Below are 144,179 nucleotides of genomic sequence, written 5' to 3'. Positions count from 1 at the left end.
TAAAGAAATAGAATAGTGGAAAATATGCAACTGGTGGAACTTTACACTTTTGAGAACATTCTGGAAGATCTGAATTTTTAAGAGGGACTACCTGTTGTCAAGGCCATTAGAGTTAAATGCATTTAACATCCGAAGCTTCACTTGTGATGGATTTACATTCTCATTGTACCTGCATGAGTGTTGGTTCAGGGCCAGAGGAGCACTGCTTTATTGCAGAAGCCATCTCATGTTACATGATCCCTGCCTAGAGCTGCCTTGTAATTAACATGATAAAAGGATGTTCTTAATTGATCACACCATGGAAACTAGAAACTCTGTAGTCTGGTTTTCCTGTATTGTGTGGTCACCTAAACCAGTCTGGTGGTGTATCCTTTTTTAATTTGCTTGTTTACTTGACTCTTATTCCCTGGTTAACTTAAACTTACAAAGCATTCTGTGAAAGTGGGGTTTGTGTTATGTAATATTACATCACCTCTAGTATTCTCTGAATGCATTCTTACCCATCCTTTAGGACTGGTCTTTTATGATCTGTGGTATCTAGCCTGAAGGAGTTTCAGTTTCATAACATGAATGCCACTATGCAATCACACGCCCAAGTGCGAGATCTCACACTTACTGTGAGCAATATTTTCTTTTGTTTAATTAGAATTCCCATCCATGACTGTTAGTGGCCTGACTACAGCTGTTGTAAAGTTCTACTGTGCCTGGTGATGCAACTTTCTCCTGTCGCATCATTTGAGGTGTCGTGTCACAGGCAGTTAAGGTATATCGGTCCTGACCATTTGCTAAAGTTTGGGTTTAAGAGGTCTCTGATTTGCTAGTACTCATTTGAAGAGCATTTCACACACGTGAATGTACTGAGAAAACAGAAGTAAGCACTAAGCTGAGAGCTGTACAGGCATCATCTACATTTTGACACTTGATGTAATTTTGATGTGCTTTAAGGAGAAAAAAGCTGCCTTGGAGAAAGAAAGAGAAGAAAGGATAGCTGAAGCCGAGATCGAAAACTTAACTGGTGCTAGACATCTTGAAAGTCAGAAACTTGCCTCCCTGTTGGCAGCAAGGCACTTGGAGATTAAGCAGATCCCTTCAGATGGCCACTGCATGTACAGAGCTATTGAGGATCAGCTCAAGGATCGCCACAACTCCTGCACTGTTGCGGCTCTGAGGAACCAAACAGCAAAGTACATGCAAAGTCACTTGGATGACTTCCTGCCCTTCCTTACGAACCCCAGCACTGGAGACATGTACAGCAGAGGTAGGACTTGGGGCAGAAAAGGTTTTTAAAGCTGTTACAACTCTTTCTGATAATTCTCAATCTTGGGGACTGCTGAATTTGTTACTTTGTTAGCTCAGCTGTGGTCTGTGAAACACAGACTTGGCCACTATGAAACACCCAGATTGTTGTAATCTAGCAAAGATAACTTCCCATTAAAAATAAACAAGTTGGTTTTGGTTACTAGATGTTCATCATGTTCTGGTGTGTGATAGAAGCTGTCTTACAAACAGCTTGTCTGACAGCTTTGGGATAATTTTTGAGGTCAACTTTTATGTTGGTGTCCTCAATTGACATAGGAAAGCTGCTAAAAAATGAGCATGAAAGTATTTATTTATAGCAGTTTGCATAGATGCTTATTCAACCTTTATTTTCACTGTTTATGCTAGATCTTTCAGAGCCTTTTCTTTTCAACAGACTACACTAAAAGATATCATAGAATCACAAAATGACTTAGTTTGGAAGGGATCTAAGAGATCATCTTTGCCATGGCCAGGGACACCTCTCAACTAGACTTGGCTGCTCAAGACCTCATCCAGCTTGGCCTGGATCACCTGGGCAGCCTATTCCAGGGTCTTGCCACCCTCATACTGAAGAACTTCTTCCTAAGATACCAGTTTGAATCTACTCTCCTTCATCTTAAAACATTTTCCCCTTGTCCTATTGCTAGGCACCCTTATGAGAAGTCACTCTCCAGCCTTCCTGTAGAACCCCTTCAGGTGTTGGAAGGCAGCTCTAAGGTCCCCCCAGAGTCTTCTCTTCTCCAGGCTGAACAACCCCAGCTCCCTCAGCCTGTTCTCGTAGAAGAGGTCTCCAGCCCTTGGATTATCCTTGTGGCCCTTCTCTGAACTCACTCAGACAGCTCTGTCTGGACACAGCATTCTAGGTGGGGTCTCACAAGAGCAGAGTAAAGGGGAAGAATCACTTCTCTTGACCTGCTGGCCAGCCTTTTGTTTGTTTTTAATGTGGATCAATGATGTAGGCTGAGTAAATGCACTTAAATGGAGTTTATGCACTACTTATTTGAGCAGTGGCTTACTAGTTTCTTACTGCATGTTTGGAGTGCCATGTAAATCACTTCATACATTTTTAACTTACTGCTCCATTCATTTAGTCATTGTTGCTGTAGATTTAATTTAGTGACTGGCTGCTGGTGTGAAGTAGGAAGTGTCTCTCCCAGGATAATTGTCACAAGATAAATGTGTCCCAAGAGAATATTGAATGACATTCTGAAGAGCAGAAGGGTGTTGTGGTATTCTTATAAATCCACTTTAATAAGGGATATAGTAAATTCATCTGTCTGAATGAGCCAGCACTGTGCTCAGGTGGCCAAGAAGGCCAACAGCATCATGGCCTGTATCAGAACTTGCATAACCAGCAGGACCAGGGAAGGGATTGTCCAACTGTACTCAGCACTGGTGATGCCACACTTTGAGGACTGTGTTCAGTTTTGGGGCTCTCACTACATTGATGTGCTGGAATAGGTTCAGAGAAGGGCAGCAAAGCTGGTGAAGGGCCTGGAGAACAGGGCTGGGGAGGAGCAGCTGTAGGACTTGGGGGGATGTTCAGCCTGGAGAAGAGGCGGCTTAGGGGAGGAGACCTAATTTCTCTCCACAACTCCCTTAAAGGATGCTGTGGCAGGGTGGGTGTTGGTGTCTTCTCCTGCCTAGTAAGTGATAGGACAAAGGGAAATAGCCTCAAATTGCACCAAGAAGGGTTTAAATTGGATATTAGAAGAAACTTTTTCAGTGAAAGGGTTCTCAAAGATTGGAACAGCCTGCCTAGGGAGGTGGTTGAATCCCCATCCTTGGAGGGGTTTCAAAGAGTCTAGACCTGGTAGAGGGAGATAATGGTGGGACTCAATGACCTTAAAGGTCTTCTCCAATTCAAACAAATCTGTGATTTGGGGGATGTGTGAAAAGCACTGCTGAGAAGTCTTCAGAAAATTAGTTCTTTCTTTATGGGAACTTATTCATACATTTCAGAAGCCTGAAGGGTTGTAATTCATTAATTTGAAAGCGTGGTTTCTCTGAGCTACTATCAGGTATTTTGGCTATTAACAGAGAACTACTGGGGATAAATACTTCAGAGGTTAAAAAAGGCAGCTAATTTGGAAATAAGAACCCAGCAAACCAACAACTTACCTATAGGCAGTTACAGGATTACAGCTGGTGTGAGAAGTAAGCATACTAAGAGTTCCCATGTTCTTTTCACGAGTCTCAAAACAGCTCTCTGAAACTTAACAGAAGAAAACTTCTTGCTTGTCAGCAGCTCCCTGAATAAAGGTTAAAATGCAGACCTGTACTTCTCTTCATTCCCACACATGTTTTTATTTCTGTCTTCAGTCTTAATTTTTCTTTCTAAGAGAGTTACAGGGTTGTTTATTTCCTGGCCTTTGGTGTTTTTCTCTTCCTTTCTTTCTCTTTAACAAATGTATTTTCCTGTAATGTGTTGGAACTTTCCAGGTTCCAGTTCTTCATTGTGCAGTTGCTTGCTTTTCCTTAGCTGCTTGCTCTCAAATAAGAGAAATACTGAAAGTTTTGGTTTCTTTCCCTACAGAGGAATTTGAAAAGTACTGTGATGATATAGCAAACACAGCTGCATGGGGTGGTCAGCTGGAAGTGAGTATTGGCTTGATAGTTCTGTATTTGTGAAACTCTGAAGCAGGTGAATGTACTGTCCAAATAAGGCTTCATGAGAAAGAACAGCTGAGGGAACATGTTCATAAGTAGTTTATCCAGAGTTTTCTCCTATGGTTGTAATTGTTTTCCCAATGAGTAGCTCTTCTGGTGGTGTGCTGCTGTTTTGCTGTACTTGATGACTTGCAAGTAATGAATTCAGTTCTAAAGATCATTAGGGAGACTGACAGTATGAGTGGGGGAAGCCTTTGAAGGAGAAAGTGCTTTGCTGCAGAACACCTCCAGGGACAGTGACTCCACCACCTCCCTGGGCAGCACATTCCAATGGCCAATCTCTCTTCCTGTGAAGAACTTCCTAACATCCAGCCTAAACCTCCCCTGGCACAGCTTGAGACTGTGTCCTCTTGTTCTGTGCTGCTTGCCTGGGAGAAGAGACCAACCCCATCCTGGCTACAACCTCTCTTCAGGGAGTTGTAGACACCAATAAGGTCTCCCCTGAGCCTCCTCTTCTCCAGGCTAAGCAACCCCAGCTCCCTCAGCCTCTCCTCACAGGGCTGTGCTCCAGACCCCTCCCCAGCTTTGTTGCCCTTCTCTGGACACCTTCCAGCATCTCAACATCTTTCCTAAACTGAGGGGCCCAGAACTGGACACAGGACTCAAGGTGTGGCCTAAACAGTGCTGAGCACAGGGCAGAATGACCTCCCTGCTCCTGCTGGCCACACTGTTCCTGATGCAGGCCAGGATGCCATTGGCCTTCTTGGCCACCTGGGCACACTGCTGGCTCATGTTCAGCTGCTGTGAACCCAGTACCCTTAGGTCCCTTTCTGCCTGGCTGCTCTCAGCCTCTCTGACCCCAATGGGTCTGGCCAATGTGTAGAAGTTGGCACTCAGATGTGTTCAATCTCATGCCATTGGAGTGTTTCATTTAATGCAGCCTGCTTTCAGCTGAAGTTTTTTGAAAGTTAAAATAACTTTGCTGACTTTAATCAAGTTGATCATATTTGAAATGTCCTGCTCAAGCTTGTGTCTGCCAAAACTAAATGTGGTGTCTTCCTCTCTCCTCCCTACACTGGATTTAATCCTATCATCGAATTGGTTGGATGCCTCAAAGCTAAGGGCTTTGTCACACATCTTGCAAACACCTATTGAAGTGGTGCAAATGGATTCCCCTCCCATCATTGTTGGTGAAGAATATTCAGGCAAACCAATAGTCCTTGTGTAAGTGTGTAATTTTTATCCCTTCTTACAAACATTGTGCACTTATTTCTGTAGCAGGGTGCTCAGCATTGATTTATTTCACCTGCTCTTTTGTTTTCTGGTACATGTCTGACACTGAAACTGCTTGAGTGGTGATCTTGCAGGTCAGAAATTGATTGGCACACTTAGTTTAAAGAGAGAATTAGAGTTCTTAAAATGCTGAAAACCAGTCTGAAGAGTGATTTAGTCATTGCTTTATAGAATACTACAAGGTCAAGCTACAAGACAATGGTGACATTTGAATAAGATACAGCAAGAAACCTTTTGGTTGGTTTGTGTTTGAAGCCTCTCTCAGTCTGTGCCTGGAAGTCACCAGAACTAAAAATTATCTTAAGTGCTCTCTTATTTAATGACCTATTTTCTGTGATAAAACTTGTCTTTGTTAAGCTATCTTCCACTGCTGTTAGTGTTTGGCATGGCATATATTTTTAGTAGGCTGAACACTAATTCTGTAACTTGCTGCTTTTTTTTTTTTAGGTACATGAGACATGCCTATGGATTAGGGGAACATTACAACTCTGTCAAACTTCTAACAGACACTGCTACAGAAAATGGCAGCTAGCATAGAAGAGTCATGAATCCACATGGATAAAAGTTGCATCTTTGAATGTTGGGCTCCAGGCAATTCCCAGACAGACTGGAAAGTGAAACTAAATGGAGTGGATGAAAAATGGGGGGGGGAGGGAAGAAGGACATAAAAGGTTTGACTATAAATGAAAAATAGCTTTAGATTTGAAGGAGAGCCAAACCAAACCCACACAACAGTATTTTGAACTTGTTGGTATGAATCTTGTTTACACAATCTCTAGAATGATGACTCTGTAGATCAGAAATCCCATTTTAAGAGTTTCATCCCTTGCTGCAGTGAAAATAACCAGTAATAAATGTCTTGGTTTGCATTTATGCTGGAGAATCCAGGCTACCCAAAGGTTCCTATTACATTGTTTCTGGCAGGTTTTGATGATCATGGAACAGTTAAGGCATTTTAAATGAGTAATTTTATTTTGAGTGATGGAATATCCTCTGCAGTGCTTTTTTTAGTTCTATCCATGTCTAGCCCTGATTGCAGGTTTTATCAAGATGCTGTAGGAGGACTACCTATTTTGGTTTGGGCAGAGAAGAGCTGCAGACAAATCTAGTAGGAGAATGTCTTGCTTAGCTGAAGGAATTGCACAGTCCTTTTATTTTAAAGGCTTTCCTCTCAGATTTATACTGAGGGTTGAGGACTGTGCTTTTGGGGTGTTCTCTGCAGTTGACAGTAGGAAGTGAACGCTTGGTGCTGTTCCTAGTACTGTGTCTGCAGGAAGAGCTGTGTTGTTTATAACTACACACCATAACACTGATGCCAGTGAACCATGCTGTTCAGCCTTCAGAGTCTTTCCTCTGTGCATTTCTATGGTACAGAAACCATCCAGACAAAAAGCTCTTCAATGTCCTCACTTCAGGTAGTGAAACTCCTCTGAACTTACCTTTTATGGATCTGCTGATCTCCGAGCACTTTGTGAAACAAAATGTGATGTTTTGAAATGCTTAAACCAGCTGGTTGCATACACGTGTAAGCATACCCACCTTGGGTTTGGTCACTGTCTTTTGAAGGTGACCTGCAGAAGAGTGAAACTTGTTTTCCTTGCCCCAGGACCAGGTGGAATTTTTTTATCTGGCTTGACATTAGAAACTTAGATTTAGTTTTCTTTGAGTCACTGTAAATGTGACTCCCCAATTAGCAGCCTGCTGAAACCAAAGCTGTAATGCAACTGGTTTTGAACAATACAAGTAATTTATTTATGGGCTTTTTTTAAAGCCTTAGTCAGTAACCTAACTGTCTGTATTTTAGTGCTGATGAGCTGGAGAAAAGCAACTAATATCTGAAGTTGAAGCAGCTTTGCCCTGATTTGAGGATTATGAGCTACCATATGCATCTTGTAGTCCTTCAGTAAAGCACACAGCAGATTGACATTTCTGAGGCTTGTAAGTTAGAGAAATCTGCTCTTATTTGAGAAGGAGAAGATAAGTGTTCACTCTGTGGATCAGATTGTCTGATTTGAAGCACTTTGAGAAAGAGAGGGGGAGTGGAAACAAATAGTGTGAAAATTACAGGAGGGGATTTTGAACAAGAGGACTTGAATTGTGACTGGTGCCTGCCAGGCAAGCAAAGTGTTCATGGGGTCAGGAGTTTCACATCCTTGTTTATCTGATACAGTATAGAAATACAGCTCTGCTTGTAGCAGCTGCTTTACTGTAGAACTTGGTTTACTGCCTCAATTGTATAAAACTGTGTTTTTAATAGCAATTAAAATGCTGGATGCAACAAGATGGGGGGAAAAGTGTCTCTGTTCTTAATGCCACTGTGAATGTCACTAAAAATAATGATCAGGCATACTCTGCTCTGTGCTGTTTAGAACTGATGTGATACAAAATGCACATGCTGCATTTTATAGCTGCTCCATGAATAAAAGGTCTTTGGTTTATTGGATATTTTTCATTCTGACTTGATTAAAAGATAAAGAAATGTACCCCCAGCCCCTGCCCAGAATTGTGAAACACCTGTAACAACAGTTTGTCCTGTAGAAGATGTTTACAATTTGTATGAAGCAAAATAATGGTTTAATAGAGTGAGTGAAAAACCCTTGCTCATGCTGTATGGGACCTGCCAAAAAAGAATAAACTGGTTTATTTGTGGCAAATCTTCTTGTGGTCACTTCTTTCTTAGACTGTTTCTTCTTCATTCCTAGTAGTTACGAATTCACCCATTTTAACTTTATGGGCTTCAGGGTCCTACTGTAATATGAATTCTCCCAACAACTGACTATCCTTATTTAAGCAGGTAAAGCTGTAGAAATAATTCCATAAAGAATAAGCAAACCCAGTATTTTAGCTGGCCTCCTCTGGACCTGCTCCAGCAGTTCCATGTCCCTCTTATGCTGGGGCACCAGAACCGAATGCAGTACTCCAGGTGGGGCCTCACCAGAGCAGAGGGGCAGAATCCCCTCCCTCATCCTGCTGGTCACACTGCTTTTGATAGAGGCCAGGACATGGTTGCCTTCTGGGCTGCAAGCAACCATTGCCAGCTCATGTTGAGGTTTCTCATCAACTAACACCCCCCCCCCCCCCCCCCCCCCCCAGTCCTCAACAGCTCAGTTCAGCTTTTGAATGCACAACAGCAGCTCTCATCACTTTGGCTTCCAGAAAGACCTCTCCCAGCATCTGTGCTCCTGTGAAGTCAGAACTCTGCAGCCACAGGCACAGCACAGACTCTGGCACACACATGCAAGGTAAAGCTAAGTATGCCTGCAGACACTATTGAAAAGATTGGCAGGACAACATATGGGCCTTCATTTTTGGCTTCTGGTTTTAGTCCCAGTGCCAGTCCTGTCAGCTCCTGCCACAAATGCTGAGCATGCTGCTCTTGGTGTTGTCAGTGTGCAGAAGCCTGCCAGAGGAGGGCAGGCACAGAGTACAAGGTAACTCAACAGCAGGAACTAGGGCACTTAAAGTCTACAATGCATGGAAATTCAGGGCTGGTTCCAGTTTAGCCTCCTGGGTTCAACACTTCCACCTATGACTGTCCTCCACAAACTTCTCCTAGGAGCAGGAGTCCCTTCAGTGGGCTGCAGTCCTCACAGCTGCTGACCATTCCAGCAGTGCTGTCATCTTAGAGATGCTGATTGGCTTGGCCTTGGCCAGAGACAGGTCCAGCTTGGAGTGGAGGAAGCTTCTGGAAGATATGCCATAGCTCCAGCCCTACTACCAAACCTAAGCACATCAGTTAAAGCTTAAAAGTGGGTTGAATTTTCTTGGAGGTCCTGTAAAAGTTCCCCAATGTTCTCTATGAAGCTGCAACCCCCTGAGGTGTTGTCCCCATCCCCCACTGCCCAGCCAGTAGGGGACTCCCTGCACAAGCTGCACCTGCTGGCACCTGGCAACAGGCAAAACACAGCCCCTCTGCCCTGCTCCCTGTGCAGCCCTTCACTCCTAGCCCAGCCCCTCTTCTCTTCTCCCACTGCCTCAAACCCACACCCAGCCCTTCTCACCTCTCCCAGCACCTGTATCTGTTAACATCCCATTGAATGATGGAGTGTTGGAGAAAGAGGAAACTTGTACTGCTGGAGGTCGGCACCCCTCAACTGCCTGGGCAGGTGGGAGCAGGCACCCTGGGGATGGGGACCCTCCTCTGGTGTAATTGGTGGGGCAGGAACCTGGAGTGTCCTAGGTGCGTGCCACAGGGATGCTTGCTGGAAGCTGCTGTCTCCTGCCCACAGCCTGAGCTGCTGCCTCTTTCACCCTCTTTCCAGGCTGGAGCCTCAGGGTCTCAGGCCTCCCCACAGTGCAAGACAGAGCTAGGAAGCCACCAGTGCAGGGTAAGGAGCTTCTAGGTGCCAAGGCAGGCATGAGGCTGGGGTCTGTGCCCAAGACCCCACAGGGGGCAGTGATCAGGACCACTCACCCCTGCCTGCTCTGCTCTGGCAGAGCCAGAAGAGCTCACAGTTGTCCAAGCAGATGAGGAAGAAAGAGAATAAGAGGACAAGGTAGCTGAAGAAGTAGGCCTGTAACTGCCAGTGGGTGCTGGTGGTGAAAGAACCACCCAGCCTCCAGCCAGCGCCTGCTGGGGACATGCCCAGGGGCCCCACTGCCTCATAGCTCTTGCCAGGCACCAAAAGGGGGCAGGGGTGCTGAGTCCTTGCTTGGCTGGCCAGGGTAGGACCAATGTACTTTCCTGCTTGACTTTTGGCTTAGGATGTGCCTAGGAAGATGCAGGGAAGAGGAAAGGGCTGTGTGTCACAGAGGATTTTTTACAGACTCCAGTGTGGTGATTTAAGACATTGAAGACAAATTTATTAACACATCTCAGGGCCTTATATATGCCCAAAATAGCTGATGTAACATATGGGCAAAGATACAAAAAGCAGAGCTGTGCTAATTTAACAAACACACATTCTTTCACTTATCTACAAGGTCAGGGCAGTCAGACAGATGCCTCCTTTAGACAGATACCAGAAAGCTTTCATCCCACGGTTTCAGGCTCCAAAGCACAATACTACTTTGTTTATCTGCCTCATCTCTTAACGGGGACTTAGATCCTGCTAGTCCCAACTCACACAGATGTGGATGTGAAAGAAGATGGTGGTCAGCAGATGGAAGTAGATAGGGTCAAGGAAGAGGAGATGGAGGTGGGTGGATATTCAAAGGAGGAAATGGAAGTGGCTTATTATGGAGAGGAGCTGATGCAGGTGGACCAGGGCCCCCCCACCAAAACCAGGCACGTATTCCCCATCCTGTGCCCAGCGCTGGGTTGGGTCACCCCCTGTCAGGCTGGGGGTGTGGCTGGGGTGGGTGATCCCCACTACAGGGACACAGCACCTCGTGCTCATGGCACCACTGCCACCACTGTGCTACCCTGAACACCTGTCCTGTCCCCTTGTCCCAGTGGCACCACTGCCACCGTCATGCTGCCCTGAGAACCCACCTACTTTGGGCAGGGAGTGATTTCTTAGGGCTCAGCAACCCAAGCGTAACCTGAAGGTCAGCCTGGGCTTAGTGCTGGCAGCGGAGTCGCACTCTGCCCAACATGTCCCAGGGCTGTGGCACATCCAGTGCCTGCCAGGACAAAGCCCAACCTGCAGCTGAGCCAATCAGAAACCTCCAGCTCTGCTGGGCGAGGGGCTGCTCGTTGGGCCAGCAGCTGTGCTGGTGGCTTTGCTTCCAGATTCACTGGAGTTATGGAGTCTGCTGCAGAAGGAAGTAGTAGAAAGAATATTTGTTGTTTGGTTGGGTTTTTTCCCAGTCATTTATTTAGGTCTTTCTGTGAATATATTTGTTTTTATCTTTCTGTAAATATGTTGATGTCTTTCTGTAGCTTCATAGGTTGGTTTGGGTTGGAAGGGACCTTAAAGATCATCCAGTTCCAACCCCCCTGCCACGGGCAGGGTCACCGTCCACCAGACCAGGTTGCTCAAGGACTCATCCAGCCTGGCCTTGAACACCTCCAGGGAGGGAGCTTCCAGCATCTCACCACCCTTACTGGAAAGAATTTCTTCCTTCTTGGCAGTCTTTATCTGCCCTCCTCAAGTTTCACTCTATTGCCTGTTAGCCTACCACTACAAGCCCTTGTAAGAAGTTCCTTTCCAGCTTTCCTGTAGGCCCCTTCAGGTACTGGAAGGCTGCTCCAAATCTCCTTTCCTCCAGGCTGAACAGCAGTGTTTATGCACTTCTGTAAATACACTTGTTTCTCTTTTCCCATAAATACAGTTATTTCTGGTTTTCCAACCCAGGCTCTGTCTCATCCTTGCATTTACTTTGGCCACTGGCGGGGTTTGCTCAGTTGTGGTTTCCACTTGCTCTGCTTTCCCGGGCTGGAGACGGGTGGAGGTGCCGGGGGGTGGGAACTGGGGCAGATAAGCAGAGCAGGGAGACTGCCCCAGGTGGGGACAGGGTCCCCGATTGCACCTTGTCGGCGCCGCACTACTGCGCGGTGCAGGGGCCGGGGGTGCCCCCGGGTACTCGTTAGCCGCAGCCCAGCCTCTTCCCTCCCCAGCCGTTGCTGGAGCCGCCCAGCGGCGGCCGCGGCCGGACCCTCCCCGCGGGGGTTATGGGCAGGGGCAGCGGCGGGGCTCAGCCGAGCTGCTCCTAGCCCTGGATGAGGCTGTCCAGGATGCGGTTGGGTTTGGGGTGCCCGGGCTGGGCCAGACCCACTTTTTCTGCAACTCCCAGTGTGTGCTGTCGGGGAAGCAGTTGGAGTCGCCTCTGTCACTCCTCCCGGGGCCGTTCGTTTCTGCCCGGCCGCTGTTAGGTGCCGGTCCCGCCCCCTCCCCGGCTCCCTGCCCTGGCCCAGAGGCTCCCGTGGGCTCTCTGCAAACGCTGGCAGGTGAGGGATGGAGCGAAGGCCATGTGTGTCCTGCGTGGAGGAGTCTGGGGGAGTCTATCTACATCACAGAGCACCAGTCCCAACAACTGTGGAGTGTTTCTAGTAGACTTTGTTATGTGGCATCAGAAACTTAGCTGAACATAAACTACACAGATTATTACATAGAAATCACCAATTCCACGTGCTTGTCACCTCTTGTCCATTTCAGGAGGTACCGATTTCTCTGCACGTGCAGTTACTGCCTGTGCTGTGAGTGCCAGGAAGGGTCACAACCATGTGATGATTTGTTGTTTTCATTCTCAAAAATCTGGACTTCAGCCATGAGTGTCTCAACGCTGGCCAGGGAGTAAACATCAAACAGTTTGTAGTAACAATTCTCGATCATTACCCAGAACTACATGATGAAAAGAGCGACTCAGTAATGCTAGGTCCTACATTCTATCGCCACCTCCCTCAAGCCATGCAGTCTCCTCAACACATGCTTCCATATACATTTACTTCCTGTAGCACTGATAATTCTAGTTTTCCCCTAGATCTTTTTAAATTAAGGAGATCTTGTGAGCAACCTTAACTCAACCTCAGCCCCTAGCATGGTTTTCATGGCGCTGGCTTCAAGGAGCTGAGGAAGTTCCGAGTGGCTGATAGCTGTTTGCTTCATCATCCCCACAGCTGAAATCTGGTGTGTCCTGTTTATTGGTCTAAAGTTTGAGGGCTTTGAAAAGGGATTTGCTCATCTCCCGAAGGGTAACATTTGGGAGGGTTTCTTTCTTGCTTTTCTTGCTTGCAGGGGATATTTGACAGAGTAACAGCAGTTTGTTTGACCTGTCACTTGAACCACGATGTTAGCACACCTGGCTCAGTCCTGGCTCAGCAAGTACTGTAGCTGGTGTAGCAGATTTTAATAAACTGGTGTCTATCCTAGAGCCTCAGAGGAAAGTTTTCAAGGGGTAGATACTGGTTTGTTCCCCCTCCCTTTTAAATGCTGATAAGGATTCATTCTAGATCTTGTGTTGCCATCCAGATCTAGTTGGGGATGTCCCTGTTTACTGCAGGGTGTTGGACAGGATGACCCTTACTGGTCCCTTCCAACCCAATGCAATCTGTGATCTGTAAAATTTACAGAGTTTGGGAGTAAAGGATTTGTGTGTGGAATAATGAACTTTCAACCCCGTATTATATGATGTAATGCAGTTAAAAACTGCTCTTGAAAGAGGCTGAGGTGGATGTGCCTCATTTCAAATGTGACTTGAAGGGTCCCATTATGGAAAAATAAATGCAGCTTCATAGCCATAATTACTTTAGCTGACATGTTTTAGCTAAGCAGCAATAAAACATACATCATTTTAATGTGTATGGGTAATCTTGCCAATGATTGATACTGTGCAAGCTGAAATTACCTCACCAGGTTTGATAGAATGAAGTCAGTGAAAACCAGCTAAGCTTGGCAATTAAACTGGACAAAGTGGCAAGTAGGTTTTTTTACTGTTTAATTTATGTTATTGACATTTATTGAAGTAGTACTAGATGACATGGAGTTCCTTTCTTTTAGCTGTGATTGATTCTGCTGTGGATGTGTTTAAACAAAACAGCTATCTCAGGTATTTTGAACAGTAAGTCCACAGTTTTTATTTAATTTGGAGAGGTGCATTGGAATGTACTAAGATTTTGGTTGAAGGAATGGAATGGGATAGGATAGGATAGGATAGGATAGGATAGGATAGGATAGGATAGGATAGGATAGGATAGAATGGAATGGGATAGGATAGGATAGGATAGGATAAGATAGGATAGGATAGGATAGAATGGAATGCGATAGGATAGGATAGGATAGGATAGGATAGGATAGGATAGGATAGAATGGAATGGAATGGAATGGAATGGAATGGAATGGAATAGAATTAACCAGGTTGGAAAAGACCTTTGAGATCATTGAGTCCAACCTAGCATCCAGCACCATCTAATCAACTAAACCATGGCACCAAGTGCCTCATCCTCCAGCCTTGAAACTCTGCTGGTAACTCAGGGAAGCAAAGCAGCAAACTTCAGTGTTTTTTGATTTGTTTTTTAAGCATGTTTTTGTCTGTACTGCTTGGAGGAGAGCATTTTTGTTTAAGTGCTGTTCTTGCTATCTTCTCTTCTCTGAGGGAAGTCAGTCTGGTGGTGACAGGAACTGGGAACCTTTGTAAAACCAGAAAAAATAAAATTGTCTGTTCATCTGCCTTTTCCATTTGAGGGTAATCATTACTTAGATTAAAAATACAGCATTTGTACTTAACAGGATGTTTTGAAGCCCTTTAGCATAAAGTGAGGTAATTACATTTCATCAGCCAGCAATATCCTTCTTCTCAGTTTGGCCTTTGGGACAGTTTTTGTAGAATCATTGTGCAAGGCGGGCTTGTCAGTTGGTTAATTTATTTTCTTTCTAAAGCATTTTCTAATGGAAATCAGATGAGTAATTTAATTAAAAAAAAAAAAACAAAAAAAAAGGGAGAGAAGCAGAAATCCAAGCCTAAAATTTGGAGCAAAAGAAAATCCATATGTTTAATTATGGGGGTTTTTATCATTGTTATTTGGCATTCTGTAACTACTTGGAGCAGTATCGTAGTCCAAGATTTCAAACAGCTGTGTGGTTACTTCAGCACATCAGCATTTCACATGTTGTATGCCAGTGAATGTAGGAAAAGACGAATCTCCTCAAGACAAAGGCCTGGTTTGATAACCCACTTGCAGTTACTCCTAGTTTTTGGTTTGTGACGGAGTTGTAAAGCCTGTTTTTGACAAGGGTGCTGTGAATTAATGGTTGCTCTTTCTGTGCTGTCACTTGAACACAGGTGCATCTTTGTGCTCATGCTACAGGCCACCAATTTGCTATGGTAGGTAAGGTCATAGAGGGGAAATGATTTGTCTGCAATATGATGAATTGCAGAACAAGAAAGAGAATGTGGGGTGAGAAATTGAGACAGCATTGGAAATCTCTAGGAGGCATTTGGGTGTGCAGTACTGGGAAAGAGGAAATCCTGAGTGTGCACTGTTCAACATGAGCATGCATTTCTGCGGAGGTAAATGAACTTCACAGTGGCCAAAGCATTTTGATCTTAAAGCTCCCATTTCTCTCATTCTTGATGATCCTAGATAAGAAGATTTACAGTGCTCTTCACTGAAGGACTCCACATTTGATTTGTTTCTTTTACAGCTGCTTGCCCCTCAGTTTAGGAAGGAGGTTGACTTGCTGGAAGGTGTCCAGAGAAGAGCAACGAAGTTGTTGAGGGGTTTGGAACACAGCCCTGTGAGGAGAGGCTGAGGGAGCTGGGGTTGCTTAGCCTGGAGAAGAGGAGACTCAGGGGTGACCTTATTGCTCTCTACAACTACCTGAAGGGAGGTTGTAGACAGGCGGAAGTTGGTCTCTTCTCCCAGGCAGCCAGCACCACAAGAGGACACAGTCTCAGGCTGCGCCAGGGGAGGTTTAGGTTGGATGTTAGGAAAAAGTTCTACACAGAGAGAGTGATTGCCCATGGGAATGGGCTGCCTGGGGAGGTGGTGGAGTCGCTGTCATTGGAGGTTTTCAGGAGAAGACTTGATGGGGTGCTTGGTGCCATGGGTTAGTAGTCAGAAATGGAGGCTGAAGATGCTCAGCACCTTGAAAAACCAAATCCCTTGAGACATTTTGAAGTGGAACTTCTCTTGGCCACCAGTAACACCTGTATTTCACAACAGTTTAAATGACTTCCCAGCTGGATTTTGTTCTGCTCCTATTTCTGCAGACACAGTTAACATTACCAAAAAAACGAGTGAGAAACTTGAGGATCTGTTTATGGCATCTGTGTAGTGCTTCTTAGTGGCAAGTAATCGATTTCATAAACGGGGGAATCACAGAATCATGATTGAAAGGGATCTGCTGAGGTCATCCAGTGTACCACCCTGCTCAGGCGACTGAAATCTCTTGGTATGTTAGCTGTGGAGAGAAAGGAGGCTACATTTTTTAAAGCTGTTAAGATGAATGTTGACCAGAAGGTAATATTAACAGTATCTTGAATTTTGAGGTGAGGAGTTACTAATGTGCTGCATGCATCACACAGCTGGACCTTGATGGGGAAAGCTGGGCAGAAGGCTGCCTCAGCCCACAGCCAGGAGTCAGGGTAGTCTTCCTGTTGCCACTCTATCTTGTCTCTTTAGCCACAGGCTGTTTGGGATCAAACCCACCTCTAGTTATACATGTAATCAGCTCCAGACAAGTGGCACAGGCTGTCTGGTGTCTGTTTTGCTCCTCACAGCAGCCTGTCCAGTGCTGCGTGGCACAGCTGTTGGCTTTGGCTTGCTGCTGGGCCCTGCAGAGTGTGCCTGTGGCTCTAAGAAGCAGCCATTGTTCTTCCTGCCCTCCTCTCAGGATAGTTTCCCACATGAACTGAGGGCAATTTATTTGGCTCCCCAGGGCAATGTTTTTATAGGATGGAAGTGAAGGTATGCATGTGTGTTTGAGTTCAGCGGGGAGATTGTTCTGGGTTCATAGGGATGGAAACGCTTCAGGGCTGTAGCATTGAAGGAGTGGATGTGCAGAAGGAGACAGAGCTGATGTAACCTTGCTTCCTTTGGACCTGTTTTTGAATGAACCCTTCTCCAAACTTTGCTCAGTTACCTGGAGGAGCTGAAAACATCCAGGGAGTGAGTGAAAAATGAAGCAATGTGGACACTGAAGGGTGCAATGCATAAATTAATTTTCTGGCCCTCGTTTATTTATTGGTGTGGATATTTCCAATGAATTCCTCTCTCTGTTAGTACTGTACTGCAACACATATATCAATTAGCTCTTTCTTCTTAATTTAAAAACAATCCAAGTCACTTTTGTGCTCTCAGACAGCTTCTGTTTTCTATGGCCACATTGCTGTCTACTCCTTGCTCAGTGCTGCATATGACACTGCAGATAAGTGGCCTCTGTCCTGAGGATCTTTGCAGTTAAATGTTAGTCTTGATGACAAAGTTGGTGTTTCAGTTGTTCCCTTGGGAAGCCTTTCAGCCTTCTAGATGGTTTGAAAAACAGAGCCTAGGACTTTACAGGATATTTGACAGAACAAAAGTTCAGCAGGATTTGTGGAAAGTGATTTTGAAATATTGGTGTTACAGGCTTCTCTTCAGGAAAAAAGCCTCTTATTTTTCAGGAAAAAACAAACAAAGAAACCAACCAACAACCAAAAGACAACCCAAAAACCCCAAACAAAACAAGGTGAAATGCACACCTGCTGCCCACAGGGATGGTGCTGTACTTCAGCCCACCATGGCCACGGACTGACTGCTGTGCCACAGGGCAAGCAAGCAATGTGCTCTGGAGGTCAACCAGGTTGCTCTCTTTGGTGTTGTTTACCATAATTATTAATTAGTTTCCTAGGATAGTGCTTCATTTGTGGTCAAAATTAAATGTACACCAGATGGAGAGAAACAGAACTCCAAAGTAGTAATCTGTCTGCACTTGTAATTATTATTTGTAACTCTGTAATGGTGGTGGGTTTGGCTGTTTAAACTCCAGCCACAGACAGATCAAGCAGATGATGTTGCTAAACATTATTCAGGGGTTTACTGAGTACAACACAAGCAATTACTATGTGAATGCTTTTCTGACTGGCTTTTCCATCTCTTGCAATTTGATATTGTGATTAATGTTTCTGTTTAGAGACTCTGACTTAATCCAAGTTTATATCACTTGTTCTGGTAACTAGGTTGTCTGTACAAATTGTCCCAAGATGTGTATTAAAGCAAGATTTTTTGAGATACATATATATATATATATATATAAAATTCCTCCCACTCCAATGAAATCCTGTTACAATTTCAGCTTTGCCAAAAATTAAAGTAATTAGAGTTTGAAACCACAGCTCTGTTCTATGTGCGCCTTTTTAATGCACTGTTCTGCCTACTGTCTATCTTAGCAACACTGCAAATTTCTGAATGAAAGATTCATTTGAGGAAAGGAATTCCAAACTGGGAAAGTGCAAAACTGCACTGTGATAGAAAAACAAGAAAAATCAGCATCAGCCCATACGAGCATCTGGGACAGGTTTTAATGGGGTGAAAGGGGAATGTCTGTATGGAGTATGAGAGTCGGAATGGAGAGATCCTGCATAACAGGAGGAAAAGGAATTGTGAACCAGTGGAAGAGAAAGCAAAATCAACACCAGCTAAAAAGTCTAAACTTGAAAAGTTGTGAGAGAAAAGGAGCTGTGAGGGGGAAAGGCACAAGAAAATGGTTTGTGTTGTTTGTGAGAATCAGGCGCTAACCAAAAAGCAACTGCTGAGCACCTGAGTCAGCAAACTACCCAGCCATATGCTCAAGTGCGTTTTTCTCTAACAAAGCAGTCCACAGTCAATTAAGCAATCACTGGGGTCAGGAGAAATCTTTCCATAACTGCTATGAGAATTTCATCGCTTCGGCTTTTTTGGTTGGTTTGAATTCAGCAAGACGTAAGGCTGGGCGCTCCCATCGCTTAGGGGGCTGCAGGAAATGAGGCTGAGGAAAGGCTCAAAAAAGATGCATGTGTAACACTTGAAATTCATACACAATGACAAGCTCAGCTTTCCTGATTACTTCCTAGAATGTAGTTAAAAAAGGACAAATGTAATTGATTGATGGTTTTCTGTTTTGGCAATACGTCTTAAAAATACAGGGTTTAAAGTGTTTAGGAGAGAGCACTGGCACGGAACAGGCTCAGCTGCTTATGCTCCCTCACCATCTCAAGGGAGGGTGACAGTTTCCTTAAGGTTTGGAGCTGTCTGGGGCAGATATTTTGGGAAATAAGTGGAGTTCTGTAGCAGCTGTCCAGTTGCAGTGGTCTATTTCTCTTGCCCTGATGAGCACGTTTCAACCAGACTTTGCAAACATCTCAAAAGGCATGATTTAATTAAAGCGTGCATGGTTCAGTGATGATAATGAGTTCTCCATTTCTTATTAGTGAACCATGGTCTCTTTCCTTTCTGCTTCCTCAAGCAAGAGGTACACTGCAAGCATCTTGTACCATCTGTATCAGCTGTTCTTCACCCTCCGTTCTCATACTCCTAGGAAAAACGAGACCTTGCTGTGCTGTACAATGTAGATCGTGTCCCTAGAACCCCAGGGAATGGATCGTGTTTCAAAGCTGCAAGGCCTTTCCTGAGGCTACCTAATTTGCTGCTATCTGATGTTAAATTGTCTGATCTGGGTAACAGCCAACACTTAAGAAAGCAGCAAAACAACAGCCCTCATCAGTGAGGTCATTAGCAATCACATAAAGGAAAACAGGAGTATATCTTAATTAGCGTGTGAAGCAGAGGTAGGAAGACAGAAAACATTGCTCAAGATCACCTAGAAGAGATTTTCCTGTGCTAATTATAGACCAGTAACAATTAGGGCAAAAATGTCCGAATGCCAGAGTCCAGGCTGTGTGAATCTGGTCGATGGAATGACTTCCTTACATCTCCAGTTGTATAAGTGTGCAAGGAGCAGCATTTGGCTGGGCTGGCGCCTCAGGTATTCTGTACTTTTGACACAAAATTAAACGGTCTGCGGCTTGGAGATCAGGGGATATGGATTTATGGAGTGGGAAATGTGAATGAAGCATATGGAGTCAAATGACTTTGATTGAGCAACCTCCTCTTTGGTTTTTTCCCCATAATGATTTCAGTGGCTTCTCAAGGACCTGGCATGCGAGTCCCTGTGCTCGGAGTTACTGAACCCAGATTTGGGTTGGTTTTCCCCCTGCTGCTTTGGATGAAAGTGCTGGAGAAGCAGCAACGAGGTGCCCCATTTCAGAGAACGTGGCAAGTATAGAGGGGGATTTCATTTGGCTTATTTCTAAACTGGTGGAATTTGGAATTGAAAGAGTATTCCCCCCACCCCAAGCTGTGGACACATGTACCAGGTACTTCCAAATACTTTCTCTCAGACTTATTTTTGTGTGTGTTTAGGGTTGGGGTTTTTTTTGGATGTGTGTATTTAGTTTACTAAGTCCCAAGCAAGGATGAGACTTTTTATTGCAACAAACAGTGTGTCTGCCTGCTGTGTGAGCTTTCTGAAGTCACTCTGCTTTATTAGCAGCAAAGCTGTTTAAAAAAATTATGTTCTTATTCCTCTCTCTATCTTTCAGCTCGATTCTGGAGCCAGTCAAAGCTGATGTTACAATTCAGATTACTATTAGCAGAGAATTTTTTGGTCTTTTCGTTAACTTCTTAACCATGAGGGTAGCAGCGTGCACAAGACACTGGATTTTCATGTGTGCTTGCTGATGATTGTTAAATAGGTTTGGCTAAATCACAGTTTTTGGGGTGGGAAAAACACTGAACTCCTTCTGGGCTCATGTTTGATAAGTGACCACTTGTTAAATTTGTTATGGATGTTTTAATGGGAAACTCTTCATGTGATATGTGCAGAAAGCAGTAGCAGTCTCACAAAGTACCTTTTCAGATGCTTCAAATTAAAGTTACAAACCCAAAAATGAAGTGAAATTCTTACTGCTTTTCGATCAGGTTTTTCAAGAACTATTTTAGCTGTCTCAAAGGCATCACAGAATTTGCTTGCCTGTGGCCCTGGAATTCCAGCAGTTTCCCATCTCTGAGGGCAGCATGATCCCAGCTATTGAAACACTAAGCTTTAATTAATGTAATTCATAGTTTGCTGTTGTTTTGTTGGGTTGTTTTTGAATGTCCTATGTTGTAAAATTGATTTCTACTGTGATTTACATTATGACAGGCTACAGAGCTAGATTAAGATGCTGCCTTGCAATTCCACTGTTTGCTTAAGTTCCTCAGTGAGGTGATGAAATGTCCAGCTGGCAGAAATGAAGCCAATGAGTGAAGTGTGGACACTCTAAAAGTGCAGGTTTTTCTCATTGACTCTTGCACTGAATGAGCTGTCTCTGTAAAATACCTAGCAGCAGCACAGTGCCAGTGGGCAGAAACAAAGCATTTGGAGACATTTGCACAGAGTGTCATAAGATTATAATGGGATGCAAAATAAGAGGTTTTATCTACTACAGGGATGATTAAGTGACTTGAATATCTCTTCTATGAAGAAAGACTGAGAGAACTGGGACTGGTTAGCCTGGAGAAGAGAAGGCTGAGAGGGGATCTTATTAATGTCTATAAATATCTGAGGAGTGGGTGTCAAGAGGAAGGGGACAGGCTCTTTTCAGTGGCACCTGTTAACAGGACAAGGAATAATGGATATCAGCTAGAACACAGGAGGTTCCACCTCAACATGAGGAGAAACTTCTTTACTGTGAGGCTTATGGAGCCCTGGAACAGGCTGTCCAGGGAGGTTGTGGAGTTTCCTTCTCTGAACACTTTCAAAGCCAACCTGGACTTGTTCCTGTGTGGCCTACCCTAGGTGATCCTGCTTTGGCAGTGGGGTTGGACCCAATGTTTTCTGAAGGTCCCCTCCAACCCCTAACATCCTGTGATTCTGTGTTGGAGGGTCTGGAGGCAAGGCATCAGTGATTATTAAGACAGTGGTGTCTTCTCTCTGTAAGAGCCTCAGGACAGAAACTATCAAAGGAAGGCTGTGTAAATTGGGATAATCTTTGAGCTTATATTCATTTCTCTGCCATAAGAGGATGTAACACTCAAAGAGAGAATGTGGAAAACTTTCTGTGTCCCCAAACTATTTAATGTAGTGTGTGGCATGTTTTTTGGAAAGAAATGGTAACCCAGAAGATGTGATTCTGGGAACCTATGGAAGTGACTTCAATTCTGCCCAGTAAATGCATTTGAAATGGAGGGAGTAAGCCTTTCTCTGATGCTACAGATTTTTATCATACTGGTGTTATTAAACTGGGTAGCTAACATTATCCAGTTCAAAACTCATCATGGGCTCAATGATCTTAGAGGTCTTTTCCAACAGAATGAATGCTATGATTCAATGTCATCACAGAATCACAGGGGCTGAAAGGCACCTTGAGAGATTATCCAATCCAGCCCCGCTGCCAGAGCAGGAACACCTAGGGCAGGTCACATAGGTGGGTTTTGAATATCTCCAGAGAGGGAGGCTCCACAGCCCACCCTGGGCAGCCTGTTCCAGGTCTCTGTCACCTTTGCAGTGAAATAATTCTTCCTCCTGTTTCCATGGAACTTCCTATGCCTCGACTTCCACCACTGCCCCTTGTGCTGGCATTGGGCATCACTCAGCAGAGCCTGGCTCCAGCCTCTGGGCACTCACCCTGAACATCTTTATAAACATGAATGAGGTCACCCCTTAGTCTCCTTCTCCAAGCTGAAGAGGCCCAGCTCCCTCAGTCGACAGACTCTTAAGGAAGATGTTCCATTCCACCATTTTCGTGGCTCAGCGCTGGCAGCGTCAGACCTTAACAGGGGTCTTGCACCCTGCCAGAATCTAAGGAAAATGCCAAGCGCAGCCACTCGATGTCAGTGTTGCCTCACGCAGCGCCGTGCAGCGGAGCTTCGTTAAGGATGCTGCAAAGCCCAGTGTTGGAGAGGAGGGCACAGCCGACTGCTGTGCTGTCAGGATGCTCACTTTTCTTTTGTGATAATTCCGATTGTGGCGAAGGAGCTGTTAGTGTCACCATCGTGGCTCCTGAGGGTCCTGTGTGGTGAAGGGTTGGAGAGTTTAGCTTAATCTGATTTGTGAAGGGCGGGAATCTGATTTTCTTCAGCTTAGATCCCCATCTGAGGATCCAGTTACTGGAATCAGGAGTTACTGATAACAAGTGCATTGCATCCAGCTGTGAAAAATACATTGTCAAGCTTCAGAGTTTGTGAATTGTATCTGTTTGTGATGCAGGAGAATTTCAGAAAGGGAAGGTCCTTAAATGTCCTTCAATTTATGGTAGTCATTTTTTTATCATTGTACACTACTAGAATCATACTTTTGTGTATTCCCCAGGGGAAAAAACCCACCACAACAAGCTCTCTAAGCCCTTGAAAATAGGCTTTACATACATAAGATCATCAAGGGAGCTAGTTGCAAAAAAAATTTGAGCTTACAAGAGTGTGTGTGTGAACACACTGATTAAAATGTACTGAAAGGTTCCTCACACTTTCCTCTGGTGGTCCAGAAAACTAAGCTCAGGTATAGTTTGAATTAACACAAGTCTTCATAGTCTGAGAGCTGCTGCTGCTAGGTTTAAAGGCTGATGAAAGCCACCTGATGGGGAAATGTTTAAACATGCTCTGTGTGTCGTACAGGGGGTTGATCTGCTTTTGGAAAGTTGTTTTTGATAGAATAGAATAGAATAGAATAGAATAGAATAGAATAGAATAGAATAGAATAGAATAGAATAGAATAGAATAGAATAAACCAGGTTGGAAGAGACCTTCAAGATCATCGTGTCCAACCTATCATCCAACACCTCTTAATCAACTAAACCATGCAACCAAGCACCCCATCAAGTCTCCTCCTGAACACCTTCAATGATGGTGACTCCACCACCTCCTCAGGCAGCCCATTCCCATGGGCAATCACTCTCTCTGTGTAAAACTTCCTCCTAACCTCCAGCCTAAACCTCCCCTGGTGCAGCCTGAGACTGTGTCCTCTTGTTCTGGTGATGTTTCTTTAAGACTTGGATGTTGGCTTTCTGTGCTGTAAGGTCCAGGCTTGCTGTCATGCCTACCTGTACATCTGTTTTCCCTTACAACTTTTGCTTTGTGTCATTGCTAACTAAGAGTAAATTATTCATAGAATCAATAAGGTTGGAAAAGACCTCAGAGATCATTGAGTCCAACCTATCACCCAACACCTCACGACTAAGCCATGGCTTCATTTCGATGTCCACGTTTTTCAAGATCACTGATGGGGTTGTCAGCTGCAGATTTAAATATAAAGCAATTTTTTAACTCATCAAAGTAATTGCTGGAGCAAAGAAGAACCTCTCCACAAATTCCACGTTGGCATGGACATCCCAAAGACTTTGCATGTGCAGTTCTGTCTGCGTCTAACAGGGCTTGTTTTCAAGTGCTGGTTGTAAAATGTTTGCACGCACCCATGGAGAGCAACCATCCCTTGTTATTGGTGTGGGACAAAAGGCTGTTGATGTAGCTAATCCTAAGAGCTCAGATACTGATCTGCATTCGATGTAAACTGCCCAGATTTACTGAGTCTGCAAATATGAGGTGGGAAAAAAATAATCTCAATTGCAGGCTTTGTTTTCAGACAGCTTTGGCATTTTGATGTGAAAAGTTTGAGGGATGGAAGAGTGTGCTCTTGTGTGTTTAGTGATGGTTCTTAGATTTTGTAGTGCTGGGGATTTAGTATTTTATTTTTTTTTTACTGTTTCAGAGTATTCAAAGCTTCTAGTGCACTGTAATTTATCTATTTATTTATTTGTTTGCTTAGGTTTACCAAACAGGAGACCAGCCTCTTTCACACAAGCATCCATATGTGGTATATTGCTGTGCATACATATGTATGTGAGAATGTACTTTACTATTATTTTTTTCCCTAGCAAATGCTGTTACAGTTAAAAACACTGAACATTTCATCAGAACTTGCAGCTGAATAAATCTTTTTGTAGCTGGAAGGATTCCTGTCCACTTCTGATCACTGAAAGTAGGGAAAGGTCTGTCTCGTGAAGGACTTGGCAGCCACAAAAGCCTTGATTGTGGAGTCCTTGAACTGTACTTTCAAGCTAAAAGCAGGGACATGCACACACACACACAAAAGCCAAAACACAAACCCCACATTAAAAAGAAGGGGGGGAAAAAAAGGCAGAAAGGAATTGATGCTTAGAGGTGTATTCCAGTGAATACAGTAAAAGAAACCTGTCCTGCGTTTCTTCTGTTCTTTACAAAGTGTACATGGTTAAAGGACGGGCAGAGCAAAGAATAATTGTGCCTGGAACGGTTAAAAGTGAGGGTCTGTCTTAAGCAATCTTTTCCTGGTTGTGTTTGGGTTTGGTTGGTTTGTTTGGTTGGTTTTGGTGTTTGGTGTGGGGATTTTTAAGTTTAATTTTATTTCTTTTGCACTTCCCAAGGACACAAAATCGACCACCACCTGACTGTCACTCAGTAGGACGAGCTCCGGTGCGTTTGCCCTTGTGTTTTTCTTCCTGTTGCACTTGGATACAAGTTCTGATTTTTCCAAAGCCGTTTTGGATGGGTGGTGCTTCAATTTTGTTCATCTAAGCCTCAAAATGTAAGTTAATTTATATTACAAAAGTGAAAATACTTTTAAAAATGTATTTATTTTCACTGCCTGCTGCAGAATAGAGATTGAGAGGGCACTTCACCCACATGATGGGGCTTAGATTTTAACTTAAATTCCTTTCCCATGCTGGGATACAAAACATTTAGAGGAAAGCCACTGTGTCATTGCTCCATATCAGACAAGGTATTTCAATGTCCTCTCCTGTGCAGCTCTTTTCACGCTGTTATCACCGTGTCTGAGTGCTTTGTATCACGCTCAAGGAGCATGATGTTATTACACGATCAAAAGCTACTTGCTGAACTGTTTTCTTTGAGAGAGCCTTTGCTGGGTGGACTACCAGGAGCAGAAAGCAGTAGATTTGAAGAAGGATCATCACCAGTGTTCTTGGCATGTGGAGCTGACAGCTTGCAGTTCTTCAGTGAGTTTCACTACATTACACTAGAATCTGAGGCTTCAGCCTACAGGGAGGATCTGTGAATGTTTTCAGCAGGACTTATTGCTACCTGATGTTCTTCATTTCCTACATAAATAAGCTTTTCTGCAGTCGTTTAGGAGACAAAACTTTGATTGAGTAAAACAAATTTGCTAGCAAGGGGGCTGCTGAGGACTTCATGCCTCTGACTGTGGCCACAAAAGCTCCCCCCAGGAGAGGCAAGGCTGCTCTTCTGGGCTTGGCAAGGAGATGCCTGCTCTGCTGGGCACTTCCCACTTGTATTAGCATAGCCCAGCCTATATCTCACACCCCCCCAGTAATACCTCATTTTGCCACTGGACTGAGGCCAAAAGCACAAGCATGACAGGGAATATAAAGCGGGAGGTTACTGGAAAGAATCACAAATGAACGTGAGACTAGACCAAATTCTTGCAAAGAGCAGAAAATGTGATCTTTGCTGTAAAGGCTTCTTGCGTTTCATGGAGCTGTTTATACGATGGGAGTCTTTAATAAGTGGTTTTATTGAGTAGAGTTGGAGAGCAGCTGCAGAAGCCTTCAGTACTTCTGTTAATTATTCTTTTTCTCTGTAGTTTTTGAACTGCAAAATCTCAGAAGACAACTTCAGACTCGCACAGATCAGGGTGATTCCTCAGCTGTGCGCTCCTCTGAAAGAGAGGTGGGAAAGATGACAGGAGCAGAAAGGAAAAGAAATGCAGTCTGGAGGAAGATCCAGGCTGTTCGCTTTGAAGATATCAAAGCCTGGTGTCTGGGAAGGCTGCCCATCGTGAAGTGGCTGCCCATCTACAACTGGAAGGAAAATCTGGTTCCTGACACAGTTTCTGGGATGATGCTAGCCATCCAACAGGTGACTCAAGGTATGGGAAACTCAGTTCAGGTTGATCTTTTGGAGTCTGGTCCCCCCCTTTCTTGATTAATATTATCCTAAAGCCTTGCTTAAAATGAAGACATGCTTATGTATCTAACTAAAGTATTCATATGTAGTCTAAATAAAAATATAAGGGAAAAAATTGGAAGTCTGAACTCTTATGTGAGGGTGACAGAGCTCTGGAGCAGGCTGCCCAGGGGGGTTGTGGAGTCTCTCTCTCTGGAGAAACTCAAAGCCCACCTGGATGTGCTCCTGTGTGATCTGCTCTAGGTAATGCTGGATGGACTGGATGATCTCTTGAGGTCCCTTCCAGCCCCTAACATTCTGTGATTCTGTGGTTCTGTGAGATGCTATTGTAGTTAATTTCTGTGAGCTGATTTTCACTATTTATCTCATTCCTCTGGCAAATTTTCAAAGATTTAATATAGGAGGGAAGAGAGCAGTAACTCTGCCCAATGTTTTACCAGTTAAGTGACCACCTCTCCCTCTGTTTCATATGGAAAACACAATGCATCCACATGGTCAGGGCATTGTCAGAGATGCTGGTTTGGCAGAAGCATTGGCAGTGTGCCAGTACCTGTGGAAGCCCAGAGCACAGCAGGAAAAATGAAAAGCTTTCTGTGCAGAAGGGGTTCTCCTCTACAGCCATGGAGAGGATCTTCCTGCATCTGTGGCTTGTGTGCTTCTAGGCTGATTTAGTGCTGTGTGACACTGTCTACCACATCTGTCGTCAAGCAGCGATACAAAGCAGGGGTGGAGCTATGCTCAATTTGGCAGCATTAAAGAAACAAAAGAAAACAAACCAAACAATCAAACAAAAAAGGTAAAAACTCCCCAAACTCCCCCAGACAAAAGCCTGCAGAAACTTAGAGTCCCAGTGATGTGGGTTTGTAAAGCCAATGGGAAATAAATGCTTTTGTCAATTTTTTAATGCATCTTTCACGGTATGACCTTCTTTTGGCAATGTTTTAAACCTGTCTCAGGCTAATCACAACTTCTTATCTGCCTCAGACGGACTTTAGCTCCTTCCCTTGTGTAAAATATATGTGATATTTCATAACCATTTCCTATATTGCCTATGCTTAACTATCCTTCAGGATGTCCAATTATAAGCACCCCCCCTAACTGCATTCTGCTGGAGGTGGAAGCCACCAATTTGTGTAAATATTTGTGCTTTTAAAGTAATTAGGAGCGCGCACACTGGCATAATTTCACTTGAAGTACCTTAATGCCACAACACTGCAAAGTCTCTGATTTCAGCAGTATGTGTGTATAGAGCAATTGCAATTAAAATGCTGCTAATAACAGTATGTGGAAAGTCATCAAAGACGTGAAGTTACAGAGCAGTTCTGCACTGCTGGCACTTTGAGCCAGGCTTTTCCTGCTTGAGTCTCGTAACAAGAAGCAGTTGAATGTGCCAGGCCTGTGTAAGAAGATCCAGTGAAGACAGAAAATACTTGTTTTGGTTTTCTAAATTGTTATTAAGCACACTAGAAAGAATTTTATCCTTTTTGTATGCTATTTAAAGCCAAATTAATTAAAACTGCTCCCTCCTGCTCACCTGTTTTTCCTCTCTCTCTCCTCACTGCTTCTCAAGATGTCAGAATGATTTTAGGGGATGGAAAAGGAGAAGAGTTAGACACAGCAAAATATTTGATCATGTTTGTGATGCTTTAACTTGAATGCAACATATTTATTTTGACCCTGCTTGCACCTAGTAGGAAAAAAATTCCCTAGTAGAAAAAAAAAAAAGAATTAATCAAGTTGAAAGAGACCTTTGAGATCATCAAGTCCAACCTATCACCCAACACCATCTGATCAACTAAACCATGGCACCAAGTGCCTCATCCAGTCTCTTCTTAAACACCTCCAGTGATGGTGACTCCACCACCTCCCTGGGCAGCACATTCCAATGGCCAATCTCTCTTGCTGGGAAAAATTTCTTCCTAACATCCAGCCTAAACCTCCTCTGTCACAGCTTGAGACTGTGTCCTCTTGTTCTGGTGCTGGTTGCCTGGGAGAAGAGACCAACCCCCACCTGGCTACAACCTCCCTTCAGGTAGCTGTAGACAGCAATAAGGTCTCCCCTGAGCCTCCTCTTCTCCAGGCTAAGCAACCTGTGGTGGTGAGAGAAAGGTCAGTCCTCCCTCCCCCACAAAGAAACCACGGCTAACTCAGTCAGAGAAGCAAAGATGAATGAAAGCTGTATTTACCAGCAGGATGGGATGCAGATGGATATATACACAATACACAGTATCTACAATATCTACAGGAATATACAGCAAAGAAGATAATACAGAACAAAACTCCCTCCTCCAGCCAGAGGAGGGTCCCCCCCCTCTACCCCCTCTCTCCCCCTACCTCCCTTTTTTCCCCAAAAGGGTTAGAGAGAGCGAAAAGGGAATTATTAAGGAGGAAATTCTGTTAGCTCAAAGGGCATGCAAGAATTAGGTTTTTTCTTATCTGTTATCAAGGTTAGCTCCCACAGCTGTTGCTCAGAAGCAGACAGGCTGAAAAGACAGAACAGACTGGACTAGCTGAGATTCAGACTGAACTAAAACTTAAAGTTGCATTTTACCAATCTACCAGTGAAATTCCTTTAGACTTTATCTTTGTTTTCGTTATTCCAAAACATTCAGCCAGAGTGTTCCAGCAACTGTTCCTTTCTTAAAGGCACAGCCTAAAACAGTCACACAACCCCAGCTCCCTCAGCCTCTCCTCACAGGGCTGTGCTCTGTGCCCTTCTCTGTGTCCAGCTCTGTTGCCCTTCTCTGGACACATTCTGGAAACTCAACATCTTTCCTAACCTGAGGAGCCCAGAACTGGACACAGGACTCAAGGTGTGGCCTAACCAGTGCTGAGCACAGGGCACAATGACTTCCCTGCTCCTGCTGGCCACACTGTTCCTGATGCAGGCCAGGATGCCGCTGGCCTTCTTGGCCACCTGGGCACACTGCTGGCTCATGTTCAGCTGCTGTCAACCAGTGCCCCCGGGTCCCTTCCTGCCTGGCTGCTCTCCAGCCCCTCTGACCCCAGCCTGTAGCACTGTGTGGGGTTGTTGTGGCCAGTGTGTAGAACCAGGGTGTTGCAAGCCTCCCTGTTATAGGACTGACTGCCTTTTACAGTTTTGGCAGAGAGATTTATGTAGCATCATAGAACCATAGAATGGTTTGGGTTGGAAGGGACCTTCCAAGACCACCCAGTCCAACCCCCTCTGCAGTCAGCAGAGACATCCTCAACTAGATCAGGCTGCCCAGAGCCTCACTGAGCCTCATCTTGAATATCTCCAGGGATGGAGCCTCACCCACCTCCCTGGGTAACCTGTTCCAGTGTTCCACAACCTTTGTGGTAAAGAACTTGTTCCTAAAAATAAAAGCTTCCATATTTTATGTAGCATGAATGGAAAGCTCCCCACATTTTGAGAGGTTTTACTGTGTCTGTTTCCTTCCACCTGCAATATAAACCAAGAAATGTTGTAGCACAACAGAAGGCAGAAATTCTCGCACCGGTAGGAGCACTTAGTAAGGCAGTGGTAACTGAGGTGCAGAGCTCAGCAGCACTTAGTGCTGCAGCAACATCTTGAAGTAAATTCAGTTACATGGAAATGAACCTGAGCTTTGGAAGTATATGGAAAAATCTGCATTGGTGTGCTAGATTCTTCTGTGTGATGAAAGCTGCATGCTCCAGGGCAGAGAGCAGTCCAGTAGCTTGAGAATAATGAAGCAAGATCATCTAGCTGAGCTGTGGTTTTCTCTGTTTCCCAAAATCACAGAGTGGTAGAGAGAACTCCTAGTCCAACCCCCCTGCCAGAGCAGGTTCATCTAGAGCAGGTTGCTCTAGGTGGGCTTTGAACGAGGCGGAGACTCCACCACCATTCTGGGCAGCCTGTTGCAGTGCTCTGCCACCCTCAGAGTAAAAAAGTTCCTCCTCATGCTTAGCTGGAACTTCCTGTGCTCAAGTTTGTGCCCATTACTGTGGGATTTCTTACTCATCTGGCACTGGCCATGCTCAGGTTCTTCAGGTTGGCAACTGCTCTGTTCTGGTGCAGAGTGTCCATGGTCCAGCTTCTAATCGAACTTTTGGATGATATATCTGGCTTCACTTTGTAAAGTAAGGGAGGAAAAAAAGAGGAAAATCACTGTGCTTAGTATGCCATAGTGAATGAAACAAAGAGAATGGCTCATCACTGCCCCTCACAGAACTTTTGGTTTCTGGAGAATTCCTGTGCCTCAGCAGGTTTTGGTGTATGCTTATAAGTGGGGGGAGTGGGGGGGAAAGGGGGGAAGGGTCAAGTTAATAGACATGTCAATAATCAGTCTATGCAGATAATGTTTGCTTGTAAAAAGTCCTTTATAAAGGTATGGAATGGTTCAGAAGAGCTGTTCTAATGCCATCTTTTATGTCAGACAAAGATTTAAAGAGCTACTGCCATTCATCTTCTGATTTTCAGGGTCAAAACTGCTAGTTTCTGTGTGTGATGTAAACCTTCAAGCTCCTCTAGGATACCTTCAGGTCAGTTACTTGAGACACATGAGCTCATACACCAGTTTAGATTTAAATGTCTTCCATCATGACATACATGAACCAGAATCTGTGTCCTGTGGTGACAGAGTGTAGGAAAGGTGTAGAAGGCAGCTGTGCTACCTGAGCATTTGGCTGTCTTACTTCCATGTACAGTGTGGAAGAACTGGATCTTTAGAAAGTCAGGTGTCACCTTGCCTAACCCTGAGCTGAGGCAAACCCCTGTGCTTCTGCATCTGAGGAGTCATCGTCACACTCTCACCACTCCACCCAGTGAAGCAGCTGCCTTCTGAACAGATGTTTCCTTCCTGGGAAGCTTTGAACTGAGGTGTATCTATTGATAAGTTAAGGCAGGTGAGTGGGCTTTTCCCAACTGCCACTGCATGTCTGGATTTGATCTCTGTCAGGTTCCTGGTGTTTGCCTGCATTCATAAACATGATGCTGCTTGGTTTGAAATAAACACCTGTCCATGTACTCACAAGTTGTCCACGTGGAAGTGTGAGGGTATAAGATCCCAAACTTCCAACATTTATCAGCTTTGGGACTATAGCAGTGTCTGGAATGTTCTGAAAAATACCCCTTTTTGAGGTCAGCTAACACATGGTTATACTCCATATAGAATGTCTGTATTGCTGCCTTTCCTGTCACCTACCATCCACAAGAAATCCTTTGGCTCAAGCAGGTTTGGATGGGCTGCTTTTTTTCCTGGGGCTGAAGGGCCCTTGAGACATATTTCCTTCTAACAGTGAAATATGTAGATGGCATCTGATGAAATTCTTGCCAACTTCTTTCTTCTTCCTGCAGGCCTGATAATAACTCACAGAGGGTTGGTGTGTTTTGTATGTTTTAATTGAAGCGAATTTCATGTCGAGCTGGCTGTATTGCTGCACAACTGATTCCTTAACACTAGCTGGAGACCTTGCCATTCAAAAATGAGCTATACTGCTTCATGCATTCCAGAGCTGCTGCCCAGTGTTTTGCAAGGCATGATGCCAAAACTCTCTATTCTTTATTTTTTACTTTTTAGGGGTTTTTTGGTTTGTTTTAGCTTTCCATGGTGCAGCTCCAGCTGTGTCTTCTTAAGGGTGATGGTTGCTATTTTGCTTTTTATTTTCTCCTTTGCTTTTAGCTTTTTTAAATTATTTTTTCTCTTTCCTCTTTTCTTTTTTTATTTTCTTTTATTTTCTTTTTCCTCCTCTCCTCTCCTCTCCTCTCCTCTCCTCTCCTCTCCTCTCCTCTCCTCTCCTCTCCTCTCCTCTCCTCTCCTCTCCTCTCCTCTCCTCTCCTCTCCTCTCCTCTCCTCTCCTCTCCTCTCCTCTCCTCTCCTCTCCTCTCCTCTCCTCTCCTCTCCTCTCCTCTCCTCTCCTCTCCTCTCCTCTCCTCTCCTCTCCTCTCCTCTCCTCTCCTCTCCTCTCCTCTCCTCTCCTCTCCTCTCCTCTCCTCTCCTCTCCTCTCCTCTCCTCTCCTCTCCTCTCCTCTCCTCTCCTCTCCTCTCCTCTCCTCTCCTCTCCTCTCCTCTCCTCTCCTCTCCTCTCCTCTCCTCTCCTCTCCTCTCCCCTCCCCTCCCCTCCTCTCCTCTCCTCTCCTCTCCCCTCCTCTCCCCTCCCCTCCCCTCCCCTCCCCTCCCCTCCCCTCCCCTCCCCTCCCCTCCCCTCCCCTCCCCTCCTCTCCCCTCCCCTCCCCTCCCCTCCCCTCCCCTCCCCTGCCCTCCCCTGCCCTCCCCTCTTCCTTCCCTCTTCCTTCCCTCTTCCTTCCCTCCCCTCCCCTCTTCCTTCCCTCTTCCTTCCCTCTTCCTTTCCTTTGCTTGCTCTGACCATAGATGTAGACATAAATGTACTTTGAGCAGACTAACTGGGGCTAATAATTTTATTCAGGAGTAGGTCTGTCTTGTAAACACACATCTGGCACACGAATAGCATGTGTGGATGAAATTGAATAAGCACATTTGGAAAGAGAGCCAGAAAAATCTCTTGGAGAATGTATTGGAGATTCCATGTAGTTCACAAGTGATTTATGGAAGAGGGTGTCCAGCTGAACTCTGTTACAGTTCTCCCACACAAAGAATAATGATGTAAGCTGATCATGAAATGCAGCATGTTAGCAAGTCTGTGTGAGGCAATGGTTCGTAATTATAAGCTTTCCAGCAGAGGAGAAAAACACTGGTGCTGCTGTGCATGCAATATTTCATTTCTAATGCCTATAAAAATTCCTCCAAGGGAATTCAGCTTCTAAATAACCTCTGGGTCCTCTGGAGCCTTAGTGTCAAGCTACACTTGTCTGAGCATGAACAGAGAAGCTGCACAGATGTCTGATCCCTGCACCTGGGGGGTGCCTGAGCACCATGGACAGAGACTGACCAACCCAGGAGATGTGAGTTCCCTGAAGCAGAAGAAGAAATGTCATCACCTATAATCTTCCAGGTCAGAGAGATCAGGAAAACTCTTGGCCACCAGTTTAACCAAACAGGTTCTCTTCTGATGGATTTTCATCTTGGCTAAGGCCTTCTTTAGTCATTTGTTGTTCTTTGTTTTCCACAAGGTTGATGCTTCTCAGAAGAGTACCTCATAGTTACCTTCTCTCCAGAACCTTCTTGTTGGTCTCAGTCCCCATTTACTCCTACTGAGAGGCAGAGGAGTTTCCCTAGGATTCACTTTCAGCATGTGTCTTTAATTTGATCTTGGAGATGGCCAGATTCTGCCATGGCTGATCCATGTATGACAGTTCATAGAATTCTGTGCCTAATAAATTCTCTGTGGTGTTCAGATACCATGCCAAATCCATCCTGAAGAGATCTAAACATTTAATCTCTGCTTGTCTGTCAAGAGTCATATCTCTTGAGGAGAGTCATATCCCTGTGAGGAGAGGCTGAGGGAGCTGGGGTTGCTTAGCCTGGAGAAGAGGAGGCTCAGGGGAGACCTTATTGCTCTCTACAACTCCCTGAAGGGAGGTTGTAGCCAGGTGGGGGTTGGTCTCTTCTCCCAGGCAAGCAGCACCAGAACAAGAAAACACGGTCTCAAACTGCTCCAGGGGAGGTTTAGGCTGGAGGTGAGGAGAAAGTTCTTCCCAGCAAGAGAGATTGGCCATTGGAATGTGCTGCCCAGGGAGGTGGAGGAGTCCCCATCCCTGGAGGTGTTTAAAAAGAGCCTGGATGAGGCACTTGGTGCCATGGTTTAGTTGATTAGATGGTGTTGGGTGATAGGTTGGACTTGATCTCAAAGGTCTTTTCCAACCTGGTTAATTCTGTATTCTATAATTGTAGACTTTCTGCTTTGCCTGCTGCTTCACTTAAATTTCTGGTTTGTATATCAGATGTCCAAAAGGCATGGTTTAGCTTTCCTCAGAACATATGTATGCATCATGAGCATATTTCCAGATGCAGAAAACTGTTAACTAGTTGACCATGCTCTGATGATTTGTAGCTCTTTCTGTGGAAAATATTTTTTATTGCTATAGGTTTGGCATTATCCTGATTAGCAGAAACCATCCACTTAGACTGAGGCCTTTCTCCTGTGTTTCTATTTACATCAGCCTCCTCGTTTTTGTAGTTACCTGCATTTGACATTTACCAACCGTGGAGCAGTATCTCACGTTCTTTAACTGTGGCATGCTAGAGTGTTGTTTTGCACCTGGTGCTAGTCAGAAAACATGATTTCAATGAAACTGTGCCCCAGGTGTTACCTGATGACAAAGAGGCAGTTAAAACAAAGAACCACACTATTAATGTCCTGCTACCTGAACCCACTCTTCATTCATTGTTTGCATTTCTTTCCATGGGATTGATATTCTTATTTGAAAACCTTAATGGCACTGCCATTGAGGCTTCTCTGCATTACCAGGGAAGCTTATCTGGGATCCTTGTTTTATGATCCATTTCCTTTGAGTGTTATTACTGTTTGGAATGAAACAAATTAATTGGTGTTTCCTGTCTTTTGACTAGATCTTGAGCACATGTAATGCATTGAGGCAAAGTTCAATATGCAAATGAATGAAATGAGCTGAAATGTGCTGCCCAGCCTATCTTTACAATTATTTGAACCATTAGAACTTTCTATGGCTGCTGAGGAAGCCTTCATTCTTTACTAAGTTTGTTTTTTATGATGGCTCTCTGGTTGTGCACACAATAGATACCCTTTAGTACTGGGAGCAGAAAGGTGACAGGCAGAGCCAAGACTGGAGTCAAAGGCTGGTAATTTCAGCTCTCTCCTGACCATCATGACCTCACCATGAAGAAAAACAAACAAACAAAAGAGATGCTCCTAGAAACTCGATGCAAAAAGACTGTGAAAGCTCTCTGTATGAAAGGGAAAATACAAGGGCTGGATATATGCTTAGATTATTTTCCTCTGAACAAGAGAGATTTCTAAGCAGAAAGTTTGTGGATAAAGCAAACTCCTTGTAGGATGCTGGGGGTTTGCAGGGCAGGGTAGCCCCTTTCCCACAGTTTTACAGGGCTCACACCAGATTTCTGTTGCCCAGTTCTGACCATAAGGTTTCATTGAGCCCTGGGGGTCACCTCAGAGAGCTGAACTGAAAAGTTGACACAGTTTGTCTGTGCATGATCTAGGGCTGGGCTGATCTTCTTGTGCTCTACCCACAGCATATACAGTTTATGGCTGTAGCTGTCAGATGTTTCAGATTCAGAGGGTCTTAGGAAACATGAAGCAAAGCATGAAGAGAAGCAAGAATTGGCTTTTACAGCCAGATGGTGACAGAACATTTTGTGGTAGCAGAATCCTTGTTTTCCTTGTGAATGTTGAGAGGAAAGAACAACGTATGCTGTCCTGAATCCTGGAGTGATGGGAAACACTGAGCAGTAAAAGAGCTAATAGTCCTCTGGAAATATTTCAGCATAGCCTTTGGTTTTGTTCTGTACAACTTGTAAGCTAACCTCCTCTTGAACTGAGTGCTAGGCTAACCTTGGGTGAAAACCTGTTACGAGCGAAGCGTGTAGATTTTGCAAGGAAAACTTCAAGGCTCAAAACGTGAAGCACAGACTGAAAGATGGTCTGAACAGTATCTGGTTTCTACAGAATGAATTTGATATTTCATGTGTCTTTCAAAAGTGTTAAGCTTCCCAAGCAAGGAGGGAGCTTTGTGTTTCCATCATTATGACTGATGGATCCCAGAGTAGGCTGGGGACTGACCTGTTGGAGAGTAGCGCAGAGGAGAGGGACCTGGGGGTCCTGTTTGATAGAAGGAAGATCATGAGCCAGCAATGTGTCCTTTTGGCCAAGGTCAAAAGTATCCTGGGGTGTATTAGAAGGAGTGTGGTTAGTAGGTTGAGATAGATTCTCCTCCCCCTCTACTCAGCCCTGGTGAGGCCACACCTGGAATATCGTGTCCAGTTCTGGGCTTCTCAGTTCAAGAAGGACTCAGGGAACTGCTTGAGAGAGTTCAGCACAGAGCCATAAAGATGGTTAGGGGAGTGGAAAATCTCCTTTCTGAGGAAAGGCTGAGGGAGCTGGGGCTCTGTAGCTTGGAGGAGAGGAGCCTGAGGGGTGACCTCATTCATGTTTATAAAGATGTGAGCGGCAAGCATCAGGAGGGCAGAGCCAGGCTCTGCTCAGATATGCCCAACAACAGGACAAGGGGCAGTGGGTGCAAGCTGGAGCTCTCACTGTGGGGGGTGACAAAACACTGGAGCAGGCTGCCCAGAGAGATAGTGGAAGTGTCCTCTGGAGATTTAAAATCTGCCTGGACACATTCCTGTGTGATCCTGCCCTGGCAGGGAGATTGGGCTTGATGATCCTTCAAGGTCTCTTCCAACCCTTAATGTCTGTGATTCCAAACATTAGGAAAAAATGCCAGGAGGAGAGCAGGTAAAGGATCTCACCAAGGGGACTTCTCCATTCATTGTGCAGCTGTTCTGCAGTGTGTGAGCGGGAAGTTTTGGAAATGGGAATGTTTCTGGATGGAAATGGTCTGTATTTGTTATACTCTGGTTCAGTGTGAGAGAGTTTCTTTCATTTGACGAGGGAGTATCTTAGAGAGAATTTTGCAGATCATCTTAAGCAGGATTTGCTTTCTTCCCAAGAGTGCTTGTAAAATACACATCTGGCTTAGCACTCAGTACTGAATCTTGGGTATTTCCCTCGTCCACACAGAGAGGTCACTTCATTTCAATTATCTTGTTCTAATTACAGTGTGGCTGAAGTTGTTCAGAATTTGCTGCTTGCTTTACTTTTCAGAGTATTTACTTTGCAGAATGCCTTTTTTCCCCTCTTGTTTTCTTAAGCAAAACTGGAATATCTGTGAGATAGGTATTCTAGTAGCAAATGTGAAAGTTTTGTGTTTGTTTTGTTTATGAAACAGTTATAATGGCAAAGCTTTCAGTGCTGAACAAGCCTTAAAATATTTTTCTTTTTCCTTTTCCTTTTTCTTTTTCTTTTTCTTTTTCTTTTTCTTTTTCTTTTTCTTTTTCTTTTTCTTTTTCTTTTTCTTTTTCTTTTTCTTTTTCTTTTTCTTTTTCTTTTTCTTTTTCTTTTTCTTTTTCTTTTTCTTTTTCTTTTTTCTTTTTCTTTTTTTTTCCTTTTTTTTTTCTTTTCTCTTTATTTTTCTTTTTCTTTTTATCTTGCTTTTTCTTTTTCTTTCTTTTTCTTTTTATGTTTTTCTTTTTACCTTGCTTTTTCTTTTTCTTTTTTCTTTTTCCTTTTCCTTTTCCTTTTCCTTTTCCTTTTCCTTTTCCTTTTCCTTTTCCTTTTCCTTTTCCTTTTCCTTTTCCTTTTCCTTTTCCTTTTCCTTTTCCTTTTCCTTTTCCTTTTCCTTTTCCTTTTCCTTTTCCTTTTCCTTTTCCTTTTCCTTTTCCTTTTCCTTTTCCTTCTAATTTTTCTATTCCTTTTCCTTTTTCTTTTCCTTTTTTCTTTTCTTTCTTTCCCTTTCCCTTTCCCTTTCCCTTTCCCTTTCCCTTTCCCTTTCCCTTTCCCTTTCTTTTCCTTTTCCTTCCCCCCCCGCTTACTTTTGCCTGGATAGGGTCATGCGTTTTTCTCCTGTGCTGTTTTTATTCTCCTCAGACACACCCTTCTATGTTGCTTTTGGTCAGAATCCTCTTTTGCATCTATTGGGAATGTGAACATGGATGTAGAAATAACATTTCAAAGAACTTTGTGGTTCATGATGATGGTGTGTTAGGAGAAAAAAGCAGAAGGCATTATCAGGACATCAGCTAATTAAAAAGCAAACGTGAAATGAAGTCTATTCTGATTTTTATAAAGGCATCAAAGTTATAAACCAGACATGTTTCAAGATCTCTCCAAGTTGTAACTGACAGGTAATCCATCTAAGATCCATCTTAGCAAAATCTTCACTTTCTAAGAACAAGTTTTTCTAAGAAGGAGTGAATTGCTAGGCCTTGTCTGCTTCACAGGGACCTTGACACTTCTTGCCTTTTCCCACTTTCTTGCCTCCCCCAGCCATGTGCTTTTCCTGGCAGGCTCAAATACAGATTCAAGAAGAGAGGTCTTATTAGACCCCCATACACCAATGTTTCAGGTAAAAAATTGTTTCTGGAGCAGTCTGGGAAGTTTTATTAGAACACACTGAATTTTCTCTAGAGATTTCAGTTGTAAACAGAAGGCAGATTAATTTCATGGATCTGAATGACCTCTGGTACAGACCATGCATGGCCATGCACACACACACAAACCAGCTCAGACTGATCCTGGTGGACTTCAGGAAGGCACCTTCTATGTTATCCAAACCAGTCCTGTCTTCCCTACTGCATGACAAGGTATTCACCAGGATTTGTGGAGCAAGTTTGACAGATAATTTCTGCTACTTTAAGTTTGTAGGAGCAAAAGCTGGGAAGTGCCAGGAGAGGTTGCTGGTCGGAAGCATAGTCTGGGCAGTTTCTCTTGCAGCTGACTTGCTTGCTGTCTTGAAAGCTGACCAGTGGCCAAAGCTGCTTCTCTGCAGAAATGTCTCTGTTAAAAGATGATTTCTTGGTATACTCTGAGACTTTGTAAGGAAAAGATGGGTGCTGTCCCCTTTAGCTAAGCAATGAAGGTAAATCCTAACCATCTCAGTTCATTCTCCCTTCCAAGATGGAAATCAAACATTTTCCATTTCTGGGCTGACAGCTTTACATAACAAAACCAATATGTTAGTATCTAAAGGATTAAAAGCCCTAGGCAATGAACTCTTTAGTTTAAGAAATTAGGAGAAAGCAGACTGAAGGGGCTCCATCCAAACCAAAATTATAGGTTTTGAACGGCTTGTAAGAAATAACCATCTGACTGCCTGGAGCCTTGGCAGTTTCCAGCCCATCTTTGTGAGGATCATCTATTAAAAAGAAGTTTGGAACTGCTGAGGGAGATGACCTGAATATATGGGAGCTGGTGCCACAAATTGTATCTGTGGCCCATTTGTTTCTGCTGGTAACAAGACTCAGAAGGAAGTGTGAGGACTCTGATGAAAAAATCTTTCACAGTCCTTTCTGGCCCTCATTGTGCACTAGTTGGCTTATGGTGAATGAAGGTAGGTTTTTACCTGCTCTTAATAGAACTATAAGTGTTTACTCTTAAATAACTGAATGTTTGATCTTAATATAATGAAGTAATTCCATTTATCTTCCTTTAGGGCTGGCCTTTGCAATTCTGTCTTCAGTCCATCCAGTTTTTGGTTTGTATGGCTCTTTCTTCCCTGCCATTGTCTATGCCATGTTTGGAATGGGACGTCACGTTGCGACAGGTAAAGGGCTATTTGCTAAACACACGCTCAGAGCAAAGGAAATGGGAGCTGAACATTGTTGTTATAAGATCAATAGAGTGAAAATGATCCAAGACTAAACAGTTAAGTCTCATACTTTATCCTTGTGCTAGAGGATCCTTGCTCAGAGGATAATTTGCTGAGTCCCACGGCTCCATAACTGTGAGTTCCTGCATAGAGCTTGGTGTGGAAACCTGTTCCTTCCACAGGTGTCTATTTCAGAATTTAATCTTAAGGGAAAAAGGAAACAAACCAGCATTTTGTAAAATAAATTTGAGTGGGATGCTGTTGATCCTTTCATTAGCCTCATGCACTCACCCCACCAGCTCCAGTTAAGGAGTTACGATGTGCAGGCTGAACTGGAGCTGTCCCACCTGCTTCAGATCCACAAATGCTCCATCATTCCTCATACAATCTCTTCTAGCAGCATTTTCTGTAAGATCAGAAGAGGTCTCCATAGGTGTACAGGCTGTAGAAGTGCCCTTTGCTAGTGAAGTCAGTGGTGTTAATATGAAATGGAAAATTCATCAATGGCCCAGTTCTGCCATCTTTCACTTACCTGAAATGTCTCTTCTGTGACATAGCTGATCTAATTTAAAAGACAGAACCAAGCAACCCCTGCACCTTTTCCTTGATTATTTTTGGGATAATTGGTCTTGAAACATCCCCTGAGACAGTTTCATCTGTCATAATACCACAGCTAGCTCTTACAGTTGGATGTAAACTGTTTTCAAGTCCAGCTTGATGTAAACTCTCTCTCTTTTTTTTTTTAATTTTTCCTAAGTAAAAAGTAGAGAACAGGTTTAAAAGAAAAAAAAGATTGATCTGAAAAGCACAACACCTACAATTATCCTGAATGTTGTTGGGGAAACAAACAAACAAACAAACATTTTAGGCCCAGGTAAAATGTGCATCATGATTCAAAAAAGAAAATGTGATTGGAGAAAACTCTTCATACTTCAACAACAAAATTAAGGGCACTTGAAAAATGGAAAGCTTGACCAAATCACAGAATCAGAGAATTTCAGGGGCTGGAAGGGGCCTCAAAAGCTCATCCAGTCCAACCCCCCTGCCAGAGCAGGATCACTTACAGCAGACCACACAGGAACACATCCAGGTGAGTTTTGAGTATCTCCAGAGAGGGAGACTCCACAACCCCCCTGGGCAGCCTGTTCCTGGGCAGCCTGTTCCAGGGCTCTGTCACAATTTTCCCTTCTGTGAAACTTCCTATGCCTCAGCTTCCACCACTGCCCCTTGTGCTGTCGCCGTGCACCACCCAGCAGAGCCTGGCTCCAGCCTCTCAGGACTCACCCTTTATGTATTTATAAACAGTGATGAGGTCACCTCTCAGTCTCCTCTAAGCTACAGAGCCCTCAGCTCCCTCAGTCTCTCCTCATATGGAAGATGCTCCATTCCCTTCATCATCCTCATGGCTCTGTGCTGGACTCTCAAGCAGCTCACTCTTTCTTGAACTGAGGGGCACAGAACTGGACACAATATTCCAGATGTGGCCTCACCAGGGCAGAGTAGAGGGGGAGGAGAACCTTTCCTGACCTACTGGTCACAACCTTTCTAATCCGGCCCAGAACAGCATTGGCCTTCTTGGCTACCAGAGCACATTGCTGGCTCATGGTCATCCTTCCATCCACCCGGACCCCCAGGTCCTTTTCCCCTTCATTGCTCTCCAGCAGGTCGATCCCCAGCCTATACTGGTGCATGGAGTTGTTCCTTCCCAGGTGCAAGAAGGTTGAACTTCATCAAATTTCTCCCTGCCCAGCAATGAGGTGAGCAGGAAAGCTGTGAAACATGGCAGGTCAAACATAGGCAGGATGTTTAGAAGGCTAAAAAAAAGGAATGTGAAGATTACCACGAAGAGGATGAGGAAGTGGTGGGACACCTTTCTGACAAAGGTGTAATGGGGAGGTGGTGTGACGAGGCCATAGGGCTGTCAAATTATCCCTGTAATTTCATCTGTCAGAGGAAGGAATCTTGGGAACTGCAGACTTCTCTTGCACCCTGTTATTTGTAGACTAGAATACAAAATAGGATCACTAAATGACATATATAATCAGATTCTGTTGCAGAGGGCTTACTGTGACTGCTGCAAAGGAAAATCCTGCCACTCTGACCTCCTATGTATGAGTAAGCACACGGAGAAAGGAAATACATTGAATCTAAGATATCAGAATGGCCAAACAGTTACTGATAAGGTTCCACACCAAAGGTGACTAAAGAAACTAAGCTGCCCTTGTGACAGGAGTTCTTTTATTAATGATTAGCAGGTTAATATATGAGAAGCAAAAGATAGGACTCTCAGGTAATTTTTCAGGGTGGAGGTGTCCATGGCAAAATCCTGAAGAATTCATGCTGGGAGGTTTACTCTGTGAGGGCCAAGGTGAAAGTACAACTGTCCTGCAATAGTAGACATAAGGAGAACTTATTGCTCTCTACAGCATCCTGAAAGGAGGTCATATACAGGTGGGGGTTGGTCTCTTCTCCCAGGCAACCAGCACCAGAACAAGAGGACACAGTCTCAAGCTGCACCGGGGGAGGTTTAGGCTGGAGGTGAGGAGAAAGTTCTTCCCAGAAAGAGTAATTGGCCATTGGAATGTGCTGCCCAGGGAGGTGGTGGAGTCACCATCCCTGGAGGTGTTCAAAAAAGGATTGGATGTGGCACTTGGAGCCACATGGAGCCACTTGGAGCTCTGCAGAGAGCAATAAGGTCTCCCCTGAGCCTCCTCTTCTCCAGGCTATACTGAGTTATCATTCCCTTTCTTCTATGTGTCATTAAACTTGCTTTACCTCCCTCAGCAAATAAAAACCTTTCTTTCATATCCTGCCTTTGTTTATTAGAGTTCAGATTGTTGGGGTTTTGAACACATACAGCTGCTAACTTAATGGGCTAGGTACTATGTATGCAGCATGAATCTGGGACATTTGGGATCTCCAGACAAAAGGGTGTCTCATGACACCCAGGCCAGTTAAAAGCATTTCTGATAACTTGAAATCATTGCAAGCTGTTGTGTTAGAACCTCGTTTGTAACACGTGCAAGTGAACATGCTCATGATGGAAGGTTTACCTTAGGAATTGTTCTTACCATGAGAGGCACAGTGCCCCAAATGGCAATTTCACTCAGAAGAGCCAAGTTTGGAAAAACAGATCAAGGGTCATGAGGGGCGTTTTAGGATGTTGGGCAGGGATAGGACTAGGGGGAATGAAACAAAAATGGAAGTGGGTGTATTCAGATGGGATGTTAGGAAATGGTTCTTCACCATGAGGGTGGTGAGACACTGGAACAGGTCGAGGCCCCATATCTGGAGACCTTACTGCTCTCCACAACTACCTGAAGGGAGGTTGTAGCCAGGTGGGGGTTGGTCTCTTCTCCCAGGCAACCAGCACCAGAACAAGAGGACACAGTCTCAAGCTGCGCCAGGGGAAGTTTAGACTCGAGGTGGGGAGAAAGTTCTTCACTGAGCGAGTCATTCACCATTGGGATGTGCTGCCCAGGGAGGTGGTGGAGTCACCAGCCCTGGAGGTGTTCAAGAGGAGATTGGATGTGGCCCTTGGAGCCATGGTCTAGTCATGAGGTCTGTGGTGACAGGTTGGACTCGATGATCCTTGGGGTCTGTTCCAACCTTAGTTATACTGTGAGACTGCGGTAGTGTGATAATCAACGTGAGGCTCAACAGGACTCTGGGCAACCTGATCTAGAAGCCCCACCCCTGGAAGGTTTTAATGCCAGGCTGGATGTGGCTGTGAGCAACCTGCTGTAGTGTGAGGTGTCCCTGCCCATTCAGGGGTGTTGGAACTGGGTGATCTTTGAGGTCCCTTCCAACCCTGACAGGTCTGTGATTCTGTGAGTACAGACAGGCATAGAAATACGGTGACTAATGTGTGGCTGCTTCTTTTTTGTTTGTTTTCAATAGGGACCTTTGCTTTGACTTCTTTAATATCTGCCAACGCAGTTGAGCGTCTTGTTCCCTCAGTCAGTGTGAATTTCACCATGAACAACACCTCCAGAGTGCTGGGCCTCTCCGAGTTTGAAATGCAGAGGATTGGAGTTGCAGCAGCAGTTTCCTTTCTAGGAGGCATCATTCAGGTCAGAGGCAAACACACATTCTTTATGCTGCTGCTGCATTGCATTGGTGTCAGTTATGACTTTTGTAGTTCCTTTTTTTCACCCCCCTCCCCTCTCTTCTCTGCAAAAACTGACCATGGGTCTGGTCTGACATTCAGCAATGATGGAATGAATGTGCTTTAGGAATTTACTGCTCCTTTGTTAAGATGTGGTAATTGTCTGTGTACATGCTCCTAGGGTGTTGCAATATGGGGTAAAATCACATTCAATCCACCCTAATATAATAGGCAATTGTTGGTGGTGCTCCCATTTCTTCAGAAACAGAACATGAATCAGCTCCTGGTACGCACTGACATGTTCCTGGGGTTTTCTATTGCTCTTGGCTTGAAGAGAAATACTATACAATATTAAATAATTAAAAACAGTAGGGAATGCATTATTAAATTCTCTTCAGAGTTCACACACCCATCATTAAAGTGAAATAAATTAGTAAAACAGATGTCTACAAATGATTCTCCAAAGCTTATTCAAATGATCAGAGGTCTTTTAAATTTCTTTTCTTTTCCTGTTCTGACCACAAGCACTGAGTTCCTTTATCCATTGCCAGTTGCTTAGGTCTTCAAAGAAGGCTTCCCTCTTTCCTTGTAAATATTTAAAAAGAAGAAATGTTCCAGCAGTCAGCATTGCAACACCTCCTGGGTACAGCTCCTCCTGAAAGAAACCCAGCCCCCTGCGCTTGGTGCATTGAATTCTTCTACCATGCAGAGGACGAGGCAGGGAGTCCGGAAGGGGATCTCCAATGGCCTGTGCACTTGGCAGGAGCTGGGCCCTGTGCCCATGTTAGTCAGTATGAAACACCCAGAAGTATGGTCATTTCTGTTGCATTTCTTTGTTCTTTTACTGGTTACAGAGTTATGACTGGATAGCAGCATGAGGGAAACCCCACAGACAGCATATGAGTAGAGCTGATACTGCTTGTGCGTGGCTGCTGCTTGTGCTGTCTCTTTGCACCCGTGTGTGCAGCACCACACTGTGCAGGGTGCTGGAAACAGCAGTGTCCTCTGTGTGTGCACAGAGCCCTTCATGCAGGAGTGCTATGCTCACAGCCTGACAACCTCTGATGCTGTCCCCAGCAAGCTAGGAGTGCTAAAGGCCAAAATGTGTCAAGTGAGAAGCTGGTGCCTGCATTTGATCTAACTTCAAAATGCAGTGTAGACTTTTCTTGCTTAGCTGCTGCAGAATCCACTTAAGGTGTGTAAATCCACTGGACCTCTTGCTCTTTCATTCTAAAAAGTTCTGCTTTTTCATATACCTTGAGCTGCACCAACTGATTTAACTCAGTCTGTGTCCTATTTAAGCCTGATTGAAATGAGAAGAACCAGAAAATTCTCTGCCTGCATCTTCAGATCAGGTTTGATAGGGAAGTGTGCCATGTGCATGGGCTCCTCTCCCAGGTGAGTAATGTCACTTGCATTAGTCATGCTAATGCAGTTGGTGATTGTAGTGCTGCCACTAGTCCTTCATGCAAGTTTAGTGGTTAGAGGCCAGATTGAAACCTCCAGATTGAAATTCCCTAGAGGAGTGCCTTAAAGCAACTGATCCACAATATTCAAGTGAACACCTGGATCGAGGCTGTGATTAAACTTTGCCATCCTCCTGAGTGCTGTTAAGCATGGGAATCCATGTGCCTCATCACCATCCCAGCCTCCTGGCTGACACTTGCTGCAGTTCCCAGATAAGGTGACAGGGCACTTCTTGCTGGTAATGCAGAGCTAAGTTAGTGATCTGCTTCTACTTTCCAAACTAAATTAAAAGTGATGAATAAGCTGGGATAGAGGAGGTACTCTGGGACAAGAAGAACAAATATGATGGATCTGGGGACAGCTGCTTTCTGTCGAAGTTATCCTGGATAGCAGTGGAGCAGGAGCAAGCCTTAGCACCTTCCTCACCTTTGGACTTGCTTTAGTTTATGGTTCTCTGCTGTGCTGATGTCCTTATATTGTGGCCATGTATTTGAGCTGGAGACAATGCTAGGCACTGCATGAAGACAACTTCTACAAGAACACTTTTCACAGAATCACAGAATTTCAGGGGCTGGAAGGGACCCTGAAAGATCATCTAGTCTAACCCCCCTGCCAGAGCAGGATCACCTATACCAGATTACACAGGTGATTGGATTAGTGACTTTTGTCACTTAGCTAATGTTGGACTCTCACAAACCAGCGATGTGAGTAAGATAATGCAGGTGAAAATGCAGAGCTTCAGTGGGCTCCATTTTCAGCTACACTTGCTCTTCAATGGGCTTTTTCTTTTCATCTTTACCTCATTTATATTAAAAGGCCCCTGGCTCATTGTCCTATCACCAGACAGCTGCATTTTTATTGTAATTTCTGATAATCATGCCTTTTTTGCCTTGCAGGTAGTGATGTTTGTGCTGCAGCTGGGCAGTGCCACTTTCTTGCTAACAGAACCAGTGATAAGTGCAATGACAACAGGAGCAGCTACACACGTTGTGACTTCACAAGTGAAGTATCTGCTGGGAATGAAAATGCCATACATATCAGGGCCACTGGGATTCTTTCATGTGAGTCCAGTCAGTGACATGAGTTCTTCCATTAGCTAACATTTTCTCTGACAGCTATGATAAATTTGTTATACATGCCTGTGAATGAACAGGGAATGGAATAACCAAACTTTCATCTTCCTAGCTCTGTTTGTAAGACAAATTCAGAGAATCATAGAATGGCTTAGGTTGGGAGGGGTCTTAGAGATCATCTGTTCCAACATCCTTGCCATGGGCAAGGACACCTCAAGGCTAGACTTGTCTGCTCAAGGCCTTTTACATCCTGGCCTTTAACACCCCCAGAGAGAAGGCATCCACAGCCTCCCTGAGCAGCATATTCCAGAGTCTCACCACCCTCATACTGAAGAACTTCTTCCTAAGATCCAGTCTAACCCTACTCTTCCTCATCTTAAAACCATTCCCCCTTGCCCTATTGTTAGACAGCCTTATGAAAAGTCCCTGTGCAGCCTTCCTGTAGAGTGCCTTAGTGGTGGTGAGAGAAGTTCAGTTCCCCCCCCACCCCCCAAACCATGGCTAACTCAGTTGGAGAAGCAACAATGGCAAAGAGCTATATTTGACAAGCAGGATGAAATGCAGTGAATATATACACAATATACAGTATTCACAATATATGCAAAAATAGACAGCAAAGAGCATAACACAGGAAACCTGCCCTCCCCCAAAACCCCCTTCTCTCCTTTCCTCCCTTTTTCCCCAAAAAGGGTTAGCATCACAGTATCACCAAGGCTGGAAGAGACCTCAAAGATCATTGAGTCCAACCTGTCACCACAGACCTCATGACTAGACCATGGCACCAAGTGCCACATCCAATCCCCTCTTGAACACCTCCAGGGACAGTAACTCCACCACCTCCCTGGGCAGCACATTCCAATGGCAAACGAAGAGAGAGAGAAGTAATTATTAAGGAGGAAATTCTGTTAGTTAAAAGCGTGTGCTAAGGAAAGGAAAAGAATTAGTCTCTTGTTAGTTGAAGGTCAGTGCTCGCCAGCACGGACAGAAGACAGCTGTTCAGATAGACTGAAAACAACAGACTTACTGAGACTCAAACTGAACTAAAACTAGAATTTAAAGTAACATTCTACCACTCTGCCAATGAAATTAGTTTAGAATTATCTTTGTTCTCCTTTTCACACCAAAACATTCAGCCAGAGTGTTTCAGTAACTGTCCTTCTTAAAGGTGTAGCCTAAAATGGTCACAGCCTTCAGTTATTAGAAGGCAGCTCTAAGTTGCCCCCAGAATCTTCTCTTCTCCAGGCTGAACGCCCCCCGCTCCCTCAGCCTATCTTCATAAGCAGAAGTGTCCCTGACCATGGCAGGGAGGTTGGAGTTGATGGCCTGTAAGGGCCCTTCCAGCCTAAGCCACACTATGGAAAGGAAAATGAGCCATGATTTGAGGATCTCCTGGGCAAGAGTGACCCTACATATGTTACTTACTGCTTGATGACATTACTCTGCCATGAGCACTGTAAGTGTACAGCTCTAAGGTGAGTTCTATGAAATGCACTTGGCCTTTCAGACACTGTCATGGTTACTCCCTTGGGAAAGCAGGTAGCGTTGGCTGCAGCCTTAAAGGGCAAAGCTGTAGAATCCTATTGCACAAAAGATAGAAGAACATAGTCTTTATGGTAACTTATTCCAGCAAACCTTGAGTTTAGGTGTTGTGGGCATAAAGGCAGAAGCACTAATAGTACAACCATAGCATCTGTCAAAATGATATGTTGCTTGTAACAAATCTTTAGTTACTTGCTGAGGTGATACTTATATTCAGCTGCTAGCAATCAATGAATTGATCAGCAGATGAAGTGAAGCTTCATCTAATTAAGCACTAAACAAAAACAATTAATTAAGGGACCTGGCGGTGCTGATTGACAGCCACCTAAACATGAGCCAGCAGTGTGCCCAGGTGGCCAAGAAGGCCAATGGCATCCTGGTCTGCATTAGGAATAGTGTGGCCAGCAGGAGCAGGGAGGTCATTGTGCCCCTGGACTCTGCATTGGTTAGGCCACACCTTGAGTCCTGTGTCCAGTTCTGGGCCCCTCAGTTTAAGAAGGACATCGAGACACTTGAAGGTGTCCAGAGAAGGGCAACAAGGCTGGGGAGAGGCCTTGAGCACAGCCCTGTGAGGAGAGGCTGAGGGAGCTGGGGTTGCTTAGCCTGGAGAAGAGGAGGCTCAGGGGAGACCTCATTGCCCTCTACAACTACCTGAAGGTTGTAGCCAGGAAGGGGTTGGTCTCTTCTCTCTAGCAACCAGCACCAGAACAAGGGGACACAGTCTCTAGCTGCACCAGGGGAAGTTTAAGCTGGAGGTGAGGAGAAAGTTCTTCCCTGAGAGAGTCGTTCGTCATTGGGATGTGCTGCCCAGGGAGGTGGTGGAGTCCCCATCCCTGGAGGTGTTCAGGAGGGGATAGGATGTGGCACTTGGTGCCATGGTCTAGTCATGAGGTCTGTGGTGACAGGTTGGACTTGATGATCTTTGAGGTCTCTTCCAACCTTGGTGATACTGTGATACTGTGCTACATTTTCTTGAACTGCTGTACAATTTAATTTTTCCTATTAATTTCTTGAAATTTGTTACTGTGAGCTCTGTAATGAGGAGATGCTGCTTTTAGGATGTTAGGTCGTTGTACTTTATAAAGTTGACAACATTTTGTGTGGATGATGCATTTGTATGGGGGATCCATTCCCCTTTTTGTAGGGGAAATTTATTAATGAGAAGTTATTAACAAGAATTTGCTAATAAGAATTAGGGGCATGTAAGTAAATAAAAGTCATTTATATATATATATAATCATCGAATCAATAAGGTTGGAAAAGACCTCAAGGATCATTTATCTTGTTGGGACTTCACTAAAAGTCTCATATTCATTTTTTATGAGCAGTCAGTTGGCCTGCAAGTCTGTTACAAATGATTCTTCATATATTAACATATTTAGACTCCTAGAATAGTTTGGGTTGGAAGGGACCTTAAAGATCATCTAGTCCCAAGCCCCCTGCCATGGGCAGGGACACCTTCCACCAGCCCAGGTTGCTCAAGGCCTCATTCAACCTGGCCTTGAACACCTCCAGGGAGGGGGTATCCATGACCTCCCTGGGCAGCCTGTTCCAGTGTCTCACCAACCCTCACTCTAAAGAATTTCTTAAATAGTTATTAAAACCCATTTTCAGAAATGCTTCTTAACACACAATGTGACTAGCTTTGTTTTTGTGGTGTGTCCATGGAGACTATCCTTACACGCAGGAATATCATGCAGAGGTGGCTGGTGTTAAGTATCACAGCCAAGACATAATCAAAATCCACATTATGAGCAATAATAATGGAACAGCAGTGATACAAAGAAATATTTCCACGTTGGTGTGTTGATGATATCATAAATGAGGTCATCCAAATGCTTTGAAAGAAACATATTCCCTTAACCCTTGTATTTTTTAATGTCTATGAAGCAAGCTCCTTGCCCTTCAATTCACTTTCGAAATCAAACCCCTTTAAACATTTTGCAAAGAAGAATTTTCATGGTTATTTTGGTTTAAAGTTTCTGCATTGCTCTGTAGAACAGTGTGAAAATAAATGAACAGACACACCTCAAGAGATGAAACGAATAATGAAACCTCTCGACAATTTAAAGGGACAGTTTTACCATATGAGTACTTTAAAAGGTTTCTTGCATCAGTTCAGACTTAAGGATTTCTTAGGAAGGTTCACTATCTTGGTCAGAAGAACCAGACTGAGATTTAGCCTGGAGATTAGGAAGAAATTCTTTAGTGAGAGTGTTGAAACCCTGAAACAGGTTGTCTGGGAGGTTGTGGATGCTCCCTCCCTGGAGGCGTTCAAAGCCAGGGTGGATGAGGCCTTAGCAAGTCAGTGTGGTAGAAGTTGTCCCTGCCCTTGGCAGGGCAGTTGGAACTGGGGTTGCTTAGCCTGGAGAAGAGGAGACTCAGGAGTGACCTTATTACTCTCTACAACTACCTGAAGGGAGGTTGTAGACAGGCGAAGGTTGGTCTCTTCTCCCAGGCAGCCAGTACCAGAACAAGAGGACACAGTCTCAGGCTGTGCCAGGGGAGGTTTAGGTTGGATCTTAGGAAGAAGTTCTACACAGAGAGAGTGAGTGCCCATTGGAATGGGCTGCCTGGGGAGGTGGTGGAGTCCCCATCATTGAAGGTGTTCAGGAGGAGACTTGATGGGGTGCTTGGTGCCATGGGTTAGTTGTTTGAGTGGGTTGGATTGGTTGGACGTGATGGTCTTGAAGGTCTCTTCCAACCTGGTTTATTCTATTCTATTCTATTCTATTCTATTCTATTCTATTCTATTCTATGTATTCTATGTAACTAGATGGTCTTTAAGGTCATTTCCAGTCCAAACCATTCTATGAATCTATGATTTTAACTTCCTCCCACCCCCTGTGGTGGTTGTTTTATATGACAATTATACTAAGCAGACATGTTGGTGTGCAGATGCAAGTGGACAGTGAAAGGCACATTTGCTGTGTCTTTCCAGACATGTTCTTTACATTCTTGAAACCCAAAGGCTGGCAATTTTGCTTATATATATAATTTTTTTTTATTTCTCCACTCCACCTCCCACTCACAGAGCTGATTGCTTTGCCTCAGGCAGCCTTTTGGGTTGGAAAAGCAAAAATAAGAATGTTTAATAAAGTGTGATGGGAGAGTTAAAAGTAAAAGCAAGCCAGAGAAATGGATTCTTTATAGCAAGTGAGATCATGTCAAAATGAACTTTGCATATGGAGAACAAATCTACTGCACTGGCATGGAGCCTATAGGATTTTTGTCTTTACGTGTAGCTCATGCTATTTTCCCTGTATATGATTTGTACCTCTGCAACTGGGCTGTGCTTTGCAGCATCAAGTGAGCTTTTGCAAATGAGAAGAGCAAGGTGAAGAAGAAAAATGGTGAAGGCAGGTCACGTGTGAGGTCTAATTTTCACAAGGCACAAGAAAAGCATGGAGTTTTACTTAGGATCTGAAATCAGTGAAACATTTCTACATTTGCCCTTTGCCCACCTCTTGTTATAGTTATCTTTCCACAAATTTCCTCGAAATGCAGCACTGCAAAATGAACTGGAACCTCACAAACCTTGCAAAATGAGGGCCTTTGTGGTTGTGTTGCAAGTTCCTTGCAAAATCCTCGTGGTTGTGCTACAATTAGCTGAAAAAAAATTCACATACCCACTATCAGACTCTTATTTTCCCTTTCCTTTCCTTTCCTTTCCTTTCCTTTCCTTTCCTTTCCTTTCCTTTCCTTTCCTTTCCTTTCCTTTCCTTTCCTTTCCTTTCCTTTCCTTTCCTTTCCTTTCCTTTCCTTTCCTTTCCTTTCCTTTCCTTTCCTTTCCTTTCCTTTCCTTTCCTTTCCTTTCCTTTCCTTTCCTTTCCTTTCCTTTCCTTTCCTTTCCTTTCCTTTCCTTTCCTTTCCTTTCCTTTCCTTTCCTTTCCTTTCCTTTCCTTTCCTTTCCTTTCCTTTCCTTTCCTTTCCTTTCCTTTCCTTTCCTTTCCTTTCCTTTCCTTTCCTTTCCTTTCCTTTCCTTTCCTTCCCTTTCCTTTCCTTCCCTTTCCTTTCCTTTCCTTTCCTTTCCTTCCCTTTCCTTTCCTTCCCTTTCCTTTCCTTCCCTTTCCTTTCCTTCCCTTTCCTTTCCTTCCCTTTCCTTTCCTTCCCTTTCCTTTCCTTCCCTTTCCTTTCCTTCCCTTTCCTTTCCTTCCCTTTCCTTTCCTTCCCTTCCCTTCCCTTCCCTTCCCTTCCCTTCCCTTCCCTTCCCTTCCCTTCCCTTCCCTTCCCTTCCCTTCCCTTCCCTTCCCTTCCCTTCCCTTCCCTTCCCTTCCCTTCCCTTCCCTTCCCTTCCCTTCCCTTCCCTTCCCTTCCCTTCCCTTCCCTTCCCTTCCCTTCCCTTCCCTTCCCTTCCCTTCCCTTCCCTTCCCTTCCCTTCCCTTCCCTTCCCTTCCCTCATTTAATTAATCATAGAATCATAGAATCAATAAGTTTGGAAAAGACCTCAAAGATCATCAAGTCCAACCTGTCACCCAACACCTCATGACTAACTAAACTATGGCCTCAAGTGCCACATCCAATCCTTTTTTGAACACCTCCAGGGATGGGGACTCCACCACCTCCCTGGGCATCACATCCCAATGGCCAATCTATCTTGCTGGGAAGAACTTTCTCCTCACCTCCAGCCTAAACTTCCCCTGGAGCAGCTTGAGACTTTGTCCTCTTGTTCTCATGCTGCTTGCCTTGGAGAAGAGACCAACCCCCACCTGGCTACAACCTCCCTTCAGCGAGTTGGAGACAGCAAGAAGGTCTGCCCTGAGCCTCCTCTTCTCCAGGCTAAGCAACCCCAGCTCCCTCAGCCTCTCCTCACAGGGCTGTGCTCCAGACCCCTCCCCAGCCTCCTTGCCCCTCTCTGGACACCTTCAAGTCTCTCAATGTCCTTCTTAAACTGAGGGGCCCAGAACTGGACACAGGACTCAAGGTGTGGCCTAACCAGTGCTGAGCATAGGGCACAAGGACTTCCCTGCTCCTGCTGGCCACACTATTCCTGATGCAGGCCAGGATGCCATTGGCCTTCTTGGCCACCTGGGCACACTGCTGGCTCATGTTCAGCTGCTGTCAACCAGTACCCCCAGGTCTCTTCCTGCCTGGCTGCTCTCCAGCCACTCTGACCCCAGCCTGTAGCTCTGCATGGGGTTGTTGTGGCCAATGTGTAGAACCTGGCACTTGGATGTGTTCAGTCTCCTGCCCTTGGCCTCTGCCCATCTGTCCAGCCTGGCAAGGGCCCTCTGCAGAGCCTCTTCACTCTCCAGCAGATGAACTCCTGCCCTCAGCTTGGTGTCATCAGTAAATTTACTGATGATGGACTCAATGCCCTCATCCAGATCATCAATGAAGATATTGAACAGGATGGGGCCCAGCACTGATCCCTGGGGCACACCACTGGTGCCTGGCTGCCAGCTGGCTGTGGCACCATTCACCACCACTCTCTGGGCTCAGCCTCCAGCCAGTTCCTAACCCAGCTCAGAGAGCTGCTGTCCAAGCCAGGGGCTGACAGCTTGGCCAGCATTTTGCTGTGGGGCACGGTGTCAAAGGCCTTGCTGAGGTCCAGGCAGACTCCATCCACAGCCTGCCCCACATCCACCAGGCAGTCACCTGGGCATAGAAGGAGATCAGGTACATCAGAATGCACATTCCTTGTGGAGTATAAACCATTACAATGGTCCTCATTACCCTATGGAAATATGTGAAAATATAGTGGAACTCAAAGCCTTTCATTTCCCATGAGGACAGGGACATTCAGTGTCTGTCAAAATTGGAATATTGCTTTTTTCACTGAATGTGCAAATTTGCATCAGTTGCCAGAAAGTTCACTCATTCCTCATAATATTTCCATTAAAAACCTTTACACAATGCTAGCAGGAAAAGTAAAACACAAGCTGCAGAGCTCAGTGACTGTACTAGTGCTGTGATTTTATATTTTGCTAATTATACAATGGCACCAAAAAGAATTACTTTGTACACTGCATTCTCGAACCAAATCCTGCTTTCTACTTTCTCATTTATCTCAGTAAGTGCTTCACCAAATTATGTGAGTTACTGAATTTACAGTGAAGCTTGTGATGAAAACACTTTAAATATTTCTTTGACATCAGATGCCAGCTGTCACAAACTTGAGCTGCAGGTGCTTGCATTTAGGATTCACACTTTTACCTCACATGTGGGCAGTGCTTCAGGTGAGGAGAAAGTTCTTCCCAGAAAGAGAGATTGGCCATTGGGATGTGCTGCCCGGGGAGGTGGTGGAGTCACCATCCCTGGAGGTGTTCAAAAAAGGATTGGAGCCATGGTTTAGTAGCCATGAGGTGTTGGGTGATAGGTTGGACTTGATGATCTCTGAGGTCTTTTCCAACCTCATTGATTCTATGATTCTATGACTGTAGAGTATGGAAAGTTCTTTTCCAGTTAAATTGCAAAGAAAGGCACAAATTCTCAAAGCTTATGCATATTTCTTTATAATCCTTCATCAAGATTATCTTAATTCATCTTCTGCCTCGCTTTGTCTAGGAAAATTGAATTAACTCCCATAAAAATGTAAGTTAAATCCCATCAACAGAGACAGCTAAAGGTCACACTTCAACAGTCACTCTTCATTTCAAAGCAAGCACGCATCTTGGCAGTCAGGAATCAAGCTTGCTCTTTCCTTACCACTTCACCTTAGATCTCGCTCAGCCTTTGGTGAGTGTGTGGGCACAGTCTGTACTATAGTTTTCCAGGTTGCCTCCTTTTGTCTTAATTACTCACAGTTTCTGCTTGGGCACAGAGCCCAGTCTTGTGCTCTCTTGAAAGTGCATTCTTGGAAAATGATGGGTACAGAGCCTGCTCCCAAGCCACTCAAGATGCAATCCACAGAGTTTCCCATGGCAGTGAGGCAATATGTGGTTAAAAACTGTGGCTTGATTACCATTCCTCAGGTTTATGACATATAGATCACATTATTTAAAAAGCTGATTTAAAATGTTTTCTGGAGTTCTGAGAAATGTTTGTGTTGGGTTGTGCAGTGCACCCTTAATCAAAAGTCCTAGGGTTGCATTTCTTCTTTATGAGGAAAATTGCATTTTCTCTCTCTCTCTCTCTCTCTCTCTCTTTTTCCCCCCCTGCAACCCTTTTTAGAGCGGGTTTTATTGGTGTTCATTTGGCTTTTGTTGCCCTTAAAGACTATGAAAACATATTCTTAGAAATGATGAAAGAGTTAAAACCAGGAAGCTGTTTTAAATCATTGTATCTCCAAAACGAACAGAATCTTTTCAAGGAGTGACAGAACCAAAGTGGTGCAAAAATATTTTCTCATCACATTGGCCACCTTTCTGCCAGCACAGGGTTCATGCCTAAGATGATTTTTTTTTTTCCCTAGGACTTTTTCCTGTCCAAGATAAATATATGTATTTAAGCTCCAAACTGTCAAACCTTGTTAATATTATAGATGCATTTCACAATAGGTCCTCTGGGGTGGAAAATTATTAATCTTTATTTTGACAGAACTGCAAGTGTCACTTTTCATTTATTTTAGTGATCTTAGATGTTGCTAGAGAAAACACTTAGAAAAAGAATGTATTATTACTTCAAGCCTCAGTGGCTTGATTTTACTATGCTTAACCTTGTGGTTCAAGAGGAAGTTACTTGTGGTTCAGTCCAAATCTGTATCGTAGGTTTTAGCTTCTGCTCTCTCTCTGGTTTACATTTCAGGCTATACAATAGTTCCCAGAACATAAATACAGCATTCAAAGGATTGTGCCTAGCTGGTTTGTTTTGGTTTTGTTTAGGGTTTTTTAATGCCTGCAGCTTTAGTAAGCACGTGTAGTTCATCTATTCCCGTGCCTCTCTGTTCCTCCAGGCGAGGGACTGCTGCTCTTCTTCATGAAGCCTGAAAATAACTTTTGATAGGGTCTGATTATTTGTTTATTGGGACAGAAGTTCCCTCAACTTTCTTTGCCCTTTCTAAGCCTTCCAGTAAACTTGTATGTAGAATCATAGAATCAATAAGGTTGGAAAATATCTCAAAGGTCATCAAGTCCAACCTGTCACCCAAGACCTCAGGACTACTAAACCATGGCACCAAGTGCCACATCCAATCCTCTCTTGAACACCTCCAGGGACGGTGACTCCACCACCTCCCTGGGCAGCACATCCCAATGGCCAATTGCTCTTTCTGTGAAGAACTGGCTCCTCACCTCAAGCCTAAACTTCCCCTGGCACAGCTTGAGACTGTGTCCCCTTGTTCTGGTGCTGGTTGTTCTGGACCCTCCAATTCAGAGCAGAACTGAATAGAATAGAGTAGAATAGAATAGAATAGAATAGAATAGAATAGAATAGAATAGACCAGGTTGGATGTGATCATCCAACACCACCTAATCAACCATGGAACCAACCAACCTATCAAGTCTCCTCCTAAACACCTCCAGTGATGGTGATTCCAGCACCTCCCCGGGCAGCCTATTCCAATGGGCAATCACTCTCTCTGTGTAGAATTTTTTCTTAACCTCCAGCCTGAACCTCCCCTGGCACAGCTTGAGACTGTGTCCTCTTGTTCTGGTGCTGCTTGCCTGGGAGAAGAGACTAACCTCTGCCTGGCTACAACCTCCCCTCAGGTAGTTGTAGAGAGCAAGAAGGTCTCCCCTGAGCCTCCTCTTCCCCAGGCTAAGCAAGTGCAGCTCCCTCAGTCTGTCCTCTTAGGGCTTGTGTTCCAAACCCCTCACCAACTTTGTTGCCCTTCTCTGGACAATCTCACAACTCACTGTGTTGTCTGTGCTACTGTGTAGGTAACTGAAAAGGGTGACCCCTGTTGCTTTTCTTCCCATCCAGCCACTACATTTTTCTTTCTCTTTTCTTTCTTACTCCTTTTCTTTTCCTCTCCTTTCTGTCTTTTAAATGCTGGGGATTTTTCCCCCAAATTTACTGTATCTATTAGCGCTGATGGACTCTATGAGCTATAAGCACTGAAAATGAATCATTGTGCATGAACGATCCAACATTCTTTTGTGCAACATTCAGGTACCTCGCTGAGTTTATAGTGGCTAAATCAGAGAAGGAGATACATTACATGTCCTGCAATTTTCTTTCTTTTTTCTACCAATAGAAATTTGCAAACTCATATATGAAAATATTTTCTGCATCTTTCAAAAGTTCATATTAGCATAAACTGATTCGTTGGAAGGAACCTCCAGAGATCATCAAGTCCAACCCTCCTGCAAACCAGGCATCCCAGGCAACCAGCACCAGAACAAGAGGACACAGTCTCAAGCTGTGCCAGGGGAGGTTTAGGCTGGAGGTTAGGAAGAAATTCTACACAGAGAGAGTGATTGTCCATTGGGATGGGCTGCGCAGGGAGGTGGTAGAGTCACCATCATTGAGGTGTTCAGAAGGAGACTTGATGGGGTGCTTGGTGCCGTGGTTTAGTTCATTAGGTGTGTTGGATAATAGGTTGGATGCGATGATCTTGAAGGTCTCTTCCAACCTGGTCTATTCCATTCTCTTCTATTCTCTTCTATTCTATTCAAAGCATTGTCACTTAGGGCAGGTCACACAGGAGCATGTCTAGATGGGTCTCAAACACTTCCAGAGAAGGAGATGATAAGCTCTCTGGGCAGCCTGCTCCAGAAGGAGCGTTGAGGAGCACCCTCAGGGTGGGTTCCCACAGAGAAGGAAAAATGTATGCATCAAAGCTGTGGCACCACAGTGAAGAGTCTTAAACCCCCTTGTGTGTGGGATGAATCCTTCCTCCAGCTCAAATTCTTTCCCAGTATAGTCCCTGTCTCTCCTGGGGCCCTCCTTATCCCCTCCAAAGCCACCCAAACCTCCATCCCTCAGCCCTCACCCCAGGCTACCTGCCGTGGTGAACCGTTTGCCACACTTCTGATGCTTCAAAGGTTCAATCTGCGATGTGGGGCTTTGAGTGAGCCTTCAAGTTCCCCACCATCTGAAACTGTGTGGGATATGCCACAGCACATGACCCAAGAGGTTGTTGTGGGCTTTTTTAATCTGTGATTGTTGTTTGCTGTAGATTTATGCCTACGTCTTTGAGAATATCAGGTCTGTTCAGCTGGAGGCCCTGCTTCTCTCCTTGCTGAGCATCGTGGTGCTTGTGCTCGTTAAAGAACTGAACGAGAAATTTCAGAGAAACATTAAAATTGTTCTTCCCATCGATTTGCTCTTGGTAAGTACAAAATTCTGAGACCAGTCTTTATGCTTGCAAAACTGTTGGTGGTGGAAATAATCTGCTGAAGTTTACTGTGTTGCCTATAGTTACCCCCCAACACCTGACACTTGTTAAACGGAGAGCTAACTGTCAGGGCTGCATGTTAGATGTCAGAACAGGAAACAGTTTGGCTAAATAATGAGGAAAGAAGTGACATATGTTCCCAATTTGTATAATATTTTCTTGTGTTTGCTACTTTTTACATAATCACAAGAAGACAAAGCCTAGAATCTTAAGAAGTCTGAGGCAGAAAATGGAAATGAACTGGCACGTTGTAGCTCCAGGGTAGTTGTGGCTTAGATGTTGCCTTAGCTGTAGCTCCAGGGTAGATGTGGCTTAGATCTAAGTTAAATAGCTATGCTATTGCTTTCAGTCCTTTGACACACTTTTCCTTTCACATGGCTTAGGCTAAATTGAGATTAGCTATTGCATTGTAAAGCCCTGCTACAAGGACTAAACAGTAGTCAAATAATCAGTAGCAGGACAGACAGTTTCTGCCTCTTCTCTAGACCTCTAAAGTAGAAATTAAATAACAAAGGGCAGGTTTTTTTGCAGAGTGGATCATTACAATTACTCTTCTTTTGCTTTGTCATTTACAAAAGACTTTTTCTTGGGAAAAATGTTGGAGAAGGAGGTAGTTTGGCTCTGGTCCCTGCTCTAAGATCTGTTTCTGTGGTAGCTTTTAAACAGTGCTGGATAAAATGTACCAGCAAAATGAGGATCATGGATTGGAACCTGTGCCTGGGCTATTGGTATTTGTGTGTTCACCTCACAAAAATTATGGGAAATGAGTTTAAACCTCCTCAGGGCCAAAATGTCTGCTTCTTCAGCAAGGTTTTTCCCTGCTGGAACATAGAAATAAGAGGCAGCTAAGTCTTCACCTGATTTGTGCTGAAGTCAGTGCTGCCATTAGATGTTCTCAGAGAACATCAGCTGCATTACTTTAACCTGCTCATGGAGTGTGGCGCATGGAGGCTGTTTGGATGTTGATTGGCAAGGTTCCTGAGGCTCTACAGAGACTTTCATTAACATAACATGTGCAAACTCCATCACAGTCCTTCTTCAGCTATCCTTTCTGGATTCATTATTGTGTGCAGATCTTAGTTTCTTTTAACTATCTTCCACATTAGCAAAGATTTTCATAATAACATTTGTCAGTCTTACTGGACCTAAGTGTACATACATGAACCCTTCGTGTGTTTAGCTATGACATTAACAGAGACCATGTGAGAAGCTAAAAGCAACAGAAGCATAACATCTTTTTCTGTGTTGAATCAATAGATAATTGCTACATCCATTGCTTGCTGCTATGCTGATATGGAATACGTCTATGGACTAGAAGTTGTGGGACATATTCCTGAAGGGTAATGTGGGTTTTATTAGCTCGTGGCTTTTAAATACATTCATTTCTGGGAACACTCTCTGAAGAGGTCCAAGTACTTTTCTGAAATAAGAAATGGCAAAAATGATTACATTAATTTCCAGCCTCCTCTAATGCTCTTGTAAACCAGTCCCATGTTACCCAGGTATACCTGTATAGAGATCAACATAAAAACACAGACTTTCTTGTACATTTTCATAACTTTTTAATTAGTTTATGGAATGAAAAATAGGTACTAAGCACCTAATGGTGGCTGATAGGAGTGTGACTGGAGGACAGAGGGGCCTGATGGAGGGAGTCCAGCGGAGGGACTTGAAAACGGTCAGGGTGCTGGAACATCTCTCCGCCAAGGGCAGGCTGAGGGATCTGGGGTTGTTCAGCCTGGGGAAGAGAAGCCTCTGGGGAGACTTAATAGTGGCTTTCCAATACCTGAAGGGGGTCTATAAAATGGTTGGAGAGACAGTTTACAAAAGCCTGTAGTGATAGGCTGAGGGGCGATGGTTTGAAATTAGAGCAGATTTAGGTTGGACGTTAGGAGGAAGTTCTTTATGATGAGTGTGGTGGAACATTGGAACAGGTTGGCCAGAGAGGTAGCTGAGGCCCCATCCTTAAGGATATTCAAAGTCAGGCTTCACAGGACTCTAGGCAACCTGATCTAATGGAGGATGTCCCTGCTCACTGCAGGGGGGCTGGACTAGATGGCCTTTCAAAGTCCCTTCCAACCCGATGCATCTATGATTTTATGATTCTTTGACAGAGCGCCCTACAGCCTGCTTTTTGAGGGTTGCCCTGGGATATTTTAGCAGAAATGACTTGCAATGACATAAGGTTTGTTGATTACTGCTTCTGATTCTTCTTCACTCTCTTACATAGCAGTTCTAGAAATTGTAGTTTCGGAGGAAGTGTGAAGGATTTAGATATGCTTAATCTAGAAAGTAGCCATCTGACTACAGACAGTTATTCTGGTTTCTCCATGACCTTGAAGAGAAGGAAACAATAGAATCAGTGTAATTAGGTGGAAGGAGAAATCAGATATCAGAGAGACTGTTCAAACTCTAAGGGTTGGTTAGGAATAGCATAGCTGTTGGGTAATTTCTTCTTTAGAAACTGCAGAGTTTCCCTAAATTTCATAACTACAAACCCAAGACAACATGAGTGAGTGCATGCATGGCAGCTTGTGCTGATAGAAATGAAATAAGAGAAGCTGCTGAGATGGAAAACGGGTTTTAGGTACTTTGTATCAGATTAAAACAGGGCTAAGAGTGCCCTTGCAATAGGTGTTATGAACAGTTAAGTTGTATTCCTGCAGATTTAATCAGATGCTTATTTTCTGGTTAACATCTGATGAAAAGATTCTATACTATTGAAAAGCAGAAGGAGAGCCTAGATCATCCCTATGCATTTTTAGGCATTTAGCTAAATGTAATCAATTTAGGTAAATAACAAGTGTAATGAATTTAAATTTAGTCATTTACCTAAAATAGCTAACTGCTTTGTTAGTGAGGAACATTAGAAACCTTAAGAGCGCAGCGTGGATTTTAGGTAGTGTGATTTGTGCTCTGGAGAGAAAGGAGACTTTTTGTGCAGCACAGAGACAATCTGGGGTGCTTTGGTTCTTAACTGAGGCATTCCATTGCAGTCCTCATTAGAAGGCCTCCATTAGATGGGATAAATGCTCTTTTTGGAACTGTTACATCTTCCACAAATTCTCCTCTGCACTTCCCTGCAGGCTGAGATCTCGTGAATCTAAAATATTGACAAATGTCACCTTCCAAGTGCTACAGAAATTAGCCGTGCACGCAGATCCTTTCTTGTCTGTTGCCATGAGCTGCAGGTGTATCAAAGCTGTGCACAAAGGACTGTCTTCATTTTTTGTAGGTTGCCATCACCAAAAGTACCACCCATGAATGTCCTGCCTGAAGTAGTCACTGAAGCTTTTGGAGTGGCACTGGTTGGTTATGTAGCATCACTAGCCCTTGCCCAAGGCTCTGCTAAGAAATTTAAATACACTGTGGATGACAACCAGGTAAAGCTCTTTAGCTCTTTCTCCTTGCTGTCAGTAAACCTTGAAATCCCCTCACCACTTTGGAAATATATATAAGTTCCACATGGCATCCTGCCACCTGTCTGTGATTACAGTAAACCCCATGGTATAAATATGGAATGAAGCACGGTTGGTTTTACAGCTGATTGTCTCTTTGAGCACCCAGTCTAGGCAGGTCAGTCTTGCTACATCAGCTCATGCCCTTTTACATCAGCAGGAAATACGATGTGAATGTTCTCATCCATCAGGCCTTTAAACACCAGAATTAATGCACTGGGCCTTGGATTTCTGTGGATGCTTCAGAGCTGTGTTTTCTAAGGAGCAGAGGAAAAATGCTTTGAACTTAATACAGGTCAGACTTCAGGGTGATACTCTGCATTGTCTTGAGGGCTCTAAATAGAGCACAGCAACCTCTGTGCCTTCCTGCAGCTGTGGAAATCTTGTAGCTTACACATCTTAATTACTGAGCTGTTGGAAACTATGTGTATGTCTGCATTAAATAATGGAATACAAGAGCAAAACCTCCACAACAACAGAGGCTACAACAGCAGTGGGGTGGTGTAGCTGTACTACATCCAAGGGACAGGCAAAGGGCTCTCTATGGAGGCATGTGGGTGTGTGAGTCTGTCTGGGGAGCTCTAAAGTGGTGCTGTCCTTGCTGAGAAGGCAAACTTATGATCAGGTGTTGCCCTGGCTACATACAGCACCCTTTGTGTCCTAATCACTTTCAGTAGCACTGAGATCTTTTCCTGCACATTGTCCTTAGCAGATGAACGAGCTTCTTAGAATCTGGAGAGGAAGCCTGGTGCTGTGTAGCCAAGTTGGGGCACTTCACTGCTCAGCTTAGGCTGAAGGTGTCTTCTCCACTTCTATAAGTCTTCATTCAGACACATCTGCATTTTGACTGTGAACAGACACCAAGTACATCTGTAATGAAAGGCAGCCTGCAGATAGCATTGCTACCATATTTCACTTTCACTAAAGCATGCTCCCAAAGAAAAAGAATCAGTGGCTGTCTCTTTTCCAGTAGAGTCATAAGCCAGAAACAACCTGGATGCTATCCAGACCCCACTACTTCAGACTCTGGCTTGTTAAAAAGCAGATGTGGATCAAGATGTAAATATTTTGGCTGAACTTTATCTTCAAAACTGAGCAATGTCATTTATTCTGTGAACAAAATGTGCCTCCTGCTTTTAATGAATCTGGTTCAGCAGCTCTATCATGCAAAGTAGCTCTGAATTGTGAGAAGATATATTATGCTTAGAGATCTTTTATCACGTATATGTGGGTGTTTTTTTCCCCTTCAAAATATGGCCATCCTTTGTCATTGCTAATATTTACCTAGAGGACTCCTTTGTTGGCAAGAAGCATTAACATGACAGAACAACAAGAAAAAACCCTCTATTCTATTTAACAACTTTGCAGGAACTTTTGGCTCATGGCCTCAGCAACGTGATTCCTTCATTTTTCTTTTGCATACCAAGTGCTGCAGCGATGGGAAGGACAACACTTCTATACAGTACTGGTGCCAGAACACAGGTAATGGGCTACAGGGGAGCAGGTAGGAGAATGACGGCTGTGATAATGCTCACTGGAACCTCTCTCCTCGGCAGTGACTCTGTCCTGTCATTTTTATCCATCTGCATGGAATTGCATCTGATCAATAACGTCTTACTAGAAAAGCTAATGGTTCCATTTATACATTTTTACCTGTTTCATTCAATCTCTAAAGCCTGTGGTAATAAGGAACTTGGGAGGTGTGTTTTCACACTGCAGGAAACTACACGCAAAGCCTCGGTTCCATGAGAACCTGTCAGCAGTGTAGCCAAAGTGCCCTCTAATGGTGTTGAATGGATTTAACTGTACAGGCTAAAGTGAAGCTTGGGGGAAAAAAATCAGATTTAATTTAGTGCTTCTATCTGATATTCAAAAGAAAGGGACAGCAGCCTTAAGAGCTACTTGTTTAAAACAAAACAAAACAGAACACCCAAACAAACAAAAACCCCAAACCAAACCACCACCACCTAACCCACAAACCAAACAAACTCACAAAGCAATCTTCCCAGCTTCTATATTGTGCCAAAGTGTTCTTGTCCTGTCTCTCAGTATACTCTGAGCCCACAAAGATGACACTCAGATCATTGAGGATTTTTCTTTGTTTTTTTTGGCTATTTCCTTCTGCTGGAAATCAAACCCACAAACTGTTACTGCAGTAGCTTAAAAAAGAGAGATCTGCAATGGATGAAAACGAAAATTGTGACCTTGTGGGGCTGCTTACTGTCCAAATTGTTGCTTGTGAATGAGAAAGGTAACAAACTGTTCATCTGTGACCTTTGAGTGTTATGGCACCACATGAGCCACCAGACCTGGGGCAGCTCCATAAGCGCTGCCTCTCCCTCCTTCCTCTGAAACTCAAGGGTCCATCAGTGGCATCCTGCCATGTAAGTGTTATGTCCTTTGGAATTCATTGCTATTGTCTTTGTGCTCTTGCCTGTGTAAAGGAATTCATTGCAAGGGAAAGGGCAGCAGAGCTCCAACTGAGAGGGCTAAGTACAGTCTTGTGGGTACTGTTTCACCCTGACCATGTATTGTAATTTCTTCCCATGCAGACACCACAATGCTGAAAAATTATACAGGGCTTTATTTCAAAACTCTAGACGTTAATTACTTGTTAATTAGCCCACACAGCATTCTGAGCTTGATTAATCATGAGTGATTTATCCAATAATAATCTTTAAAAGCATTTATATGCAAATAGTTTAGCTGTGGCTTTGCTATTAGCAACTTCATATCACTGTGACATATTCAGTGTCATGCCATGTGCCCTCATCCTGACAGACAGCCTCTTCTCTTACCACTTCACATATTGATTGTACAATTTGCAGTTGTGCTGCAGCAGGGCTTTTACAAGGGAGCTTCAAGGTAGACTGAAGACATATAACCTGAAGGTATATAGGTTATCTGAGCACTTTTGCTCTGGTACATGCAGGCAAAGGCCCATTGCTTTCAAGAGTATGGCAGAGAGAGTACATTAATAAACATAACATTCTTTCTTGCCTTCACGTTTCCACTTAATCCTCCACTTTTGGGGCTATCTAGGCAGAATGAAGAGATAAGAATATCACAAATAAATGATGGTCAGATTGCAGGCAAAAAGAAGGGTTAGTATACTTTGGCATACACCATGCAAGACATGCAAAGATCTTTTCAGGGGCTCAGAAGAGCCCATTTTCCTCCAACAGCTATACCTGGGATTCAGTGTCTTTTATTCCACAGGGGTATCTTCTCCTGAGAGAAAAAAAGAAGTGAGGGGCTGAATCCTTCAAATAGAACCAACACTTGTTAAATAAACCTTTTGGGGAAGGCAGAAAGAGGGAAAAGTTCTCTGTGACTTTAGCAGCAGACTTTGTGTTCCTTTTCCTGTAAACACTCTGTCTATCCTTCTTGATGGTATTTTTAAGCATACCATGGCTTTAATTTTCTAGTGTTTTAACAACTTGTCTGGTTTTGTTTTTAGCAACTTGTCTCTTAAAATGAAGCCTAATTATTTTAGTGAAGAAACATATTATCAATACAAAAATAAAGTGATCATCTGTCTACTTATCATCAAAACCCTTCTGCAAATCTGGATTGTATCTTAATGAGGCCAGAAGTACTCTAGTTTGTGAGCAGCCAGAGTGAAGGAGGAGACTGCAATTTTACTGTGGTTTTCCATCAGATTAATACCACAGAATACTGTGAAGAAACATAAAATTCTTAGACCATGTATTTGTCTGCATGCATGTCACATGCATTAATCCTGATTTTTAATATATGGGTTTTTAAAAATGACTATGTTTTCTGAAGGCCACTGATACTAACCCAAACCCAGTGGTGCTTTCTGGCCTAACACAATAGTTTCCTTTTAGTGTTGATCCCAGTCAAAGCAGTTAGAAATCTTGTGCAAAAATGATGACACAGATGTAATTTTCTGTCAGTCCTGTGACAGATCTGATCTTCAGTGCAACATAGGGTGCAGGGCTATAAGTAGGCTTCAGAATGACAGTGGTTGCTGTGAAACTTCTGGGATGAGATACTGCATACACCCCTTCCTTCTAATAACCAAGTGTGGAAGTGATGCTGTGGTCTGTATCTGTGCTGTCAGCAAGGTTGAGCGCAGATGCCGACATCACAGAATCACAGAATCACCAAGGTTGGAAGAGACCTCAAAGATCATTAAGTCCAACCTGTCGCCACAGACCTCATGACTAAACCATGGCACCAAGTGTCACATCCAGTCCCCTCTTGAAGATCTTTTACTCTGTTTTCCCTATAGTTGACTGAAGGTAATCACCAGAGATTCAAACTGAAATCATAGAGTCACAGAACTGAGTTGGAAGGGACCTCAAGGATCCTCCAGTTCCAACCCCCCTGCCATGGGCAGGGACACCTCACACTAGAGCAGGTTGCTCACAGCCACACCCAGCCTGGCCTTAAAATCTTCCAGGCATGAGGCTTCCACCACCTCCCTGGGCAACCTGTGCCAGTGTCTCACCACCCTCCTGGGGAAAAACTGATGTGCATCTGCAATCCAGAGATACATTAATAGCTAACATCTTCAACTTTTTTTCCTTGACTTTTCCTACAATATTTGGGAAATTGGCCTACCCACTGATTGTAAGGCAAAAAAAGCCCAAGCCAAAAACAGAACCAAACCAAAAACCCACAAAAAAACCCCAAACAAAAAGACCCACAAAAACCAAGCAAGAAAAAACCCAAAACAAAACAAGAAAGCAGCAGACCTGAACTGTAGCTCTATTGCCACAACTTGTAGTGACCCCTGCCATGAAACTTTCGAGCAATGATAATTCTGATGATGTGAACAGCTGCCAAAATTAGCAGTCAGTGACAAAGAAGAGCTCATGGCTAATATCCTGCATGTGAAAAGACATGAACTCTCTTAACAGTGCCTAAATATCTGATGCGGAGCAGTGAAGAAGGAGCCAGGCTTTCCTCAGTGGTGTCCAATGGAAGGATAAGACCCAATGGGGGCAAAATGAAATACAGGAAATTCAATTTAAAGTTTTAAAATCTATAATTCACTCAGGGTGATTAAACATTGGCAGAGAATGTCCAGAGAGGTTGTGGAGTCTCTGTCCTTGGAGATACACAGAATTTGACTGAGTGTGGCCCTGAGCAGCTTTGGAGCCCTTGATACAGGAAGGACATGGACCTGATGGAGCGGGTCCAGAGGAGGGCATGAAAATGATCAGGGGGTTGGAGCAGCTTTGCTAGAAGGACAGGCTGAGGGAGCTGGGGGTGTTCAGCCTGGAGAAGAGAAGGCTCCAGGGACACCTAATCGCTGCCTTCCAGTACCTGAAGAACTGTTTACAAAGGCCTGTGGTGACAGGATGAAGGGCAATGGTTTGAAATGAGAGCAGATTTAGACTGGATGTTAGGAAAAAATTCTTTACAATAAGGGTGGTTGAGCACTGGAACAGGTTGCCCAGGGAGGTGGTTGAGGCCCCATCCCTGGAGATATTCAAGGTGAGGCTTGACAGGGCTCTGGGCAGCCTGATCTAGTTGGGGATGTCCCTGCTGACTGCAGGGGGGTTGGACTGGATAAGCTTTAGAGATCCCTTCCAACCTGCATGATTCTATGATTCTTTGAATTTGCCATGCTTGACCCTGATTGTGTTAGGTTAGACTAGATGGACAGGTTGGACTTGATGATCCTTGGAGTCTCTTCCAACCTTAGTTACTGTGATACTGTGATCTCCAGAGATCCCTTTCAGCTTCAACCATTCTGTAATGTATTTTAATGCTTGGGGTTTTTTGGTTGGTGGGTTTTGGTGCTTTATTTTAGACTTAATGATCTGTTTTTCATGTTTATTGTTTTAGGTGGCTTGCCTTATCTCTTGTGTGCTAATCCTTGTGGTCATCTATGCAGTTGGACCTCTGCTGTACTGGCTGCCTATGGTATGGTACTTGACATTCTTTCTTAAAGGTTATCTCAGACATTTTCAAATGACCTGATTCCTTCCAGGGAAAGACAGAGTCATCTTTAAAGTAACTCTGCTTAATTCCAGTGGGAGAAAGAGTGGTAGGAGCACAACAAATTTTTTCCACACATATATAGTTTCATATGCAGGCTATCACATAAGCAGGTAAGAAAGCATTTCTCTTCTACTTGCTTTTGGCACATAGTTTGTGAAAAATATGCATCCAGATTGATGTGGATTTGTAAATTGACAAAAGTGTGCTAGAAATCAATGAAGATCCATAAGTTTCCTCCAGTCATGCATGATGGTGTATGACTTTGATTTTCAGATGATTGCAGGTAGTGATCAAAGCTTGATGACAGAAAGGTTATGAAATATTCTTCTATCTCAGTCTTGGCATACATCTCCTACACTAAGAATCCATAAAGCAATGTGGTATTACAAATTAATAGTTAATTTTAGCTATAGGCAGGCCACAGATGCAAAACAAAGCTCCAAAGTCATCTCTACTTCTGCCATGTTTGCACAAGAAATTTTAACCCAACTGTTACTGAATACGTAGAATACATAGAATACATAGAATAAACCAGGTTGGAAGAGACCTTCAAGATCATCGCGTCCAACCCATCAACCAATCCAACACCGCCCAAACAACTAACCCACGGCACCAAGCACCCTGTCAAGTCTTCTCCTAAAAACCTCCAGTGATGGCGACTCCACCACCTCCCCAGGCAGCCCATTCCAATGTGCAATCACTGAAATTTACTTTGTGCTATAGTTTACAAAGTGTCACGTGAAGGTTCTCACTCTTCAAGCACAGATCCTTTTCACCATACGAAGGAAGCACACTTGAGGAGGGGTACACAGTATGTCCTTTTCTTTCTGTACTGCCTTCCTCCCTTATTTTTTTAATATAGAATAAACCATAGAATAAACCAAACCAGGTTGGAAGAGACCTTCAAGATCTTCGTGTCCAACCTATCAACCAACACCACCCAATCAACTAACCCATGGCACCAAGCATCCTGTCAAGCCTCGTCCTGAACACCCCCAGCGATGGCGACCCCACCACCTCCCCAGGCAGCACATTCCAATGGGCAATCACTCTGTCTGTGTAAAACTTCCTCCTAACCGCCAGCCTAAACCTCCCCTGGCGCAGCCTGAGACTGTGTCCTCTTGTTCTGGATTGCATGTACATTTTTGTCTGTTTTTTTCTCCCCATATCTTAGATAAAACCATTTACATATGTTGCTTTCTTCATATTTTATTTCTTCTCTGCTATACTTTTTTAATCCTCCCCCTACCTAGGCAAGTGCATTGCTTTGTACTACATCTTCTTTGGCTCCAGATGATTATTTTTTTTTTCCACTTATCTCCTTCCTGTTTATGATTTGGAGAATAAGACATTCTGACACCGTCCCCCACAGCAAACTCCTGGCCAAGCTGTCAGCCCCTGGCTTGGACAGCAGCACTCTGAGCTGGGTTAGGAACTGGCTGGAGGGCCGAGCCCAGAGAGTGGTGGTGAATGGTGCCACAGCCAGCTGGCAGCCAGGCACCAGTGGTGTGCCCCAGAGATCAGTGCTGGGCCCCATCCTGTTCTATATCTTCATTGATGATCTGGATGAGGGGGTTGAGTCCATCAGCAAATTTGCAGATGACACCAAGTTAGGAGCAGTTGTTGGTCAGTTAGAGGGTAGAAAGGCTCTGCAGAGGGACCTCGACTGACTGGACAGATGGGCAGAGTCCAACAGGATGGCATTCAACAAATCCAAGTGCCAGGTGCTGCACTTTGGCCACAGCAACCCCATGCAGAGCTACAGGCTGGGGTCAGATTGGCTGGAGAGCTGCCAGGCAGAATGACCTGGGGGTGCTGATTGACAGCTGCCTAAACATGAGCCAGCAGTGTGCCCAGGTGGCCAAGAAGGCCAATGGCATCCTGGCCTGCATTAGGAATAGTGTGGCCAACAGGCGCAGGGAAGTCATTGTGCTCCTGTACTCTGCACTGGTTAGGCCACACCTTGAGTCCTGTGTCTAGTTCTGGGCCCCTCAGTTTAGGAAAGGACATCGATACACTTGAAGGTGTCCAGAGAAGGGCAATGAGGCTGGGGAGAGGCCTTGAGTACAGCCCTGTGAGGAGAGGCTGAGGGAGCTGGGGTTGCTTAGCCTGGAGAAGAGGAGGCTCAGGGGAGACACCATTGCTCTCTACACCTACCTGAAGGGAGGTTGTAGCCAGGAAGGGGTTGGTCTCTTCTCTCAGGCAACCAGCACCAGGACAAGAGGACACAGTCTCAAGCTGCACCAGGGGAAGTTTAGGCTTGAGGTGAGGAGAAAGTTCTTCACGGAGAGAGTCGTTTGTCATTGGAATGTGCTGCCCAGGGAGGTGGTGGAGTCACCATCCCTGGAGGTGTTCAAGAGGGGATTGGATGAGGCACTTGGTGCCATGGTTTAGTTACGATGTGTTGGGTGACAGGTTGGACTCAATGATCTTTGAGTCTCTTCCGACCTTGGTGATTCTGTGGTGCTGTGATACATTGTTTTGTTTGCTCAATGTTAATGGATTTTGTGCTCTAGGTGGTGAAGAATGGGACCTAAAATGCTTCAGTGTGCAGAACCTGAGTGCTGCTTTGCTTCTGAGCCCCCAGGATAATAGCAAAATGTAGCTGCTCTGAGAAGTCCTGAAGATTTTGTCATTTTTTTCACAATTAGGTGGCCTATAAATTGCCTTCAGGAAAACCAAACCAAACCAAACTGTTTTGATACTGTCGTGTTTGTGTTACAAACCCACCTGTGCTTATCCATTTTTGAGACACTGACTTCAGATGCTGCTAACTTAATTACAACATTGACTGCTAAACTGAAGAAAACATTTTTGCACACTGCCAGTTCTGCAACTTGTCTTTGATTCCCTTTCAGTGCGTGCTAGCAAGCATTATTGTTGTGGGCTTGAAGGGGATGCTGATGCAGTTCCGTGACTTAAAAAAGTATTGGAATGTGGATAAAATAGACTGGGTAAGTGAAACTCACTCTAAGGAGGTTTTCCTGAGACTCTCTAACAAATACCTGCTAAACAAACTTTTATAGTCCTGTGCAAAATGTTGTTATTAGGGTTGTGTATCATAGAATGGCTTAAGCTGAAAGGGACCTCAGAGTTCATTTGCTCCAAACTCTTTATTATGGGCAGGAGTCCCTCTCAACTAGACTCAGCTGCTCAAGGCCTCATCCAACCTGGCCTTGAACACCCCCAGGAAGGGGAGAGCCAGAACCATCTTGGGCAATCTGTTTCAGGGTCCCAGCACCCTCATAGTGAAGAACTTCTTCCTAAGATCCAGTCTAAACCTACTATCCCTCAGCTCAAACCCATTCCCCCTTGTGCTGTGGCTAGACACCCTTATGAAAAGCTGCTCTCCAGCCTTCCTGTAGGATCCCTTCACCCCCAAAGACTTCTCTTCTCCAGGCTGAAACCCCCCCAGCTCCTTCAGCCTATCCTCACAGCAGAGGTGCTCCAGCCTTTGGATCATCTTTGTGGCCCTCCTCTGGACTCACTCCATCAGTTGTGTGTCCTTCTTACTCTGAGGACACCAGAACTGGAGGCAGGATTGGAGGTGAGGTCTCACAAGAGCAGAGTAAAGGGTCAGAATGCCCTCTCTTGCCCTGCTGGCCATAAGCTGCCTAAATGCACTGCTGGCTTATGTTGAGCATCTCATCAATCAATACACTCAGTATAACACCATCTGTAGTGTCAATTGTATTTTAAAAATGGAATGTTAGCAAATTGCAAGGAATCAAACCTAATTTAATGGTGAAATTATGTCTGCAGGCAGAGCAGGTTAATCTGAGCAGATGTGTGTCTGATTTTGGCTGCCTTCTCTAGCTGGGTAGCATGTTCTTGCTAGCGTAGTGTTATGGAAGAGGCTCTGGTTTCTTTCTCCTCTGGGGATGTGGAATGACTGTAGGGGACAAAGAGACCTGAAAAGCCTAGAGATGCAGAAAGATGCATGCCCTAGTGTGCTGTGGGTAAATGGCTTGAACTCCTTTCAAATTTTGCCAGGTGAATATTATTTGGCAGCAATGAAAGATACTGCAGGAGGAATAGAGCAGAAAAAGCAGACAAATGGGAAAAGACCTAGTATGAACATCTAGTTTAATGCAAAGACTAAACAGCCTGACACCCATTAAACTACAGGTATTAAAGATGAGTCCATGTTTAGTAAGAGTCCTAGATTTGTTTTAGAATAGAATAAGAATAGAATAGAATAAACCAGGTTGGAAGAGACCTTCAAGATCATCATGTCCAGCCTATCATCCAACACCACCTAATCAACTAAACCATGGCACCAAGCACCCTATCAAGTCTCCTTCTAAACACCTCCAATGGGCAATCACTCTCTCTGTGTAGAATTTCTTCCTAACCTCCAGCTTAAACCTCCCCTGGTGCAGCTTGAGACTGTGTCCTCTTGTTCTGGTGCTGCTTGCCTGAGTGAAGAGACCAACCCCCACCTGGCTACAACCTCCCTCCAGGTAGTTGTAGAGAGCAATAAGGTCTCCCCTGAGCCTCCTCTTCTCCAGGCTAAGCAACCCCAGCTCCCTCAGTCTCTCCTCATAGAGCTGTGTTCCAAACACCTCACCAACTTCGTTGCCCTTCTCTGGACTCGTTCCAGCAAGTCAGCAACCTTCCTAATCTTCTGAGGGAGTTTTTGAATGTGCTGCCCAGTTAGTGGAACCAAAACCTCTGACCACTTAGACAAACACATGGAATTTGGAATTTCTCTTTAAGCAGTTTCAGTGAACAAATATTCAGAAGGGTGTTTTGGCCATATCTCTCTTCTCTGTGGAGGGAGATAGAGGTTACTGGATCTCATATTGGACTTCGCTGAACTCTCCAGTGACAGTATTCCATGGCAGCAATGGTAAGTCTAGACTAAATAGAACATTTAGCTGGGGTTTTTTAATACAGTACTGGATTCCAGAATGGAAAGCAGAGCTGGGGAAATCAAATCAGGTTTGGCAATGTGGGATTTTTCACATTTCCTCACAGAAGATTAGAGTTACTGGTGTTGTGTCATCCACGCTGCAAAAATGTCTCTTTCATTAAACCTTATGTTCCTCAGGCAGCACTTCTACCACTTGTTACTGCATTTTGTCTTCAGCTTAACCCATAGTGCCAGGGACACAGATGGTGGATGATGTGGGTCAAGAATTATTCTGGGGAGTGGATTTAAGAAAATCAGTAGTTAAGGGAGAGAGATACAGCTTCCCTGTTAGCACATGGAGATGATAAACAGTTAAGTTGTTCAGTAGGATATTCTGGAATCTCACTAGACTTGCTGCGTCTCCACAGACAGACTAACCTGACTGAGCTTTTGCTTTTAAGATTCTGGCAGAAAAGAGGTGGGTGCATAGTCAGTTACTGCACCTCTGACATCTGTCACTGTTCCTAGGAGGTTATAGAGAGGGGGAGGGGTTATTTTTTTTGGCCAAACATGCTTGAACAATGATTTATCTTCAAGTAGTTGTACCATCAGTCCTCAACAGGACAGGGTAAATCATTTTACTTTAAATATAATCTAAGGGAAGGCCATAGAGTTTGATTTTACATTGGTGCCTGGTCTGAAGAGACCCATGAAGCTCAGCTGTTTGAGCAACTACACTGGTGTTAGCTTTGGCCCGAAAAATTCACCTCAGAAAACTGTCAGTACCTTGGAAATGAATCAGTTCTATCACCCAGGTTATCCAAAGTGTTCTGAAGACAGAAACTCTAACAAAACATTTGGAAACAATCAGCAGCTATCATTTCTGGAACTGATTCTTTGAAGGGCGTGTGTCATGGAGCACAGAAGTCAGGTTTGTTAGAGATCTGGCAAAGAAAAGTCCATGGAAATGGAATATTATGGGGGTTTTTGCCTTGTTCCTTCACACTTCCTTAGGCTTCTCATTGAACACAAATAGGACGGGTAATACTTATTTATTGATCAGTTCTTCATAAAACATAATCTTTAAACCCATCAATGTAAAAACTACAGCTTGACAAGCAGAGCTCAGGAGTTGGGTGGTGGTTCTCATGCGTCCCTTCCATCTCAGGATATTCTGTGATAGCATGAAATCTCTCCTTTCACCCATGGATTGCTTTTCCTTCCTGATGTAACGTTGAGGGGCCACTGAGTTCAAAGGAGCTGCTAGGATGACAGACCCAAGTAGCTAACACCAAGTATTATCAGCTGAATATTACTGCACATGTGTTTGTTCTGATTTTCTTTCACTTTATCAGTCATCAGGAACGACCTGGTTTTACATCCCTCCTCTCAAATCGCATTCAATGTCTTTCTAGCTAGAACACCACAGCCCTTATTCCAAAGAGCCATTTAGAATAGAATAGAATAGAATAGAACTAACCAAGCTGGAAAAGACCTTTGAGATCATCAAGTCCAACCTACCATGCAACATCATCTAATCAACTTAACCTTGGCACCAAGTGCCTCATCCAGTCTCCTCTTAAACACCTCCGGTGATGGTGACTCTACCACCTCCCTGGCCAGCACATTCCAATGGCCAATCTCTGTTGCTGGGAAGAACTTCTTCCTAACCTCCAGCCTGAATCTCTCCTGGTGCAGCTTGGGACTGTGTCCTCTTATTCTGGTGCTGGGTGCTAAACAACCCCATCTCCCTCAGCCTCTCCTCACAGGGCTGTGCTCCAGACCCCTCCCCAGCTTTGTTGCCGTTCTCTGGACACCTTCCAGCATCTCAACATCCTTCCTAAACTGAGGGACCCAGAACTGGACACAGGACTCAAGGTGTGGCCTGAGCAGTGCTGAGTACAGGGCAGAATGACTTCCCTACTCCTGCTGGCCACACTGTTCCTGATGCAGGCCAGGATGCCACTGGCCTTCTTGGCCACCTGGGCACACTGCTGGCTCATGCTCAGCTGCTGTCAACCAGCACCCCCAGTTCCCTTTCTGCCTGGCTGCTCTCAGCCCCTCTGACCCCAGCCTGTAGCACTGCATGGGGTTGTTGTGGCCCATGTGTAGAACCTGGCACTTAGATGTGTTCAATCTCCTGCCCTTGGACTCTGCCCATCTGTCCAGCCTGGCAAGGTCCCTCTGCAGAACCCTCTACCTGCCTTTCACAGCATTTATATGAGCCACAAAGGTCTCTTGCTTCAGTGAAGGTCTTCTGCCAATCCTTACACTTCCTTGGATTATTTGAACAGTTTCATATTAGTAATTTCTTTGTTCCATTAGAGATGTTCTATGCATACAAATGTTCTGTGCATAAGAGTGTTTGTTTTTTCTCTGCTGTTTTCATCTTTTGGCTGTTTCCAAGGTGTTGATTCCTGTGTTATCTGTGTTTTCAACATTAACCAGAAAACAGTTTGTCTTGAATTTTTTTGCCTCTTTTTTTTTTGGGGGAGGGGGGATGGTGGGGGGTGGGGAGGGGGGTGTGGAACTACCAGGGAATTTGATCTGGAATTGGTCTGTTAGGTGTATCTCAGTTTTCAGGTCCATATCCTTCTCACAAGCCTAATTTTTTAGTCTCTTTATACAGGTCAGTTGAGTCATGTTAGGGGATGATTCATCTCTTCCTCAAGTAGGCATCACCATCATCAGGTAGGAGTTAGACAGACCACATCCTAAATTCCCTTCACTCTCATAACCAGATGTCCATGATTATGGGGGGAATCTAGATGGCATGTCCAGCTGCAGACATCTGTGCTGTGGACAGCTAATGCCAAGGGAAATGCCCCCAGTCACTTCAGACAGCAGCTGATCATCTCTTTATTTTCCAATGAAAAAGGAAGTTTGTAATCTGGTTTCAAAGTGGTACAGAAGACAGCACCTCCGTCTGCATCGTTCAGCCATTGCCTCAGAGGATATTCTCCCTATTTGTTGATATGTTAATTTTCTACCAACTTTCCACTTCAGATGTCCCTCAATGGTGGATGTGTAGGCTCTATGAAAGTAAAAGGTCTAGATGGAAACACACTGTCCACAGATGGAAAGAGCTGCTCTATACACAGAGTTTCTGTATCTCTCAGTGGTTCCAATGCTTTCTGATATATGCAGGATACAACATAAATCCAGTTTCTGCTTCTTTATTTCCTGCACCTTTAGTGTTTGTTTGGGTTTTGCTGTTTTGTTTTGTTTTGGTTTTTTTTAATTAACACAGTGGAAGCCTACTTTGAGAGGGGATTTTGTTTTGACTTGTGAGAATAATGCCTACTTATAACAAGCTACTGGTAAGAGTGGAAGAATGATTAGTTTCTGTCTGTCCTGGAGTATGTAGGAGCCATCCTGCGGTAAGCTGCCAAGAAATCTTTGATATTTTTACCACTTCTTTGCTGAACCTTCTGACAAGCAATGGATTAAGAATGTCTGCCTGTCAGATCAGCAGAACCCCTTTCTACAAGTTTCATGCTTCCCTACCTGCAAAATTACTGACTCCAGGCCAATATAGCACATGGAAAGGGTGATCGACAAAGCAGAATGTGATTGATTGGCCTCAGGTTCTACAGTAATGGCAGCCTCTGGTTGCAGTTAAGATATAAGATGCTAGGCTGCTAACGAGGCAATCAGCCAGCTTTCTCAGGTCTCAGCAGTACTTCAACATTTCTGGCTTTGATTCTTCCTATGTAGAATTTGTGTTGGGCTGTCCATGCTTCCTGTTTTCTTCTGAGAGAAAAGTTTTGCAGGTCTTGCAGCAGCACTTCAGTTGGATGTGGTGAGGCTCAGGTCTGCAGCTGAGGTAGACTTCTTGGTCTCAGGTGTTGCCAAGGGTTCAGCCTTATCAGGATGGGCTAGTTCTTGATCCTGCCTGAATGTCAGGTTTGTAGCACTTCCACTGGCCTTTTCATGTCCAGCAAGCTGCTGTCATAAGAATACATTGGATTTGCAAATCTTAGCATTACTTTCTCATCGGTTAATCAGGACTCAGTATTTGTTGCCTGTAAAGGTATTCTTTGCAAATATATACACAACAATTTGTGTAAAATGCCATTTTAAAAGGTAACTGGAGCTTGAGCACTAGTTCAAGGAACGAACTACCTCTTTACCTGCTGTGGTGTTGAAGAGACTGCAAAACCTTTTGCAGTGGTTTAGAATTCTGAGGATAGGGAAGGAAAAGGTAGAGCCATGTAACAGCCTGCCCTCTGTGAAGCACAGATGAGTAGGGTATGAGTTACATTTTTATAATTCATAAAATAACAGTTCTGAAATCTGCCCAAGCAAAGTTCCTGTGGTTGGGCTGAAAGTAGTCTATTGTCTCTGGCTTTTCTGAGCTAAGTAAAAGCACCAGAAAGGATAATTTTGACACCGATTGCGCCATTGTAATGTGATCCCTTCCTCTGTGAACACTGACAAGGAGAACTGTAATTGTTGACATGGGCACCGGTGGAGATCAGTATGTCCAGAGGACTGAAAATACTTTCCATTCTTCTTTAACACTTTTAATTTAAAGATCAGGTAGCAGTCTTTGCTTAAGGCTCCCTCAAGGAAAGGAGTACGTGCTGACATTGGGTTGCTGTAAGAAATCAAGTGAGCTGTACTTTTCACTTTTGAATTCTAAAATCTGGATCTCTGGGCATCCTGATCTAATGGAGGATGTGTGGCCAGCAGGAGCAGGGAAATCATTCTGCCCTGTACTCTGCATTGGTTAGGCCACACCTTGAGTCCTGTGTCCAGTTCTGGGCCCCTCAGTTTAAGAAGGACATTGAGACACTTGAATGTGTCCAGAGAAGGGCAAGGAGGCTGGGGAGATGCCTTGAGCACAGCCCTGTGAGGAGAGGCTGAGGGAGCTGGGGTTGCTTAGCCTTGAGAGGAGGAGGCTCAGGGGAGACCTCATTGCTCGCTACAACTACCTGAAGGGGGGTTGTAGCCAGGAAGGGGTTGGTCTCTTCTCTCTAGCAACCAGCACCAGGACAAGGGGACACAGTCTCAAGCTGCACCAGGGGAAGTTTAGGCTGGAGGTGAGGAGAAAGTTCTTCACGGAGAGAGTTGTTCGTCATTGGGATGTGCTGCCCAGGGAGGTGGTGGAGTCACTGTCCCTGCAGGTGTTCAAGAGGGGATCGGATGTGGCACTTGGGGCCATGGTTTGGTTATGAGGTGCTGGGTGACAGGTTGGACTCGATGATCTTTGAGGTCTCTTCCAACCTTGGTGATACTGTGATACTGCTCGCTGCAGGGAGGTTGGACTAGATGACCTTTGGAGGACCTTTCCAAGCCATTCTATGATTCTATCTCTCTCAACCATGCACATTGTTGTAGTATGAAAACACAAGAGTTTATTTTTCTATTTAGAAAATAAAGAAGAAAAAACCATTGAAATATTTAAATCTTTGGGCTTTAAAAATATGTTAAATTACTTTTCAATGTGACTTTTGTTTCTTTATATTTTTTAACCGTATTTAAAACTATTCTAAAGTTTTATTAATGAAATATTGAAAGATGATGAAGTAATCTGAAATCTCACCATTTCCATCTGAAGAAATTCATTCCTCAGTAATTTTTATTTGGTTTAGAGCTGGCTTGGTCACCTGTGCTCTGATGAGTGCCATTTTTAATTAACCTCCTTGTAAATTATCATTCCCACTTATGCAACTAGTGAGAGGAGAATTCTCTGTGTATGACATTTAGGAAAGGAGGCTTTTGAATGTGTGCAGCAAAGAAGATGGCAACGACTTGTAATGTGAAAAATAAAGTGTAATAAACCATCTGAGGTCTTTCTGCACTATGCTGCTGGTGCAACTACATGTGTTACTCTAAGGGACTGAAAGAAACCTCTCTGAGCAGTGGGATGAGTAGTGCCATGTCATGTGTGTCATGGCCCTCTCACTATAGAAAGGACATTGAGGTGCTGGAGCATGTCCAGAGAAGGGCAATGAGGCTCATGAAAGGCCTGGAACACATGGCCTATGAGGAGCAGCGAAGGGAGCTGGGGGTGTTCAGGATGGAGAAGAGGAGGCTGAGGGCAGACCTCATCTCTGTCTACAGCTCCCTGATGGGAGGTTGGAGTGAGGAGGGGGCAGCCTCTTCTTGATGACAAGAGGCAGGACCAGAGGAAATGGTTCCAAGCTGTACCAGGGGAGGTTCAGAGCAGACATTAGGAAATATTTCTTCATTGAAAGTATTCTCAAACCTTGGAATGGTCTGCCCAGGGCAGTGATGGCGTCACCATCCCTGGGGGTGTTTAAGCAGCCTGCAGTGCTTAAGAGACATGGTTTAGTGTTGACCCTTCAGTGCTGGGTTGAAGGCTGGACTGGATGATCTTTGAGGTCTCTTCCAGCCAGAGACATTCTGTGATTCTGTGACTATGGGGCAGCCTTATTTTGACTGCTAATTAACTTGTCAATATTTGCCCATTCAAAGATCCAAATGTTCACCTCTGAGAAAGGATCTTCATTTTTAAAACCTATATTTCTGATTCATAAGATGTACATTGTTACAAAACACATAAAAATCACCTCTTTTTTTTTTTTCTCCCCCCCATTAAAGAGCATATGGGTCAGCACCTATGTGATCACAATATGCTTTGCTGCTAATGTGGGCCTGCTGTATGGCGTTGTCTGCACTGTGGTCATCGTCACTTTCCGCTTTCCCAGGTGAGAAACAATTCACTGAAATGTTCTAGTGGCACATCCTCCTGTGCTCTTTCTGGCATACTGCTTCACATAGACATGCAGCACCCTAAATTCAACAGTGAAGCTTCAGGTTGCAGAAGATTCCAAGGTAAGACAATAGAAAAGGAAAAGTCCCAACTGTACATTTACTGTAGGCTTAGGATCCCTAAAACAGTTCCTCCTTTGGCATTACACATCTGTGTGGTTCATTAAGTGAATGTTGCATCAGATCAACATAAAGATAAGTTTTATTTAGTTTGTGTTTTTTTTCCATTAAATACTTCTTTTCTCCTTAAGGATAAGGTATGTCTGGCAAGCCTTAGTAACTGAGCACCTTTATAAAATCCTAGATGCTGTATTGTACAGGAATGCTAGAGCAGTGTGCCCAGGTGGCCAAGAGGGCCAATGGCATCCTGGCCTGCATCAAGAATAGTGTGGCCAGCAGGAGCAGGGAAGTCATTGTGCCCTGTGCTCAGCACTGGTTAGGCCACACCTTGAGTCCTGTGTCCAGTTCTGGGCCCCTCAGTTTAAGAAGGACATCGAGACACTTGAAGGTGTCCAGAGAAGGGCAACGAGGATGGGGAGAGGCCTTGAGCACAGCCCTGTGAGGAGAGGCTGAGGGAGCTGGGATTGTTTAGCCTGGAGAAGAGGAGGCTCAGGGGAGACCTTACGGCTGTCTACAACTCCCTGAAGGGAGGTTGTAGCCAGGTGGAGGTTGGTCTCTTCTCCCAGGCAACCAGCATCAGAACAAGAGGACACAGTCTCAAGCTGTGCCAGGGGAAGTTTAGCCTCAAGGTGAGGAGAAAGTTCTTCATAGAGAGACTTGTTAGCCATTGGAATGTGCTGCCCAGGGAAGTGGTGGAGTCACTGTCCCTGGAGGTGTTGAAGAGGGGATTGGATGTGGCCCTTGAGCCATGGTTTAGTCATGAGGTCTGTGGTGACAAGTTGGACTCAATGATCCTTGAGGTCTTTTCCAGCTTTATTGATTCTATGATTCTATGCTGTATCCTAGGTGCTATGTTATACAGGAATGCTAGATGCTGTATCCTAGATGCTGTGTTGTACAGGGCTGACATTTGCACTGGTAATATACATTAATGAAACAGAACTGCACAACTAAGATGGAATAGTGGAGATTTAGCCTGGAGATTAAGAAGAAATCCTTTCCAGTGAGGGTGGTGAGACCCTGGAACAGGTTGCCCAGGGAGGTCATGGACGCCCCCTCCCTGGAGGTGTTCAAGGCCAGGCTAGTTGAGGCCTTGAGCAACCTGGGCTGGTGGGAGGTGTCCCTGCCCATGGCAGGAGGCTTGGAACTAGTTGATCTTTAAGGTCCTTTCCAACCCAAACCATTTTATGATTCTTTTTTGAAGTTGCAGATTATATATTCGCTACTTGACTTGAGAATAGCTCTCTGACCAGATACAACCCATTAATGAAACACAAAATTAAGACTTGATTTACCAGAAAATTCCATAATTCATATTGTCAAGGTAATATTGTGATTTTTAAGTGTGATTTTTACTCTTTAACTGGATCATTATCATGAAAAATAAGCTCTGTAGGCATGAATAAACATACAGAATGGCTCATTGCAACTTCAGATTTCTCTGCTGCAGTTTTGTGGTGTGTATCTCCCTGCTCCTGTTCCAGACTAATAATGATTTGCCTTACAGATTTTCTCTGTGTATTGTTTACAGAGCAAAGACACTAAATCTGAAGGATGTAAAGGAAGTGGAATATAAATACAAAACAGAGGACAACTGTGTAAGTTAAATTATCTTTTTGTGTATGTGCTACACCATTTCAGATTTGTTTATATTCTGTAGTTAATTACTGGATTGTAATCAGTGAGTCGAAGGAATGTTTTTATGATACGACCATTTGAAATCCAAAGCCAGTTTGATGTAGTAAATACAAAACTAGTCTGGGCCATCAGAAACTGTTCCTGGTTCTGCTGCTGATCTGCAAAATTAAATTAGGCATGTCCTCTGAGATCTGTCAGTGTTAGTTTATTTGGTAATTTTAGTTCAGCAATTGTTCTTTGTAAAACTTTCCTAAGTCTAAGAGAATCTCTTGGCAGCAAGGGCAAGGGCCATCTGAGCAGGCAATAGTTGTCTCTATATTCATAGCAGATTTTCTCATTTCCTGGAAGCCCTTTGATATCCCCATCCTCCACAATCTCTTTTCTCACCCCTTGCCTGCCACCAGCCCCTTGTGACTGAGGTGTGTGGCTGGGAGAGGAGGAACAGTAACATGATGGTCTCAGACTGCTTCACACATTACACCACCCTGTACTCAAACAAGGGCACCTGCACCTGAGAAATGGATGGAAGAACCTCTCCCAATGACTATGCTTTAAAAATCTGACTTCTTGCCAATTTAAACCTGCCAGTCAGAGATTTTAGGTTCTTTCAGTTATTTTTATTGCAGTTATCATGGAAGTTGCTTGCTGTGAAGTCTGTGGTAAGAAGAGAAGGGTAATGATGCAGAGAGGTGAACTCCCAGGCAGTCAGCAGCCAAGAGAGATGCAGAACCATGTGTCCTTTCAGCACAGAATCCTAGCACCAGAACAGCCTGCCTCCTCCACTCTTCCCGTTTCTACCATGTCCCCTTTTCTTTCCTAGTGCTTGTGCAGGGTCTTATGTACCAAATGGCAATGTACTCAGCAGTTATTGCCACACTACTAAGATGCTCTCCTCTGAAGAATTTATTTTTTTCTGGCAAATGTTTTCCATCAGAACTATCTTGGGCTGAAAATCAGAAGTTGGCTGAGGGGCATTTTGCTGCTTTGGCAAAGGGGCAGCTTTGCTGCTGTGAACGGCACATGAGAATGGGGAGGACTCTGAAATGTGACTTCAAAATACTGCAGTTGAGGCTGGCCCAGCTGCCAATTATTATATCACTTCTAATTCTTCAGACAAATGCTGGGGTAACTTTGTTATGGATAGATAACCAACATTTGACCTTTCGTCTTCTCCCCCCCCCCATCAGTTCATGCAAATCTCTATGCATATTTTTTTCTTTCCCCAGCTAATTGTTCTGCTGCTTTTTTCTTTCTTCAATCAGGAAGATTAATACCAGTAACCAAGTAATAACAAACTAGTGTCTGCAGACAGTGGGGAAAATAACATTTTGTTAAGAAAGCAGATTGCTCAAGAGCTCATTACACAAAACAAAGAAGGAAACTATTTTTTAGGTTTTGAAAAATGCCTTTAATTGGATTTGGAGTCACTGGGTTGCAGCAGGCATTTAGGGTAATTTTTAATGTATGAATGTTAGACTGATCCAAGTTCCCCTGGTGAAAAACAGCTTAGACATAAATAACAGGACTTTTAAATATGGAAATAGGCAAGCTTAATGATCTACCCTGCCACTGAGGTCTGTGGATTTATTGGAGCTATTTCATCAATAGGAGAAAAGACATTTTAATGTAGAAAAAATCAAGAGGGTATTTAGGAGCTTCTGTGGAACACATTTCATCACAGGCACTCTCCCTGCTGAACTATCATGCAAGCACAGACAGTGCTGTGCAGAGTGCAAGGGACAATTGCTGCTGTCATTCCAAGTGACAGTGGGAATAGGCCACCTGAGAAAATATTCTTCCTTTCTTAACAAGGACACACCAAAGAGGAAGTCCATTTGTCTGAGAGTAGTTCTTATTAAGAAAGCAGATAGAACTAAACCAGAGTCAGGAATAAGTGAAACCAGTTTAGTACAGCTCTCCTTGATCATCCTGGACAGAAGATTGTGACTCTGTCATCTGCTTCCTTTGGCCCTCACTATTTGAGCCTTTCAAGTTTTACACCTCATATTTTTGGAAGCTTATTAGCTTATTGATCATCATTGATCCTTGCACATCAGTCTTCCTTTTCTTAGTTTTCATCTTCCAGTTTGCCAGTTCCGGTATGGCACCGGAACTTGTCTCCACACCAAGCTGTGTGTAGTACCTTTTTTTATGGGAAGCTGTGGCATGTCAAAGTGTTTCTTCATTTAAGCATTGATTGCCCTTATGTTAGAGCTTTGGTTCATGTAATCCCAGCCATTTTAACTGCTAGTTAGGCTTTGCCTCTAGTCTGCCCAAGGCATGTTGGTGACGTGCTGTTTACCACAATCACATTCGTAGGTATACTGCAAAAAGTCCCCATACATAATCTGGGCTGTGTTGCCTCAGTTTGGGATGTTTGAAATGTTTCTTTTGTCTGTATGATGGTCACTGTGGTGGTGTCTGGGACATCATCTGGTTCCCAGAAGTCTGAATAGCAGTTTACAATAAGGAGGTAGTTTGTGTGTTTTGTGGTGAAGATTTCCATTCCTGGTTTGCTTGAAGGTCTGTTGGGAAAACTGCATCCCTTCAACACAATCCCACGCTGCAGTGTCTGCGTCAGCTTCACTTACTTGTGTTTGGTTGTGACCTGGTTGCATATCTCTGACATTTGTTAGGAAGAAGAGAGGCTTTTTGAGCCTGTATTACCTTGTGAATTCTTGGTTTTCACTTGTAACCCATTGCCACAAGGTTGATTTTCAGGTATTTTCAGGATTTTTAAAGAAATGAGTTTGGGCTTTAGTCTCCAAACCCCAGACAATCTTTTCAGCATGGTGTTATTTTCACTCCACAGGAATCATTAAAACAGATAAAGATAATTTCAGTCAACAACCCATTAGTCTTCCTGAATGCCAGGAAATTCCACACTGACCTGATAAAGATAATCCAAAAGGATAGCAGGAGCAGCCAGCCCTGTGAAGACATGAACAAGGTAGGATGTGCTATATGCTTCAGTAATCCTGGTGACAGACCATCTCTTGGAGAATGCAGTCAGATTCTGAGACAGGTATAAAAAGGCAATATTGTAAGTGATTAATTTAGTCTAGAATAAAGTTAATCCTCATCTTAATTAGAGTCAAAATTACAGAATAGAATAGAATAGAATAGAATAGAATAGAATAGAATAGAATAGAATAGAATAGAATTAACCAGGTTGGAAGAGACCTTCAAGATCATCATGTCCAACCTATCATCCAACACCATCTAATCAACTAAACCATGGCACCAAGTGCCTCATCCAGTCTCCTCCTATACACCCCCAGTGATGGTGACTCCACCACCTCCCTGGGCAGCACATTCCAATGGCCAATTTCTGTTGCTGTGAAGAACTTCTTCCTAACATCCAGCCTGACCTCCCCTGGTGCAGCTTGAGACTGTGTCCTCTTGTTCTGCTTGCCTGGGAGAAGAGACCAACCCCCAGCTGGCAACAACCTCCCTTCAGGTAGTTGTAGAGAGCAAGAAGGTCACCCCTGAGTTTCCTCCTCTCCAGGCTAAGCAACCCCAGCTCCCTCAGCCTCTCCTCACAGGGCTGTGCTCCAGACCCCTCCCCAGCTTTGTTGCCCTTCTCTGGACACGTTCCAGCAAGTCAACCTCCTTCCTAAACTGAGGGGCCCAGAACTGGACACAGGACTCGAGGTGTGGCCTAACCATTGCAGTGTACAGGGGCAGAATGACCTCCCTGCTCCTGCTGGCCAGGATCCTGTTCTTGATGCAGGCCAGGATGCCATTGGCCCTCTTGGCTGCCTGGGCACACTGCAGGCTCATGTTCAGCCTACCATCGACCAGTACCCCCAGGTCCCTCTCTGCTTGGCCGGTAATATCTCTATTAGTTCTGTATATGTTCCTATGAGAGACAGTAAAGCATTGATCCAAAACTCTTCTCAGTTTCTGCTGGAGCTAGCATAATGTCAGCTGCTGCAAGGTTGTGATTTTGACAAGATAGTTGAATAAAATGTGGATTTTTATTAATTTTTTTTTCTTCTGGACCTGAGTCCACAAGAGCTGGACACTGCATTTCTGTTTCTAACTAGAAACATTGGAGAGTTCATTTTTGTTTGCAACTCTAAACAATTCCAGGAGAATCAGGAAGAAGGTACAAACTGGCTGAAGGCAGTGCTCCTTTTTCATTTTCTGCAGGGATTTTACTGGCAAAATAAACAGTACATAAATGATGTACAACTCAGGTTTGAAGAAAATCTCCATAAGTATAGTATTTAAGCTTATCTGCACAAAACTATGGCAACCTCCTACAATACTTCCTAAAAGGGATTTAAAAAAATGCTGTTTTTTTTTCTGTCATTACAATGAAGACACTTCAGTACCATACAGTGCTTAGTCTGGACATATTTTCATCCAGTTTGGCAAAGTGGGCAGTGGAAACTGCAGCTGATTCTTTGAGGGGTTGTTAAAACACTGCCCAGCAAAGTGTGTCTGCTACCTCTGCTGGCTCCTGTGCTACCTACACCTACTCTGGCGGTAGCCTCTGCTCGTTGCTCAGAAATTCAGCTCCGAAATTTTGCTGTTTTTTTTTCCTCTTGGTTCTGCTAGGCTAACTGCTGTGGATTAGTAAGGTAACAAATGCCTAAACAGAGAGAAATTACTTAGGATTTGCATGGAATTAATTTATGAGTTAATTTAAGAAGTTTAATAAGTTAATTAATAAGTGTTCTAGGAGGCAGATTTTATTGTCTGTCTCTTCTGTAAGGTCCTTGGCAGGACAGATGCCTGAAATACTGTGGTATAATTACTTTTTTTCTGTGGAGTAAAATTCTTTCTGTAGCATGGGGTAATGGGAGAAAAAGAAATCACACTTTGAATTTTGTTTCTGTGAATTATTTCTGGTTTTAACTCATATTTCTACCAAGCACCTCACATTCATATTGAAATCATTATTGAAAACAAACCTTCAGATACAGGAAATTAAAACACTCGTGTGTCAAAAATGTTGTCACTAAATTATTTGCGTAGCAGATGAGGCTGAAGCAATTACAAAATGAATCAAAAGCTAATCTCACCAAAATCACTGGCTAGAATTTGTCTTTGCAAGGTAATTTTCCCTATCTTTTGACCACTTCTTAACCAGTCCTTGCTTCCCCAAAAGCATTATTTTCATCAGATGTTTTCTAGTGCATCCAGACTCGACAGAGGTTGAGTCATCCAAACAGTAAGAAAACAAATATCAGTTTGGTGTAACATTAGAAGAATACAGACAAACAGACTCAGCAGATACATATCCATCAGAGTGTCGCATGATTTGGGAGAGAAGAGGTTCACTTTGAGAAACTGAATTCTTATATATTGCACTGATTTTTTTTCTTGGTGGTTATATATTAGCCTATTTTTCCTTGGTGTTTTAATAACTTGTTGCTTTTATTTCAGTGTGAGCACAACACATTACTCTCTTCATTTTCCAATGGAAGTTGCCATGGTGAGTTGATTGTCTGTAAATGATATAAGTGGTATGAGAACCACTGATATAAATGATATAAGAACCAAGATGTGCAAATGGCTCCACATTTTTTTCTTTATTTCTAGGTGAATGGAAGTTGTCTGGAAATTAATGTTTTCAGTTAGAGCAAACATTTGGTGAAGCAGGGGTGCTAAACACTAGACTAGACTAGAATTAACCAGGTTGGAAACCTTTGAGATCATCGAGTCCAACCTATCATCCAACACTATCTAATCAACTAAACCATGGCACCAAGCACCCCATCCAGTCTCTTCCATCCAGTGTCCAACTCTGCTAGTCTTGGCCTGACGGTTCCTGTTTTAATTCATTTCTTGACTGACTTTTTAAGACATCAAAAGCAGGGAAGCCATGAAAACACCTTTTCTGCAGGAGTCTCTGCTTATTTCTTTGTGCATACTGGGACAAGTATGCAGTAGTGGGAACTGCTTCCCATGTTACTGCCTGGATTGGTCTTCAAACAAAGACCTAAGAGGCTGTTTTGCTAAGCTCTGGTGTAGGTTTTTTGTATTCACAGTGGGACTTGAATGCTAGCATGCAAAAGTTAATATAGGATAAGACTAAAGCCATGTTAAATCTTTAAAGCCACTTAGGAGAAAACCTCAGAAAATATCAGCTGAATTATCAGTGACACGATGGCCACCACTATTGTACCATATGTCATTAACATACAGAATAAAGGGAAAAAAAGCCCCCAAACCTAAGGGTTTGCTTTCAGTTCAGGATTAAACTGGATAATTCCACTCTTCCCACATGGTATAACACTTAAATCAAACTAGAGCACACACATTCCTATGGGAGATCTGTGGCAACCTTTTGCAGAAGATACTTTACACAGATGACTTCACTGTGGATGGATTTAGAACGTCGTATTTACTTAGCACCATTACAAATCTGCCCCTTGGATAAATTCTAAAACACCTCAAGAGTTTAAAATCTTTATCTCTGCTCTATCAAAAGCGTTTAGCTTAACCCATCTTTACATTCAGGATTCCTTTGCTTCATTTTGTTTTTAAAAATTACTTCAGTTTTGTGAGTTATGATAACTAACATTTGCTCCCAGAGCAATGTAAATAAGATGTGCATTATTTTCTGCTTTTCCCTTTATGAAGGCCAGGAATCATTTATCTATGTGCTGGCTCAGGATGCATTTACTACAGACTATGCCTGAGGCAGTAGAATGAGTATATGACCTTCACATATCTTACTAATGATTTCTTTTCTCTCCATCATTGACACATGACAGTCTATAAAAAAACCCAACCAAACAAAAGGCAGCACTCTAAAACCTTAGGAAAATGAATCATTCCACTTGCAGATTCTTTCTCCTTATGGGTGGAGGTTGGTTAAGCCACAACCATAGGCACAGCAGAAATGTATGCCATATCAGAACTTCAAAAAGAGATGTATACTCTGTGTATCCCGTGTAAACTCTTCCAAACAAGCCAAGATATCATCCTGACTCAATTAGAAGTGGGAATTTGAAGGAATGCTGTAATTCTTGAGACACTATTCCTCTCTCTAAACCGTCTCACTAATAATGTTGTGCCTGTTGCTACTTCATCCCGTTGCTTCGAACCTCCTTCATTTGTGCATCTAAAATGTGCCATTTGCTTGACTAATACCCTAGTACATAATTATGACATTTTAATTGTGAGGGTTTGGGCTTCATTTGTTAAACTATCATTACTCTCATGTGCATTTCTTGATTGTACTCCCTTTAGCTGAAGTTTTTCATTTCTCAAATATGTAGGTGAGGCTTTGGGATCCTGTCACAGCGAGCCATGTATTCTGATACTAGACTGCAGTGGACTGAATCTCTTTGACTACACTGGAGTCTCAGTGCTGCTTGAGGTATTCATCATTCCAAACAAATTCTGTGCAGAGAAATATAATTACAGATATGAGTTACTGGAGCAGGCTGCTCGTCAGCTCATCTATGCGAGTGGATAAACATATCGCTTGTGGAAAAGAAGAATGGAGATTTGGTACTAAACTGCACTGTACAGAATAAATACATAATACAGAATTAACCAGGTTGGAAGAGACCTTTGAGACCATCAAGCTCAACCTATCACCCAACACCATCTAATCAACTAAACCATGGCACCAAGGGCCTCATCCAGTCTCCTCCTATACACCCCCAGTGATGGTGACTCCACCACCTCCCTGGGCAGCACATTCCAATGGCCAATCTCTCTATTTGGGAAGAACTTCTTCCTAACATCCAGCCTGACCTCCCCTGGTGCAGCTTGAGACTGTGTCCTCTTGTTCTGCTGCTGGTTGCCTGGGAGAAAAGACCAACGCCCACCTGGCTACAACCTCCCTTCAGGTAGTTGTAGAGAGCAAGAAGGTCTGTCCTGAGCCTCCTCTTCTCCAGGCTAAGCAAGCCCAGCTCTCCTCACAGGGCTGTGCTCCAGACCCCTCCCCAGCTTTGTTGCCCTTCTCTGAACACATTCCAGTACTCCAACATCTCTCTTAAACTGAGGGGCCCAGAACTGGACACAGGACTCAAGGTGTGGCCTGAGCAGTGCTGAGTACAGGGCAGAATGACTTCCCTCCTCCTGCTGGCCACACTGTTCCTGATGCAGGCCAGGATGCCATTGGCCTTCTTGGCCATCTGGGCACACTGCTGGCTCATGTTCAGCTGATGTCAACCAGCACCCCCAGGTCCCTTTCTGCCTGTGTTTATATATAAAATGAGAAAAAAACCAAGCAGAGATTTTGGGTTCAAATATAAGTACCTCTATGTAGTAAGAGTATATTTATTAAAAAAAATCAAACCAACCAACCCAAACGAAACCAACAAACAACAAAAAACCCAACCCAAACAAACAAACTCAACCAACCAACAAACCAAAAACCAAACCCCCAAACCTTTCTAGCTTATTGAATATTTAGTCTCTGTGAAGGCAAACACTTGCAAAGAAAGAATAAAGAGCAATTTACTGCAGAATGTGGCATGATGGTTGTGGTGCTTTTCTGAAAGGCTGCTGGTAGTCTTAAAGTTTCCTAGGTCTGAGTCCTGTCTTTGTGAACCTGTAGCTAAACACATGGAGAGGAGATGTGGGGCTAGCAGGAGCAGGGAAGTCATTGTGTCCCTGTACTCTGCACTGGTTAGGCCACACCTTGAGTCCTGTGTTCAGTTCTGGGCCCCTCAGTTTAAGAAGGACATTGAGACACTTGAAGGTGCCCAGAGAAAGGCAGTGAGGCTGGGGAGGGGTCTGGAGCACAGCCCTGTGAGGAGAGGCTGAGGGAGCTGGGGTTGTTTAGCCTGGAGAAGAGGAGGCTCAGGGGAGACCTTCTTGCCCTCTACAACTACCTGAAGGGAGGTTGTAGCCAGGAAGTGGTTGGTCTCTTCTCTCAGGCAACCAGCAGCAGAACAAGAGGACACAGTCTCAAGCTGTGCCAGGGGAGGTTTAGACTTGAGGTGAGGAGAAAGTTCTTCACCGAGAGTGTCGTTCGTCATTGGAATGTGCTGCCCAGGGAGGTGGTGGAGTCCCCATCCCTGGAGGTGTTCAAGAGGGGATTGGATGTGGCACTTGGTGCCATGGTCTAGGCATGAGGTCTGTGGTGCCAGGTTGGACTCGATGATCCTTGAGGTCTCTTCCAACCTTAGTGATACTGTGATACTGTGAGATGGGAAAACTTGTAGAAAAAGGAGAACTGGAAAAAAAACCAAACAACATCTAAAAATAGAGTAAAACTTGCAAGATTTTAAGTCCAATGCAGGTGTAGTTCTTAGCAGAGTCGTGGAGTACTTCGAGGAGGGGTGGGAAGTTAGTGTGGGTTTGTGGTGTTTGCATTATGGAAGGGCTCGCTCTGGTGGCTGCTGGCAGTACCGCTTCAACAGCAGCTTCCCCTCTCTCCTCCTGCTCCAAGTAGTCTCCTTGTGCCTGCTTTACTCTCTGTCGGTGTTTTAACCAGTGCTTTTGGATTTCATCTTTTCACACCTGTAGGTTTACACGGACTGTAAAAGCAGACACATCGATGTGCTGCTAGCACACTGCAAAGGCAAGTATCAGCTGCCCGCAGCCTTTGTAATGGGATGGTTTCTACGTCCCCATTACCTTATCAGTGCTCATGTGTTTGTTCTATTGCAGCTTCCTTGGTCAAAGCAATGCAGTATGGTGGGAATCTGGAATCTGAAAATCCTGTCTTCTTTGAATCTATTTCTTCAGCAATCGATGCCATTCGGATTCAGAGAGTGAGGCTTACAGCAGGGGTAGGTGAAGGCTGGAGAGCTTCCTGGCTGCTCACAGCAATTTGTTAAGGTCTGGGGAAATCTTGTTTACTTGGTGAACCTTTGGTGTAGAAATATTTATCTGTCTGTTGTCTACAAGGACTCCTCAGGCTTGGAGTGCAGCTATCAAGCCTTCCCTGCCAGCACTTTTCTCCCTGTCATAGTTTCTCCTTTCACAGCAGCTTCTTGGTCTCCCATGCTAAACCCAGAGGTGCTGTGTTGTGGTGCATTCTCCACTGGAAAGCATAATGTCATACAAAGACACCTAACACAGTCTCTTGGTGAGGCAAATTAACTGGTACCCAGTTCTGCAGTGCTGAAGCTACACTGCTCTGCTCCTCAGCCTGGGGTGCTTAAAGCTCCTTCACACAGCACAGTGACCAAACTCTTCTGGGTCCTTAGCAAGTTTGTTTTGAGCTAATGAGCTTTACCCTGCCCTGCACTGTAGCGTGCTCTGATGGCTCACTGGTGGAAACTGAGGAGAGGAATTGCAGAAGGTGGAAGAGAGAGCTAGAGGGAGAAAGAAGGCTTGGCTCAGAAATGCATTTCCTCACTCTGTAATGTTTGCATTCTTTTTGAAGAGGCTACAGACCTGAGCTTCCCTCATGAACTGTGAGCCTTTTGCATTCTAATCCGTGTGAGGTAACTGAGTATGCATTGTAAGTACTGTGCTTTCTCATGGTTGCATTTATGATTCCAAATACCACCAGAGCTTAGCTCAGAGCCTTCTCCAAGAGACATTGAGCTCATCATGCTCTCTGGTTTTGGGTTGTGGGGTGGGGTTGGTTGGTTGGTTTGTTTTCCTATTTATACTTCATTCAATTAGAATTGCCTATGGACAAAATCACTTTCCTTTGATTTATCCAGATAAAATGGTTTGGCACAGTTGGTCAGTGCATTGATGAGTCAAACATGCTCTCACAGCTTTCCAACAGGTTTTTTCTGTCATTGCCCTGCAAAAAATAAGTTACTGAAAGGGTAAATGCAAGACAATAATAATGGAGATGTTTATTGTGTATTTTTTTCTGGGTCTGATTAGATGAACTGGGGTGATTGTTGCATTATAAAATATCTGCATTCTTTATGAGCATTCATTAACCTTCCTAACATTGTTTGGTAAGACAGTCATGTCCTAGCATTTCTGGAAATGGGACATACAGAGCCCAAGACAAACGCTCAAAGTGAAAAGGGGGACTTAGAGTTTGGAAAGCCACTCTTATGGGAACTGATCCCATGTTTCCACCATGGAATCATAGCATCAGCCAGGTTGGAAAAGACCTCAGAGATAGCATCATCATAGTATCATAGTATCAGTCAGGGTTGGAAGGGACCACAAGGATCATCTAGTCCCAAGCCCCCTGCCATGGGCAGGGACACCCCACACTAGATCAGCCTGGCCACAGCCTCATCCAGCCTGGGCCTAAACACCTCCAGGGCTGGGGCCCCAACCACCTCCCTGGACAACCCATTCCAGGGCTTCACCACTCTCATGGGGAAGAACTTCCTCCTCCCCTCCAGCCTGAATCTCCCCACCTCCAGCTTCATTCCATTCCCCCTAGTCCTATCACTACCTGAGATCCTGAGCAGTCCCTCCCCAGCCTTCTTGTAGCCCCCTTCAGATACTACAAGGCCACAATGAGGTCACCTCAGAGCCTTCTCTTCTCCAGACTGAACAGCCCCAACTCCTTCAGTCTGTCCTCACAGGAGAGGTGCTCCAGCCCTCTGATCATCCTCCTGGCCCTTCTCTGGACACCTTCCAGCACCTCCAGATCCCTCTTGGAATAGGGGCTCCAGAACTGGAGGCAGTACTCCAGGTGGGGTCTCAGCAGAGCTGAGCAGAGGGGGAGAATCCCCTCCCTTGCCCTGCTGGCCACACTTCTCTTGCTGCAGCCCAGGCTCTGCTTGGCTTTCCGGGCTGCAAGTTCACACTGAGAGCTCCTGTTGAGCTTCTCCTCCCCCAGCACCCCCAAGTCTCTCTCCTCAGGGCTGCTTTCCAGCCAGTCCCTGTCCAGCCTGGCTTTGTGCCTGGGATTGCCTCCACCCAGATGCAGGACCCTGCCCTTGGTCTTGTTGAATCTCATGAGGTTGGCTTGTGCCCACCTCTCCAGCCTGTCCAGGTCCCTCTGGATGGCATCCCTTCCCTCCAGCCTGTCTGCTGCCCCACACAGCTTGGTGTCATCAGCAAACCTGCTGAGGCTGCACTCAATGCCACTGTCCATGGCACCCACAAAGGTGTTGAACAAGCCTGGTCTCAGGACTGATCCCTGAGGGACTCTGCTTGTCCCTGGCCTCCCCTGCTACATGGAGCCATTGACAGTCACTCTTTGGGTGCAGCCATCAAGCCAGTTCTGTATCCATCTATTGGTCACCCATCACACCCCTGTGTCACCAGCCTGGAGACGAGGATGTGGTGCAGGACAGTGTTGAAGGCTTTGCTCAGGCCCAGGCAAACGACATCAGTTGCTGCCCCTCAGCTATTAATGTTGTCACCTGTGCAGAGAAGGCCACCAGGTTGGTCAGGCAGGATTTGCCCTTGGTGAAGCCTTGCTGACTGTTCCCAATCACCTCTTCACTATTCTTCTGAGTCAGCAGTGCCTCCAGGAGGATCTGCTCCATGATCTTTCCGGGCACAGAGGTGAGACTGCCTGGCCTGGAGTTCCCTGGCTCCTCCTTCTCACCCTGTTTGCAAATGGGGGTAATGTTTCCCCTTTTCCAGTCTGTGGGGACTGCCCCAGGCTGCCATGACCTTTGGAATAGACTAGAGAGGGGTTTAGCAACCTCCTCTGCCAGTTCTCTCAGTAGCTGTGGGTGTACCCCGTGGGGTCCCATGGACTTGAACACTTCCAGGTTCTTCAGGTGATCACCAACCTGACCTTCCCTTACCATGGGCAGTTCTTCCTCCCCATCCCTGGCATTGTCTTCCATGACATCAGGAGTGTGGCTGGAGGCCCTGGTAGTCAAGACTGAGGTAAAGAAGTCATTGAGTACCTCAGCCTGTTCCTCATCACTTGTGGCCATGTCACCAGTTTCCTTTCTGAGGGGGCCCACACCTCCCCTAGGCTTCTTCTTCCCATTCATATAGCTGCAGAAGGTCTTAGTGTTCCCTTTAGCCTCCCTGGCTAGATTAAATTCAAACTCTGCTTTGGCTTTCCTAACCAGGTCTCTTGCTGCCTGGGCAGCTTCCTTATATCCCCCTGTTCTAGCTCTCCTTCCCTCCACTGCCTGTAGAGTTTCCTTTTAAGTGACAGTGTGTCCAGCAGCTCCTTGCTCATCCAGGCAGGCCTCCTAGCATTCTTTCCTGCTTAGCACCTTTTCTTGTTGGTTCCTCTACCATTTGGAGGAGGAAGTTGTCTTCTATGCAGTCCAGGAACATCCTGGATTGCTGGTGCCTTGCTGTGTTGTCCCTCCAGCAGATCTCAGGGTGGTTTTAATCACCCATGAGGACCAGGGCTTGTGAACTGGAAGCCGCTTCTATTTGCCTGTGGAGGGCCTCATCTGCTTGGTTCTGCTAGAGAGGTGGCCTGTAGGAGACCCCCACAGTAATATCTCCTTCCCCTGTCTTGCCTTTAACTTTAACCCATACACTCTCAAACAGCTCGTCATCCCTCCCCAGGTGGAGCTCCATTGATTCCAGCTGGTTGTTGACATAGAGGGCAACACCTCCTCCTCTCCTTCCCTGCCAGGCCTTCCTAAAGAGCTTGTACCCATCTATCCCTGCATTCCAGTCATGGGAATCATCCCACCAAGTTTCAGTAACAGCCACTCTGTCATAGCATCCCAGCAGCACAGTGGCCCTTAATTCATCCTGTTTGTTGCCCCAGCTGTGTGCATTTGCACAGAGGCACTTCAGCTGGGCTGGCCCTGTCCTCCTCTGGTGCCAGTTCCCCTCGGTTTCCACAGAGTGTCCTGGTGCATCATTCGTGGCTTGCTTCAGGGCAGCAAGTTGAGAGCCCTCACCAGCTCTCCATCCCTCTGCCTCTGGTGAGCTGCCCTCTGTTTGTCTATTAACCCCTATTGCCTATTTGTCTATTAACCCCTCCCCCCTTCAAATCTAGTTTAAAGCCCTATCAATGAGACCTGTCAATTCCTCATCAAGTCCAAGATCATCAAGTCCAACCTATTACCTAATGCCTAACACCTCCTGACTAATAGCTGGAAGACAAATCAACACTCTGAATGATGGCTTAGCAGATTAATCTGGAAGGCTTGCACAAAGCCTCCAATTACAAGTGTAATTATGAACAATGTATGTATGCTGCTGATGCTTCTTCAGAGTATTTATTGTAAGTGGTTTTGGTATTATGCTTTCCTTGTGCTTGACCCCTGAAGATAAGATGAACAGGAGTGAAAAGGCAGGTAATGGCAATAGCAGCACTGCTCTGTCACTTACAGTCTATGTACTTCTTCTGTGCCATTTTAAGATGCTGAGCTTAGAAGGCATTTTTACATGGAGGAAAAATAGCAGCAGAGGGTAGGATGGGATAGGATAGGACAGGACAGGGTAGGGTGGGATAGGATAGGACAGGATAGGACAGGGTAGGATAGGATAGGATAGGATAGGACAGGGTAGGGTAGGATAGGATAAGGTAGGGTAGGATAGGATAGGATAGAATACATAGAATACATAGAATAAACCAGGTTGGAAGAGACCTTCAAGATCATCGCGTCCAACCCATCAACCAATCCAACACCACCCAAACAACTACCCCATGGCACCAAGCACCCCATCAAGTCTCCTCCTGAAAACCTCCAGTGATGGCGACTCCACCACCTCCCCAGGCAGCCCATTCCAATGTGCAATCACTCTCTCTGTATAGAACTTTTTCCTAGCATCTAGCCTGAACCTCCCCTGGCGCAACCTGAGACTGTGTCCTCTTGTTCTGGTGCTGGCTGCCTGGGAGAAGAGACCAACATCCGTCTGTCTACAACCTCCCTTCAGGTAGTTGTAGAGAGCAATAAGGTCACCCCTGAGTCTCCTCTTCTCCAGGCTAAGCAACCCCAGCTCCCTCAGCCTCTCCTCACAGGGCTGTGCTCCAAGCCCCTCACCAACTTCGTTGCTCTTCTCTGGACTCGTTCCAGCAAGTCAACCTCCTTCTGAGGGGCCCAGAACTGGACACAGTACTCAAGGTGTGGCCTAACCAGTGCAGTGTACAGGGGCAGAATGACCTCCCTGCTCCTGCTGGCCACACTGTTCCTGATGCAGGCCAGGATGCAATAGGATAGGACAAGGTAGGGTAGGGTAGGGTAGGGTAGGGTAGGGTAGGGTAGGGTAGGGTAGGGTAGGGTAGGATAAGACAGGGTAGGGTAGGGTAGGGTAGGGTAGGGTAGGGCAGGGCAGGGTAGTGTAGGGTAGGGTAGGATGGGATGGGATAGGAAGGAGTTGGAGATTTATGGAGAGAGATTTGTTCCAATTTGCATTTCCACTTCCCTCCACAGCAGGAAATTTTCTTTCACTGGTGGAAAGGCAGAGGCAAGAGGGTTTTGTGGTTCTTTTTTTGCTGCTCTTATCTACATCCTCCAAGGAAAATGTTGTGTATTTCTCATTTTTATCTTGCTGAGTTGATAAGAAACTCATCTGTTGCTTTATGCAGTTCATCCTTATCATGAATCACTTTTTTTTTTTATTTGTTGGTCTTTATAATGGTTGCATTTTCAGGCCAGCACTGCTTCATCTGCTGATTTACATTATATTCTAGGAAAACATTATAACCTTTTTTTCCCTGTCTCTCCCATTTTAGAATTACAGCAAGTTCAGTGAACAGAGTGAAGTTTGATATCAACCCATGGAATACGGCTAGTTTCATCTACTCAATGAGAATGAGCTGCACCATGGTTTCTTTTGTATGCCATGTATATTTGCTGCATTCAGTAATGACAGACCTGCCATTCAGAATCAAATAACCTTTCAGCTGCCATCAGCCAGAGTGCTCATGCAATGGTTCTATAGAGGGTTTATATGATATTTTTGTATACATTTAGAGCCACATTAGTAGAAAGCAGACCTGAGGTACTAGCTGTGTTTACCAGTGAAGTGTATTCTTCTAGCTATCTCCTGTTGTAACATTAGTTGTAGTATGCATCAGTAGTTTTGTGCATGGAATAGTGACACATTATGAATTGTTAAACTCAACATGTTATAGGTGATGCAGGAAGCCACGTACCAGTGCACACTTTGATTCTAATGCCTTTGCTTCTCCTTTCTTCTCTTCAGGACAGCCAGTTGCATCATATCACAGTTAATGCATTCTGCCATTTCTTGTACTTGGCTTTGTATGCTTTTTAATGCCTGACAAAGGTCAGTGAAAGCAGAGAAGGCAGATGTTATGCTGACTAAGTGCACCAGGTTGTGTCCTGCTCTACTAGCTGCTGTGAGTTATTATGATGGTCTCCTATGTTATCCAAGCCACAGGTATTCTTTAGCTCAGACTGAAGGAAAAAGAACAACTGGTAATATTTCTCCAAAAGTTGTTCTTGTTCCCAGCACAGAGTAGTCTGCTTTTCCAGTTGGAGCTGTGACACTCTCTTATTTTATTATTTACGTTTTTGTGGTGGTGAATTAGTCAGGTGTGGAAGCTAAGGATCACGGAATCACAGAAGGTTAGAGGTTGGAAGGGACCTGCAGAGCTGATCGAGTCCAACCCCCCCTGCCAAAACAGTGACAGAAATGAGAGTAGAGGGGCACGGAAGGTCTGTGCCACATTTCAGCCCCAGTCCCCAGGTGCAGTACTGTGAGCAAGCACACAAATGGGGTGGAGGAATTCAGTCTGAGTATTTGGCTTGTAATTATGGGTTGAGAGCAATCAGATTATTTTATTCTCTCAGTATCAGGTTCGGTGGCAACATGTAACTTGCTACCTCTTGCCTTGGTGCCATTCATGAACACTAGCAGTAAAATATGAGTTCAACAAAACTCAATCAAACCATGGGAAAGGATGAGGAAGCAGAATTTTCCCTCACTGACTTTAAAAACATTATGGAAGCTAAAAGGTAAACTCTGATAGCGCAGACATAATGGCCTTCTTGATACTAGGGGGAGGAGGCTTTTCTTCTGCTCTGGGTGATTCCACACTAGTAGGAGACAGTGTGAGAGAGTCATGGGGGTTTTACCCTTTCAGTTATAGGTGTCTCTTGGAGTTATTGCCCACTTTGTCCCACGGATGACCAGAAGTGTTGTATGTGTTCTTCTGAGACTGCTTTCACAGTTCCTACACAAAGGAGTGATTAGTAACTGAGAAGCCTGTTCTACACAGCAGAAATAAGTTCTGTCTATTGTCCCAAGCACATTTCAGATGCTGTAGTTGATTGCAAATGACTCATTACATCCTCAGACTGAAAGCAGGCTATAACATTTGATTAATAATTTCCTCAAACGGTTTTAGTAATTTATTAATGCTTTAGAAACTATTTGCCATGTACTTTAATTGTAGAAGCATCAATTTTATGTCACAGCTGAATGGACTCTCCACTTAACTGCAAATTGAATAAATGAGCAAATGGTATCTTTTCTACTATGTTTGGCATTTATTCTTTGACAGCTGAATGTTTTCTTTCTGAAAATACACAGATAAGTTGATTAATGAAATTGTTTCAAATAAGGGCATTAGCAAAGACAGCAGCTACCAGGAGACTTCTGGGTTTCCTCCGAGTGATCATGGACATGGAACAAAAGAGGTACTTTATAAGAGCCCTGGAGCAGGCTGCCCAGAGAGGTTGTGGAATCTCCTCCTCTGGAGACTTACAAAACCCTCCTGGATGTGCTCCTGTGTGGCCTGCCCCAGGTGATTCTGCTTTGGCAGGGAAGTTGGACTGGATGATCTCTGGAGGTCCCTTCCAACCCCTAATTCTGTGATTACGTGGTTTCCATTTTCAAATACTTTCAGAAGGAATAACTTTCCCCACATCAAATTAGCTGTTTTTTGGATGGACATCTATCTCACATAAGCCCAAGGACCTTCTTTGAGCTTGTGACCACTGTGATACAGTGTCCTTTCACAAAGTGTTTGATCAGCATAGGATTTCAGATTCAAAATGTCTTAATGCTGTGATTGCTGCTTGGTTGTCTCTCAGGGCAAAGCCAGGGATGAAATACATTTTCCTTTGAACATTCAATAATAAACTTAAATTTCCTAACCTTCCAACACTGGGCTTTCAGATACTTGTGAGATATTCTTGTAATGGATTTTACCATATATAATGAACCCCATTTTCTTCTCTTCCTGACAATATGTATGGTTAATTAGATCCTCATTCTGGCAAGTGGCACCACTTAGGGTAGCTGCTTCTCAGCAGAGCAAAGCACTCAAGACACCCACGAAAATAGCTGTCCTTCAATTGCTTCTCAAACACCTGGAGGGAGTTTAAGCTCTGTCAGACCACAACTGCTTTACAGAACCGTGGTTAATGGGTGAGGGAGGTTCATTTCTCTTTCACCACAGACCTAGATGCAGAATCATTTCACTGCTGATGCACTTGTAGAGTCAGCTGACAAACAACTGCTCAGTTCTTTGGTGAAGATCTAAGGAACCATCCCAAGCCTTGTAGATTAACTTTAGTATAAATTGCAATCCTTTTCTCAGTGCTTTTTTTGTAGAGACTGTCCTCTGGCTTCCCTCTGGGTCTCAGGAAGAAATACTGTGTAAACAGATAGGAGCTTAACCCAAAATATTCTGATTAGCTGGAATGGAATGGAATAGAATAGTTGAAACTATGATGATCACCTAATTCAACTGCTGTGTAATCTAATAGAACAGACTATGTGTGCTCTTTGGATTCAGAAGGGTGAAGTGAGCCAAACTCACTCTGCAGAGTTTCTACTCACAGCAATGCAGGCCCTGATCTTGCTCTCCAGACAGAGGTGAGGTACAGCCAGCAAGAATAAGGGGTTTAGTTATTGTGCCCTCCTATACAGATGTTCATCCTTGTACCTTTCAGCCTTATTTACCTGAGCATCCCCAGGGAGTTCTCAGAACAAAGGAAGGTTTTATTAAGGGTGCTGGCATACACAAGTTTGTGCAGTGTTAGCAACAAGGGCAGAGGCCTGCAGAGTGCAAAGCTCCATCAGCTCTTACTGATATCTAGAGGATCAAGAGGCTGCACCTTCTAGCAGAGAGCTTAGAATAGAATAGAATAGAATAGAATAGAATAGAATAGAATAGACCAGGTTGGAAGAGACCTTCAAGATCATCGCATTCAACCCCTCAAGCAATCCAACCCACCTAATAATAAACCATGGCACCAAGCACCCCATCAAGTCTCCTCCTGAACCCCTCCAGTGATGGTGACTCCACCACCTCCCCAGGCAGCCCATTCCAATGGGCAATCACCCTCTCTGTATAGAACTTCTTCCTAACATCCAACCTAAACCTGCCCTGGCACAGCTTGTGACTGTGTCCTCTTGTTCTGGTGCTGGCTGCCTGGGACAAGAGACCAACATCCGCCTGCCTACAACCTCCCTTCAGGTAGTTGTAGAGAGCAATAAGGTCACCCCTGAGTCTCCTCCTCTCCAGGCTAAGCAACCCCAGCTCCCTCAGCCTCTCCTCACAGGGCTGTGTTCCAAACCCCTCACCAACTTTGTTGCCCTTCTCTGGACACCTTCCAGCAAGTCAACCTCCTTCCTAAACTGAGGGGCCCAGAACTGGACACAGGACTCAAGGTGTGGCCTAACCAGTGCAGTGTACAGGGGCAGAATGACCTCCCTGCTCCTGCTGGCCACACTGTTCCTGATGCAGGCCAGGATGCCATTGGCCCTCTTGGCTGCCTGGGCACACTGCAGGCTCATGTTCAGCCTACCATCGACCAGCACCCCCACGTCCCTCTCTGCCTGGCTGCTCTCAGCCACTCTGACCCCAGCCTGTAACTCTGCATGGGGTTGCTGTGGCCAATGTGCAGAACCCGGCACTTGGATGTGTTCAATCTCATGCCGTTGGACTCTGCCCATCTGCCCAGCCTGTCGAGGTCCCTCTGCAGAGCCTCTCTACCGTCCAGCAGATCAACTCCTGCCCCCAGCTTGGTGTTGACAGCAAATTTACTGATGATGGACTCAATGCCCTCATCCAGATCATCAATAAAGATGTTAAAGAGCACAGGGCCCAGTACTGATCCCTGGGGCACACCACTGGTGCCTGGCTGCCAGCTGGATGTGGCACCATTCACCACCACTCTCTGAGCTCAGCCTCCAGCCAGTTCCTAACCCAGCTCAGAGAGCTGCTGTCCAAGCCAGGGGCTGACAGCTTGGCCAGGAGTTTGCTGTGGGGGATGGTGTCAAAGGCCTTGCTGAGGTCCAGGCAGACTCCATCCACAGCCTGCCCCACATCCACCAGGCAGTCACCTGCTCATAGAAGGAGATCAGGTTGGTGAGGCAGGACCTGCCTTTCCTATATCCATGCTGGCTGGACCTGATCCCTTGGCCATCCTGTAAGTGCTGTGTGATTGCACTCAAGATGACCTGTTCCATGACCTTGCCTGGCACTGAGGTCAGGCTGACAGGCCTATAATTCCCTGGCTCATCCAACCGGCCCTGCTTGTGGATGGGTACCAAGTTGGCCAGCTTCCAGTCTTCTGGGACCTCTCCAGTGAGCCAGGACTGCTGAAAAATGATGGAGAGTGGCTTGGCAGCTCATCTGCCAGCTCTCTCAGCACCCTAGAATGGATTCCATCTGGTCCCATGGACTTATGGGGATCCAAGCGGCTGAGGAGATCTCTAATTACCTCCTCCTGGAACAGAGAGAAACTATGCAGCTCCCTTGCTCCTTCTGCCAGCTCTGCAGGCCAGCTGTCTGGAAGATGTTCTGTCCTGCTAGTAAAAATTGAGGCAAAGAAAGTGTTAAGTACCTCCGCCTTTTCCTTATCTTTTGTTACAACATTCCCCTCTGTGTCAACCAAGGAGTGGAGGTTGTCCTCAAGCAAGCCTCTCATTTATCAACATGTTTCAGCTAATGAACCCAATAAGTTTGCTGTTCTGAGTAGTAAGCAATCCTGGAAAGCTAGCTGTTCACTTCGATCCCTACATGTGAGCTTTGATGCCCAGATTTTACATTCCTGAATTCAAAAGGTATGAGTCATCTAGCTCAGAAAAATCAGTTCTTCAATTCTGCCCTTTTTGGTGTATCCTGAAAAATGTTTTCAAGAGGCAAATTGTTTTCAAGAGGTGGCCTGAGAGTTTCAGAGATGTTACATTAGCTTGATGTGTTTAGGAAGTTTTAGCTGTTTCTTAGGAATTAATTCTAAGCCTTAGATGGCACAGGGGAATGGAAGAGTTATCCACAAACTTGAGGATGTGTGAATTGGAATATATTAAAATGAGGACCTGGCTGTATGCTTCTTACAGAATTTGTGTTTCACACATTCCAAAACAAAGCAAGCAATAAGGACAGAGAGCAAAAAATAAAAAGGAATGCAAACTGATGGTAAGAAATGAACACAGTGACAGTTATAAATTAGGCTTAAAATATGTAATAAAGCAAAGACTGTTAACATTATATTTATGCAAATGAAATGTTCCTAATTCTCATCATATGGCTCCCATTTTAAAGGTTATTAGCCCTGATTCTACGATTCAAGTGTCACAAGGTCTGGCTTCAGCTGCTTTGACATAATTTATTTGACAGCTCTGTGTGTCATAAATATATAATGTGATAAGGAAAGGTATCTGTGCTGCTGAATGAAAACATTAATGAGTGTGAGCACTGCTTGACATTTACTAGTTGCAAAAATAAAACCTACGGTGTGCCTTGCAAAGGTGGCACTCCTATTTTTGGAACACACTTTCTTTGTCTCCAGAAAGTAGTGTCTCATAAATAAACGAAGGAGTGCAGTTCCAGCGTGAATGCTGAGTGGTTCTTTCATCACTGAGATGGATTTTGGGCGAAGATCACATAATCTGTGTGTTTCCATATGCTTTATAATGCATTTAAATATTTTCCTCTTGTTTCAATTCTGCGTATTAGCATATGCAGCGATAAATTTATAGGGAAATAAATTGGAATATGGGATCATTTACATGTAGCAGGAGGAGAATGCCCTCATTATTTCCATACTTAGCAGCTTCTCTCTCTCTCTCTTTTTTTTCTTTTTTGGGTTGCATTCTGTACTAACCCATCTGTAATAAGATATGTTGCCTTCCCCAACCTCAGAATGTATTAAATCTTAATAATGAAAGAGGAGAAAGTGCATTGCATTCAGAAGTTTGATTTCACAGTACTTCTCAGGGGAGTAGGACGTCTAATGGTCTTTTTTGTTTCTGTAAAAGACACAGGAGTCTTGGGCCGAATTTTCCAGTGATGCCTCTATCAAAGTTCTACACAGAGAGAGTGATTGCCCATTGGAATGGGCTGCCCGGGGAGGTGGTGGAGTCACCATCATTGGAGGTGTTCAGGAGGAGACTTGATGGGGTGCTTGGTGCCATGATTTTGTTGATAGGTGGGTTGGATTGGTTGATAGGTTGAATGCGATGATCTCGAAGGTCTCTTCTCTTCTCTTCTCTTCTCTTCTCTTCTCTTCTCTTCTCTTCTCTTCTCTTCTCTTCTCTTCTCTTCTCTTCTCTTCTCTTCTCTTCTCTTCTCTTCTCTTCTCTTCTCTTCTCTTCTCTTCTCTTCTCTTCTCTTCTCTTCTCTTCTCTTCTCTTCTCTTCTCTTCTCTTCTCTTCTCTTCTCTTCTCTTCTCTTCTCTTCTCTTCTCTTCTCTTCTCTTCTCTCCACAGTTGTGCACTGCCTCTGCAGACTGTGCACCTTGTAACCACTGATGCTGTTGCCCATTGTGCACTGCCTCTGCAGACTGTGCACCTCATAGCCACTGATGCTGTTTTTTATCTACTGTCTGGGGCTTGCCACAGTGCAGAGGACATGATGGGCAAACCCTCTGACACCATCCCACCCCCCCCAAAATGTGATGAAAATGACATATTTAAAAATTTGGCCTTCAAAGTAACTGCTTCATTTTCCAAGCATGGTAATTTGTGACAGCATTTGCTCTACCAGCATTAATGCCATTTCTACACTTTCGATTGTATGGTGGTTTGCCAAAGTGTAAGCAATTTGCAGTGCCATAAATTCCTTGATGCTTTACAGATCAATATTCTTAATGATTGTCCTGGATTCATCTAGGATAGGATTAAGGTTTTGCTTTGTTGTTGGTTTTTTCCCCTAGCAAGGAGCTGGGTGGGACCAAAGGCAAGACAAGCAGCTCAACCAGCCAGTGGGTATTAGAAACCATGCTGGTGTCAGGACTGCTACATAAGGGCAGGGTTGGCCTGGGCAAGTGTGGGTGCTTTGAGCAGGTCAATGGTGGGGGGCTGGGAGCTGCTTAGCAGCATACCTGAGCTGCTTTCTGCAAAGCTCTGATGCATGGTGGTTTTGCTTCGCTTGCAGAGTCAACTGAGAAACAATTGCTTCCAGTTATATGGAGACATCATAAACCTTCTAGATTAAATGGAGGAGTTTAGTATCAATTTCCACCCTCTCCTCAATGTGTCATTGTACAGACTGTCCTCTGTCTTCCCTCTGGGTCTCAGGAAGAATTACTGTATAAACAGATAGGAGCTTAACCCAAAATAGCCCAGTTATCTTCAGTGGAACAGAAGAGAATAGAACAGTCCAGTTGAAAGGGACATACAATAATGATATTTATTCATCAAATTCAGAAGGGTGAAGTGAGCCAAACTCACCCTGCACAAATTCTGTGTCCCCTTACAACACTGCAGGTCTTGATCTTGTTTTCCACACAGAGGTAAATTACAGCCAGTAAGAAGAAAAGGCTTAGTTCTTATGCCCTCCTGAGGCACACATTCATCTTTGCACCTTCCAGCCTTATTTCTACGCTTTGGGTTTTATAGTGGCTTGCAAAAGTATAAACAATTTGCAGTGCCATAAACTCCTAGATGTTATACAGCTCAATATTCTTAATGGTATTCTTAATGGCAAAGTCTATTTTCTAGAGCTATGATTCTCAATTACACTCAAACAATAACAAGGAAACTATTTTGAAGTGAGATGGCTGAGCAACATCATTCTTTTCATTCCCAGAAGGGGTGTGTAGAAGTCCAAGATCAACTCTCACCACGAACTTGAGGAGCAACTCCTTCCCTAATAAGAAACTTCTGGCTCCCTGGCATTTCTGGAAAGCAGGAGATGTGAAAGCAGGGAAATGGTTGTTTGATTATTTATAATTTTCATTTTCTAATGTTTTCCAGTAAAGAATCTTTTGTGCTGGGTGCATTCAAGCGGTTAAGAATTAAGAACTGAGGGAGTGACTCATAGCGCTGCTCATGTTGTCATGAAAGTCCATTGTTGCTCTGACTGGCGTGGTGATGACAATGCCTGCATATCCCTGTGGTACTTAACTGTGATGTTGTCACAGTTTAAAAATGCAGCCAAATCTTGAGAATTCTCAAAACCTCTACAATGCTAATTGTTAAAATCTCCACAATGCTAAATGAAGTTGCTCCCTGTACTTTTGTTTCAATTCCACAGAGTATACCCCACTAATGGTAAACAGTGTTGTATTCCCTTTCAGAGACAAAATCATTTGATCCCTTAGTTGTTCCTTCGATTAATATTTGTAGGGTTTTGATACTTTTTGCACATTTTTTTTTCCTTGTTGAGCCAATCACAAACTTTCTAAAAAAGTCAGCAGCAAATATGAATCACAGAATCATAGACTCATAGAATTGTTAGGGTTGGAAGGGACCTCAAGGATCAGCCAGTTCCAGCCCCCCTACCATGGGCAGGGACACCTCACACCACACCAGGCTGCTTACAGCCACATCCAAGCTGGCTGCAAAAACCTCCAGGGATGAGGCTTCCACCACCTCCCTGGGCACCCTGTGCCAGTCTCTCACCACTCTCATGGGGAACAACTTCTTCCTAACATCCAATCTGAATCTCCCCATTTCTAGTTTTGTTCCATTCCCCCCAGTCCTGTCACCCCCTGACACCCTCAAAAGTCCTTCCCCAGCTTTCTTGTAGGCCCCCTTCAGATACTGGAAGGCCACAATAAGTTCTCTTTGGAGCCTTCCCTTCTCCAGCTTAGGTTGTTATTTGTAGACCCAGGTAGTGCAGTCTAAAGTACTTACTGCTTGTCAGTTCAGGAAATGAGGTCTGTATTAGTCCACAGGCAAAGCACCGGAGTGTCACAGAGTGACACATAACATCCCTTGGAAGGCTTCGGGTTTGTACCACTTGCAGCTCCTGGGGTGACTGAACCAGCAAACTGACAGGAAAACTATGTGACTTAGAGAGGGCTGGAAATGACCTGTTCCATCACTGACTTGCATTTGCTGCGTGACCTTCCAACCATGCTTTATAATCTCAAAGAATGGTCTTTCAACTCATGAGTGCTTGGGGCAGGACTTTGATATTTCAAATGTTTGAAGGCTGAGCAGTCTCTTGTGGTTATAGAAACAATTCATTTGTGGCTTTCTATGGATGGTGAGTTATTTCTTTTAAATGAAAAGTAGTATTACCCAAAGAGCAGTTGTACATCTCCACTTTGAAGTAGTGCATGCACTTCCACTTGTGATTACCTGTCTTATTCCAGACTGACTTTCATGCACACATGTTCCTCATGCAGCATTTTCCATCTGCGAAACTGCTGGGCCAGACTCTAAATCTGCCTGTGAGCTGTGGGGGATGAGAGCCAGGTCTTTTTTCCCCCTCCTATATTGTACAGAAACAGGACAGAGCAGGTGGTATTTGCTAATTCAGCCTTGAGAATGAAGTGATTGGCAGACCACATGCACCCTGCATGCTCCCTGTGACAAAGGGAGTGTTCTGTTAGTCCTGCAGTTTTGAGGAGGACTTTCTATACATCATGGATCAGACAGTGAACATCACAGCTGCCAGGGGATCCAACTTCTCTGTGGTATCAGTGGTCATTATTTTGATGCAACATCTATAAGTGATTTCCCATTTTGCTCTGTGGACCTGCCATGTTTTTATCTCCAGCAGTAGAGTATTTCTGAAGAATATTTTAAAATGACATAATTATATGTCCTGTCCAAGAGCATTTAGTAGTCACAGTATGGGAATAATTAGTTGATACTCCAGTGGGGTTAGTTTACACCTCATCATGGACTAATAATTGCAAGCACTCGCAACATTGAGTTTCAATTTCCTCTTTCTCTTTGCTCTCTCTGTGTATGTTTTTACATCTCTGGAACTTCACTTCTATCTGTTTTAGCCAAACTCTTAATTCAGAGTACCTCCATAAATGAAGATGTATTCTAAAAGAATGAGAGCAATCCTAACTGATAAAACCAAACCCATGAACTTGCCCCCCCACTGCCTGGAGTGCTTCCTATTTGAAACAGGTTTTGAAATATTACATTTGCAATCTGCAATTTGTGATCATTTCCATTTTATTTTCAGCAGTAAAATTGTGTTTAAACCTGCCAATTACAGCTTAGAATAGAATAGAAAAGAATTAACCAGGTTGGAAAAGACCTCTGAGATCATCGAGTCCAACCTATCACCCAGCACCATCTGATCAACTAAACCATGGCACCAAGTGCCTCATCCAGTCTGTTCCTAAACACCTCCAGTGATGGTGACTCCACCACCTCCCTGGGCAGCACAGGCCAGGGAGGCCATTCCAATGGCCAATCTCTCTTTCTAGGAAGAATTTTTTCCTAACATCAGCCTAAACCTCCCCTGGTGAAAATGATCCTTCTGCAGATTCAGTGCTAGCCTAGCTCCACAGCTGACCCCATTTGACACATCTCCAGCATGCCTGCTCTCTTCACTTCCCCATCCCATGAAACAGAGCTGGTGACCTGTAGAGGTCTGTGATGCTCTGCAGATGAGGAGGTAGCTGCTTCTCTCCATTCTCTCTCCTGCCTTACCAGGTGATAGTCTCCTCTACAGACTGCATAGTCTAAGGTGGGAGCAGTACTGACCAAATGACATGAGAGGGTGTAGATGTGGAGCTGGAGGATGAGCTAAGATGCTGGTGGGCTGAGGCTGTGGTACATGGAACCAGAAGGGCACTGAGGTGGGCATTAGGGTATGGGAAAAGGGTATATGGGGGGAAGAAATCTCAGTGGAATGAGACCAGGTGATATCATGCATGGATGACAAAGCTGAGGAGCACAGGGTGCAGCTGGGATGTGAAGCTGCATGGAGATGCTGGATGAAGCAGGAGCAGATGACAAAGATTTGAACCAATTGCTGTTGGTGATCAGCACAGCAGGTAATTTTTTTTTCAGAAGTGCAGCCAGCCTCATGCAAGGGTTGTTTCTCCACACTGCCACTGATCCTTGCTAATGTGGTTTTAACAGCATTTCAGTGACTTCACAGCAATAAAAGAACAGTTTGGGTTGGTTTGGGGGTTTTTGGTTTTGGTGTGGTGTTTTTTTCTAGAGTAAAACTTTCCTCAGCCAAAATGAGGCATTTCTAGATGTTTCATCCCTCTGAGCATGAAGTACATGTATGCACAGCTCACATCTGCCTCTTTTCAACCTCATAGACTACACCTTTTCAGAGACAGGTGGGCCATAAGCAGGAGCAGGTGTCTCTTGAGCATTATCACCTCCATATTATGGACAGTCATCGCAAACATTGCGCTCAAAGCACTTCAATCACTTCACCATGAATGTCACCACTCAGATCCTCCATCAGGAGCAGCAGGGGTACTGGCAGCTCCCTTCATGGCACACATCCAAGAAAATGTAAGGTAGAACTGGAAGTGTGTTAAGCAAAAGAGAAGGTAAAGAGGAAATACTTTCAGTCAGAAGATTAATTCGAGGCTAGGATAATAGTTTCAGAATAACAGTCAGTTAGCTATGAACAATATTGACAGTTTCATGAGCATATGGCTCCCTGTGCTGTGCTGTGTGCCACCACTCTGCCTGTGCAGGTGAGTGCCCAAGCAGGCAGTGCACCTTTATTACCCTTGGTGAACCCTCAGACTCACACAAGGGTACCCCTAGACATGTGCAGACACTACACAGGGAACTATTGAGACCCACTTAGCACAGGGCAACCAGGCATTAGTGTAGCCAGAGGCATTATTGCACTGATAATCAGGAGAGAGACATCCATGTGGGTTTGAACAGCTACTGAATTTGTCTTCTGCATGGTCTAAGAAAGGCAACATCATGCCTGCCTGCCTGGATTGTGTGCACCAAGGTGTGGTCTGACCACCAAAACCTGCTGTGCACAGGCCTAGGCGTCCCAGTAGAAGGGGTGGTCACACTTTGGCCACAACAACCCCAAGAAGCACTATAAGCTGGGGCCAGAGTGGCTGAGAGCAGCCAGGCAGAAAGGGACCAAGGGGGGTACTGGTAGATAGTAGGCTGAACATGAGCCAGCAGTGTGCCCAGGTGGCCAGGAGAGCCAGTGGCATCCTGGCCTGCATCAGGAACAGTGTGGCCAGCAGGAGAAGGGAGTTTATTCTTCCCCTGTACTCAGCACTGGTTAGGCCACACCTTGAGTCCTGTGTCCAGTTCTGGGCTCCTCAATTCAAGAGAGATGTTGAGGTACAGGAATGTGTCCAGAGAAGGGCAGCAAAGCTGTGGAGGGGTCTGGAGCACAGCCCTGTGAGGAGAGGCTGAGGGAGCTGGGGTTGCTTAGCCTGGAGAAGAGCAGGCTCAGGGGAGACTTTATTGCCATCTACAACTACCTGAAGGGAGGTTGTAGCCAGGTGGGGGTCAGTCTGTTCTCCCAGGCAAGCAGCACCAGAACAAGAGGACACAGTCTCCAGTTGTGCCAGGGAGGTTCAGGCTGGATACACAAAGAGAGAGATTTGCCATTGGAATGTGCTGCCCAGGGAGGTGGTGGAGTCCCCATCCCTGGAGATCTTCAAGAAAAGCCTGGATGAGGCACTCAGTGCCATGGTCTGGTTGATTGGATAGGGCTGGGTGATAGGTTGGACTGGATGATCTTGGAAGTCTCTTCCAGCCTGGTTGATTATGATTCTATGATTCTATGACTGAAGTGAGTCCAGCAGAAACCATGCAGCCTGATATAGGAGGAGAGGCTGATGGAGCTGGGGCTGTTCAGCCTGGAAAGCACAATGCTCATGGGGATCCTGTCTGTGTGTATACCTGTGGTGGTTTAGGCTGGGTGCTGGCCTGGATGCCACTGCGCAGACCACACCTGGGAGGTCCCAAAAGGGTCCAGCCCACTGGGTGGTCACAGGAAACCAGGTATTCCATTCCCATAATCCTCTGCTCCTCTCTGAAACATCCACATGGGGTCCTTACTTCCTCTTACTACACAGAGAGAGTGATTGCCCACTGGAATGGGCTGCCCGAGGAGGTGGTGGGGTCGCCGTCGCTGGGGGTGTTCAGGGCGAGGCTTGACAGGATGCTTGGTGCCATGGGTTAGTTGATTAGGTGGTGTTGGATGATAGGTTGGACACTATGACCTTGAAGGTCTCTTCCAACCTGTTCTATTCTATTCTATTCTATTCTATTCTAGTCTAGTCTAGTCTCTTTCATCCCCCACTGCCTAGGTAAAATGGCATGAGCTGCCTCCCTTGGGCATGCTCAGGCCCAAGGCTGGGTTGGGGGATGGGGGGAGAAAGAGCCCTGGGGGAGTGGGTTTGGGTGTACCCCCAGGTGGGGATGGGACATTCCTGGGTATGTTCTGGGATCTCTCTCTTTTGTCATGGTGCCTGTGGCTCTCTGTAAAACTTTCTTTGTTGCTTTATTTGTTTTTCCATTTAAACTTTCCACCATTTTTTGCAATCCGCTTGTCTGAGTCGTTATTTTTGCCCGTGGTGGGAGACTTGGCCTCCCAAACCATGACAATTCTTGATGGGGTAGTAAAGAGGATGGCATCAGACCTTTCCTAGCAGTGCCCAGGAACAGGACAAGAGGCAACAGGCAAACATAAGTACAGCAAAATCCATGAAAACGTCCTTTTATTGTGAGGGTGTTCAGACACTGGAGCGAGTTGCTCAGAGTGACTGTGGAGTCTCCATCTTTGGAGACCATCCCAACAGAACATGGCCCTGAGCAACCTTGGTTTGGGCATGAAGATTGGACAAACAGAGGTACCTTCCATCTTCAGCCACTCTGAGTCTGTGTGCCTGGGGGACCACAACAACTTTGGCCAATGTAAGCCTGCCCTTCAGCCTTGTGCGCTGGCTGCCACCCTGTCCTTCATCAGCTTTTGTACACAAACATGTGTGGCAACTCTGCCCTCTCCAGACAGGCAGAAGAGGCTGATGCAGCTGATACTGTGGTCTTAACTCTTGGCCATCAGCCAATATGGAAACAAGAATGCAGGCAAGTGGGATCTGGACAGTCTTATGTGAATATTGGTCAAATGTAAAACACAGCCTGGTTATGGAAACTATGGTTCAATAGCTTCTGTTTCCCAGTCCCAACTTCATGAAGGACTTTTGTGCTAACAAATTAAAAAGAGGTCAGGCTTTCCTTTTCAAAACACAACTGGAGAAGGACTTTGGCTTTCTGTGCCCTTTTACAAGCTGTCATGGTTCAAAAACCTCCTGAGAGCTGAGATGTCCAGACTTAGCCACTGTTTCTGGCTGGATAGTTTCAGTCACACATTTCCTGTTCCTCCCTCAGGAAGGTGCCTTAAGTTTTCTATAATTTCTTCTTCTTATGGTTGTTATCCTGCTGTGTACAAAAGAGGGCAACAAAGCTCATCGGAGCCAAGGGCAGAGACAACAGAGGGCGTGAGGCAGTGACGTAAGATGAGGTTGCTGGGATCTGGACTTTGTAGCCATGGTTTAACATTAAATATATAAATTGACCTGGGAAGAGTGTTTGGTGCCCAGGAGTTCCCTACTCCTATGACTTCCCCAGGCTCTATTTTAGAGTCTCTCCTTTTCCCAGGCTGCTCATTTCCAGTTTAAACTCTTCCTGATGTAGCTTTGGTGAAAGGTGTCCTTACTCACTGGTGAAAAGGTTATGCTCCTGAAGGTGAAATGGTTGATTTTAATCTTAACCAGCCTGGGAAGGAGGTTGTTTCTGGATTTCTCACCTTTTATGGTAAAAGCTGGGCTACTATATTGAAGGAGATGCTCCAGCTTATGCCACCACTATTCTTTGTTAAGCTTTCTGCTCACTAAATGGGGGAAACCCTCAACGACTGATGGGGAGCATCTTTATATTTCTTCAGGGAGTTAGAGAAATGCCTCACTGCTTGGCCTGGTCAGTAATGGGACAGCTCTGGTGCCACCAGAGCCACAAGTCTGGGCACCAGGTAAAGGCAAATACCACAGTACCCCACCTAAGACAGGAGTAACCAGCAAAACCTTTACCAGGCATTGGAGGTGTTGCCTCTGCCCATGCAGCTGTCCCAAAGGATCTTTCCACAGAAATACTGTGTCCTTTAGCAAGCACCAGCAAAAGGAAAAAGTGATGTTTAATTCTGTGTCATCTAAAATCTGTCTGCATCAGTGGCTTCTTCCCCACGGAAAACAGCAGGTACATTTTGGTGACAGTCAAGCTTAGGCTTTTTGTTCTGTTGTTTTGTTTGGGGTTTGGGTTTGGGTTTGGTTTTTTTGCCCCTCTAGTTTCCTGGCTTTTGCTAATTTAAGATAGGTCCTCAGTGTTATATTAACATAGATTTTTATGTGTCAATTAAGAGATAAATTCATTATGAAAACTCATTTAGAAAAGGGCTGACACCAGACAAAGCCTTGAGGCAGCTGTGGAGTGCTGGGATGCAACATCTGCTCCATCAGATTGCGCTCAGATGCTCCCGTTCCTCTGCCGTCCCCCACCGCTCTGTGCCGTCTCAAGCAGCTCCTCGCTGCCCCGGGACATACAAGTTTGGACACAGACCCAGAAAGGCCAAATGTCTCCATTAATTCTCCTAGGCATAACCAGCTAAAGAAAGTTGTCAAGATATGCAACCCTTTGACATTGTGAAAGGGAAAAAAATATCTGAGCAAGCTCCGCGCCGTGTTGGCTTGTCATGTGAGATTTGCTTTCATTCAGTTATTTGCTAGGTATTGCATTTGACACCCATCTGAAAGACCCAATCTACCTTTGCAACCTACCTATTTTCTCTGGCGTGAGGCTCATTTGGTAATTTAAAAATACTTTCCACTACTAGCAGTGGTGCTTCTCATGACATAACAGAAACTGACTCAGAACGTAGCATATGCTGTTATCACCCATAATAGATCAGCCACAGCTCAAAGATTTGAAGCCAAAATTACCATTTGGCACGTCTGTAAATTCAAATACGCCGTCTGGCCCATGCTGAAAATTAATGGAGGTTTATCTGCTCTCTCTCTCTCTCCATATATATATATATATGTATATATATATAATCTCAAAGGCTTTGCTTGCACTAGTGCCATACAAGATTTTTCATGTAGTGTTTGTATGACAGTGACTCTCTGCATGGGTGTATAATGTTGTTGAAGAGCTTATCAAGCTGCAATTTGTAAAACACATCCCCTTCTGCCTCGCTGCAGATTTGCTCCTTCATATTGAGGTTCAGTGCTTCCAGAAACAGAGCTGGGAGAAGGACACTGAAAGGCTGTTCGTTCGTCTCCCTGTCTCAAGGTAAGACCCACCAAACCATCCCTAGCAGGTATTTGCTAATAAAATAAAAGGCAATACTAAAATATTGCATGCACACACACATCTCGCCATCTATGTGTAGTGTATGTCAAAAATTCTCCCATATGGGCTAGAAAGTGTCCAGAGAAGGGCCACAAGGATGGTCAGAGGGCTGGAGCACTTCTCCCTTGAGGACAGCCTGAGCTGAGTTGGGGCTGTTCAGCCTGGAGAAGAGAAGGCTCCAAGAAAACCTTACGGTGGCCCTCCAGCATCTGAAGGGGGCTACAAGAAAGCTGGGGAGGGACTTTTGAGGGTGTCAGGGAGTGATAGGACTAGGGGGGAATAGAATAAAAGTAGAAATGGGTAGAGTCAGACTGGATGTTAGGAAGAAGGGTGGTGAGACACTGGCAGAGGCTGCCCAGGGAGGTGGTGGAAGCCTCATGCCTGGAGGTTTTTGCAGCCAGGCTGGATGTGGCTGTGAGAAACCTGCTGTGGTGCGAGGTGTCCTTGCCTGTGGCATGGGGGTATGGAACTAGATGATCCTTGAGGTCCCTTCCAGCCCTAACAATTTTATGATTCTATGAATTTATTTAGGTTTTAAAGGGCTGATGAGTCAGAAAAGGAGAGCTCCTGAGCAGGAGCCTTATCTGCACAGTTTCAGAAATGAAAACTCCCTGTCAGCAGGCAGATTTCCATGCATGCACATGGCAGCATCAGAACTGTCATGGGCAGCTCGTTTCCATACCTGTCGCTGTGCATTTTCAGCCAGCACACAAGCTCCTTTGGAGAGTGTGTGGTGTTTGGGGATTTTTTTGCCCAGTTGAATTCACAGAGTTTTTTTCCCCAGGCCGTCCCTGCCACTCAAGTGTTCTTGGGGAAGGCTTCTTTTCGACACCTACAGTTTCCAAAAGGGACAAGTTATGCGTCCAGTCCTGAAACCTGCCTGCATTGAACGCCTGGAGAGATGAGTGGAGCTTTCACATGGCAGATGGCTCCCCAGCACCGAGCTCTACATAATTTTGTGATATTTTAGCTGGGGATATTTTAGTGGCTTTTTCCCTATGCATGACAGCATGATTTGCTGGCTGCTAGAAAATGTCACCAGACCCTTTCTCATTCCACAGCGAAACCTTTGGATTTTTATTGAGCGAGTGAAAATGTTTCCTTTCCCTGTTGTACAGGGACACTCCTATCTGATGGAAAATATTTTCAGATAAAACCAGTGACAGTAGAAAGGTAGAAGGGCAAACCAGTCGTGTTATGCTTCAAAATAAACCAAACCAGTCATGTTATGCTTCAAAATAAACCTAAAGCCAAAAGAGAGCTTTTTCTAAAAGCCTTTAAAGAAATGTCCTACTATTCACATACTTTTATCCTTTACAGTCCTTTCAGAGAACTCTTTCTTTATTCAGTTTGTGTTGTCACCTGACTACTCCTACAATACAACAAAGACAAAAATGTGATAAATTCACCAGGTTGAGGGTTTTTATGTTCTCTTAAAGAGGGTAATTGCTTAAGTGTAAATTGAATGGTCATTGCGGGTCAGTCCCCAGCCAGCCTGCCTGCTACAGAAATACAGAGAAAGGGGAAAAACCCCCACATCAGTACACACCTCTCTCTGCTTTGCCAGCATTTGTCTCAGTTTCAGAAAGAATTAATTCATTAACCCTGTCCAGGCCTATATCTACATGCAGAGGCTGCAGTGGATTACCTTGCACTGATTCTGCTGATAGACTTTGCAGTGCAAATAGTTTTCCCTGAAGCTGCTCACTCAAATGATTAGTGCTAACAAGACACCCTCCGGCCAGCTACTGTAGTGCTCAAAATGGACTTTTTGTGCCCAACAGATGTTTAAGAGAACAGTGAAGCAAAGGTTATCCAGCTCCCTGGGCAGTCTGACAGGGGAGTCCTTCTCAGGCAGTTTATATTTCACAGAGAGCCATGGCCATTAAATGTATATGTAGCTGTGATTTACTGACTCTGGCTAGGGAGATTAATTCTGCCATCAATTTTATTGGAAGGCAGATATAGTTCTAAGCATCTGTGTCTGTATTATAGATCAAAATATGTAGTCTGAATCCATGTCACTCCTCCCTAGACCTCATCATCTGTGACATCATTTACAGCACACAAAACCACACAACTTCCTTTGTAGTTTTTCATTCTGGTCTTTGTGAATAATTATTCTATTCCAATGTCTCCACTTGTTTTCATTAGGCATTCATTCCCCTTTGACCCTACTCTATGTTGGGAATTCAAAAACGCCCAAATTAAGCTGGCTTCCTCATTTCCTTCTTTATACCACAGCATAATCAATGACAGCAGCTACCTCTGGAGACAAGGAAGTTAACCTTCCTTGCCACTCTTGGCTGAACAGTGGCCTGGCTTTGTAGGGTGTAAGATGTTGCAAATTACGGAAAAATAGTGGCTGTCCCTAAAAGTATGGGAATGCAACAGAGATAGTAACAGCAGGATGTTTTGGTTTGTTGTTCACATTCATTGCTCATATAATATACACCTCAGGATTTAAGTCTGGACAATCAAAGAGGCATTTTTGTTCAAAATTATTCTTAACCATTGGACCAGTGGCATTCTGAGCACTACATCAGGCACTAGATCAGAATGTTCTGGGGGCTTGGAGGAGTATTCAGAATCCCACCTGGATTTATATTTCCTGCTTGGGCCTGGAAATAGAAATGGGGAGGGAAAAAAACCCTCCCCAGAAATACAATAGTAGACATGATACAGGATCAGTTTTCCCTTTGCAGGATGACAAGAGGCACAGGAGAATGAATAACAAAGAATTTGCTTCTGCTGTTGAGAGTTGTGAACTTTTTTTTTGCATCTTGTAGGCAGCACAGCCAGGCAGTAAGAGTGCTCCTTGAACCAGTGACAAAGAGGCAATATGTGAAGAGTTAATAACCCCAGTTTAGAAAGCTAGGGAAATGGGACCTTGAGGAAGCACTCTAAAGTCAGTTTTGCTTACCAAAGAGGCATTGAGAATTTGGCTGACATTTGCTTCAGTGAAAGACTTCCATTGTCGTCCCGCTCCTCCACCTCCATCTCGAGCACTGTGTTCAGTTCTGGTCCCCTCACTGCAGGAAGGACATTGAAGTGTTGGAGCCTGATCAGAGAATGGCAGCAAGGCTGGTGAAGGGCCTGGAGCACCTGGGCTATGAGAAGGGGCTGAGGGAGTTTGGGTTGTTCAGTCTGGAGAAGAGGAGGCTAAGGGGAAACCTCATTGCTCTACATAACTACCTGAAAGGAGGATGCATCAAGGAGGGGGCAGTATCTACAGGGACCTTGACAGGCTGGAGAGGTGGGCACAAGCCAGCCTCATGAGATTCAAAAAGACCAAGTGCAGGGTCCTGCATCTGGGTGGAGGCAATCCCAGGCACAAATCCAGGCTGGGGAGGGACTGGCTGGAAAGAAGCCCTGAGGAGAGAGACTTGGGGGTGCTGGGGGAGGAGAAGCTCAACAGGAGCTCTCAGTGTGAACTTGCAGCCCGGAAAGCAAATCAGATCCTGGGCTGCAGCAAGAGAAGTGTGGCCAGCAGGGCAAGGGAGGGGATTCTCCCCCTCTGCTCAGCTCTGCTGAGACCCCACCTGGAGTACTGCCTCCAGTTCTGGAGCCCCTATTCCAAGAGGGATCTGGAGGTGCTGGAAGGTGTCCAGAGAAGGGCCAGGAGGATGAGCAGAGGGCTGGAGCACCTCTCCTATGAGGACAGACTGGAGGAGTTGGGGCTGTTCAGTCTGGAGAAGAGAAGGCTCCGAGGTGACCTCATTGTGGCCTTCCAGTATCTGAAGGGGGCTCCAAGAAGGCTGGGGAGGGACTGCTCAGGATCTCAGGGAGTGATAGGACTAGGGGGAATGGAATGAAGCTGGAGGTGGGGAGATTCAGGCTGGAGGTGAGGAGGAAGTTCTTCCCCATGAGAGTGGTGAAGCCCTGCAATGGGTTGTCCAGGGAGGTGGTTGAGGCCCTGTCCCTGGAGGTGTTTAATGCCAGGCTGGATGAGGCTCTGGCCAGCCTGATGTAGTGTGGGGTGTCCCTGCCCATGGCAGGGGGGTTGGGACTAGATGATCCTTGTGGTCCCTTCCAACCCTGACTGATTCTGTGATTCTGTGATCTTCTCCTTGGTGACAAGTGACAGGACCTGAGGACATGGTGCCAAGCTGCAGGGGAGGACTGGGGGAGGTTCAGACTGGGTATTAAAAAATATTTCTTCACCAAATGGGTTCTCAAACACTGGAATGGTCTGCCCAGGGCACTGCTGGACTTTCCATCCCTAGAGGTGTTTAGGCAGCCTGTGGAGCTGATGCTTAGGGACATGGTTTAGTGTCGACCCTTCAATGCTGGGTCAAGTTGGACTGGATGATCTTGGAGGTCTCTTCCAACCAGATATATTCTGTGTTTCTGTGATCCTGTGGTTATTAATCTCCACTTTCCAAACTCTGCCCAGGCAATGTGGGTGACCTCTTGCTTGCATGGATAGACTTGCAGACCTCTTTTAGGTCATGAGGATGAAAAAATAAATTTAAGTTCTTTTTAAATAGAATGAATGCATCAGAATTACCATGCTCTGTGCAAACTTACTCTCTCACTTCCAAGTGCCCACCATTCCGAAGTGTCCAAGCACTCCTCTCTTTCTGGAGGAGCCTACTTTTTGACACCTTGACATATTGCCATCTAAGTAGTAACCTTCACATACACTTGTGTTAAGTGATACTCCAGAAAAGAGGCAGTCTTGTAGGCTCCTTTTATATTCCAAACCCAAAGTACATATGGGATTATAATATCAAAACTCATATCTCTATTAAAGATACTGTCTGCTAGGGCTTCTTAAAAAGCTTAGTTCGGACAGCTTACATCAAAATTCAGCCATAAAGGAGAGAAATTAGGGAATGGTTGGCAACAGAGGGGACACTTTTTGGAATTGGCGCAATTCTAACAATAATTTGTTTTGTGGACTCAGGAATAGTGGCAGGGGTGGAGCTCTTCTCCAGTGTGGGGTTAGAATAGAATGGAATGGAATGGAATGGAATGGAATGGAATGGAATGGAATGGAATAAAATAGAAAAGAATAGAATAGAATAGACCACATTGGAAAAGACCTTCAAGATCCTCACCTCCAACCTATCATCCAACACCACCTAATCAACTAAACCATGGCACCAAGCATCCTGTCAAGTCTCCTCCTGAACACCTTCAGTGATGGTGACTCCACCACCTCCTCAGGCAGCCCATTCCAATGGGCAATCACTCTCTCTGTGTAGAACTTCTTCTTAACATCCAGCCTAAACCTGCCCTGGCACAGCTTGAGACTGTGTCCTCTTGTTCTGGTGCTGGTTGCCTGGGAGAAGAGACCAACCTCTGCCTGTCTACAACCTCCCTTCAGGTAGTTGTAGAGAGCAATAAGGTCACCCCTGAGTCTCCTCGTCTCCAGGCTAAGCAACCCCAGCTCCCTCAGCCTCTCCTCGTAGGGCTTATGTTCCAAGCCCCTCACCAACTTCGTTGCCCTTCTCTGGACTCGTTCCAGCAAGTCAACCTCCTTCCTAAACTGAGGGGCCCAGAACTGGACACAGGACTCAAGGTGCGGCCTAACCAGTGCAGTGTACAGGGGCAGAATGACCTCCCTGCTCCTGCTGGCCACACTGTTCCTGATGCAGGCCAGGATGTCATTGGCCCTCTTGGCTGCCTGGGCACACTGCAGGCTCATGTTCAGTCTACCGTCAACCAGCACCCCCAGGTCCCTCTCTGCCTGACTGCTCTCAGCCACTCTGACCCCAGCCTGTAGCTCTGCATGGGGTTGCTGTGGCCAATGTGCAGAACCTGGCACTTGGATGTGTTAAATCTCATGCCCTTGGCCTCTGCCTATCTGTCCAGCCTGGCAAGGGCCCTCTGCAAAGCCTCTCTACCCTCCAGCAGATCAACTCCTGCCCCCAGCTTGGTGTTGTCAGCAAATTTACTGATGATGGATTCAATGGCCTCATCCAGATCATCAATAAAGATGTTAAAGAGCATGGGGCCCAGCACTGATCCCTGGGGCACACCACTGGTGCCTGGCTGCCAGCTGGCTGTGGCACCATTCACCATCACTCTCTGGACTCAGCCTCCAGCCAGTTCCTAACCCAGCTCAGAGAGCTGCTGTCCAAGCCAGGGGCTGACAGCTTAGCCAGGAGTTTGCTGTGGGGGATGGTGTCAGAGGCCTTGCTGAGGTCCAGGCAGACTACATCCACAGCCTGCCCCACAGCCACCAGGCAGTCACCTGCTCATAGAAGGAGATCAGGTTGGTGAGGCAGGACCTGCCCTTCCTGAATCCATGCTGGCTGGACCTGATCCCTTGGCTATCCTGTAAGTGCTGTGTGATTGCACTCAAGATGACCTGTTCCATGACCTTGCCTGGCACTGAGGTCAGGCTGACAGGCCTATAATTCCCTGGCTCATCCAACCGGCCCTGCTTGTGGATGGGCACCATGTTGGCCAGCTTCCAGTTTGAGGGGAGCTAGTCCTTGCAGTGGCAGAAAAGGCAGAGGATCCCTGAGGCACTAAGGAATAGTTCATTGGTCATCAAAATATCTCATCAAAGGTGTGCTGGATTCGTGGATTGGCCCCTTCAGAAAAGCTGATGTGCCTGAGATATTCTGTGCTCTGTCTGGAAGGTGGATTCAGGCATCACCCAGCAGCACTCTAAACCAGAGGTGGTTAAATATAGGATAAGTAGGCCAGAGCTGATTAATTCCTAAATTTTATTCTGATAAAAAATAAAAAGAAGTATTCTATATTTTAATTCTTTTAGCATAGATTGGGAAGAGGAAAGAGAATGTCTTGGTGAAAAACAACCTCACATTCCACCAGTTCTATGGATTTGTTGTCTAAAACAGGAAAGTGAAGTGGGGTTTTGTCCTCCAGTAAAAGAAAATAAAATTAGATATTTTTTTTCCCTATTGTTAATGAAAATTCCTCAATCCTTTCAGCAAAACTTTCATGGTAATCCCAAAATAATTTTTCATGTGGGAAAATATTTTGATAGAAGATTGTTGCTCTAGCCTGATGTAAATGGGAATTAAATCCTTCCATGCTGGTAGAGAATAAAAATGATGCAAATTAAATTATAATCTTCTAGGGAAAATCAAGTTTAATTGATGGGAGTCAAAAGCCTCAGTGGCTGTTTGGCTGAGCATCCTTCCAAGGGCTTAGTCTGAGCTGCTTCTGATGGTTTAGCTGCTTATGAGCTCCAGAAGATGGAGCTGTGATGACCAAAAGTTCTGCACTGTGACCTTTCCAGGTTGTTACCCATTCCAGCAGATGACAACACAGGCAAATTGTGAAGGGGTGACACCTTTGGATACTTTAATGGTGTTCCATGAAGATTCCCAGAGCTGAGGTTTTATTTCTTTATTCGTTTATTCATCTTGAACTATGACAAAGAGGAAACTCAGATAATTTATCCATGAATTCTTTGGATAGCCAATACTGGGAAAATGTGGGGTTTGGTCAATATTGCACTTCGATTTGTTTGAACAACAGTCCTGCACAAATGCTCTGTTCATTGATAATAAGTTCTTTACCATGAGGGTGGTGGAACACTGCAACAGGTTGCTAAAGGAGGTGGTTGAGGCCCCATCCCTGGAGATATTCAAGGTGAGGCTCAACAGGGCTCTGGGCAACCTGATCTAGTTGGGGATGTCAGCAGACTGCAGAGGGGGTTGGACTGGATGACCTTTGGAGGTGCCTTCCAACCCAAACCACTCAGTGCCTGTATGAAACATATGCAGCTGTGCTTGGACACTATTCCCAAGAGTGAAATCAAAAATAAAAATGCTCTTAATCTGAGGAGAGCAACAATGCCACTGGAATGCTTTGGTCATTTGTCCAGGGGCTGGTCCAGTGAAGGACAACAAATTATGTGAGGGGGCTGGAGAACAGGTGAGGTGAGGAGCAGCTGAGAGATGTGGGGTTGTTAGGTCTGGAGAAAAGGAGGCTGAGGGGAGGTTTTGGTTGGACATTAGAAGAAAATTCTTTACTGCAAGGATTCTCAGCCACTGGCACAGGCTGCCCAGGGAGGTGGTGGAATCCCCACCCCTGGAGGTGTTTCGGAGAGGCGGAGTTGTGGCACTGTGTGACATGGTTTAGCCCCAGACTTGGTAGGGTTAAAGAACGGTTGGACTCAATGATCTTACAGATATTTTCCCAATGAAACCATTCTGTGATTTACCCTGGGTCCTTTTAACAATAACATTGAATATACAAATAATGCATTATTATAAAACTGTCACTAATACTACTGATTACATTAGGGTTTTTAATAGCAAGTTGATTTCTGCTGCAAACTGTTTGCACTGCTGTTGGAGCTGAACTAAGACTGAGTAACAAGCTGTATGGGAATTTTACTAACTAGTCTTGAGATTAGCTAGCTAAGACTAACACTGCCTGAGAACAGTTTTCTGGAACAAGCTGCTGATAAATATGCAGCTTCATTCTTTTCAAAACTTGATCTATTAATTTGAGAAAATGTATCATGAGAAAAGTAAGCCCAAGTTTTATTACTTCTTTAATTGAGCTAGCTTTCTACCCTATCCAAATGCATTGAATATTGTATTCATAGTATCATAGTCTCAGTCAGGGTTGGAAGGGACCACAAGGATCATCTAGTCCCAACCCCCCTGCCATGGGCAGGGACACCCCACACTAGATCAGCCTGGCCACAGCCTCATTCAGCCTGGCCTTAAACACCTCCAGGGACGGGGCCTCAACCACCTCCCTGGACAACCCATTCCAGGGCTTCACCACCCTCATGGGGAAGAACTTCCTCCTCACCTCCAGCCTGAATCTCCCCACCTCCAGCTTCATTCCATTCCCCCTAGTCCTATCACTGCCTGAGATCCTGAGAAGTCCCTCCCCAGCCTCCTTGTAGGCCCCCTTCAGATACTGGAAGGCCACATCGAGGTCATCTCAGAGCCTTCTCTTCTCCAGACTGAGCAGCCCCAACTCCTTCAGTCTGTCCTCATAGGAGAGGTGCCTCACAGGAGAGGTGCTATAATACAAAATCCAAATAAAATACTTTACATGGTACCTAGAAACTCCGAATTTACAATCTGAAGTTGAGGGGCTTCTGTGTTGTTAGAATGGTGCAATTTAGGGTAGAATAAAATCACATTAGATTGCTGAAATAAAAAGCTTCAATGAGCATGGAATGGAATTTTTTGGAGTTTTTATTCCCTGAGACATTCTGGAGTACCAGCTCACCATTTCAGTTAATTCACAGTGGAGAAAAGGGAAAATATCACTCAAAACTGAATGCAATTTAAAAACTGTGTAAAAAAGAAGACTGAAAATCTTGGTCTGTGAGGTTGCACTTGCACATAAAGCCAGGCAGTACTTATTGCATTAACAAGTCTCTTAAATGAAAACAAGGATTTTGTCCTGACAGTTCATCCTCTGTCTTGTCTTTCCTTGTAGTATATATTTATCACTTTTATGAGGGCACTTAATTTATATCTACTCTTCACTTGACCCAAGCCACTAAAGCAAATGGATTACCATCAGTCCAAGTCAATTTATACAAAGGCTCTTTTCACTGACAATGCACTGCTCCAGCACAAGGACCTAACAAAGGCCCCACATAAAAGACTTTGCAGTGTATTTTTAGGATTCTTTGTATAATTTTGATCTACTTCAGTGTACTTTGCATACCTTCTCTGTGTTGATATTATTTGGGTTTTAACTGCAATGGGCTTTGTATAATAACTAGAGAGGAACCAAACAGGGAATTAAAGAACAGAAGAAGAAGAAAAGAAAAAAAAAGGAGGGGGGGTGGAAAGAAGAATCCCTTCCATGCTTTCATTTGTGGTCAGTCCCCACTGTACTCCCTCATTTCTTTTGAGCTTTGTAGCCAATAGCAGATCTAGGTCCATCTGTTTTTAATCTGCTATTCAGAATGATAGTCTGTGGATCAATGAACTCTAGCCATAGTCTATAGAGAAACTGCAAATCTTTTTGGGATAATTTCCAGAGGATAATAATATTCACATGAGACTTCTTTTGCCTTCCTTATCTCCACTACAGTTTTTCATAAAAGAATGGTATCATAGCTGCCTGTTCCAACAATTGCTTCTGTCATGATGCATTATTGCCAGTGAGCTAAACAATTGAAGTCATAAATCTTTGAGCTTTTAACTATGCTACTACTGCCCAAAGAAGATTCTGTGAGACAGCAGTGAGCTAAAGAGAGTCAAGAGACTAAATGCACGAGGCTAAAATGGGACAGACAGGCTTTCCTTATAAAACACTGTTTGGATTTTCTTGCAAGAAAAATGTAGCATGAAAGAAAGTTGCTTGGCAAGTCTGAAATGAAACAGGGTACACTGGCTTCGGTTAATGCCCGGCAGACACTAGCCAGACTGACATGAATGAGTAATTCTACTGACTGTACATTATGGTGAGAAAAACATTTCAGCAGGAAATAAAAGCTGCTGATGCTTTCCTGGTGCCCATGGACTTGGCATTTGCTGAGAATAAAACGCACAAATGCATGCGGTCGAAAGTTCTGCTCGCCCTGATGCTGTGCACTGCTCCCCTACACACGCTTCCGTGCATGACCCGCGGCCATCCTGCCGGCCTTCCAAAGCCAAACAACGCACGGCCTAGTAAAACCCTGAGAGGGGTCTGCAGTGCTGCTGCTTCTCTGCTCCCCAAGTTCACCATTCCTCAACTGATTTCAATACAATACTGCTAGTCAACACAGAGCTGTCTCCAGAGTGAGATGAAATCCCTTGGCTCTGAAGGATGCTCATTACTATGTATGCATTGCCTTTCCTTGCACAGGGGCATGAAGGCATGAAAGTCAGCCTAGGAAACTGCTCCAGAGAAAAATAAATAAGCAGCGAGTCCTTAGCCATTAACTCTCCCAATATGCTTTGTTATTTCTTTCAGAAATCTGTCTGGAATTAAACTGGCATAAAGTCAGGAACACTTCCTGATCTGAAATGCAGCCTTCCTATCTGAATTGCATCACAGCACTTACACATCCTTGTTGACATGAATACCCAGGTTTGGAACTGTTGGGACATACCCCATGTAAGCTGCAGCATCCTGTTCCTTAAGCCAAACTGAACAATCCTGTTTCTTTCCTAAACAAGCTGTTTCTTAAGCAAATGCTGAGCAACGTTAACTATGTTGAGATTCTGCATTTTAAATGTGAGCAGCTGAATTCTCCCCTTAGATACAAAAATGCAATTCCCACTGAAGTCAATTAGAGCTGTCTTCAGATCTCACAGAGTTACCCTGAGCTTTGTATCCACTTATATCTTGGAAGTAAGTGGAGGTATATCAAGTGAATTGTCTAATGGAGTGATGAATTGCCTCCATCTCACTTCTTGGAGGGAGAGTTTGGGCACTTTTCATTGCTGCAGATTTTCAGAACTGCAGCTTCTCTGTACACTTCCATTTCTATAAATTGTTTCAATCTCATAGTGCTAATCCTTCTTTTCCTTTTCCTTTTCCTTTTCCTTTTCCTTTTCCTTTTCCTTTTCCTTTTCCTTTTCCTTTTCCTTTTCCTTTTCCTTTTCCTTTTCCTTTTCCTTTTCCTTTTCCTTTTCCTTTTCCTTTTCCTTTTCCTTTTCCTTTTCCTTTTCCTTTTCCTTTTCCTTTTCCTTTTCCTTTTTTCTTTTTTCTTTTTTCTTTTTTCTTTTTCTTTTTCTTTTTCTTTTCCTTTTCCTTTTTCTTTTCCTTTTTCTTTTTCTTTTTCTTTTTCTTTTTCTTTTTCTTTTTCTTTTTCTTTTTCTTTTTCTTTTTCTTTTTCTTTTTCTTTTTCTTTTTCTTTTTCTTTTTCTTTTTCTTTTTCTTTTTCTTTTTCTTTTTCTTTTTCTTTTTCTTTTTCTTTCTTTTCCTTTTCCTTTTCCCTTTTTCTTTTTCTTTTTCTTTTTCTTTTTCTTTTTTTCTTTTTCTTTTTCTTTTTCTTTTTCTTTTTTCTTTTTCTTTTTCCTTTTTCACTTTTTTCTTTTTTTCACTTTCTTTTTAGTTTTCTTTTTCTTCCTTCTCTTTTTCTTTATCCCTTTTCTTTATCCCTTTTCTTTATCCCTTTTCCTTTTCCCTTTCCTTTTCCTTTTCCTTTTCCCTTTCCTTTTCCTATAGGAAATGCAGTAATAGTAATAGTCTCCTGCTGTTAGTCAGTCAAGGCATTTGCTGCAATGAGAATTGTCGTCAAAGCAGAAGATATTGATCATCTGCAGTTGCAATTGCAGGATGATTCCTTTTGCAGGGTGATTGGTGGTGACACAATGATTGTGATTGATGAATGCTAGTACACAGAAGAGACGATGGTTTCATGTGGTTACTCAATAGCAGACCTCTGCATAGTTCAAACCATAGTTGTCCCTTTTGGGATTTAGGTAAGTTTTAGAAAACAGTGAATATTTCTTCCATAGAACAGGCTTTCCATTTAAAGTATCATATGATTTGGATACTTCTTAATCAATGAGCTTAATTACAATAATTTCAAATTCTTTCACTTGATGTTTCCTAGTAATAAAACAATCTTACTAACAAAGTATAGGGAACTCCAGAGATCACTGGGTCCAAAACCCCTGCCAAAGCAGGATCATGTAGGACAGGCCACACAGGAAAAAATCCAGGTCAGATTTGAAAGTCTCCAGAGAATGAGATTCCACAGCCTCTCTGGGCTGCCTGTTCCAGTGCCTGTCACCCTCACAGTAAAGAAGTTTCTCCTCATGTTGAGGTGGAATTTCATGTGTTCTAGCTTGTATCCATTATTTCTTGTCCTATTACCAGGTGCCACTGAAAAGAACCTGTCCCCTTCTACGTGACACCCACCCCTCAGATATTTATAGACATTCATAAGATCCCCTATGAGCCTTCTCTTCTCCAGACTAACCAATCTCAGTCTTTCTTCACAGAAGAGATATTCAAGTCACTTAATCATCCTCATAGCTCTTTGTTGGACCCTTGCCAGTCTTTCTTGAATAGAGGAGCCCAAAGCACCCACAAGACATTCACCCTTTCTTAACATAGATGTAAAGTACATGAAAATGTACTCCTTTAAAGACAGGTGGGAAACCCCAGATTTATGCTGGCCATTTTGTGCTGAAAGCTGTAGACAGGATGTCCCTTTCAAGGAAAATATTAAGAACTGCAGCTATGGTTTCCCCTCTGATCTTATGGCTTGTTCAGGAGGCCTTGGTGTGTCTCAGGAGCCACTGAATGCGCCTTAAATATTGTGGTTTATCAGTTATCCAAAGATTTGGGCCATTCTGCCCTGAACAGAACAATACAATAACATTGGGTAAATGTGCTTAAGCATTTTTATCTACCTCTTTATTGAATTTACTGGGGTTTTGACATCTGTGGAAAAATTGTTTGCTTCCTGTAGCTTGTGATGGTGGCTTGTGAGCTCAGGCGAAATGATACTCAACCCTATTGTCACGAGTTTGCTTGGTTGTCTCCAAGCACTCAATACTCTCAAAGAAAAATGGATACAGAAATACACACTAAATAATTAGGGGTTTAGCTTGAAATCAACATTTTGCAAAAGATGTGGCATGACAGGCCTGGCATTGCCTGCCAAAAGTAGATCCATGCTGTGGGTACCTAATGACACAGTCCTGCTACACTAGGTGCTTGTATTCCCTAAACAGGAGACTAATAGATAAAGGACTTTGGATATCTCCAGAGGTGAATCTGCTCTGGCAAGCTGAGGCATGAAATCAGTAAGAGCCTCCTCTCTGGCGGCCTTAAAATGAACTGATCATTTCCCATTGGTTATTCAGAATACTGCTTTACCCAGACAGGGTATGCCAAAGTTTGGGCATCTTTAGTTACATTTTTGACCAAATATTCCCACTGATTATTCAGCATACTAGGTAGGATTGGCCAATGTGGTGTTTTAGAGCCTCGGGGAGCAGCACATTATGCATCCTGCCCTGCCCAGCTCATGGGACTCTCCCCCAAGATGTGGGTGAGGATGCTGCTGGCCTGTGATGGGGCTTGGGCAGCCTCCAGTGCCCCACAACACCACAGCCATCAACCCCGTTCCTCTCCCCTCAGCCACAGGAGAACGGCGAAGTAGGCAGCTCTGCATCCTCAGGGGGTGGCACAGACGTGGGGGGCACAAAGGCTTCCTGGTACCCTGCGGTTCCTGCCGCCACCGGCGCCGGGGAGGCCGCCTCCCCCTGAGCCTCTCTGCAGCTCAGGCTGCAGGCACAGCTTGTCCTTCATTTGAATAAAACCATCATCAAAACCATTCGGTTGAGTCAGCTATTAAACCACTTAATTCCAAAATCCATACCATGGGTGATTTAGAAAGGACAATTAAAAAGCCAGAGAACAGGCTCTATGGTTTCCTCATTGTGAACTTCATCAGCCCCGAGTGCCGCCTGCCATCCACTTTGCTAATAAAAGTCCTGATACACAAATTGAAATAGTGTTTTATAGGTGCCTGCTTTGCTTCCCCTCCTCTCCCACAGCCTGTCAGAAAATGCTTTCTTGGGTATAAATCACTATTTTGTTTTATTTTATTTTGTTCTGACTGAAGATTTAGGGCTAGATTAAGAAAGGCCATGACATGACCAGCAGAGAGAGAGAGACAATGAAACCACCACCCAGCGGGAGCTGGGTGCCCCTGCACAGCTGGGTGCAAGACCAGCCCTGGCAGTGTTGTGACCTTAAGAACCTTCTGGTCAAAGCAAAGGAGCAGCAGGGCTTGGGAATGAGCCAACTCCAACTACTGCAACAGCACCCCTCCTCGGGAGCAGGACCAGGACCAAGGCTTGAACCTCATCCTTGGCAGTCAAGGGGAAAAGAAGATAGGGCTTACGCCTGCAACTAAACTGGTCAGAGCTCTGCCTTCATCTATTATTTCCAGAGTAACAAAGCTGAGAGAAGAGTGACTAAACTGAGAGTCAAATTGGATTAATCTGAAGTTAATTTTGGGTTCTCATATTGTCCTCCTGGCTGCTCAAAAGAAAAAAAAAAAAAAAAAAGAAGCCAATATCATTGTAATGTTTCCTTTCATAGACAGTGAATGAAACTTGCTTGTTTCCATCCTGCAGTGTCTGAATGAGAACCTGGGCCAGATCTTACGTTCTGCATCTCCATCTGTGCTGGTGGGTCAAACTGCCCTGTGAAAAGAGCTCTCCCTTAGCTCTTCACGTTCAGGTAAATTGTTGAGAATCTGAAGTGCTAGGAATTTGGACTGAACTCAACTTTCCCTTTCCTCAAAACAATCCAGAGAAGCCCACAAGTGAAAACCTTCTCTTCTTCCAGGTGAAAAGGAAAGTGAGTTGCTGTAGTAAATGGGAAAGAGCAAAGTCAGGGGATGGTGCTAGAGCAGCAGAGGTGAGAGCTGCCTCTCATGGCAGAGTGGAACTTAGTATACAGAAGCACCCTGAAAGAGTCAAATTAGTCCTTAGCAGAGATCCCTTTCTGTGCTGCATCCATTGTGTGGGCCTTTCTGAAGACATTTTCTCTGGTGTTCCTCTGACAATCTGCCGTCTCAGCAGCTGACAAGGCAGCACTCTTGCTGGAGAGCATTAATGGAGGTGTTTCCTTGCAGTCCTTACAACCATCTGGTTTTCTACTTCTCTCCCCTTTCCGTTTCCTGTTGGCACTGCATCCTAAACTCCTAACCTCTTGCACACATGCACTTTTTTTTCCCTCTTTTTTTTTTTAATCCCCCCCCTTGCTGGGGGAGGTGCAGCACAATGAGATCCATGTAGTGAGAGTTCAGTTGCTGTGTGTCAGAGAACTGCATATGCTAGCCAGTTTTCTCACCCACACCCCTCTCCGTGGGATTTCTCAGCACACTTGCTTCCCAGCTCCTGCACTCAACATGTGGTGCAAAGAGCAGTGGAATATCTGGGTCTGAGGCCCTGCAGTGTACAGGAGGACTCTTCCTGACTTGGATTAATATTGCTGCCAGTGAAATCTGTGGCATTTTGATTGCCTTGGAGCCCCAGTGCCGAAATGCTTTTCTCTCTGCTTACCCATATGAGTCTCCTTTCAGCTTTTTGTATTCACATGAAAGCCAGGGCAAAATTTATTTTGATGTTTTTGAGAATATTGCAAAGATATTCTCAAGAAAACACCATTTCATTTGCTCAGGGTCTTGTTCATACAGGCTTTCATGACTTCCAGGATTGACTATTTTAATTTGTTCCTGGTGGTGTTCCAGATTGTTTGCTAAACTGGCTGCAGATGGTTTCAAATGTTGCTGCTGCCAGAATTGTTACTAGGACTTGATCTACAGATCATATTTCTCCAGTCTCACGTTCCCTCTACCCTGGTGCCTGTTTAGCAGCATATGGCTTTAAAATTCTTATACTGACTTGTAAAGCTTGCACTGGCCCTGATTCTCTTTACCTTCCTGACCTTTTAACTCTTTAGGCTTTGGCTCAGGCTCATGGCTTATCTGATGTAATGTCCACTGAGAGGTCAGAGGCAGCATCCAGGAAAGAGAGTTCAGTATGGCTTTGGGCATTGCTCCTTGTTACGCTTTTCTGTTACTTCAGTGAAGAGAAGGGAGTGGGTTGCTTTTTTTGCTTCTGTTTCCTAATATTAAAATTATTATCCCAAGCTGTACACTAAGCTTTTCTACATTGATTTATGCACACACATAGGCACATACAAAGTCAACACACAAACAGTACTCTGCTCCTTTCAAATTAGAAACTGAAAAGAAAATTTGATTCCCAGGTGATGTACTGCTCATAAAAATCCCAGAGAGCCACTTCCTGACAACACTGGGTGAAGCAGGAGAGGTCCTTGTATGTGCATGGCTTGGAAAAAATTGGGAACACTGCCTTCTTTGCATGCCCTTTGAGTACTTTGAGTATTGAAAGCTCAGGAGTCTCACTCTTAGCTTTCTACTGACTTCATGTCACCTCAGCTGAGAAGCAGGTATACAAAACCACTGCCTTGCCTGTGTATATTTCATCACACAGAATTTGGAACTCTCCTAAGTAGCAAGACCCTGTCAGATGCAGAATGAAGGACAGTGAGAGAACTGGGTTCTTATCACTGGACGTGCTCCTAGGGGTTTTATTGGCAGTGTTGCCGCTCAAACGCACAGCAGGTGAAATTTTGTATTTATTGTATGTGAATTTTGCTGGTTACAGACAAGGCTTTAAGGAAGGAGATTTAGAAGGAGCTTGAATTGCCAAGTTTGACAAGTGCATGGAGAGTTATTTCTATTGGCAACCTAGGTCAGGATTGCTCCTGGGGCCACTAGGATGTAATCAGGGGGAGTCATACTTTTAGAGCCCTGTTCCAAGGAAGACCTACTCTGCAAGCTTAACCACTGAAATTTACTCTTCAGGGGTTAGTTCAGGGTAGATTCCTGTCCTCTTGTGAGTCTTGAGGCCTTCTGGAGCAGTGAGATGTTTGTCTCCATATGGAAAGAATTCAAAGTGCTTCCTTCTGCTCCTACCTCAATCTGTAAGAACAGACTGGGACCTCATTCCACTCCTCTGCTTTCACTGACTGCAATGTAGTTATTTCTGAGAGGATACATAAGAGCTTCTTTCATCTGAGTAGCTCTGTCTTTACAGATCTCCATTTCTTCTTGGTATTCCCAGTTTTATTCTCTTGGTCAGCTGCTATATCTCTTGTGCTTCTTTTTTGTTCCATCTCTCTTCAAAGCACAAAGAAGAGCAGAAGTTCTGCTTTCCCCATGGAAAGCCATCCCAGCTTTTTGTGCTTCTTTCTTTTCTTCCACAGTTGATTATAGTTGCATATTATATTAGTCTATACTAATTAAAAAAAAAAAAAAGAAAGAAAAAAAAAAAGAAAAAGTAAGAAAAGGAAAAATTGGACCAGGGAAAAAAAAAAAAGAACAAGAGAAAAATAGAAGATTTTGAAAACTTATCTGCATGATGCTTCAATCAGACTGCGTTCTGGCTGGTTTGCCTTTGTATTGTTCTGTCAAGAAAAAATGGGGAGGAGGAAGAATGGCCACATCAGCATGTCTTCATAAAAACCATGGGCTCAGGAGAACTGCACATTTTGTGAAAAAAAAAAAAAGGAAGTAAAAGTTTAGATTTCTTTGTGGAGGATAAAATACGTGAAGTTTATTCCTCCCCGGTAAATTTGTCAAGGGAGAATTGCAGTACGCTATAAAAAGTTAGAGTGGCCTAGCAGAGTTTATGAAGTATATGGCAAGGAACTGTTAGCTATAAGACAGGGAACACAAGATGTAGAACATGGAAACACATTGGAGTTCATGACAATTTACTGCTCTGATGGTGAGGCTAAATGACTTAGTATCATAGTATCAGTCAGGGTTGGAAGGGACCACAAGGATCATCTGGTTCCAACCCCCCTGCCATGGGCAGGGACACCCCACACTAGATCAGCCTGGCCACAGCCTCATCCAGCCTGGGATTAAACACCTCCAGGGATGGAGCCTCAACCACCTCCCTGGACAACTCATTCCAAGGCTTCACCACTCTCATGGGGAAGAACTTCCTCCTCCCCTCCAGCCTGAATCTCCCCACCTCCAGCTTCATTCCATTCCCCCTAGTCCTATCACTGCCTGAGATCCTGAGCAGTCCCTCCCCAGCATTCTTGTAGCCCCCTTCAGATACCGGAAGGCCACAATTAGGTCACCTCACTTATGAAGGCCAAGTAACTTACGAAGTACCCAGGCATGCATCAGGTGGTAAGTGGAAATCAGGAGTTACTTTTGTCCTGTGCATGCACTGTAAGACTGATATGAGAAGATGGCACATGGGTCTACAGTCAACTCTTTAAACAAAATGTTGAGCAACTGGAAAAAAAGAGCAAAAGGAAAATAAGGAGAAAGAGTAAACAAAATCCTCTAAGAGCTAGAGAAGTTACTTTGTCTTCACCAACTTGAAGCTAATTCAAGTGAAAAAAATGGATATTGAAATGATCATTAAACAAACAGCCCCACAACAAGAGTTATGGCTAGAAGCCCTGGTCAGATGGAGTCAGGAGAAAACACAGAATGTACTCTGAGCAGAGAAGGCTCAGAGTAGGCTTGGAGAAGGCTCACCTAACTGCTGCAACAGCGCAAAGCCCCGCTGATCTTGCCTAAACAAGTGTGAATGCTTTTCTGGCAGACTTGTGTTTGCTCAACACAGGTTTTACGCCTGTTCAACATATCACTGAACTCACCCAACATGTGAAGAGCAGATGAAATATTGTACTCTGAAGGATAACAGATTAAAAGTGGTGTTGGTTCATCTTGACCCTAAGCTTTAGCAACTTGGGCCAGGCTAGGTTTCTCTAACCCCTTGCTTCACACAGAAAGATGGAACAAGCCCAAGAGAGTTGTTTTTTGGGTTTGGTTTTTTTTTGCCTCTGCTTTTAAAAAGAGGAAAACAATGACTATCAATCTTTTTTATAGGACTAGTTAAAATGCATTTCAGCAGTTCCTTTCTTTTCGTTTGACTGAAGTTCAATGCCTTCACAGGCACTTGTGGGAAAAGTGTTTGCCTCCTGCAGCCCTTTTCAAGTCAACATGCGTTTGTCGACTTGAACACTTCTGTTCAGGAGTCAGAGACACTCTGGTTCCTTACAATCAAGAATCACAGAATGGTCTGGGTTGGAAGGGACCTCCAAAGGTCATCTAGTCCAAGCCCCTCTGCAGTCAGCAGGGGCATCCTCAAGTAGATCACATTGCCCAGAGCCCTGTTGAGCCTCACCATGAATATCTTCTGGGGTTGAGTCTCTACTTCCCTGGTCAACCTGTTCCAGTGTTCCACTACCCCAGTTCCGTGGGGCAACTGTATTTCAAAGGCAGCATTCCCATTTTCCACTCTGGTTTGGGATCTCCAGCTCAACTGGATCTTCTATGATGTTTCAGCTTCAGGAATGTTTATGGTGTAGCTCAGACAAGGAAGCTTTTGCAAAAAGAAGAGCTGAAGCATGTATTATCAGAGCTAAACTCCTGTGATGCATTGCTATGACTTTTGTGACCATGAGGTGAAGCCTAACTGATCTGGTCCGAGGTGTTTCAACTATCCACACTGTTTCCCTTGGGGTCAGTGTCACCCATTGAAGACTCAGACACTTTCTTACAGTATAAGTTCAGTTCTGCAGAAAATGCTTTTTCTATGAAAATGAAAAATGCTTTGAAAAAGCATTCATGGAAATTTCCTAACTAGTTTTTATTTAAGAACTAGAGAGAAGCAGCTCTTAATTGAAAGAGGGAGAGTGCCAAATATTAACACCCCCAGGGGCAGCAAAACTGATTAAATATGTGTCTAATGTTCTGTTTTTAATCCAAAGGAAACTGCATCGACGGCATACATGTTGTTTTAAGGTGTTTTTTTTTTCATTTTCCTGAAAAAGCATCTAAGTAAAACAGCATGTTCTTTCTGCTGGGGTCCCACTCCCTCGGGTTATTCTCATCGTGCTCACAGCACACAAGTGCTGCTCTTTTCTCTGAGCCAGCAGATGTGCCAGCAATGTGAGGGCTGGATGCAACAATGAAGGAAACATTGAAACCATCCTTGTGTGTGCTTGACTGACTGCTGGGGCGTAAGCTGAGGGGGATCTAGAGACCCCCTCTCTTAAAAAGCTTGATTATAGCTTCCACTGACTTCTGCCATGCTCACTTTTACCCTCTTCCATTACCCATGGCAGTGGGACAATCAGGCTGTGGTAATGAGGCCACAAAAAGACAGTCGTCCTCAGTCAACTTGCCTGAAGCTGTTATGAACAGCACCACTTGATGGCTAAAATGAATGGTGTGGGATACTAAAAATGGCATTTTAGCTGCTGAAAAATCCAGCCTTTTCCAAAACCACAGATTGGCTGAAGTTGGCAAGAACCTCTAGAGGTCTTCTGGTCCAATCTCCTCTGCTCAAGCAGGGCCTCCTAGAGCCAGTTGTCCAGGATCATGTCCAGACATCTCCAAAGATGGAGACTCCACAGGCTTTCTGGACAATCTGTATAAGTGCTTGGGCAGTCTCACAGTAAAAAACTGTTTCTTGATGTCTGGAGGGAACCTCCTGTGTTTCACTTCATGCCTATTGACTGTGGTCCTGTCACTAGGCAGCACTGAAGAGTCTGCCTCCATTCTCTTTGCACTCACCTTTCAGGTATTGTACATATTGATAAGATCCCTCCATGAGTCTTCTCCAGGATAAAAAGTCCCAGTTGTCTCAGGCTTTCCTCATAGGGGAAATGCTCCAGACCCTTAATCATCACTGCCGGACTGTATCCAGTGTGGATGGACTGTATCCAGTGTGTCCATGTCTCTTTTGTACCAGGAAGCCCAGAGCTGGAAATGGATTCCATATGTGTCCTCATCAATGCTGAGTAGAGGAGAAAGATCACCTGTCTTGATCTGCTGGAAATGGATTGCCTAATACAGCACAGGACACCATTAGCCTTCCTTGCCACATGGGCACATTGTTGACTCATGTCCAACTTGATGTCCACCAGGCCCCCCAGGTGCCTTTCTGCAAAGCTGTTTTCTAGCTTGTTGGCTCACAGCATAGAGTGGTGGTTGGAAATGTTCTTCCCCATGAGCAGAACTTTGCTTCTGCCCTTGCTGAACTTCATGAGGACTGTTGCCAGATAATAATCAATGCTGGATAGACACAAACTAAATTAAAATACAGAAGAGAAATAAAAGAATTCTGATCTTCTATTAACATTTGCTTCATATTTATCCAGCAAAAGTGTTATCAGAGTCATTTAAATGCCTTGTCTCTTGCTATACCAGATTCACCCTTTCCAGAAAATATTCATGTTATTGATGAAAACCTAAAGATGTGGAGCCATTGACATTACCCTTAACATTGAAATCACATCACCAAAGCTTTCAAATCTCTACTGCCAAGAGGAGAAATAAAACATCTTGGTGTTTATCCCTGCTGGGAAGCACAATGTACCATCTCTGAAAGCAAATCCACATCTCTGCAGTACAGACCTTTAGCCTACTGCAAGTGATCAGATCACAGAATCACAGAATCACAGAACGTTAGGGGTTGGAAGGGACCTCAAAAGCTCATCTGGTCCAACCCCCCTGCAGAGCAGGACCACCTAGGGCAGGTCACACAGGAATGCATCCAGATCTCCAGAGAGATCTATTGCAATACAGCCAGGTAACTTCAGGAGATAGGAATGAGAGTCAAGATTGCCTTGGTACCTCTAGCTTCTTAATGGTTTTAAATGTGCAGGATGAGATATGGCAACGTTAGTGTAATACCTGCAATATCAGCTTGGTGTTCATTAAGCTACTGCTCAAGTTTTCTTGAAGCACATAGCATATTTCTCTGTGTGTGTGGGTGTATGCAGGCTTTGAAAATCCAAAATTCTTTATAACCTGAAAATCACCTTTTAAGAAAAAAATACTTTTTAAGAACAAAATACCTCATCTGAAGCTCACATGTAAATGGAGGCAAAGCCTAAATCAAACCTGAATCTCTGTTACAGTACAGAAATGGAGAGATGAAGTCACATCAAATCCACAGTCCAGTTCTGTAGACAACCCCCTTAGAAAGAGCAGAAATTCTGAGGAAACCTCATCCATCCATAACAAGCAGGTTCTTCTCATCAGTGAGCATAAAACCAGAGAAGCAGAACAGACCAGCAAAACATTACTTTACTTTTACTACTAATTTGTGGATGACTAATTGGCAAGCTCTGTGTGACAGCAAGCTCAGTGTTTCTATCAAGTCAACCAGTGACACGGTGAAAGGCAAGCCAAATCATTCACAGGAGGCTTTCAGTGGAGCAAAGGGTTTTGGAGTGGCTTTGCCAATACACAGCTGAGCTCTGCTGGAGGTGTGGCGTGACCAGGATCGGTCTCCACGCACCAGAGTGGTAGTGATCGTGTGTGTCTGCGTAACAGCGGTCTGTTTATGGTTGCTGCTGCCTCTCAAATGGAACACGGAGTTGGACAACATCACCCACCCCAGGAATGACAGATACAGGCTCCAGCAAATACTCCAACATTGAATAGTTTCTTCCATAAAGGCTGCTTTAAAATAGGATACAGAGCTAACAAATCTTGAAGTCAATATAAATGAGAAATGGGGAAAGGAGAGAAAACGCTTGAATAACAGTATTAGAAAAAAGGACAAAAAGCTGTTGGGTGTGATGTGGACCGGTAGTACCTCTCTGAGCTGCAGTGCTGAAGCTGTGCCTAAGAGAAGAAGGGGAAGAGCTGCAGTGATTGACCCTTTCCCCCCCCCCCCCAGATCTGCTCCTGGATTAGATTAGGACTGTCGTATTTGTGACAAGGGTTTCCTGGCCAGAAATATGTGTGCTTCACCACCCAGATGGCCTACACATGGACTGGAAGTGCATCCCAACCTCAGCATGTCTGATGTATTGTGCATGTGCTCTGCAGCTGTGCACACACAGTCAGATGGTTCCAGCACACACTGCATTTACACTGTCATCTGTACAGCCTATAAACTACTGGGGCAATCAGGCATGTGGCACATGTATACAGCGCAGGGTTTCTGGTTGCCTCGGACTTCCTACATCTGAAGATTCATCATGGGAGTAAAAAGAGGACAAGCCTGGGACAACTCAGACAAATAGGGAACATTCTTTCTTAGATATGATTTAACCAAAGGATGATTCTGTAGAAGTAGGATGATACCTGTTGTGTATTTACGGACTGGGACACAGACAGTATGAGCAAAACCAATGCTTTGTTCATCCAGTGAAAGAGAGTAAGTGTTTAATACATGAGTCCTGGACCAAGCTGAGAATGAAATCATATCAAAGCAAAAATGCACTGTTCAAGCAATGCAACACAGCTCCCAGATGCATAAACCTTTGGAGTAAAATAAAACCACATGATCCTTGTTCATAAAGGCAGCCTTTGGTGGCATTTGCTCTGACTTTGACTTGCAAACATTCAAGTGTGAAAGCTTTTGTTCGTGGGGATATCTGCAGGGCTGTGAATACTCCTACAAGTACACTGCTGGCATTCAAAAATATATATGTATGCAAACCTCTGTGTAAACAGGCATCTACTGTAGTGATTATCTTGAATGCTTCTCTTCATTTTGCGAGCCAGGAGGCATGCAGTATGTGGTTTTGATGAGCAGATGCAGAGCTGGAGGAACAGAGTAGATAAGCAGTTCACATAAACTGCTATGATACAGAATTATTTGAAGAAATGTGTGAAAATCAATTCTGTACTTCGGTGAAGCCCCGCTTGGGAAAGAGAAGCTAATGGAGATGATAATTTCTCATAGGGGTAGGTGTGCACTCTTTTCAGCTGTGCCTAAGTTAGAATCCTATTCTGCACGAGGAGAGGGGTTGAAAGCTTTACAGAAAGGAAATTCACAGTAAAAATGCAGTGAGCATTTTTGCCAACAACAGAGCCTCTTGCAGAAGGCTGCTTTCCCTTGTCATTTCGATTCCAGACCTCAATGTTATTCACTGACACGCAAACTAACAACGACATTTGAGCGCCTGCACAGTGCACATGCATCCAGCTCCCCTAGGAAAAGTCAGGCAGACACCTGACGCCTGCTGGGAGTTTCGCTGTGGGTGCCAGACAGCTGCTGCCCATCAGTGTTTCCAGGTGCGCTTATTTGGTTGGGAGGTCGCTCCAGCTGCAGACACAATCATAGCAGGGTCCCAGGCAGGCTGGAGAGACAAGAGGACATGCTCAGATTTTGCTGCTTGGGCTGCCTCGGTTTTGCCCTGATTTAGAGCACCTGGCTTGTTGCAGGATACAGATGTTTGCTCTGTTGCCCAAGAACCAGCGCTTCATTCCCTTTATAATGAGCACTGTGACCTGGGGGAGTTATTAAATCTCTGGTTCAAAAGAGTCTAGTTTTCCTCTCCTTTTGTTTCTCAGCTGCCAGTCTGAAGTTCACAAACAGATTAGTGGAAGGAGTATATAGAAATTAAAAACTTAATTTCCAAACTCCTTTGAGTCAAATCTAATTGACAATTTGAATTATAGCCTGCGCTCTTCTCTGTTTCATTTTCCTTTGGGGAAATCCCCAGTTATAGTTTGGCTTTGTCCTTTACAAGCCTATATTTAAAAATTATTCTGAAGCAACTTCTTGAGTCTTGAAGCAATTTTAGGAGTGCCGAAGTGCTGACGTGAGACCCGGCAGCATTCAGAATTGAAGAGATTAGGCCTTACTCGGGAGACCAGCTACCTTGGTGTTTTTTTAAGACCATCAATTTAATTAAAAAAACACAGGCACTATATTAGCAGCAAGCTTATGGATCACCATATGCCAGTCAAACATAATGAAATACATGCAAATGTTCGATGGCAAATTCTTTTGTCTCTGAAGTCAGCAGTCTCAGTGAAAGCTCTCCCCACGGCGTGTGGGGATTTACTTATTTATTTGGCTTTATATATATATATACATTTTTCCTTTTAAAAATGCCAGTCTGAGGGTGTGCCTTTCGAAGGAGAAGAAAGGTTATAAATAATCCCTCGGCAGCAATGCCTCGGCTGGAGGTTAGGAAGAAATTCTTCCCAGAAAGAGAGATTGGCCATTGGAATGTGCTGCCCAGGGAGGTGGTGGAGTCACCGTCACTGGAGGTGTTTAGGAAGAGCCTGGATGAGGCACTTGGTGCCATGGTTTAGTTGATCAGATGGTGTTGGGTGATAGGTTGGACTGGATGATCTCAAAGGTCTTTTTCAACCTGGTTAATTCTGTTATTCTGTTCTTTTATTCTGTTATTCTTTCCTTATAGCTTATGGTTTGGCATTCTCACCTTTCAGCAGGGATGGCTGTGTCCTGCTCAGCGTCACCACCAAGTCGAGGTGCCCCCCGTTCAATAAACACGCTTTTGCCTTTGGAGGTTATTTGCATTGAAGGGGAAAAAAGTCATGAAATTGAAGCCCTGGAGAAAATAATTTATGCTCAAGAAACACATTTCCACCTTTCTGTCTGAACAGGTTTGTTTTCTTTTCCAACGTCATTCTTCATCACTGCCACACATCCGCTTGGCCATTTGTATTTGGGAAGTCAGGGGACAGGCAAACATTTGCTCTTTTTGTTGCTGCCACTGCCTCAAGCTGTAGGGAAAATGGGAAAGCCATGATGCAAAAGTTTCAGTGGCTGAGTCTCTGGGAATGTTAATAATAACAAAGTACATTTAAGTAAGGGACATCTCACTAGTGAGAAATCTGCAAATAACACAAAATATATTGTGGGGGGTGAGGGGGGAAACAACAAAGTGTGAATTTAATATGAGGAAAACTGCAGAAATAGTCTTTCTGATTCATACATCTGGAAAGAAAACAGAGTCCTAAGAGCAGTTCTTAAGGACAGCACCAGTATATGACAATAATTTTATGCCAGGAGGAGGAAATTCTGCAGTTCTTTTCTCCAATAGAAATACGATTTCAATACCATTGCAAACTCCTTGTGGAGATCTGTTGGCATAATTTTTGGTGCATTATCTTGAACTGTTGTAGCTCTATCTAAAGATACAGTTTCTATCAGTACAGGATCATCAGAAAGTCCTGTACTGACCAAGGTAAAACAGTTTAAAAGGGTGGCATGTGAGGAAATGACCTTTTAAATCAAGGTATCAGAATAATGCGTTTTTGTTTCTTGAGGAATATGACCATTCTTCACTCAATTATTACATTTGTTGGCCATCTCAGCTTACCCTGGAGATACACCATCATATTCTGATTAAAGTCTGTTCCTTCAAACCCATGGTGGTTAAGTATTTCCAAAGATGATAGAATCATTAAGGTTGGAAAAGACAAATTCACACATTCAGAAATTGCATTGGATGGGACCCTCAGAGGTCATCTTGTCCAACCTCCCCCACCAAGTGAGCAGGGAGACCTCCAATTACATCAGGATTTAAGACCTTTAAGATCATTGAGTCCAACTGTAACCCAAATACTATGACTATTAACTCTATTATTATTATCATTATCATTATCATTATTATTATCATCATTATCATCATCATCATCATTTATCATTTACTTTTACAATAGCTCTAGTCTACTTTGATTATCCTGAAACTAAAAATAAAATGTTCCCTTTATTAAATGTCTTTAAATTCCTGACACCTGCAATCCTACATATGCAGAAAGCTTAATGCACTTATAAAATACTGTTTGGCCTGTCTAATCAATAATTGTTTTTCATAGCCAAAATGTACATTGTTCTTATGAAGAGACACAGTACAAGAAATTACACCCAAGAAAGGGTAAATGCTATAATATGCACTTTTCCTACAGCTGAACCACAGGATGTCACTGTTTCCCTTTCACAAGAAGCAAGCTTCAGCTGTGAACGTAGTCCAGATTCCTCTGAAAATGACAGAAATGCATAGAAACGACACAAAAAGCACAGAAATTAAGTCAGACGTTTCCTTTTGTATGTGTGAGTCAACCTAGGCAATGTGTTGCCTATGTAGAATAACAATTTAATATTCAATTTAGTCTCATAATGTACCAAGATTGATATATTTTTGGTACATCCCTCCAGACAGAGCTGACACATATCAATATGTCCCATATTGCATAAAGAGTCAGGCAGAGCTGAATAGAGTTCAAGAGAAAGTTAATGTAAGACACTCAAACTTTGTGTAGCCTTCCCTGTTTAGCACTGAATTTCTAAAATGTAGCACCCTTTGCTACCACAAAGCTGGATCTTGACAAACACATGCTGCTCCTGGAGATTTAATATGATCCCTCTGCAAGATCCTTGAGTGCCTTTGTATGTTGCCTGTCCTAGATAACAGAATCATAGAATGCTTTAGGTTGGAAGGGACCTTAAAGATCATCTAGTTCCAACCCTTCAGCTTTGGGCAGTGGGACGGCTTGCACTAGATTAGGCTGCTCAAAGCCTCATCCAACCCTGGCCTTAAACACTTTCAGGGATGGAGCATCCACAACCTATCTGGGCAACCTCTTCCAGTGTGTCATCACTCTTACAGTAAAGAATTGTTTTCTTATATCTAGTCCCTTTTTCAATTTAAAGCTGCTATGAGGCCTTCCTTGGGCCTCTTCTTCTCTAGATTCTCTCTAGATGCCTCAGTGGGATGCTGGGGACTAACTCAGAGAGGCTTTATGAGGTTGGTGTGCTTCAGGCAATATTTCTCAGGAGTCTCTGAGGGCATTGTAGGATAAAGCCTTCTTCACATGGCCACCTTGATGCTTCCTTTTACACATGGAAGTCTTTCCTCATTGCAGTGCATGAGGGAACTCCTTCACTCTTTCCAAATCTCTTTCCACAGTACCTTGTACAGTCCCATCCAATATTATCAGTCTGAGAGTGCCACAAGCCAAAATGCTCTTTATTTACTGCTGGCTGTTGATTTTTGGGCTTTCTTGGGGAGCAGCCTCATTCTTTCTGAAATCTTTCTCTATCCTGATGACGCTGCTTGCACATGATCAAGAGTGAAGATGTTGTATTAGTGTCACAGATTCTTTTCCAACTCTAAGTTCTAGTGGGACAGGTTTTAAGAATTGTTGTGTGTGGGAGAGAACTGCTCCCTGGTTTTTCTGGGATGGCTTGTGTAATATGGAGGCATTCTGGCACACCTTGCTCACCTCTGTGATTTCTACCCTCTTCTCACAGCTTCAGCAAAAGGGGCTCTTCTATTTTCATTCCTTTTGTGGGATGACATGTGAAATATATGGAAAATGTGTAGGAAGGTTTTTCACAATCGCCAGTTTCATCCCTGCAGCCCACTGAGAGCTCAAACTGAATCACACCCCAGCTTCTCCATGTCTGAAATAATTCCCATGCTATTCTTTCAAACGGCAGCCAGGAGCCAGGGAGAGGCGGCTGCAGTGCCATGGAACAGAAGAGAGTGCAGCACCTGTGGAAATCTTCTTCCCCAAGTCAAGGACTGGATCATCTGTCATCTCTCTCTGAAGACTGAAATTTCCTATCACTGAGGAGCTCCTAAAAATAATTATGGTTTTAATCTTCATTATCAACAATGAGGGTACATTGCATGAATCAGCCTCACTAGTTCTCCTTCCAAAAAAGAGAAGAGCTAGCAGTTTGGGGTGAGGGATTGTGTGGTGGTTAGCGAGACATATGGTGTGCAGCATAAGGACCAGACTGGATGCAACTGAAGGCAGTAGCAAAATTCCCACCCACATCAGCAGATCCAAACCTGGCCCATAAACACTTTCTTTATTTGTCAAACCATAGTATAAATTATTTTCTATTTTATACATGGACTTTAAAGAGGAATTACGAATGCCATTGATCTCTCCTGTGTCAATGGCATCCTCCTTGTCTTGGGAACTAATGTACTTAAGGTGGGGCAAATGTATGGAGATTAAGAAGGGTTTTTAGACAGGTACCTAAACCAAATATGTGGTGATAAGCATTTCACTGAAAAAAACCCAACACCCAAAATTCCACAGTTTTGGGGAACAGTTGGCTGAATCAGGCAAACCTCTCCACAGGCTGGAGGATAGGGATGCGGTATTTTATCCTCAGATATGAGTTGGCTGGATGACACATTTGTTCCTTGAGATTCCCATTTCCACAAACTTCAGTGAAAACATCCTCCAAACACAAAATCTGTGCTGCCACTTGGCCCAGCTTGTGCTCCTGTGGCAAACCAACTGCAGGTCCGACAGCAGTGTGGACCAACACATCCTCAGTAGCCTCAGCAAGGCTAAAACTTGAAGCAGCAAAAAAAGAAGATTGAGTAGGATGGATGTCTTCAAGGGCTGCCACCTAAATGCTCTTCTGGTATGACAAAATTCAACCCATGCTCTTCACTGCAGTGTTACTGGGGCTGCTTAAATTGTGGCATCTTTCCTGCAGTCCCACCTTTCATTTGAGCTTCTCTCCATATACACTGTGGCTACAACAAAGACACCAACAGCCCTAATTCAGACTAGACAGTGGAGCTACAGCAGGAACATGTCCCAACTTTTCTGCACTGTGTGTCAAATACATCCTGGAGTGTATTAGAAGGGCTGTGGTTAGTAGGTCAAGAGAGGGTCTCCACTCCCTCTACTCTGCCCAGGTGAGGCCACGTCTGAAGTATTGTGTCCAGTTCTTGGTGCGTCAGTTCAAGAAGGACCTCGGGGAACTGCTTGAAAGAGTCGAGGGCAGAGCCACAAATATGATTAAGGGAGTGGAACATCTTCCTTGTGAGGAAAGGCTGAGGGAGCTGGAGCTCTGTAGCTTGGAGAGGAGGAGCCTGAGGGGTGACCTCATTCATGTTGATCAAGATGTACAGGGCAGTGTCAGGAGGATGGAGCCAAGCTCTGCTCAGTGATATCCAGTGATAGGACAAGGGGCAGTGGGTGCAAGCTGGAGCAGAGGAGGTTCCATGGGAACATAAGGGAAAACTTTTTCACTGTGAGAGTGACAGAGCCCTGGAGCAGGCTGGCCAGAGAGGTTGTGGAGTCTCCTTCTCTGGAGACATTCAAAACCCACCTGGATGTGTTCCTGTATGACCTACTCTAGGTGACCTGCTCTGGCAGGGGGGTTGGAATCAATGATATTATGAGGTCCCTTCCAGCAGCCACAATTCTGTGATTTTGCTTTGCTATGAATGCAAAAAAATTTCCCTGGAACAGAAGACACAGGAGATCCTATTAGATAGAATGCAGAACACTGCAGGGAGAGTGAGTGGGTTACAAAGCTCTCCAATGTCTTCTTTTTAGCTATAGTGATTTAAAATTTTTTTTCCCAATTTCTATTTCATTTTAATTGACTAAAAATTATTTGCAGGCCTTGGGACCCTCAGGGGTACTGAAGCCTGCAGAAAGTTTAAGCATGCTTACCACTTCAAAGTGAGCTGGGCTTTCTTTTACAGCAGACTAGTTAGCATTTCAGGAGGGAAAATTCCAAGATATTTCTCACTGGAGATGAGTGTGGAGGAAATGTTCTTGGCTCCTAGCAGAAATAAGGTGGTTTTGAAATGTTTTATATAGGGCTGTTCCCTTTAATATCTTCTCAACCTGCTGTTGTCCAGACAGTCACAGCTTCAGCTGATGCTGAGCTGCAACATTTGAGGCCTCTGAGTTTGGGCAAGGTGGACACTCCGAGGGCTTTCAGATCCAAGGAGTTCTGGGTTTGGTAATCTTAAGGTTTTGTGGAAAGCTGTTCTGAGTTGGAGGG

The 144,179-nt window shown here is 44.4% G+C and overlaps 2 protein-coding genes across 2 annotated transcripts in view; both read left to right on the top strand.

Annotated features, from left to right (window-relative positions):
- The window catches only part of OTUD6B (OTU deubiquitinase 6B), a 10,689-nt gene extending 4,628 nt beyond the window's left edge, over positions 1–6,061 (top strand). The window contains exons 4-7 of the mRNA XM_054167410.1: positions 946–1,258; positions 3,836–3,897; positions 5,027–5,133; positions 5,650–6,061. Of these exons, the coding sequence (XP_054023385.1) occupies positions 946–1,258; positions 3,836–3,897; positions 5,027–5,133; positions 5,650–5,734 (567 nt within the window). The 3' untranslated portion in view covers positions 5,735–6,061. The remainder of the gene's footprint in view (positions 1–945; positions 1,259–3,835; positions 3,898–5,026; positions 5,134–5,649) is intronic.
- A 19,876-nt stretch (positions 6,062–25,937) lies between these two features.
- On the top strand, positions 25,938–96,421 carry SLC26A7 (solute carrier family 26 member 7). Its single transcript, XM_054167210.1, is given in 19 exon segments — positions 25,938–26,459; positions 39,567–39,677; positions 43,623–43,795; positions 46,194–46,358; positions 57,910–58,062; positions 59,386–59,468; positions 61,364–61,511; positions 62,955–63,068; positions 67,410–67,487; positions 70,424–70,519; positions 78,991–79,097; positions 80,813–80,879; positions 83,732–83,869; positions 86,317–86,365; positions 88,158–88,258; positions 90,364–90,418; positions 90,508–90,650; positions 90,652–90,858; positions 96,386–96,421. Coding segments are annotated over 19 exon segments (2,214 nt in total). The 5' UTR covers positions 25,938–26,269.
- The last annotated feature ends 47,758 nt before the right edge of the window (positions 96,422–144,179 follow it).

This window comes from Dryobates pubescens, chromosome 14 (genome assembly GCF_014839835.1).
Source record: "Dryobates pubescens isolate bDryPub1 chromosome 14, bDryPub1.pri, whole genome shotgun sequence".
In the NCBI taxonomy this organism is placed as follows: Eukaryota; Metazoa; Chordata; class Aves; order Piciformes; family Picidae; genus Dryobates; species Dryobates pubescens.
This window is presented reverse-complemented; position numbering and strand designations above follow the sequence as displayed.